The following is a 144179-nucleotide window of genomic DNA, read 5'->3' as shown; positions in this document are numbered from 1 at the left end:
AAACACAGAGGTCTCCGCTGTTCTGGATTTGGTGTCTGAGAGCCCTTCCTTTAGAATTACAGGGTGGTTGAGGTTGAAAGGGACCTGTTGAGATTCCATAGTTACGTGTCCCTACTCACAATGCAAAGATGATTTTTTGCCTTTTCTTTTATATACCTTTCATATAGTTTTTATGTATCCTCAGTACTCTTAGCATAAATACTTGTAATTCCTTAAGTCTGATAACTTAGCATAGTCCTGGTGTTCTTTTAGGTCAGGAGACCAAGCATCCTAAAGGCTCCAAGTAGGAGGCTGGAAAACCCTACACTAACTTGGGAAACCAAGGTCCTCTCTAGAACATATCCTGTAAACCAGAGATTTGGCCCATCCAGGGGGGAATTCCAAGGATGGGGGAATATCCTGCCATTCATCCAGGCCTCCCATTGGGGCACCCTTGTTAGATCTGCTCATTTGTAAGGTCTGTAAATTGTAGAGGTGATCTATCGTGTGTGTGCGTTGCGGTGCGTCCCACCTTGGCCAAGTTATGCATCAAGAAGGATCCTTTATAAAAGCCTGAGATAAAAATCCCTTATCTTTTAACCATGTCTGGCTCTCAATTTTTTAAGACCAGGGAAAAGCATCACTCAGAGAAGCATCGACTAGAGCAGGTTTCGTAGGGCCAGCCCCTCTTTGACTGTGTCCAAGGATGGAGACTACAAACTCTCTGAGCAACCTGTTCCAGTGTACAAGTGGCTGAAAAGAAGGAACTAAACCTAAATAAAGTACTAGGAGAAGGTCTATCATCTGTGAATCTTTTGACAAAGAACATGGATTCTGTACCACTCAGCATATATTTGTAGCAAAGCTCTGTTAGTTTTGCAGTTGAACAGTAGGGTGTAGATCAAACTGTGTATGGCAACTATATGCAGCCAGTAGATTGGCTTAAGTTCAATGGTTTCACAAGCAGCTGTTTGTAGTACTTGCATCAATGGTAAGTTCAGTATTTAAGTATTGTTCGAACAATATTTCTGGATTATTAAAAATTTTTCTTCCTGCTCCAGCTTGGCCTTGCTTTATTAGCTACAGGAAGTTGAATTCAATTTCCCAAAAGCACCATATTTGCTGTTTATTTTTACTTAGTCGTTATGTGAACTTTCCAAGTATCTTGAGATTACACAGTTGTACTATAAACAGGAGAACTGGTTTTGTTAAGTTTCGATACTTTTGGCCTGATACGATGGTTCATGAGAAGCCTGTGTGACTGCTGTGGGGCTCACTTGTGTGGCCTCACACAGAAGGAAGGTTGGAACATCCCATGGGGAGGGCCTTGGCCTGGGACAGCTTTGTGTGGCTCGGCTCAAGAGGAGCTTTTGCTGCTGCTGAGCACTTGAGCTCCCCTGGCACAACCTGGGGGAAAGCAGGGAGCAGTGAAGAAAAGCCACTTGCCCACCCTGTGGGGACTAGCAGATGGCAGGCAAATTGTGGCAGTGATTTGATGAAGGTCCAGCAATCTCCTCCTCTCTCCTCTCATTCCCCTCTTCTCCTTCAGCAGAAAAATGGGAAGCATATAGGGCTTTGTGTCAGTTCTAGGGAGAAACTCACCCTTTGTTGTCAGAGTTGTGGTAACACACTTCAGAGATGGGCTTAGGAAGGCAAAGGCAGTGCAGATCTGAAGGTACTGAATCTTTTTAATGGTTGTTCTTCACTCTGGCTATAATGCAATAGAAAAGAATTGAAACAAAACCAAATCCCATTTGATTTTACAGTGTAAGGGAAACACAACTTCAGTGTTTGTGTTATGCATGCAAAAATTACACAGGGATATTAAAAAAAAAAAAAAAAAGGAAAGAGCAACTTCATGATTTAATTTAAAGTGCATTTTTAACAGCATGTGCTTTTTGGTCAGCACACTCTGGTTTAGATAAACACTGTTCTGGCAAATAGTGAGTGACAAGGAGTGGCCAGTTAGCATTTAGCATGTAATCACTGAATGAGTCATGAGACCAATATTATAATTATGCCACTATGAGATCAGGTTTGCAAAGCCCCACATTTGCAAATATACAAACCAGTGACTGAGAAGGTTTGTTTGGTTGGTTTGTTTTTTTTCAAGGTAAATGATTTTGAAAAAGGCACCTGCAAAATGAATTAGTCACAGCAAAGTGGGAGATAAAATGCTGCAGGTGGTAGAGGTCTTGACTGTTGGTTTTGTGGGTGTTATGTGAAACAATGAAAAATACCCGTTGTATTTTGTGGTTAAAAAGTTGTTGCTAAGGTTGTTATGTCAAGCTAGGATTTTCCAGCAGTTTGTGCCATCCTGGTAGAGGAGAAATTTCAGAACTCTCATATATGAGTAATTGGTCCCCTCTGTCCCTGAGGAATATCCCTCAATGGTACTAGCCAGCAAGGCTCATGGCATGGTTGTGTATGCTGTCAGGCTGCAGTACATAATTACACATGAGGATGACAACAGGGTGTATTTCAAGGACTAGTGAGCAGAGGAAGGGACAATTGAGCCCCTCAGGACTATGAGGCCTCAGTGGCCTCTCTGTTACGGCAGTTCAGGAATATTCAATCAGGATTTGTTCGCCCTCAGCATGGCAATTTTATAATCACAGATCATCACGCTGTGTGCAATGCCCTAAGAAGGGTCCCAGAAGAATAGCTGACTGTCTCCAGACTGAACAATAATATAGAATCCTGAATATTTGGAAAGAGGTATTTGCTGTTCTGACTTGAAACTTTATTTTTCAGTCTCTGTATATTTAGGAGAGCATTTGGCATGTATTTTGATTTTACTTTAAATGGAATATGCCTGTTCAGAATCCAACTTTGATTAAATTTGTGGGAATTCTACAGATGAAAATAGAAGGAAAAAGTAAAGGTCTCCTTATTCATCCTCCTATTATCATCCAAATTAAAAAAAAACAAAACCACAAACTTATAGTGGTGAGGGGGTGGATTAAAAACCTTCACACCACTAACAATTCAGTTTAATTTATTATATGTAAGCAAACCTCTGAATTTCTAATATATGCCCATTCTGGTGTGCTAGTTATTGCCAATGCACATTTCAATATTTAGTAATCCAAATGTGTAAAAAAACTGTTGGAGCTTTTAAAAAAAAAACTTTGAAAATCAATTTACACATAATTTTAATTTGGGAGGGCTCCTCTGAGCCTAACTCTTATCCCTGAAGGATATGCGAGATGGAGAATAGCTAAATAACAAGCACAATGTTAGATGTGAAATCAAAATTAGGTATTCAGATTTAATCCTTCTTTTTATGTTTGATTGAATGAAAGTTGTCTCTGTTTACAAAGAAGCAATTAGTTCTTGAGGACTACTTATTCCCCTCATTAAATCATATTTGTCAAAACAGAATCATTTACATAGTAATTAATTTTAATACTGCTTATTGTGGGCTCCTATTTTGGTTGAGAAATAGACCCCCAGAGCAGATGTGCTCTTGCTGAGAAAAAAAGCCTCCTTTTGGAACCACAGCTTAGGCACATGTGGAAAAAATAATGTAGAAAAGACTCGCAAAACAATTGTTATTTAATAAATTCTTTGACTGATTTGTTTTGAAATATATGAAGAGCAAATTCACCAGCTGCATCTTTGCTTGTTTAATCAAGGGTTTCATGGCCTCTTGGCTGACAGGTCAAGTGCCTATTTTTTCTTTATCTTAATTCAGAAAAGCCCAAAAACGTCATACCAAGCAAGAATCTACTGTTAGAAAAGTGACTTATATGCTTGGAGAAGTGTCTGCATCACATTATTTGCAGCTTGTGGTTGTATTTCATGACTGATGATTAATTGCATAGACAAGGGGTTATCAAAGGAAGCAGTAAATCAAGTAACAGTAGTTTTTGTTTCTTTTCCAAAAATTACATGAATTGCATATCATTGGAAATGCTGGCATAGTTATGCATTGGTTGCAGGCAGTGAAACCTCAGTTACTGAGAACAGTTTTTGAAGATTATGATCCCAAGAGCTGCCATTATTTCTGCCATTCGGAATAAATACATCACTTCCTGTTGTGGTGAAAGGTTTTAAACCAGGAGGAGTTCTTCAAGGAAGGTATTCAGAAGCACACTGTAGAATCACACCAGTTTTTCTGGGGCAAGCCATTATTTAAGGAATAGTTGATTGGTAAATATGAATTAATGTGGTCAAAAACAACAAGCTTGTAGTGATTGCTGCAAGAAGGCTGTACAGTAAGTGTCTCCCTGCAGTTTCTTGGGAAGCAGGAACTGTGGAAGAGGTGCTCTAGTGAATAGGAGACAGAGCTAAAAGGCTTCTCCAGGATCACTGCCTCAGTAATCCAGCCTACTTTGTTCTTTTGGGCTGGCTTCTGTATCACACGTGCTAGAAGCCAGCAGCCGTGAAAGCAACTTAACTCTTTTGTTTCCGTCTTTAGTGAACTGATTCCCTTCCTTACCCTGTGAGGAAGTGCCTCACAGTCCCACATTTTCTGACACAATTAACCCCATTCTGTGATCCAGCCAGAGGCAGAGAGCAAGTCTGTTTCCTGGTTTGGGACTAATTTTTATTCTGCTGCCTGACCCTCTCCTTGCCCAGAGTGAAGAGCTTGGCTTTCCAGCACGTTGGATGATTTATGCTATGTGCTTGAAGTTTGGAAATTACAGCTGTCATTCTTCACTGCCTGATTTTTACTCTCCAGGAGTCTCATTTCAGAGAAAGAAACTATTATTTCTTGTGAGTTTTCCAGCCGAGTTTGAAATAATAAGGACATCAGAATATGAACAGTAGAGACTTTTGTCTGGTTCAAAACATCCTTTGTATAGACATGTCATGACAATCTGAAATTTCCTCTTCCAGTTTGTGAAATTTCTCTTTTGTTCCTAAGGAATATTAGGGCTCCTCCTTTCCCTATAATAAGAAGAAAGAAAAAAAATAGTGCTGCTGTCGAAATATTTTGAGACATTCTAGTCATGAAGTGATCCAGAGAACATCAAGGCAGTCATTTACTTGGCTTGGAAGGCAAAGAAAAATAAATAAAATGACTGTAGCAACAAATAAAAACACATGAGCAAGCCTTTCCCAAGATAATTTCCAGCTCATAATCCTCTCTGTGAAAGGAGAGGCTCGTTTGCTGAAAGAGAAATGCTAGGCTGAGAAGCCTCATATGCAGCTTAATAATTTATGAATATTGCCTTTACACTTTAAGTAAATATTTACAAGTCTTCTCAAAATTCATACTGAGACTTAAAAATAATTAAGAAATAAAATAATGTATTTAACTATTTTCCTAACATTTTTATTCATCAGATTATAAATTTTTGAAAGTTTTCTCTTGTCTGGATTTTAGTTTTGTTGTTCTAACATCTTTTAAGTTATTTTGAAATCTGGAATAGTGTCAAGTTGATTGTTTCTCAAAAGATGATTTACACTTGACTATAAAATTATAATAATAGATCACATGGAACTGAGCAAACCACAGAACTCATCTCAGAATGTTTTTATCCAGGCTACAACAGTAGGCAATTATTGGGAACATAATCTGAAATTTAGTGGAATATTCAATTGGACCACCTTTCTTATTAACTTTCAAATGTTCAAATAGCTTTTTTCAATCACTTGCTTTTAGAGGTGAAGAGGCAAATACATTAGTGTTCTTCAAATCAATGCTCATGAACATGTTTGCGCTGCATGTAAATGAATGGGCTGCTTTGCTTAAAAGCCTTTAAAAAATACCTAATCCTGGGAAGCTGGAGCCTGTAATTTTCTGTGTACCAGCTTTAATAATGATTAATGAATTCTGGCTGTGGTGAAGCAGCTTGTCTTATGTAAGCAAGAGATCTTAATATAAACAGTGCACTTTTCTCATTAAAGTAATTATTGAATCAAAGCCAAGGCAATTGTTTCAAATATGTTGCAGTTCTGCTCTGGTGTGCTGCTCAGAATCAATGCAGCAGAACACTGAAATACGCTTACCAATGAATTCTCAAAAGAATTTGGAGGCTGCCTGGAGAATCCTTATAGGTATCAGGACATTTGGACAGAAGTTCTGTGTTTGTTTGCAAGTCCCCTCATCCTTTGCCTGGTCACCTTTGGTTCCTTGAGGCAGAGATCCTGGAAGGCCATGCAGGAAGAAAGTTTCCTGCTGTCTACTCCAGGTAATAATTCTGTCTCTTTGGATGAGATGCAGAGCAAACTGCAGCAGTTCAGATAAAATTTCCTCAGGTGCTGAAGGCAGACAATTTGGCAGGAAAACATCACTGTGAGGGATGGAAAGCAATTGGCTGTTGTTCCTCTTCAAAACCAGCCAGGTAATAGGTACAGGATCCCAGCAAAGGGATACATTTAAAGAAGAAGAGAAGGGTGAGGACACAGATGGACCATTCTTTTTCACTGCTCTGTTAAATTTGTACAGCAATAGAAAACTATGCCTCTCCATACAAGAAACAAAACAACTTGCTCCCTGACAGCAGAAATCAGCCTCCCCCAAAGCACACAGCTAGTTCAGAAACTGACACCCAACAGCACATGCAATTAACTCATATAATTTCAGATTTATAAGCAATATTGAAAGAGATAATGAGTCTTAAGTCATATATAGAAAAAGCAAGAATGTTCACAAGGAAGGTCTTTGGGTATTCTTTGACATACCCAAATTTTCTGTCACACATTGCTCCTTTTTTTGATAGTAGCAGTCTAGAAAAACTTTTTTTTTTTTTTCAGTTGCACATAGGCAGGCTTATGCAGATTGTGCTTTTTATGATATAATTGGAATAAGAAAGGATCTTGAAGACCTTTGCCATCATTTGAATGTCATATATGCTTACTGCCGAAAGCCCAGTGAAGGCAATAGTAAGTATCCTGGGTTTCAGTATGGAAGTAATAACATCAGGGGTTGTCTGGAGCACAGCAGGGTAAAGACACTAAAATAAGAGATCAGTGTAGCAAAACACGACATCTGGTAGATAACAAGGGAAAAATTAACAGCAAAATTAAATGCAAATTAGGAAGAGCAAGGAACAATGAAATATAGCTTATGATATAAGTAATGATTTCTCCATTCACTTGTCTCTACACTTCAAGACTTGCTGGGATTTTTTTCTGTTGGAACTCACTTTTTCTTGTTACAAAAGTAAAACTACAGGTAGTCAGCCATGGCAATGTGTTAGTGATCAGTTTGCCCTAAATGCTAGCCCACAGAGAATAGCAGATGTATGTCTGGTTCTTGTAGGCTCTGTTGCCTGTGCATCCTCGTGCAGGGTGGATGGCAGGTCTTAGTTAACCTGCATAGCTGCAGTAAGCTGGCTTCATCACCTCTCAATTTAATTGAATCTGAGATCTCTTCACAGCATTTGGAGAAATCTGAAGAAACATTACTTCTTCACAGCTCAGATTCAGCCAGATTTCTCTGAGAACAGAGCGACCGTGTGAATGTTACCAAAAGTGACGAATGAGAACAGCGTGCTTGAAAAGTCATTGGATGTTTAAGGAGAACTAAGGTGTGAAAACCAGCACAGGAGTGGGTGCTCTAATGCACCTGCACAGCCCTGCCAGGGTAGAAATGGGTATCATGTTGTTTTGTGAGGCTCCAGAGACTGCAGCTCTGTGTTGGCAGTGCCGAGCAACTTGGGAAAAGCCGTATCTGCTGTCCTGGTTCAAATGGGTCATTATTATCCATGAACAAATATGTAGCTGACAATTTGTGATTGCTAAGCTTCCTTTTAGTTATGCTTTTGGCCTGCATCCTAAAGACACTACATTACCAGTGCAGAAATGGAATCTGGGGGATTGTTTTAAGCGCTGAAGACTCCCTCCCTTAACTTACTTCCTCCTTTATCAGAGGCACAGCTGATTAGATAGGAAAGCCTGCTGGCTGGCGCCTTCCCACCCCGTTTGTTTTTGTACCTCACTGCTCTGTGGTGCTAGGTCATCTTCCTATTCATTTTTCATGACCTTACCTCATTACACCCTTTCCAATTGCAGCTTGTTTCTCTGACCTTGAAGTCCTACAGGCTGGTCCAAAAGATCTGGGACTGTGTTTTTAAGTTACTTTCTGGAAAGGCTAGAAACATGAGGACATTTTTTAGCAAAGAAGCTTGTGTATATGTGTACACTTTAACTTGTGTATTTTTTTACTGGCTTATCATGTAATATTTGGCTTAGTGCTATAGACTGGTTTTGTAGCCCACTAGCACTTTCATGAATTCTGGTGTTCTTGTTTACAAACATATTTGATTCTTGTTTACAAACATATTTGGTATACATTTATAAAAAAAGTGGATGATCAGCAAATATGTTGGGAATATCTGTCTTTATTTCACAGATTTTCAGTCACACTGCTTTGCTGCTTGTTTCTATTTGTGTGTTTCTGTCCATCTAAAATCATGCAATTGCAGTGACTTAGAACTCCCTCCTGTTTATTGCAGCCACAATAGATCATGTGTTGAACTTATGCTATGGGCAATTAACTGAATTGAAAATACACATTTATGCATTTTGATGATATCTAGATGCCTTTGAATAGATATTTCATTTTGATTGTTTGGTTTGTTTAATGTTTGATTCACTGGTTTCCTATGCAAACATTCAGTGGATACTCAAGTAGTTGAACAACTGTTGTAATCCCTTATTGATGACAAAGTGGATTATTGCTCGTTAAAACTACTTCCTCCCTGCCTAAAATCATCTTCCTATCAGGTTCAGAGCCTGAACAGATATGGAAGTTATATGAGTGTTTTGAGAAAACCTGAAATAGCCTACCTGTGTGAGAGTACAAGAACAAGCTTCTATAATCTGCCCTCCTTGTGTGCTCAGTGGGCCGAGGCGAGGCACTTCTGGCCGGGAGTTTTGTAACCTCACTTGTGTGGTATGAGCCCCTCAGCATCCAGGGAGTTCTGCTTCCCCTGGGGAACCCTCTCCACCCCCATGGGCTGGGTGGAGTGGATGCACAATCATCCCTACACAGTCCTGACAACATGCTCTTGGTGCTCCCTGCAAGGGCTTGAGGCTGAGCCTGGAGTGTGCAGTGCACAGGCAGTGCAAGCCTCATCAAGGCATTGTCTGTGGGTCACTACATTTAATGTTGGCACCCAGTGTGGGATACCTTTAGGTATGTGCTGCTTGCATGCATTGGCTCCTGATAGTTCTCTCTAAAGCTGGGAAAGAAAAAAAACAAAATCTGGATTCATCCACGTGCTTACACTTGGACATAAACTGGTTTAACATAGGAATTTAAATCTGTCAGTTCTGGCATTGATGTATTTTATTATAAAATCCTATACTAGATGAAGATGCAACCTTGATGTAAATGGGAGGACTTCTGGAGGTAAATGTACTCTTTTTTTGGTATTTGTCTCTCAGAGACAAGTTGCACTTGTTTGTACCTCACCAATGGTGTCTCCTTTCCTTATATTCCCTTGATTGCCTTGCTAATCTTCAGAAGGAAAATGACCAGGGTGTTTCATCCTGCTTTTTCTGCAGTTTCAGCTCTTTGGAGCCATTGACTGCTGCTGTAAATCAGAGCAGTTTTTGGATTGAAGTAGAAGGACAGTAGTCATGTGAAATAGGGATAGAGATATTTGTTTTATTCTGTGTATGGCTCCACTTTCTAGTCATAATGACAATACTTTGAATCATAATGACATGATAATCATAATATCATAATGATAACATGAATCATCATAACATCATAATGAGTAGTAGAGTACCTAATAATAAAAATGCTTTGAATAAAACCTTGCTGCTCGATGTGCATAAAAAATATACTCAAAAATGAATTCCAATACATTTGAAAGTAAGAACTTTCATTTAGGAGCATGTAGAGTTCTAGCATATTTTAAAACTTGGCTTCTGGTAATTGTAGCTTTACTTTCATGTGGTGGTTGTAAAGGTGAAACTTGTTATCTAGAAAGACATGGTTCTTAAAAAAAAAAGTAGGTGGATGCAGACTCTTGACACGAAAAGAAGTTCTGAGAAAGACAGTTTCAGTTCCAAAGGTTCAGTTACTCTAGAATGAAACACAGGAATTCATTTTAACAGGAAAAGTAACTCCAGTCCAAACTAAAATTTATACCTATTAGTCTTTATAGTGCAAAATTGTTAAATATTAGTATATTCTATATATCAAATTTGTTTCTTAACATAATATTGGCTCTTATTACAGTACATGTGTTAAGTACCTGCTGGCCCCAAAAGATTCAATTCCCCTGACTCAGAGGTTTTGTTACTGCAGCTGCAAAACATTGCTTGACCTGTAGCTAAGGCACAAATATAAAATTACAGGCAGAATATTGAAGAGAATTTAGGGTTAATAAAAATACACTGCTAATGAAGCTGAAAGGAAGTTTGTCTCCTATTTCAGCTGAAATGTAAAAAGCGTCTTGTCAACAGCTTTTGAAAATCTCTCTGGAAAGATGAAAAGAAAATTGTTTAAAAGAAATGGAATTGTATGTTCTGTCAACCCCTCATTTTTTTTTACTTTGCAACTTGAAAAACCTATTAAACTTGATGAAAAACAACAAAAGCTTTGGTTCATTAAGTGCCTTCAGTTCAAGGTCTTTCACTGACTTCCTAGGCACTGCTGTAGGCTCCTACTAATTAAGCATGTAAAGAACACATGATTTGTGCTTAGAATTGTATTTTTTACAATTAATTAAGGCAATCTAATAAAAAAGTGTAATTTTTCTAGCAGGAGATCACACTTTTTAAAATATTTTTTACAATTAATTAAGGCAATCTAATAAAAAAGTGTAATTTTTCTAGCAGGAGATCACACTTTTTGAACTGTTGGATAACTAGGGGAAATTAGTAATGTTTGATAAATCTAATTCTTATCCATTTTTATGAAAAGAATGTGAAAAATAATACCTCTTTAACTTCTCTTATAACACTTGATTTGGTGCAAGCCAAGCTTATGTTGAAGCAAGAGATGGTGTCTGTTTTAAGGCTATGAAAGCTTCATTTCTTGTAATGACATTGTAGAGAACTAAAGAGGCTAAAAATGAGCAACTACCTACTGCTTAAGATGCTGTGCCATGGCAGCCACTGCACCAAGGGATAATCCAAACAAAGGCTTCCTCAGCATTCCCGGAAACTGCTCCCATTGTTCTTGCTCTGGTGCTGCTGCTGATGTCAGGTGATCACTGGCACTAAGACTTGGCATGCTGAACATTTTCAAGAGCCCCATGTTTGTGAAAGAGACTGGAAGGTCATAAGAAAATAAGAAGTTCTGAGGATTTTTTCACCCAGTCCCCAGCATGGCTGAGCGCATCTCTTGGGCAATCAGAATAAAGACTAGATTTGATCTCTGCAGGAGACATAAATACAGAGCCCAAGTAAAGTGGGCTGGACATTTACAACAGTGAAACCTGAGAGTAATTTCCTTTAAGTGAGTGGGCTGTAAAAATATGACTTAGTCCTACATGGATTTTGTTTTAATGAAAGCATTTTTTTTAATATCTAACAAAAAAGCAAGTTTCTTTCCCATAAAATGTTAATGTTTTGTTCAAGTTTCTATCTTTTTTAATGCCCAGTTCAGCCAGATGCAATGGAAATTAAGATGCTGCTCAAAACCCAGCAGTCAGGGACACTTCCTTCTGTCTTCAATGTGGTACACAAGAGGTTGATGGGATAGTTGGGGTACCTGAGACTTGGTGTCTTCATTAACGCTCCTGCTTTCATTCTTTGGTGTAGCAACTGTATTTTCATTTTATCTAAAATAGAATAAATTCTGCAGGAGGGATTGCTTCTTTTAGTGTATGCTGCAGAGCATAAGAATCTCCTGTAGGAGACCAATAGCTCAAGAGGATTATTTTATTGAAATATTTGTTCTGACTCATGTGCTGAGAGGCACTGACCTGCGGTCCCAAATATTATGGCTGTGCCATTCGATCTTTGAGTTGTAAGGTGCAAGGTGAACAGCAACACTTTGCTTTCATTTTTTAAACTAGTTTTGTGAATTTAGTTCCACAAAATGAGACACATTTCAACACTTTCCCCACACTCCTCCTCTCCTTTCTTCCCTCTCTCTCATTTTCTTTACATATTTCTCTGTATTCAGCAAATAAATATCAAACACGTGAATATTTTGAGTTAAATTTTTGGCCTTCTAGCATTTTTACTCAGCTGTAAAATTATTGTGAGAAGCTGGATATAAGTAATATTTATGAGTATATTATACATACCCATAGTGAATAGTTAATTTAATAAAGACAGGCATTGTAGGCAGAGTTACTCATCTCTTCTGTTGCTTCATTTATATTTTTCTTTGTTATTTTATAGTCTGTTTCCACCAATAAAAGTGGTCACTGCCACACAGTGCAAATTGTCTATTGTTCAGATTTTAAGCACTACAAGATTTCATTGATTAATTTAATTGAAATGCATGAACCTAACAACATAAAAATGTTGTTTGCTTTTCAGCATTAGATGCTTAATTAGTGATTTGGCAGATAGGACAAGTAGGGAGGGTATTTCCTGATGGTGGATAATTCATTAAGTTGAGTGCCAACAGAAAATCTAAAATCCCTTAACTGCCATTAATTAATTACCAGGAAATACCTGGCTCGGGTGGAGGGGGTCATTAGGCTTGTATTCCACGTAAAACTGTGAAAGGTGAAAAGAAATCAAAATAACACAGGCAGTGTATTGTGCAAAGCCAGAAGAGTGCCCCAGCTGTGTCCAGTCACTGGGGCTGTGCAGTGACACAAATGGGCCACCACAGCTGTCCTAGTGACCAGCACAGCTCAGAGACACAGAACCAGGACTTCACGGTGCCTCTGGGTTTAGTGTGCACTGCTCTAACCGGAATTTGTGTTTGCAGCAGGGCAGTGCTTTTATATTCATCTTTGAGAACAGTTTGGCTTGTTAATACCTCAAAGCAAAGGTCTGGGAATGTTTAGGCAGCGGCTTCTCCCCTAACACACATTCACACAGGATAAAATCAGGTTACAAAGCATGTTGCAGGATATCAGGTTGCTAAAGTGCGTCTCTGAGCTTTCTTCTTTTATGTTGCAGTCTACAGTTGCTCATTTATTACTGTAAATTGCTTTACTAATGGAGACAAAAGGATACATAGCCCTTGATAACAAATCATGTATTATTTTCCAATATATCAAAGGAAAAGGGAGGAAAACTCAATTTCCTCCCACCCCCCCAACTCTCCCTTTCCTGAGATGTCTATGTAATTATTAACCAAGAGAAGTCTTGGTTTTGATTGAAATAGAATCTTTAGTCTGAGGTGTGGTGAACATATGATTTGGAGACTTCATGATTCTGGAATACATTTATTTCTGCTCACACAAATCCATGTGAGAGGAGGACCAAGCCCAGAGAGGCAGCTTTAGTTTCCTTCTAATGAGCATAGTCATCCTTCTGGTGACAATAAACATAGGTAAATGAAATTGAGAACTGCTGCTATTTTGTATTATCTCAAACTCTGCAAAGATTTTTCTTTTCTTTTGTAGATGGTTTCTTGACTACCTGAGCATTTTGAAGTAGGTTACAATTTACTAATTTTTTAAAATATATTTTTGGTTAATGTTGGAATTGTCAAAGGAGATTTCCTCTCCCTTTTTGCCTCCTTCAACAGCAATTGGGAGTTATATGTGCAAGATACTCACATGCACATAATCAAAGTTCAGTATTTCAGGTGCTTTGGGAGCCCAAACCTATTTCAACTTAGAGTAATAAAGGTTATTAAAGAGAAGAAACATAATCCCTAACCTGTTTAATATCAGGAGAGAGTATATATGCAGTTATACTGATAAATTTCTTTCCAATTTTTAAACTTCCCATTAGTCTGTACAAACTTGTCTTAAATACAGCAAATCCTGGAGTGTAATTTAGACAACAGGAACATTCTAAATACTCAGGATTTTCACCTAAATTTTTATTTCATAAAATTGGACTTTGGTGAGGGTTTTGTGAGCTGAGTTTGTGTACACAAACTTCATACTGTTCAGAAGTGCATTTGACAGAACATTTGAATTTGCTTTACCCAAGGAACATTTCCATCACTTTTCTTCACCAGGCTGTGCAATAATTTTTTTCCACATCCTGACAGCATCAACACCTGGTGGGTGAGTCCTGCAATTTTTCCATCATTGGATTTTCAAGAGAATATGTGTGCAGAGATAGGAAAATCCCTTTAGGCGGTGGTGCAGAAGGTGGAGACTCAAATGGGACTGAGAAAGAAAGGGGGAACTGTAGGAAGTGTACAGCAAAGTAGTTCATTTCCTTATATTTGTTAAATGAGTGAATTCCCACACATTAATTTTGGCCAGACTTGTGTTACAATTTTAAGTACCCTTGAGGATCAGCTGATACCAGGCTTAGATAACTTATTGAGCCACTTTGCCTTTTCTTTAATAAAATAAATCAGATTTTTTTTTTTCCAGGATGCTGTGTCTCAGCAAAATTTTAAGGCCTTTAGGAAGAATAGGAATTCTAATGTATCTTGAAAACCCTGCCATGGTTATTCAATGGCTAGTTGTTTAAATTTAAACAGTGTTCCCATGGGACAGGAAAAAACTGCTGATAAGAAACAATGCAGTCTAATGGTAAAGATCTTATGATTGTGAGGTTTTTCAGTGATCATTCTAATAATTCACGTACTTTCATAACAGAACAAGATATCTTGTACTTATAAATGAGGGGTGGAAATTACTGCATAAACGACGTACAATGCCTTTCAAGCTCTTTGTTTAGAGGCTGTCTAAATAAACAGCTCAAATCCCTCTATCGCTGAGATGAGTGGTGGAACTTCAAAGGCAGAAAGAACATGCCCACTTTATCTGATCTAGCAGAGATACAATGGGACAATGAATACAAGAACATTTCTATTTTTTTTTCAGATGTAAACCTAAGGACAATGAAAATAATGTATTTTATTGCTCTGTTTTCCCTGTGGGACACACCTAGGAAATATTACAATGTACTTATTTTTCTAAAGTGAAGATGAAATTGCAGATTTTGTCTGCAACGAGATCCCTTTCAGAAGATACAGCCGTGTTTCTTTCCTGCTAGACAAATAAATTATATTTCTGCTGCAAAAGCTAATATCATATGGCCTAAAACTCAGAGTTGCTGATAGCCTTGTCCTGATCTTAGAATCACCAAAGTGGTTGACAAAATGCAGTTATTAGGAAACCTGATTTTTTTAATGGAAACTACCTGTAGAGGTTGATATGGAGAGTAATTGCAATAGATTCTTAATGCAGAAAACTGACCAAATATTTGAAATTCGCTTGTTTCCTAGAAAATGTAGAGACGGTTTGAATCCCACTGGGAATCAAAAATAATTAATTGTTCAACTTAAGGCAATGTATTATGTTATGCATTATAGAAAAATAAGTCCCCCAAGTTTCTTGTAGGTAGTTTCTTTTAATAATTCCTTGTTCAAAGTTGCTTTGGCTCTAGTCACAATAGTATGTTATGCCCTGATTACTTGGTTCCAGCAAAAATGGCCTCAACATTTGCCAGCAGAAGTTCTGATTAGAAGATGTCCTTAAGTTTATAAATAATGATTTTACTGTGACATAAAAAACCTATTTTGAGCGTGTGAGGCCCTGAGGATGGAAAAGGTGTGTTGAGAGACATGCTTTGTAACTTACAGCTACTGTTAGAGCAGGAAGAATTCTTGCTGAGGCAATAAACTGCAGAAGGCCCTCAAATTGCAAATGGGAATCTTGGAACTGGAGTTCTTACAGATTCCTTTGCTTGTCTTAGCATTTTATTTCATTATTGCACACTGAAGCTTACTAGGAAATTAGATAATATGTGGATTTTATTTATTATACTCATTGTAATGCAATTAAGTCCTTTATGATTCAGCTTGCAAATATAATGTGGGGGGTTTTATAGGAAATTTCAGTTCAGCTTCTCATGTAAGTGTGTGGGAGGAAGATGAGACTATTACTTCATTTTTTATATCTACTCTTATTCAGTACCTTTCCCATCATATTGATTTTGTACATTCAATTGTACATTTGGTGCAAATTGCCCTGGCACTTGAATGAGTCTGTGGATATGAAGTTTTTTAAGCTCCTTTTTTTCTGTAAACATACCTTTGCTGAGAATCTTTACTAAGATTTTTAAGCTTAAACTTTCTCTTCACCAGTATCACATGCTTTTGTATAATTATTTATTCTCTAGCATAAATGATGATAAATGTAGCAAAATACTTGTTTTTTTCTTTTAATAGTTGGTAAAGGACACATACTTAGAGTATTATATTTCAAATAAAAGCATTTTCATGAACCTTAATTTATGCAAATGCTTTAATGTCTGTCTAATACTGGGAGCTCCTACACCTGTCAAAGACCAGACAAGAAGAATAGTTATACTTTAAAAATAATTTAAACAATTAACATTTAATAATTAATATTTTAATATATAAATTATAATTTTTAATTTTGAATTATTTTTTTATTTTAAAATTAAATAAAAATTTAATAATTAATTAATTAATAATTAATAAGAGTTGGCAGTGATGGGTTGTTGTTCTCATCAGTAAACCAGACAACCTGAACAAATATATCATTCGCACATGTTGTAAAGAAAATATCAAGGCATAGTTCCATGTAGTAAAAGAAAATAATATCATACTTTATTAAATTCAATTCAGCCAACCAATTCATTTTTTAATGAATGGTACTATTTTTACACATTTTAATGTATAAAATACTAATAATTAGAAAAAAGGTTTCTGTGACTTGAAATAATTTGCTGTTCTGCAAATTAAATATGTTTTTCATTACTCTGCCTTTTTTGCTGACTTCCAATTCCACTGTCTTTTTCATCTACTATTCTTAACTCTTGTCTGAAGGAACTCTGCTTGCTTTAAAGACAATTGCAATTGTCTGGTATTACTTCTGACTTTTAAACAAAGCCAAGCAGTAGCTTTTCTCTTTCCAAATCACCATTGTATTTATCGTATGACAAATGATATGTATTAACAAAACTTCAGGACTAATCTGGAACTCTATTACAGGGGATTATGGGGATGCCTATGCATGTCAAAGTTAATCTCACTGGAAATAAAACAAGCAGAAGTAAGTCTTCACATCTTTAAATTAGCCTTTTAGTTCAAAGTGGAAAATTTACAATGATATTTCTGAGGAGATAAAAAGATTGAGACTTGCTTTTAGTACTAATTTGCATGTGTAAGGGCTAAAGTGATCATGGAATAGTTCTGCCTGAAAATTAAGTTCTCAAAGTAGTCTCTAGCCATATGGAAAACTTACCACAAAATAAAAACCTCTTGAAGAAATGACAGAGTGAAAGCAAAATGTCAGAGGTTAGAGAACAAACATTTAATTTCTGATTCCTAATTTTCCTTAGTGACCACTGCATTGGAAGTGAAGAGGAAGCTGCTCTGAACTGTGGATGTTCTGGGGCTGGACACAGAAACCTGTCAGTTGTGTCAATGTACAAACCCCTGTGGTTTCAGCAACAAAAGTGAGTATTTCCTACCTCAGCTGGAAATTTGAATGACTTGACTCCATACAGTTCTTCACAGGGTTCACAGAGCTATTTTTGAATGGCATAGAAACTGTCACGTTCTTGATGTTATTTAGTTTGTTCTGGCTGTATAAAACATCAATAGCAGCTCTTCATCCCAAACTGATCCTAAACTTTTCCTCCTTGATGATATTTCTGTTTCTGAATAACTAATCCCTAATTCAGAATGCAGAAACTTCCATTGAGGTATGACAATTGTCATGTAATTGGAGAGCACCACTTCTCAGGCATTTTGACAAATACATACAATGTATGTGACTGAACTTAGATGAGAAGCAGTGGAAATATTTGCTTTTGTGGCAGGTTCCTTCTTGATATGAAAAGGATCTGTAGGACTCACTGATGATCTCACAGCTGACATATGTCCCATCCTATTGCCCATGCTTTCTTGTTTTTACTTCATCAGTTATGTCACTCTTCGACGCTTTTCCTATTGCATTCTCATCACTTTTCTTATCTCTCCCCACATTTGTTTCCTTGTGGCATTGCCTCATTCAGTACATTACATTCTCCAAGTTCCTTGACAGCTTCTAGATTGATTCCTTCTTTTTCTTCTATGTAAAGGTTTTGTTTAGCCTTTGATTTATTTTCCTCTTGTGCCAGTTCCTTTCCTGCAATTTCAGATGTGCAGCCCTCTTGCAGTGGTATTAACAATTCCCTGCCTTTAATGGCTCGCACACAATTAGGATTTTTCAGTCACTTTCTGGGATTTTGTATTCCTCTGTTTCTAGCATTTCTTATTATATCTGGACTCAAAATCATGTTAACCTCAGCTGCAGTTGATTCAGGACAAGCATGAGTTTTAAGTACACTAAGTTTTAAATATACCAAGGGAATCAATCTAATCAAAACTTCTTTTTCAAATTACTTCTCCAGCAAGGTTCTTCTGCATCCTGCTCCAGGCTTTCTATCTTTCTCCACCAACACACACCCATATATGATTTGCTCTTAAACTGCTTTTTTATAATTTCTGTACTTCATACAGAAAAAAAAAAGGAGAGCTTCCCATGCCAGTTGTACTTTTAGCATAAATTATTGTCACAGGGTAGTTTTTCAGATTGCCCAAAGTATGTATAGATCTTGTCCTAAAAACAAGGGAAGAAATATGTCCTCCATGAAATTCTGTTGATCTCTGGAGAATTACTTTGAACTCCTGTTTCGGAAAATCATTCTTTCCACTGTTCTAAGTTATATATTAACATTGTAATTTTTCTAGGCTTACTAAAAGTTCATTTGACTATTTGCATCATTTCAATGTTAAAGGCATTTTTCACATTAAAGATTAGGGAAAAAGCATATTTTCTCCAACCAAATATGTGAAAAGATAGCAACATATGTCTTTATTTTTGCTATTGTGAAAATCCTAGTTTTTGAGCAAAAATTTCTTGAAATGTATGAATTTATTCAAAGTAAATACAACTTTCAGAGGATGCAGGTTTGGTCTGACTTGTGACCAAAATAAAGAGAAATCTTTTTCATTCACAAATTCTTATTACAGCAGTTTACCGTCAGTGAAGTAAATATTTTACATTTTCTACAGCCTTAAAAATAACATAGCATGATTAATATTAATATAGTGTTAAAATGTCATTTATAAAGAAAATGACGCCTTCCCCTTCATTAGGAAGGCTGAGCAAATAATTTAGAATTTGTAATGTAGGTTTAAATTCAAATAATATTGATGGATACAAACTTACATTTTAAACTGGAATTGCAGAGAGAAGTTAATTTTCAGAAGTGAGTGGTGCTGCACATCAAACCCATCTCTACATACTGCCTGAAACTTCCTAAACAGAACTGACCAAGTTTTGGGAATATCTTTTGAATCTTTAAATTTTTAAATATCATGGCACTTTTTCCTATTTTTTTTTTTTTTAAATCTACATATAGGGCAGGTGAAAAGGCAATGCAGAAGCTGGGGAGAGAGTTAAAACTTCTTTCTAGTTGTAGACTCAGAATTTAATCTGTGGAAGGAACAGATCCTTCCTTTGCCTTTTCATGCTCTGTTTCCTCACTCTGGAGACTTCCTAGACCAGACCAGCCATGGTCTAAAAATGACATTAAATTTGGAATCTCTACTGGAGTTCACCAAGTCATCCTGAGGTGCAGCTGTTTACTAGAAAATGTGCTGCTCTCAAATTCTTCATTGCATTGGGTAGAATGAATTCTTTCCCCCCAGAATTAGACTTTTCTTCTGTAGTATTTATTGCACTCTGTTTTTGTGGTTTTTGGTTTGTATTCTAAATTTTGGAAGAGAAGCTAATGATTTTATTGCTACAGAAAACAAATTCCAACAATTTTTATGCAACCATTGTTTTTGGATTTGTGGCTGATTTCAGCTTTTACCATTTTTTCCTTTCTGATTGAGTTTTCCCAGTGTGGGACGCACACCATACAGTAAGCTATAACTGCAAATTCCAGGCAAAGGCAGGGGTAATAAGGGATAAACACAATACCCTGTTAGGAAACAATGCTTCATAGACAAAAACCTCCTTCTCCTAGATTGATATTGGACAGAGAAAATTAGTTGTGCTTATATTTAAAACCAGTTCCTAGCAGGCCAGTTCACTTGTTCCTGCACTGGGCTGTATCTTGTCATTTTATGTGCTGATCTCATCTCAATTCCTATTTAATATTTCATGTGTGGCAGTGAAGTCGCATCGGCAGTGCTTAAATTGGCACAAGAGGGCAAAAGTCAAATCTTCCCTGCTCCAAGCTGTAGCCTCCAAAGACAGGAATTTGTGCCCTGTGAGGCAGGAACGTTGCTCAGTCAGAGAGGTGCAGCTAAGAAAGCTGCTGGCTCAGTAGGACAGCAGAGCAAGCAGTAAGATATAAACTAAAGTCAGTCCAACTACAACCTGAAAATCCCAGTTGTGTATGTGGACTGACCCCGTTTTCCTCATCAGAAGTTAAACTTGCCTGTGTGCTTGTGCAGTCTGAGAAACTGAGTGAATATTTTCACAACACAGAGGGACCAACGTGAGCCCTTTTTCCTGCCTGAAAGCCACCATCTGCGTGAGTGGCTTTGTGCTGAAGCCTTGCAGGGCTAACCCTTAATGGCAGGATCTGGCCCAGAATACAGATTAGGTGCTGCTCCACTGCTTTGTTTGTGAACAGTGTGTCAGCTATGAAAAGAGCTGATGTATACACCTCTACTAATCCCCTGAACAAGGCTCTAATGAAATATGTTAATTGGAGCCTCCACTAATTTTAAGGAGATTTCCCATTGGGAGTGCTAACCCATGAAGACACCAGTATTTTCTATGAGCTCAGTCTGACGTTTCTTAAGGCTGCTGACAGGATCCATAGTGGAGATACATTAACAGCAAGCAGAATTAGGATTTCCATGTATCCTGAGGGGTCTTCAATTCTTTACAGGTTCTCAGTGAAGGCAGGAAAGCCTTACTAGGGTTCACATGAAGCAAAAGTAGGCATGCTCTGAAGAAAACCAGACGATGAGGACAATTCTGAGAATGTGTTCTTGAGTGAATACAACTTTTTGTTTGTTTGTAATATGTGTAACCATGAAGGGATAAAAAAAAGGGGGCCTGAATGAGAGCTATTGTTAGCAAAAGCAAAACTCACTGCAGGATAGGAAAAAACAACTAAAGAACCAAAACAAGCTAAGAAACAAAGGGCAAGCAGGTGCAGAAAACTAAAAAAACTCCAGAAGTTTAAAAAAACATTTTAGATTTTGAAAGTAAATCTGTTTCTCATTGTTCTGAAAAACTAGATCATAATTACACTGATTTACTGTTCTTCACTGATGCTTTTGGCTGCCAGATTGCAACAGAAACAGTAATTTTGCTGATGAGAGGGCAGTTTTTCTCTAAGTTTGAATTCTCTTCTTTTTCTTTTACCTATTTTTATGGGTATCTACTTCTTTCTTATTTAGGCAGCTTTAGGGACTTTATTGTAAGTTTTAGCCTTAAAAATGAATACTGCAATTAATTCCATTGTCATTAGTAAAACAAGGAATCATTTAGAAAACCCAAACAAAATCCAAGGCACAGGGGAGTTAGACATATATAGTAGGAATGGGCTTCTGTCATTGTGAACTTATACTTGGAAGGGACCAAATAATAAGAGAAAGGTTATTATCTCATTTAAGAATGTGGGATGAAGAACAGAGCAATGATGTGACTTGAGTAATAGTGTAGGTCTTGAGCTGGGAACAGAATCCAGACTGCCTGACTCCCCAGGCAGAGCATTAAACAGATTGCCTTTCTCTCCTCCTTGAGAAATTAGTGAGGGCTACCTGTTTAACAGCCTGGATTTGGTGAAACACACACTGTGTATTTGATTTAGTGAATTATCTTTTACCACAATGAGGGTATTTTCTAAAAGAATCTATAGTGAAACTCACTGATTATAAATGATTTATAGGTTCAGTGTGTCACTACTGTAATGATATTTCTTTCTAATCAAAGTGACTGCATCATGTCAGAAGACAGTGGTGTTTTTATCTTTCAGGCAATAAGCACCAGAAAATGCTGCGCAGGATTTCTGTTCTTCCTAAGCAGCCCTTGTTAACATTTAACCCCAAAACACATGGTTTAAGTCTGAAGGAGCAAAAATAAATCTGTTGCCACAAAAATTATTTTAAATATGTATTTAAAAGTCTGTCTTTTTGGACTTAGCATTATCTAGTGTGTACTGCAGAAAGCTCCTTTCAAACCAACCACAGTGATATAGCATGTCCTAAGGAAGTGTTCTTACAGTTTTCCTCTATAAAATCCATTCTTCATTTGTAAATTAGAATCCCTGCTGGAGGCTGAATTGGGTAGACTTTAGCCTGAGAGATACACAACTTGGTAAAAAGGAAATTACCTAAAATTAAACTAATAAATGCTTAGAGCACAAAAAAGGACTCGCAAAAGCAAAGAAACATGTTGCTGAACTCCATAGAAGGTGTATAGAAGGGTGGATGGTAAAATCTGTAGAAATGGGGGTTGAAGTGGAACTTTCTTTACTTAGTACAGTAACTGTGCCAAAAGCTGGAGCTTGCACATTATGCATTCCCAGACATGTCCCTGAGCTATCTTTAATGAATGCTCTTCTCATTAATTTAAATGCTGCGAACATGCAGCTAGCAATAAGATAATTGAAGAAGTTCTTAATTTAGAAGCAGGCTCTCTGGTTATTCCACATGAAGAAGCAGAGCTATAAATTGTTAAATTCAAGGCAGAGATATGAATTTTCAGAGATGCATTTAACAGCACTGGGGAAGGGGGGAGCAGGGAAGAAAAGAGAAATGCTCACTGCTCTTTAAAGGAGGAAAGTGACTATGGGTTTGAAGGACTATAAATTTATTTTCCTAAGGCTTACTGTCTTCCAGCAGAAGACTTCATCTTCATGGTAATTAAAGCTTTTGGGGCAGGAGCTCTCCTTTTGTTGTGTCCTTGCACGGCAGTAAGAGTAACAGAGCTCTGGAGCAATAAATTGAGGGACCACAGTATTTCACTAGCAAGAACATTGGGGAGCCTATAACATGAATGCAGGTAATACATAATTTCAAGGACACTATAGCAAAGGAGAAAAATTCCTTCTTTCTTCTGCTGGTGAATTCAGGAACTTTTCATATTTGTTGCTAGGACACCTGCCATCCAAAACTTGGCTTTGTGCAGAGGGTTACCTGTCTTCTCATTCATTTGAACAGTTTCCCTGGATTAAATCCTGAGTTTGCTGTCAGCTACCTCTAATTTCCATTTCAGCAGACATGTGAGAGTGACCCAGCATTGTAAAGCAGCTCATGTTGAAATGTTTTTATGTAAAAACTTTAACATGTAGGGAAGTTCAGAGGTTTTAATATGAAACCATAAAACTTGTCTGCTTCCTTACTGGAGGTTGCTCCAAAGCATTATGAACTGAAGGTTAGAACTTCTACCTCTATGGAAGCTGAATTTAGCTGGCTTTGCTTTTGTGGCATTTTATGACAATCTTGTAGAGAAATGATTGAATTCCTCATTTTGAAATATTTTAGCAGAAGGAGGCCTTATAATGACTGATATGAACATGTAACATCTGATAATGAATTTCTAGCTCTGTGCATCAAAATCAACAGTGTAGTGACTTCTTTAAAATGTTTAAAATTGGAACAACTCCGGATTTTCTTTGGTTTTAAAACAAGAAAAATCCCCTTACTTCTGTAGTTTGTTTTTTGTAATAAACCAGGAGAAAGAGTTCAATTTAAATATTGTGTGATGTAAAGTAATTGAATTTCAGCAAATCTGGCTTCTAGGCTGGCTTTGTATGACCGTATTTGTCTAATACAAATAATTCAAAATTTAATATGGTACTGGAACTACATTCTTAATTTCATAGTTCTTTGTGTCTAAGAAAAAATCCCAAATAAAAAAAAGTAACATTGAAAAAGTCAGGCTTAATATCATTAGTTTAATATCCAAGTGTAATAAGCCTGTGGATAATAAACTGATATTTTAATGTACTGGGATATGTAAGGAAGCTCTTACCTTGGCCATCTGTACCTAAATCTGTTTCAGAATGTTCTGTTTTTTCTTTAGGAGTCTGCTTCCTCTGCTGTTGTCAGGCAGGCACTGCTGGCTGAACACTGTATGTGCAGGTGGGTACAGCTCTGACCATTTAAACACAGCTCGAAAGCTTCCTTGCAATGTGAGGGTAAGGAATAGGAGAGAGATTTTTCTGTGTTCCTTAATGCTACTGCCATGAAACAATCTGCTTCAAACACTTCTGGCCATCCTTCATGGTGCTGGCTGGCACTGAGAGAGGAGAAGTCATCCTGTGGCAGCAGGAGTTCCACTCAGTGCTTGGCTGGAGGCTTGGAACCAGTGAGAAAAGGAGATGTGGAACGAGATTCCCAACAGATAACAGGAGGGAGGAGACAATCAGGGTGTTAAAGCTGAGCCCTTGATGTGCTGGCTGGTTTGAGGAGGGAGGATGTGGGATACCTCTTTGAAAAACAGATGTAAAAACTATTTTGCAAACAACTCTCTGTGGTTTGAGCCAGAGTGCTGCCAGTTTGGGGCTCTCCCTCCTGCCTGCCCATGTGTAGAAATTAGAGCACAGTAGGAATCTATTTGCAGTATGAATTTTGATGAAGTTGCTTATGTTCAATTTCTTCCCTGTTCCATCAGCTCCCTCTCAAAGATATTTTCTCTGTTAGTTAAGAATAGATGTTTTCATTGTTTAGGATTATTCACTAAAAACTTACATTGATTTATTAGACTTGAAAATTGTACTCATTTGAGTCCTGTTCTCCCCACATCTATAGTAACTATTTAAACAGTAAATTAACACATATATTAATGGATCCCTTGGTGGCAGTAAATGAGATCCTGTAATTATTTGTTGCACCTTACTTCTTCTTTCCCTTACTCTTTATTAATTGGATCAACTTAAGATTACGAATTCTTCTTTTATTGTTATCAGGAAAAAATAAATTGATCTGTGGAATTTGTTGCTTAATAAATACTCAGGAGAATCAGTGAAAAGATTTTTTTTCCCCTAAGAATTCTACATTGGACAGTTTTGAGTTTCCAAAAACATAAAAATCATCTGGTTCCTGGAAAAAAATCTTGAAGCCTTGCAAATTTCTTCTTTAGCAAACAGGCAAAGTTAGCACAAAATAAAAACACTTCTGACAAAGAGAAATGAGTCCCAAAGTTAAATTCCAATATTTGAGAAGTGCATATTTTTAATATAACAATTCTGCTGTGAAAGCAAGTGGTGAAATTGGAGTTTAGAAACCATAGGGTTTTTTCACAGCATTCCTGGCTTCCCTTTTACTTTACAGCTGGCTTCTAATTGATTTAATATTTCACATCAAGCATATTTCTAAATGAATTCTGAAGAAAGACTTGAGAATTGTCAGGTGATGGAAGATCAGTCTTGATCACATAAAATTGCATTTTCCTCTTTAAATAGGATAGCAAATGAAAATTCACCTTGGCTTTTTTTCAGTTGGACCTATGGCTATTGAAAAAAATCACCTAAAGTACTTGGTCTTTAAAGATCCGTGATTCAGTTGCTAAAAAGTCCATCTAGCAAACCCTGCTGGCTTTTGTCAAAAAATGGGCTCGAGAGCTTTATATGGCAAATAAAGCCCTTTTTTTTCTGTGGGGTGAGTTTCCCACAGTCCCTAAGAGCTCATGAATGTTCAGCAGGTTCATTCCCAAGGTTACAGCAAGGGAGAGAGGTTTTCAAACATTGCTCAGAGCTGTGTGTACATTCTTGGTCATCTTTTGACAGAAACTGTTCATGCTTATTTTGGGTCTCAAGACATATTGAGCAGTACATATATTTAGAATGAAATCCTTAGGAATCCCCATGTAAATATAACAGGGTTAATGTAAGGCACTAGCTCTGCCCTTTCTCATGTCAGTTGGTGAAATCCACTGATCAGTACCTTTGATCCAAACCTTTTAAAGACACTTCCCTGAACATTACAAAACAATCTATTTTTGCATTGACATTCTACACAGAAGAAGGTATTTTCATGTGTTTCATGTCCTGATGATTATACACATTGTGATAAATTCTGCCACAAATGATGTTACCAATAGCAGTGAAAGAAATGTGTAATTTATTCTGTTACACATCCTCATTCAGAGTGTTCCATCACAAAATCCAATTGCTGAGGCTTGAGCATCCTAGCTGAGAAGAGTTCTTTCTCTCTCCCCAGCACTCAGTGCCATTGCTTTGTGCTGCTGTGGGGCTCCAAGGTTCTGTGCTGGCTGGTTTTATATCTTTATTTTCTTTTTTTGAAAAGAGGGTGGTGTGTGGGGGAAGTTTGTTTTCTGTTTAAAGTGTAAACCCTTCAGTGTAGCAGCAGTGCCTCTCCAGATTGCTCCAGCAGTTCGTCCTGATCGTCCAGTTCGTCCTGGAGTTTTGAACATTGCAGAGTAAAAAGAAATCATTATATTAAATGATATACTTATTTAAGCACCGATTATCACTCTTAAGGTGGAGTTTTGTGTGAGAGTTCAGTCTGGGTGAAAAAAGATGGAACAATGGAAAGCACATCATCTCTTACTGCAGCCAAATATTTGTAAACTGAAGTTGCTGAGAGTGTAAGTGGTAACAGTCATCTTGCAAACAGATGGGACAGTCCTGTGTTTGTGAACTTTTGCCCCAGGAAGAAAGAGGGTAAAGGAAAGAGGATAAAAAAACAATAAATGCTTAGTAATTATTACTTATTGCGCAGTATTACCTTGCAATTACTTTTTTGCTCAGGCATACGTGTATAAAATTCATCAGAATAGTCTCAGAGTAATTCAGATATCACATGTAGGTGTAATTTTGAAAATTGCCACTGGATGTTTGTATCATTTTTGGGTTGGTTCCTTTTTCTTAGTCACAGTACACAGTGTGACAGAGTGGTCACTAGACTATTAATGATGTCATAGATCAAATTGCATTCTATAAACAGAAATTTACACCCTGTACTTTCAACTGAATGAAAAAATAATTTAAAATTTGCCATAAAGAGTCTGCACTTTCTATATGTTAAAATCTACTTTGTAGTGTTAGTAAATTAAATCCATAGGGTTTGTGAAGGTGTCTTAGAGCGGTCCAAAATTTAGATGAGAAGGTAATGTATTTAAGAGTAATCATTTTTCTGTGCAGTGGTGTTAAGTGCTCATCTACTTTAAAGCATGAACTTGGTTGCAGAATATTTTAACTTTTGATGGTTTAGAATGCCCTGTGCACCTAGGCTGCCATTAATGAATGATGTTGGTTTTCATTGATAGGTTTTTTTATACCCTGTTTCCTAACTGGCAATATCCCACTGTTTCATACCCAGTGAAATCATTAAGACTTCCGCATGTGGTTAGGAAGGAAATGCTTTCTACAGAGGTTTGTGCATGAAATCTATTGGTGGGTTTGTTCATTCCTTTATGTTTTCTGAAAGATGCTTTATTACTTTGCAGCATCCTAACAGGGTCATCCTCTCTCTAAAACTCCATTGGCACCAATCCCCCCAGCCACTGCAAGCTGCCCACAGGCTTTCACCGTGGCCCCTGAGACACAGCCAGCACAAGGCAGCTGGGGATGACCTGAAATTAGTGCTAAAGCCAGAGACACTTCTACATTCAAAGCTCCTGCTTCCAGTACCAAGCTGGTCAGCTCCAGGATACAGCCCATGAAGAAGCTGGGAACAGCCTTTCCATCCTTCGAAGTAATCACCAAAAGTAAGTGCTATTCTGGGATAAGGCTTAGCTAACTTGGCTTTTGATACTGCTGCCTTTTTCATAGTTCAGTTTCAGTACCAAACTCAGTGCCTGTGTTTGTTTCATGCCCAGTTTGATATCAGGTCCACTATATCAAATAGCATGAATATTTTAGGTTTTCAAAGAGCTTTATGCCTAAAATTTTTTATGTCAGTGAAACCAGCTCCTTCGTGGAATATCAGTTTTTAGTTCTGGAAAACACTTGTTTGGTAGGGAATAATTTGTATAAAAACTGTTGAGTCATAACCATTTAGGGGCTTTGGTGACCAATGACCCCTAGCTGTTTTCACTGCAGCTTGGTCACTGTGCCTGATGCCATGGAGAGGCCCCTCTCATGTTTGTATTTTCATTAACAAAGCCCACATTTACACTGTGAAGCATTGCAGATTGCTATAAGAATGAAATATGTTGTTACTGTACTGTCTCAACCACACACTTGCTGGTGTTACAGCCCCTCCATGGAGCATTCTGCTCTCCAGGAGTTCAAGAACTTCATGGCAAAGTCTGGCCACTGGTTCAACAAAGGTAAGTTTAAAGAAGTTTAATTTGGGTAACCAGGCTCAGACTTTGTGCCAAAGTGACTTGGGTAACCACTGAAATGTTTTCAGCAGGAAAGGGCCAAGAGGGTGGGAGGTTTGGTAAAGAACATTTGTAAATCTTATTACTTCCACTCTAGAATTCATAAATTCCAGGAGCAGAGTTGTTGTTAATTTAAGGGTGCTCCCAATAAAGGACAGACAACTTTTAAGCATTATATTAATTATCAGTCCTGATTGTGTAGCCAAGAACTCTAATAGGCAGAAACAGAACAATTTCTAGTCAGCAGAACTTTTGAGAAAGTGTTCAAGCTTGTTGCTCTAAATTAAATGAGCATTTTCCAAATGCAACCAAATGTTCTGAATTAAGGTCATAACACTGAAAAAGTAGTAACTAGAAAAGTGGAACAAAGAAAGCTGCTTTCTGTGGCTCGGTTCCTTATAGAAGACAAAGCACTGAATACAAAGGGTCGTTGACATGGTGGCAGAACATGAAAGAACTGCACTGAGGATTGGAGCTACTTTCAATAACACAGCTGGAATGACTTTAGTTGAACTCTCAAAAAAGCTTTTTGGGATATTTGGAACTTGCATGTTTTCTTCATTTAAGGTATATTAAAAGATTCTGCAAATATATTCAGTGCTACTTAGCCTTATAGTCTACAGATAGCATAACTCTTTTTAATTTCCATAGAATATTCTTATGTTTATTGTGAGTTTCAGATGAAAGTTTGTGTTCTTGGGGTTTTCATATATATACACGTGGTTTAAAAAAATTTTAATGAAAATACATTGTAAAAGCTGCTCATGTGAGCACTTGATTCTGGGAAAGAAAATAAAAACAAAGGTTGAGGTTAAAGATAGTGTTAAGATCTTTGACAGTGGTTTCTTGTAAATGGCTTTACCTTTTTGAATGTAGAAATATGAAAGCTACAAGAAATTCATAATGGTTTTATTGGCTGGTACGTATTGTTTAGAAGTAAATAACATATGTTGGCTTAGTATAATACTGCACCAGTTGAGGCTGGCCATGACTGGGTTATTCAAGCTCTCCCATTCATTTTAGCCAATTAGTTTGGCTGCTTATCAGGAAGTGACTTCAGTAAGGAAGCACAGTAATTCAATTATCAAGCACTCCTTTTCTTACCCTTCCAAGAAAATGCATATGAACTTAATGTAAGAAAAACATTTATTTGCAGCTTCTTGTCTCTGATAACTCATTATGTTACACACAGCATGATTCACCCAGAATGCTTATCTGTCATGGAGGGTGGGAGGAGGAGAATGAAAAATTCTAACACCACCTAAAAGATATCATTGCCTTGTAGGCAGTGAAACCATTTCCAGGAGGAATAGCTCAGTTATCTGTTTGGAGGAAATTCCTCCAGCCCCTGGGCCTTGTACCCTTTGTTCTTGATCACCTTGAGACAAGCAATTAGAAAATCTCCAGCTTGGGAACCATATTGTCCCCAGGGCAGCTCCTGCTCCTTGTGAAAAACTCAATTTGGATCGCTGAAATTGTAATGTGCCCTCTGAATATTATTGTTAATACATTTCAGGAAACTGAAATAATGATAAGGATTGGAGAGTGTTCAGAGCATTTCACAGTCACTGGTCAAAGTTCACACTCTTGTTCTCAGTGAGAAGGAAAAAATTAATACAAGACTAAATTCACAACATTGCATGACAGGCAACAGAATTATCACTCCTAAGAGAAAATCTAGCTTTGGAGAAAAATTCAGATGTCGGTGAGTACTTTATTTCACACATATAAATTCACAAAAAAGAACTATCTATACTTTGGGTTGGAAAAGACCAGTGTCAAATTCAGCTGTGTTTTTCTTCAGGAAGACAAGACATCTTCACTCTGCTTTGAGTGTTATGCATGGCTTCAACATGCAACTATCTGATGGAAGAGCACTGTTTGTATTGCAGAAGTTGGAAAGAATTTCTTATTTTTTTTAATATCAACTTATAGCAGAGGGACCCTCTAGTGATTTTTTGTGGCTGAGAGTGCATAACCTCTCCAATGTGCTTTCCATGTGTTCTCAGCAAAGGGTCAGCAAGGTCTGTGTAGTAGCCATGCTGCAGGTAACACGAAGAAAGCTGTAAGCTGAGCCTAGAACTCCTGTGTCCACAGCTGGACATTGATCATTCTGGGCAGAAATACAGAGAAATAAGAACAGGCACTTACCTGTAGGGAAGAAAAAATTCATCCAGAGGGCTGTGTTGTATGAACAGATTTAAAATAATTAAATAAGTAAGACAGGGAAGATTTTCCCTCCTTTAAAACTAGGATTTGAAAGATGCTATATCAGATATCTTTCCAACAGTTAGCATTTTTCTGTACTAAATTAAAGAAACAGGCAGAATACCAACTTGTGGCCCTTTGGACTCTCTCTTGCAGCAGGCTATGATTTGCCAATTTCTCCACTTCGGATATATTTGCCCTGTGTTCAGCACCTTGAGGGTGCGGTGATTTATTCAGGAACCTAAAAGAGGAAACAGATCATCACAGAGGCTCGGGGCAGCATTGGAAAGAAACAGGAATGTCAGCCCATAATGTGGGTTCTCTGCTTGCTTTTTCTACCTCTGTCAGGGTCAGGATTGAAGGCACTCAAGATGATGGTTCATGTTCAGACTCGGGTGTTTATTGTTTCTTATCAGTGTCACAGCCTCACAGCCTTCTTAAATCTTTCATTAGCAAGGCACAAAATGGCTAACTATCTCTTGTTACAAGGTCTTTTAAGGGTAAACTATCCAATTAAGAAATGACACCTAAATTATTTCCCCCTTTAACCCAATAACAGATCACTTGAAGCCCGCAACGCAGACTTTTCTGTAAAATTACAAAAATATCACCCAAACCCAAGAAGGTGGTGAAGAAGAAGGAAGAAGAGGGTAAAGAAGAACAACCTTTCCCCACCCTAAAACCTCCATCTTGCTTCATATTTATTACTATATTCTAAAACCCCAAACTCTGAGTTTTCCACCCTGTGGTATTACACACTTCTAACCAACTACACACCCAGAATCCTAGTGCTATCAATCAATTTTGGAAACCCTCTCCACAGCCCAGGTCAACTGCAGTACTCTCCTGCGAGTCTGCACCCCTCAGCACAGAAAGCCCAGAATTCTCAGCATCCAGGGTTCCAACATGTAGCTAAACGATAATGGAATTGGTGCTACTGAATAGCAGGATCTGGAGAAAGAGGTGAGCGTGCAGGTTTGTGAGCATGCAGATTTGCAGATTTCTGAGTGTGCAGATTTGCAGGTTTCTGAGTGTGCAGATGTCTGTGCAGATTTGCAGATTTCTCAGTGCACAGATTTCTGAGCATGCAGATTTGCAGGTTTCTGAGCGTGCAGGTTTCTGAGCGTGCAGGTTTCTGAGCATGCAGATTTCTGAGCGTGCAGATTTGCAGATTTCTCCGCAGATTTCTGAGCATGCAGGTTTGTCAGGATGCAGATTTGTCAGCATGCATGTTTCTAGCATGCAGGTTTCTGAGTGTGCAGATTTGCAGATTCGTGGCGGGTCCCGGGGCAGCGGCTCCCTTGGAAGGGAGCCCTGGTGGAGGTTTGTGCCCAAGGGAGCTGCATGAATCAGCAATCTGCCACTGCTGCTTTGCAAGGATGAGAGCTGGGCCGAGCTCCTGGTGAGCAGGCTGAGTGGTTTTGTTACTGGGACAACAGGGGTAAACTTCAGCTGTGTGGAGACCTTTCCAAGGAGAATACTGGCACAGTCCAGCTGTGAGCAGAACTGGACTTGTGCAGCTTGTGCATCACAGACACGAACAAATCCTAGTGCTGTTGTGATCAGATGGAGAAAAATATTTGTAATCTAATTGGGTTGGGCTGGGGAAAAGAAAGTCTGGAGTCATGGACAGGCCACATTGTTTGAAATTGTCTGAAAAGACAAAAAAAAATTCTTTTGCAAAAATTATCTTGGCAAATTCTTCTCATTTCCAAGAGTAGACAGATGAGTGTTTTAGATATAAAGCATGACTCACAAATTGAATGTAGACCTGGAATGTTTTAAGGATTTCGATGTCCTGACTAAAAGGAAAAAGCCCAAAGCATCTCTCTGCTTTGAGTGACACCAGAAAACATGAAAAAAAAAAACTACAGCTTTCTTATTTTGCCCCTAATATGAATGCTATGGTAATGAATTTTTAAAAGTCTAGGATTATAGTTTAAGGTAAGAAGATACAAAATAACATTCAAGTTATTAAGTCAGTGTGCTATTATCTCTGGAAGGGTATTTAAGGTGAGAGAAGGCAAATTTAGATTAGATATTAGGAAGAAATATCTAATCCTTATCTTAGATATTAGGAAGAGAAGCTGCGGCTGCCCCATCCCTGTGGGCAGTACAGGAGCCACTGAGGCACAGAGGAACCTCAGAGCTGTCTCAACACTGCTGTTCCAGGCTGCTCCTACAGCTCCAACAGGCTGCTGGAAGGAAGGTCAGGAACCAGCTCCAGGCAGAGCCCCTGGAAGCTGCAGGAGGCAGCTGGAGTTTGTGTTAGAGCAGGTCTGAGTTCTAGACAGGACCGTGCTGTTTATCAGCGAGAGCCACACTGCAAGGCAGGGATCTGAAAACTGGGATCTGCACCAGTGATTGGTGATGAGAGTAGATTTAATCCACTGTGCTTGAAAAGATGCTATGTGTTGACAAAAGAAAAATGTTAAGGATGAATAAACCCTATATAGACATATGCCATATATTGGGCTAACTGACAAAAGACTAGAGAGAAAGGAATATGATAAATTTTAGCATTTCAGAGTTTTGCTTTTCATAGTCTATATTTTTGATGTATAAAATATTTTGATTTCCTGTTCTTTTCAAAATAATGAACTTTTTCCTTACAAAACAATTTCTTAATGAAAAATTTCAATTTGTTGTAAAAGTAAACAATTATTTCCTTCACTATTTCCTTAATATTTGGAAACTATAATTCTGAAAAGATCTTTAAATAAAGGAAGTTGATTGCTTTTCCTAGAGGGGAGTTTAATTACTGTATTTCATGGTGCAGATGGAGTTGAGTCTGTAACGTTTGTTTTATTCCCAATGCCTGTGCTTTTGTGCATTTGTAAAATACACATTCACCCACACACACAGATTTCAAGTGACACAGTTCTTGAAGGCTTATAAGCTTGCTGCAGCACTTTTTTTTTCTTTTTCATTCTTTCGAGCAACTCAAATATCTTCACTTTCTTTGCCTAGAAATATTATATTTGTGACTCTTTGCTGAATGGTGGGCCATAGCAGATATGGAGGCATGCTGCAAGTGGACAAAACCAGTAATTTTTACCATAAAATTATTAAACAAGGACCTGATACTAGAAGATGCTGATTTACAGACTCAAAATATGCCCTGAACTGCTGGAGAGCTTTATTTTACTTCCCCATTTGCTACTGATGGGACAACTGTGCTCGGACATCTGCCAGAGTAGATATTCCAGAAAAAATACTTCATGGTTTAAAATGTTTTCTTCCAACACAAATAAAGCAATTTAAGTAAAAAAAACTCCACAAACCGATTTTTATTCTGGAGAATAGTGTTCACAATGGGAGTTCTGGAATAGCTAGTCTGGAATAGCTGTTGTGCTAAACTGCCAGAGTATGAAGGGAGCACTTGCTGATGGGTACTGCTACAGATTAAAAACCAAACCAAAACATAAAAAAATTATATTAGCTGTTGAAAAGGACATCTTGGCTCTTAGAACAGAGCCGATAGACTCAAAGGAAACAAGACAGCTAAATAAACAACATATTTAAACAATAAAAGATCAGAATATGTTTGGCCCTGTTAAAATTCACCGGAGAAGTGAAGGTCTCAAGGAGCTTTTGTCTTGCAGGTACTCCTGTATGGCTTACAGGAAAGAAGAGAATAATCCAGTGTCAGCTAAAAAAGGACCCTTGAACAAGTTTACTTCCGGGATGGCTGGGTGCTCAGAGACCTGAAGTGACAGGTAAAAATGGCTCTTGTCATGACTGTTTATGGCTGAGAGCTCAGCTCCTGCTCTCTGAGCTCTGGCAGGGCAGATGCAGCTCTGCAAGGCTGGCTGGGTCTGGGGCTCACAGCTCCTTGGGAGTGCAGCCTGCAGAGGCACTCAGCTCATCTACGGGGTGAATCAACTCTGAGCCCCAAAGCAGACTGCTGTGATTTTACTGACACATCGTTGGAGAGGCTAAAATATTGTCATTTCCTATCACATGGCCATGCTGAGTATTTACAGATAAGGAAGGGATCTTGCAAATATATAGTGACAAGCTCAAAGCAAATGGGGAGAAGCAAAATTCTTTTTTGCTGAATTTTCTGTCATCACTAAAATGAGAACATGTTGTTCTCACCATGCATTTGTTAGTGAGAGGATCTCCTGTTCTCAATTTCTAAAGAGTGCTTTACACTTCACATGAGGGAAAGTCTACTGGGCCTTTCTCTGCATCCAAAAGAACATACTAGATCATATTAATGTGTCTTTAGCATGTCCTTTGAGCTGCCTTGTTTGAAAAATGGAGTATGAAAGTGGTGATACAGAAATACCTGCAAGCATCCTCCTTTATATTTAAACATCTCACTTATGCAAGGAAGTGTAATTTTGAACCTGCAATCATCAAGCCAGTGCATTATCTACACTGGTCAAAATCACAGTGGGCCTAGAAAAGGAGATTCACTGCAGCACCCTGATGATGATGGCAGTGAGGCAGCAGTGATAAATCTAACCCTCTAATCTTAGCAAGAAGGGAACCTATTTTTGCCAGGTACCCCTCTGTTGTTTCCTATTGTGCCCTGAAGCCAGGTGTACGTGTAGTGATTTCAACACATCACATCTTTCAGTTCATTGTGGGCCTGAGAACGTAACACAAAAGGCCAGGGAAAGGTAATAATTTCACTGTCAGTTTTCTGAAGGCACCATTAACTTGCTCTTTTTGTTGTGTATTTTAATGTACTTCAGAGCATATTTTCTCCCTTTGTTGCAACTCACGTTCTCCTGTAGATGTCAATTATTTGAGACTCGAAGAACATTTTGATTCTCTAAGTGTTCCTTGCTGAACACACAGCATGTCCATCAGAGTGCACAGCTACCATGCCCCTGATTAGAGGACGCACCCCTATCAAGAGTTTTAAAACCTGATTTTTTTCTTGCCTGTAGGTGATAATGCACTTTCAGAGGCTGCTTCAAATAAGTGCTGTAAAAGAAATGTATAGGACTTCAGCAAAGACAGCACAGAGCCCACACAGGAGAGTTAGAATGAACAGAGCCAGGTGGTTGAATGCAAAATGAGTTGGAATCTGTGGTCTCCCAGTGGTTGTTAAGAAGCTGGTGAATGGAACGTGCCAAAAAGGTGTTCCATGGACAGACTGCATGGATGCTGCTGGTTTGTGAAAATGATAACGATGTTAGTTCAAGGAGTAGGTGGAAGCAAGCAGGGAAAACTTGCTTCTTAAATTTTATTTATTTAATGGTGCACACCCACCTGTATTTAACCCAAACTCACACTAGTCCTCTACAATTTAGTTAGTTCCAGTTCAGATGAAACCACTACTAGGCTAATCATTCTATAGATTGCTGCTTTCAATTTTTTGTTGCTTAGATTATAGATTGTTATAGATCGTTGTTTAATGTCTCAACCAAGGGAGACATTATTAAGAAAGAAAGAATTTTCAACCTTTAAAAAGGTCATGCTCAGTTCAGGACTGTTAGGATGGTCTGCATGTCTCATCCAAACAACTTCACTTAAGTCTATGGGAACGTTCCTATCTAGCCTAGACAAAGGAGATAGTATTTAATTCTACAGTAAATACCTTTGACAGTAAGTCTTGCTTTAACAGAAATCAGAATGATTTCTTTGTCTTGGCTCTCATTGTTGGGAACTGGGCTGGATAGCTGAGGAATTCATCGTGTGGAATCACTGTAGATAAGATCAGATGATACCATGTTGTGCATAAAAGAAGGGAAATTAGGGAAAGAAAAGGCAAAAGAGATGTGTGGAGTTGCTGCCCCTTCCTTTCTGCTAAGTAGGATGTGTCCACTGCTGCTAATGGAGGGAGGCCCAGGGCCCCTCTTAATTTTTTTTTCCCTCTCACCAGCATGTCTGTGTCTGGAAAACCAGTGGGGAAAGTCTGCAAATAGATGGGTGTACAATTTTTCTCTATTCTAAAGTACAATTCTTTTACAAGGACAGGAGAGAGACTGTTTTTTTGAATTCTTCAATCAGAGACAGTCCCGTTCTGTACAAGCATCTCTTTATTTACTTTCTCTTTGGTTTGTGCTTTGTTTTTGCAACACTGCTCTATAAGCTTTGCATACTAATGCTGTCTCTGGTCAGAGTCACAGAATGTTCTGAGCTGGAAGGGACCCACAAGGACCATTGGGTCCAACTCCAAAGGGAATGGTCTGTCCAGGGATTGAGCCCATGACCTCGATGTTATTTACTCTCAGTGTGCTCTGTATGTTCAGTAATTCTATGCTTTATTTATTTTATGTTTCTGCTGGATTGGGAATAGGATAAATTCTTAGATTTGTCTGGCTTTCAATTTGCAGCCACCACTGTATGTAGGAAACTGATGGGGATTCCTGCTCCCATCAGTTGTTTCAACAGCGCTAAAAGGCATAAACAAGGAGTGATTGAGGGAGAAAGGCAGAGATTCCTCAGCTCAGTGGGCAGAGTCCAACCAGACACCTGCTCTGTGCATTCTTCCTTGCAGGAAGGAACAATGCCAGTTATCCCCCAGTGCCAGAACAACTTTGCCCAGGAATGAGTGAGGTAAAGGCTCTCTGAGGCTGCACTTCCTTCATCCCCGTGCCATGAAACTCAGGGACTGCTGGTGACTGCCCTCCTGGGCTGCTCCTGGCACAGCTGGGAAAGGAGGCTGGGCTGGAGCAGTTTCCATCTCCAGTTCCCACCTTTGGAAATGGCTGGTGGAAAGGAAAGCATCTTGCGAGCACAGATAACTGCTGGGGCCTGGCCTTAGGTGAATACTAAGAAATGGGAGGAAGAATTTATTGGAAATAAGAAAAATCATGCCAGTGCTGGAGAAATACTGAGACCTGAGGTGATGGGACAGACAGTAAGGTGTAAAACTCAAAATATTTGCTGAAAAAAAAAAAAGTATATTTTACCACTAAAAAAAAATTGTATATTTTACCACTTTAAGTGCTTGTACTTCTAAAAAACCCTCACTTCACATGGCTTAAAAGATAAATATATTTTTTCATTATATAATGAAAACATAATTATATAATGAAAACATAATTATAAGTAGTGCTGTTGTTGTCTGTGACAGAAATACATTTAGAGAGTTTTGCTACTAGCATGTTTCTATTTTTGCTTTCAATATTTTCATTATTTCTGTGAAAGCTTCTGATTGAACCTTCTTCTCTCAGAAATTTTTACACCTGAATTACAGATCATTCTGATAAGTTTTTAATTACAGCTAGAGAAGACTATTTAGAGCACTCCTGACTGTTAGAAACAAGTCCATGTGGGGAAAAATAAGAGGTAATTAGCTTTACATGAAAAATAGCTGCTGTCATTTTCCAGTGACAGAAGGAAAGGGAAACAATTTCTACACTTCACAGCAAATACACACTTGGACTGGAAAGGACTGTTTGGCTCAGAGTCCATACCTTGAATTTATCTGAAATTTGACTAGTTTTACTACAGGTATTTGCTATGAAGATTTTGAAGGCGTTGTTATTCTAACTTTCTAAATTCTTGTAGCAAGTCCATTGCATCATCTGGATAAAGAGTATTCCAGTTACGTTAAATGGTGATTTTTGTAAGAGGGTTGGGAATATGAAAAACAAGGCACTGTCACTGCAATGTGCTATAACCCATGGAATAGTATAAATAAATAATAAACTAGTCAAAATAAATAGTGAAAATAAAAAATTAGTAAAATAGTGTAAATAAGTAAATAAATAATACACTTGAGGAATCTTCAGGTCGTCTCAGACTGAGAGCTCTCGCTGAAGAGAATTTCTTGTGAATTTTCTTGTTGCAGATCCTGATGTATCTCTGGTGGCTGAATGCCTGCAGGCTCTGGAAGCAAACCCTGGAGTAAGGAAACCCTTACTGCAATCCTCTGCCCAAACTATGCCAGAAGGAGCCAGTGCTTGAGGACAGCTGCTGAGTCCAGTTGGCATCCCAGGATGGGAGTTCCTTGTTGTGAGTAACAGGAACAGGTTGGGTATGGGCCCTGCTCTGAGGCTGCAGATCCCTCCAGGAAACCCTGCCAAATGCACTTTGGGGATCTCTACTAAATTTGCACGTATCTGGCTCCTGTTCAAGGTTAGCTAAGGAAAATGTGATTAAGTATTTGTGTTCCAAGCTCTTCTCTGATGTTTCAGTCTACATGCAGGGGAGTTTTAGGGACAAAGTCATTATAATTTCTCTAAGACTATAAATATGTGATTTGAAAGGTAGCAATGCTCTGTTTTGAAGACTTTTTATAGCACAATTTAAAAAATTAGGCACAGAACAGTTTATTCTACTTTTGGTCCCCTTTGCTCTAATTCACTCATGTCTAGCAATGGTTTTTGATCATCACATTTATTGTGTTAACTCTCTGATAGTCTGTTTAGTGCAATTTACTTTTTGTAGCATCTAAATATTCCCTACTAATTCAGTATTTTGTTTTCTTAAATATTTATATGCAAAGCTCCTGGAGATACAGTGGGCTGTGACAAAATGGAACAGCTCTCTGCGGACTTCACTGTGTCAGACACCACTTCACAGTGATCCCTGTCCAACGCATGGAGAACCTTTGGGAGGAGTTTCTCTGCTGCAGGCAAACGTTTGTCACCTTTCATTTGCAAATATCAAGGTAAGGAGCTTTGCCAATACATGAATACTTGTGTTCAAGCCTGTTTTGATAATTTTGCATGGATTATGATTATGTATTGGCTGTACAGCTCTGGGATTCCCTGCTGGACTCTGCCCCAGCCACTGGCCATGGGCCCGCTGGCTCCAAACCAGGTCTCTGCATAGAAGGGTTTGCTCCTGGCTCCTTCACGGGGAGAACTCAGTTCAGATTGCCTGCATCCACCAATAAAACTTGGATTCACCAGACAGCACCAGCACCTCTGGGCACTTTTCCCTTGTGGCAATTTTTCATTTTGATACTGATTGTGAAATCTGAATTTCCAGGAAAGATCGTTCATCTCAAGTCAGGAATTAACAATAGTGTGCAAGCACTTTTCAGAAAACAGGCTTTGATTTTTTTTGTATTTGTATTTTGTTAAATTCACATAAAACAATATACTAAACTTCAAAGGAATTAGCAATAATCATATGATCTTTTCTCTTTGTAAGAGTTTTTATTTAGAGTAGTGAATCTTGTCAAGGGGAAGAAAACTTTTAAGTAATCATTAGAAGTACTGGCTGAAAATATATTTAATTTAGGGAGCAGTGATAAAACTGAGTTTAATTTAAAAAGAATCTTGTATGTCATTTGCCTCGAATAAGGCGTGAACTCCACGTGGATAAATTGGAATTGTTCATTCAGGGAGTATGGTTTAAAGATGTTAAAGAGCTGTAGGGTGATTGATAGATAATTGTAATTATAAACAGGGGTCTGTCACTGCTGCACTTGCAGTCACACTCACTTTGGAATGGATTTCATCTAGTTCAAAATGACTTTTGTATTTTCTTGGCACATAGATTTTCAGAGTCAGATCATTTTCAAAAGCTGAAACTTTGGTTTAGAACTGTGACTTTAATGGTGACTGCCACGACAAGAACGTGCAAGACACAGTATTGGAGTAATTGGAATATTTTCAAAGGCAGTAATCTTTGTATCCTGCAGAGAGTGGAGCAGGATTCTGTGGCAATATTGGTGGAATATTGGTAAGTTAGTTTCAATATCTTGTGTTATAAGAACATTTCTGCTTTTAAAATTATATAGAAAGTGCAAGGATCACAGTTTAGTCTGAGGGGGTTAGCATGCTGGGTTTCATTTTGCTTTTTAATTGCTTTTGGGCATCTATACTGCATTGGGAAATGCTACTGTAGCTATAATTTCTGTTCATTTTCTACTGCTGGGCGTGAGTTACAATAAAACATTGTAAGGAGCAGCATTTGGATTTGGGGGATTGGATTTACTTCTTCTCTACAGTTACTTGTATAACAGTACAGAATAATTGTTAAATGGACCAGTTTTAACTCTGTAGATACAGAGCATCAGTAAGGCAAGTATTGGTAGAGAACTGAAGGACCAGACATAACTTAGAGTCTGTAACAATTCCCACTGCCTGACATTTGGTCCTGGGAACTGGAGTTCAAACAAACCTACCTGCAAATACAGGCTGCTGCTTAGAAGTCATGAAGCAAGGCAGGAGATTGTGCATTTTTTGGATGGATATTGGCACATTTTAAACAGGTATTAACACCCAGGATTTAAGATCCCCTGGTGTGGTTAAATATTCCTTAGGTTTTTCATTTGAGCTCAGGTTTGCTTATCTACCTCCACCTCAACTGATGGGATGAAGAAGATAGATACACTCAATTTAGTCTCTGCTGTTAGTTCCTGATGAAACAGACATTTTGGCTTAATATAAGTAAGTATTAATAACTTTTTATTAAAAGGTGGATTCAGAAGACAAGAAATAGGAATACGAAACCTTCAGGTAAATAATTTTATGTCCAGTCATCTTATATTTTCTGTATAAACTTCCTCCAGAAATTCAGGACTCTAGTATTAAATATGAGTATTGAAAAACACTTAAAACCAGAATAATTGTTAGTAACTCTATGTAATTACTTTCTCCCTGGGTTATCATTTAACTAGCACAGAGTTAAGACATCTGTGAAAGCAAATTTAGATCAGCTTTTTGATATTACAGGACAGGAGAGATGAATAAATGGAGTAATATTTTATTGATCAGAAACAATACTTCTCTTAGCAATTAAAATGCATGATTCATATGAACAAGGTGAAAATGAAACAACCAAAAAAATAACTTCACATTTTTTCCATTTTCTTCTTAGTGTAAGCAATAAATACAATGCCATAGCTTCTATTAATCTTATTTACATAGGACAATAAATGAATGTTGCCTGGTTGCCAGCCCAAATGTTTCTTGACATCAAAAGGAGTACGTGTTGCAGCATTTCTACAGCCAAATACTTTTGTAGATCACCACCATGAAAAACTGAATAACATAAATGCCAACATTAAAAAACCAACTGAGGCACCCTGCAATGCAGCCATTTATTAATTGAAGACAGTAGCATTAAAAATAGACATTTTCTCTCATTGAATCATAACATGCTGGTGTTACAGATAAAAATATAAGACAACTATTGCTGTAGCCCCTGTAGATTGATACAATAAATCCTCACTAAATTAAAAATAAAGAAACAGCAAAGAAGAACAGGTACTAAACAAGTAATAATCTGCATGTTCAAAGGAATCTCACAGCCCCACCAAAAGAGAGTTTACTTTCATCCCAGAGAAGACAGCTATGGACTGCAACATTCTGTGAAGTAGAAGAGAGCCATGAGAAATCAGCATAAGAATTTGATTTTACCTTATGGTGACAGAAAAACATTTTAAGAAGCAGCCCCTTCTCTCAGCTGTGTAGAAACTGAAAAAAGGTGAGGTAGGAAGACAAAATAAGGAATTGGTATTTTCCAATGCAAATTAGGAAACAGATTATCTAACCTCAGCAGGAGAGGGGAAAATACAGCTCTGCTACACCATGTGACCCTTCACAGCCAGAAAGATTTCCTTGCACATCCAGCTGGCTGTGTTTCTTTTCCAAAGCGAAGATGGGAGGGTTTGTGCCTTGAAGGAAGCTGTGATTATCCACCTAGAAGTAAGGTAATTTCTGTACAAAACCAATTTTCCCTCCTAAATTATAATTACACGTTTCTCTAATAGAAATATATATTAAATGACAAAATCTGTAGTCTGTTAAATTTGAACTGCCTCTCTGAGAATGAAGCTTAGTTATACTCTATCACACTCTAAACCAACATCTATGTGTTAATTGCAACAACAATCCACCAGGTACCATGAAATAATTGTCTAATAATGTGCCATAAATGGTTTACAGCACATTTTAAATGGACAGACTCTTGTCTGGGCTTTGAGTCTCAGTGGTACGTGCAGACTGTGCAAAGGGAACTCAAGACAGATTTATACCAGCTGATGATCTGGTCCCACAAATGTAAAGCTGCTACACTGGAGCAGGGATTTTCTGCACTACTGATATCCTCTGAACATGGCACAAATGTTAAGTAACAAAGATCAGCAAGCAGCTTTGCAAATAACCTCTAGTCATGTTGTAGCAGACGTTGTTACTGTCACCCTTAACATTTAAGAGACTGTGTCATCTGACTGCCAGATCTCACACTACGCAATCGAACAGATTCTTCAGATCATCCCCATCAACTGACCAGACAGCCCTGCAGAAAAGGGGAAATCTTCATTTGTGCATCCTAGCTGAGATTCTCTGTTGTGAAACTGTATCAGTAATAAAACACTTTCTATATTCAAAGTCCAGACATAAGAACTGTAAAAAAAAACTAAAGAAAGGTGCAAGTGGCATGAACTTGCCACGTCCTCCTAATGTTTGCTTTGTAAGTATAAAGCATTAAACACCTTATGAAGTCACAAAGCAATAAACACTGAAAATTACCTAGACACTACTGAAGCGTAGAGAAAAGCTACTGACAAAAATGTTTAAATGTCAAAGTCAAGGTGGCTTGTATAATTTTGTATGCAAAATTATTTCAAACTAGTCTCAGAAAGAACTGTCTTCCAATTTTTTGACTGGACTACCTGCATCAGAAATAGGTTCATTAGCAAAACAGTCTGTCACAGTTCCAGCATCTACTTTTTCTTCTGCCTAATTTTGGTTTTTCCCCATTTCAAGTAGACTTATTTGCAAATGACATGTATAATCAGTGAACTCACCTCGTTTCATGCCCTCATTCTTGAGCATTTTTGTCATTTCACTTAACAAAACTGCTATTTCTTTAAAGCCTAAAGATTTAAGAAAAATATAAGTTTCTATAAAGCCACATTTTCTCAAGACCTTCCTGACAACCTCCTAGTTTTCAGTGAGACCTTTATGCACCAGCAGAACCAAAGAAAAAACATATAAAGTACTGCTCTTAGCTAATTAACTGAGACAGAGATTTAGACTCAAGCAATCCAAAATAATATTGAAATCCTCAAGGCATAAAGTGTTGAACCTTTGTAATACAAAACTTATACTGGATTTTCCAAATAATGAGAGTTAGTTGGCTTGCTGAGTCTGAGTCTCATATACTGGCTTTAAAGGTAGTATATCATGTGCACTGTGCTCAGTCTTGCACGCTCACCTCAGACAACAAAAACAGCCACAAAATTAACCAAAACTTTGCCCCAAGAATGAAGGAATAAGTTATCAAGCATATGGCCAGGGAAATACATAAAAGTAAAATCAGAACAATGCCACAAGGAATTCTGTACGTGATCTTCTCCAGTTGAAGATTCCTTAAGTTAAATTCCTTAAGCACACAATGAAGTTCCACCAGCTGCAGTTACTACGAGTGTCTGGAGGGACTTACAGTGACTCAGGTTACTCCTTTGCTCTCTGGCAGTGAGGCCTCATCAGTCTTGTCTTTGTTAAATCCAGAAGAAACTTCCATGAATTCAGGAGAAGGAGACACTTCTGAATATCCTGAAATAGCTTAAATAAAATTGTTCAAATCTTGGTGCAAGACAGTACATTGCAGTACAGAAGTGCATGAAGGCTCACACTGGAAGTGGTGTCTCTGTCCTTGGTGTAAAACAGTGGGAAGAAAACAAACTGGCCAAACCAAAGCAAAACATCAATCTCTTTAACCAAAACAGCAGTATCTATCTATCTTTGTTACTTCAGACTACCTGTCAGGCTTTTTTGACAGCCAAACGAATACTGGACCAAAAAAAAGAACCTGGAAAATGTCTTGTTATTATTGCACCTACTTAAACCATTTTGCTTTGCTCTATTTTAAATTGAATTAAGACAACAGAGTATGGTATTTACACTCTAAGATTCTGTAGGCAAACGAAGTGGCTTCAACACAGCACAGTCTTATACAAACTTCCAAGAAAATAAGAAATCCTTCATTGATTCCCTTTGTACAAAAATTTGCCAACTTTGTCTACACAGTAGAAACTGAAGAGGCAAAGTTTGTATCCTTATATAAATGCACATACATATATAGATATATATGTACAGATGTCCATACTGTATAGATACACAAATACAAACCTAAGTATATACGCACGTGTGTATATGCACACACACACACATATACGAGAAACGTGTTGGTTTAGTTCGCATCATCCAGGAGAACAACATATCCCAAGGTAGGTGAGATCTTCTGGCCATGAAGTCGCTGGATCAGCCGTGGATTGGCACAGGGCAGGGGGCAGCCCCTCAGCCGTAGAGCTTCTCAGTCTTGAGTGCCACGCTGTCCATGTCGTGGTAGCCCTTGCCGTTGAGGTGCTCGCCGCCGCAGTCGTGGCCGTAGCCGTAGCCCTGCACGTCGCTGATGGTGGACACGGTGTAGGAGGCCGTGCGCATGGCGTCCGAGTGGCTGAAGCTGTGCTCAAACTGGATCTTGTACTGGTTCCAGTGCCTCCTCAGCACAGCCTGCACCTGTGCCCCCAGACAAAGCAAAAGGCATGTAAACCACGGCTCAGGGGCTTTGCTGGTTCTCTTTGTTCTTTGTCTCAGCAAATGGGGCAGCAAGGCTCAGAAATCCTGGGCCAGGATACCTACCTACATGCCATTTAGCCCTAAGTAATTCTAAATTATTCACCACTTAGGTAAGCATCATTTTTCAGCAAATTTGGTGTGAAGTAATGGCGTTTTACAATTGTAGTGTACTAGCTGCTCAGAAAAAGCACAGGTTACAGGAGGAACAGCAGCCACACAATTTTCTGCTTCCTCCCCTATGAACTACTGTCCAGTGTAGGACAGATCAGAAACAGAGGTGACTAAGGTAATTTCTGTTTGTCCTTATTATTTTCAAAAGGCCACATCCTCAGCATCTTTAAATTCCTTTACTCTCAACAAACCATAATTTACATTCGCTGTAATCATTACATGATTTTAGCACAAGACAGTCTTTCGGTCTTTTGGCACAAGTCATTACATGATTTTGGCACAAGGCAGTCTTTCCCAGTTTCTGGCCATATCTTAAGTAAATGACAAGAAGAACAAATTCCTGAACTCCACATTTCTAGCAGAGTTAAAAATAAACCTGATAAAATAGCTGAAGGCCCCATTGGTTTACACGTCTCCACTGAAAGGATGTGATGTTTGTCATGGCCTTCCTCCCCTCCAATATGGTTAAACACCTGTGCAGAGTGCAGCCATGAAGTGTCACATTCATGAAATTCAGACAGAATTAGTCTTTCAGGGCAGATGCCAAGTGGGGAATGCTAACAATGGTAATAGCTCCTGTTGTTGCTTTTTCAAACATTTTCCTACTTTTAAAAAAACTGCCTACAGGTCATGAATATTTAATTTCCTTTTCAGCCAGACTTTGTACAGAAATCAGTCCTAACTGCTAACCAGTGAACAGTGACTGCCCCAGTTAACTGTTTATATTGTGGGTAAATATTTTTAGGATTTTTCCATATGTCTTCAGGGTTTATGTTTGCTTTCCATTTCCCTCACACAATGGCTCCTTTTGTCTAATTTTACTCTGGCTTTAATAATGAAAAATAAAAATAAATCAAGAAAAGGGATGTAGTTTTTAGACTTCCTGCAGTCTGGTATCAGAAACCTTTGTTTGAAGGAGAACTACATATTTCTCAAATCCTTCACAAGGAAATGTTAGAGTAAGGAAAGAAGTATCAACCAATTAACATAACAAATTAGCATTTTAGGGCAAAGGAAGTGCTTTCTGTTCATAAGAAACCGTTCATAAGAACGTTCTAATCCACGCTAAACATCTAAACAAAAATCTTCAAACACTGAGAAATCAATTATCTTAATAATTTTGAGCTTCAGATCTTACTGCTTTTCATATAAAAATCCTGTACTTCTTCAGAGCCTAAAGGCAGAGTTCTTGTTTCAGCATGGAAAGTTTTTGGTTAATTAATATATGCATTGCACAGAACCTTAGAACAGAGCAAACACAGAACCTTAAGTCTTTGCACAATTTGAATCCATCTCCTGTAATCTATCATAAAGCCAAGACAAGGACCATATTCAAAATTCCAGCTTTTCCAAGAGGGAAGCTTGGAATTTAGTTTGGAATCAACCAATCTGTGTTCATCACTAAGCTATGTGCTATTTGTTCTCCTTTCACAGTCAGTTACTTCAATAAGCTCAGAGTTTGAACGTAGACACACATGCAAAAAATTACACATTGAGCAATTTTCACTTTAGACAAGACAGGCTGGAGGTGGGGAAAATGCCAGCAACTGGAACTAAATGGCTTAACAAGGTCAAAGAAGTCTCTTGGCAGAGCTGGGAGATTAACTAGGCTTGCCAAATTACACACTCCACTCCTCTCCCACACTCTCCTGGTTCCTGCAGTAACAATTGTTCATCTTATTTTTGCTTGCTAAGAGCATTTCTTAACCAATCCTAAAGGATTCCATAGCTCCTGAGAGCCACCAGCACCCCTGCAAGACAAGTCTCTTAGGGCTAGTGCCAGGGAAAAGCAGTCCAGCTGCCCCATGCCAGGGACAGAGAGCTATAAAAAGGGTTTCCTGTATGGGAAAAAAGCATTTCCTCTCTGCCTGCCCCAGTGCCCATCACACTCTCTCCTCCATGCATTTCTAACTGAGCCACTATTCCTGGCATTCTTTCCAAAGCCTCTCCATTACTGCTGAATCACGACTGCACCCTGTCCTGCTGTGTCTCTTCTTGTAGGGTCTTATATCCTTTTATCTATTGTGAGTGGCCTTCAGTCTTCTCTAACCTTGCAATCATTTATAGAAAAAGATGGGGAAAAATCAATGACACTCTGTTAAACAATATGTGTGTCTGCCCACAGAGTGAGAATAGAGCTTTTACCACTTTCTGCTCAGCTTTGAGCAGAGGCATGGAGCTGTAAATTCAGCTCAGGAGGGGTACAACTTCGTAACTTTGTTACAAGAAAGGATGTTAAGGAAAGCATTGAATGAAAAATGTTGTAATAATATAATTGTGTTTCTCAGTCATTAACAGAGATGCTGGTCCCAGCTGGAAGAATCTTTCTTTCTCACCTTATAACTTAATAATGGCTGGATTTGATGAGTTTGCAGGAAGGACTCCTTCCAGTCAGCCCTTTAACACTGGTAGCTTGATGTTGGATATCAGACAAATTAAACAGCTCAGTAGCCAACCAGGAGAAAAAAAAAACCCAACAAAACAAAACCCAAACCAAACCCCAATACAGCCTCATCTATCTCATCTATTGTACAACAGATTGTATAACCTTGCAAACCTGAGACTGATCTTCATGGCAACATTTCTGTGGAGCAGTGAAGTGAAGGGGAAAAAGCAAATGAACCCCACAAGGCTTACACAGACCATGTAGGTCATTATAGCACCTGCAATTAAAATTTCAACAGGAATCTTCCTACTGGTTTATCAGAGATCTGGGACAAGCTTCTCCTCTGACCACAGCCTGTATGACCCCAAAAGCCACTCCAGGCCATCTGAAGCTGGCAGATGTGATGTGTTGAGAGCATCTTACTCTGTGGGCTGCTGGCCCATGAGCAGACTGACTGTGAGTGTCCTTGGGGAAGCCCTGCCACAGAGGATCCAAGCTGAAGGGCTTGCACATCCACCCTGTCTGGAGGAGCTCTGTGACCAGCAGCTGCAGTGCCTGTAAGAACTGGATTTGACAGGCCATCCCTGGCTGCTCTGCTCAGCAAACTGGAGATGTTCCTTGGCTACAGTCAGCAGCACATACCAGCTATTTTTCTTACACTTCTTAATCCATCTTCACTGAAGTTCTATCCTAGCAGATCACTTTCTTTCACTTTTTGTCCAGAAGTGTTTTGCTTAAACAGGATTTGGCTCCTGACATTTGGGGCAGAACACACTGAAATTTACAGTAACAGGCTAAGACATAGAAAGAAACTAGTGCTTTTAGCATTTTTTAATTGCTAATACCCCTGCCTGCAGCCCCACTTGCTGGGGCTGGAACCTTCTAGGAGACAAAGGAAAGACATTTTTTTCTGTGCTGGCATTTTTCCCTACCTACATTCTCCCCCTGCATTTCCTCACTGATACAGTTGTTTATAAAGCACTAAGTCTTTTCTTGAGCAAGGTGTACTGAAAATAATTTTAAAAAAAGCAGATAGTGGTCACTGAGCCCAAAAGTGGTTTAAAAAGGATAAATTTCCACTCTCTAGAGAGCAAATACAGACATGTATGTTTAACTAAGTCAAGGCCTATGGTCTAAAAATTGAACTCCTAAATTAATAAATGTTAAAATACCTACATCCTCCTTTAAATATTATTCTACTGGTAGATATTCAAGCAGTGATTCACTTATTAGCATTTGTAGGAGTTGTAGAAGAGCTCATCTTCTACCACTGATGAGCCCATGGTGAATTTAGGGGATGTCTCAATTTGGTTTTTCTTACACAGCAGAAGAGGATATATTAAAAAAAATATGAGTTTGTAACAATGAAATATTAACAGATACAGGAATAGATTTCAAAATCAATCATAATTTAAAATTAAAAACAGCCTTGGAAGAGGCACAAGGATGAAGAAAGAACTGAGCAGTGGACAATATTGTTTCATAAAAACTGCAGAAATTTCAAGGTTTTCCACCCCTCCTCCTTAATTTTCCTCTGGAGCAGGACAAACTGATTTTTTTTTTTTAATACCTGGTTTTAGAAGGCATTCTGAACTACACTGTGGCATTGTGAAGGCATCCTGAACTGTCTGCTCTGTTAGAAGGGAAAGACTGTGTGACATGTCAATGCGGAGTGAGGGCAAGTGGTCAGATCCAATCCAGAACACTTAGCGGTGTTCTTGCTTTGCAGTAAATGTATGAGCAGGGAATTGAACCTGCAACTACTCTATGGTAAAATCTGATCAAGGCCCCTGCCCCAGACCCACTGAACCCAGAGAAAGCCTATCTTTATCTTTTCTGGCTCCTTGGTCAAAAAATCAGTGAGACACATGCATTTGGGTAGGGGGACACACAACAAAGACACACAAGTAGACTTTCAAAGCCCATGGTAGTTCCATTGCAATTCTGTCAGCTTTGGACTTGGGAAGAGAAGGAGGGCAATCTACACTAATCAGTTCTAGAATTAGTGAAATATTTACCTTTGAGTCAAAAATACTGCCCAATAACACTACAGAAACACATTGACACAATTTTAGATAAAAAACCCTAAGGGTTCTGTTTGAGGAAAACATCTGGTTACTCCCAAATTTCTGCTTACAGCCTACACTTTAACCACACTAAATGTAGAACAAATGAGCAAACAGATGTGTAGGAATAAGTATAGCATTGTAATTGTTCCTCTGCCAAAAGCGTTGGCAAATTACCAGTTAGTTTTTTGGTGGGGGTAGTTTTGTTCATTTGTTTTGGGATTGCTGGGACTTTTTTTGTTGCAAGCAAGAGCAACATTAGCGATTTTAGATATATTTTTTTAGCCTTTCTAATACTTTGATCTCTGACACTGAGCCTCTGGAAGTGTACTCTCTACAGCCTGGGGCAAGAGTTTCTACATGAAAGTCACGCTGGGCACTCCAGGGACCTTGAGCTAGCCAAGATAACAGCAAAGCTTGTTAGCTTCAACAGGATCAATACCATCTATTGCTGAAACCTGGCACAATCCTCTAAAGTCAGAATAAGGTCTGTCCTTGGAACTGGCTGACCATGGTGCCTTAAACATGCACTTGTGACCCACACAAATTCCTGCTACAAGTGCACCAAGCTGTTAAGGTCCGACTGTTGGAATGCTGCTTTTTGCTTGTGCTAAAAAACACTTTTCCAAACCTCAGCCTAAAATTTTCCCAGAGAGTGAGTGTCATAAAACAATCCCAGACTCACAGAAGGAGTTTGGTTGGAAGAGACCTTAGTGACCATCTAATTCCAGCCCCCTGTCGTGGGGTACAGCCACGCCCCAGCCCAGCAACACCTGTGCAGTGTGGTCCTGTTCCTGCTACAGAAGGACCAAGCAGTGATTCTCCAGGATAACATCCTGTACAGCTTCCAACACAGACAAATAAACCTTCTGGGTGTTGAACTGCTTTTCAGTGTTATGATATTTATCTGGACTCTACAGCAAAGTGACAACTCTCTTCAATTTCTTCATCAAGACAAATGAGTATAGCTCAGCACTCAAGAATCAGTCCTAACACACTTAATGGGGCCACGAATGATCCCATGGTCCTTTCCAAGCTCTGTTCTTGGCATCCTGATACTTTGTTTTCTTCTCTTAATTTAGACAAATTTAGACATAAAATTAAAAAACAAAAAGAAAAAATTACCACCTCCGTAATTGCCGAAACAAAAGTGTATAAAAAAGAAAAATTATTATAGATATAGTAAAAGCTGTTACTCTACCTCACCATTGAAGAAGCAGAAAATTGTAGCCACCAGTAGACCCTGTAAAATAAAAACAAAGATTCTGCTTTAATTCATATGCATTTAGGGTATTTCAGGTGTGAGATAATTAAAGGTTTCTGATAAAATTCAGAGAAAATGCAAGACAAATCTAAACATGTTGAACTATTTCTGAAAATAGATCACTAAAAACATGGGGCCAGCTTTCTGCCACGATGTTTCCTTCCTTTGAAAACTGGAAGGCAAGTAAATGAAAATCCAGCATGCTGAGAAATCAAAGACTACTGGACAAAGATCTTTAAAAATTGCAGTAACACGACTATTTTTCTTTTATTTGATTGCCATGCCAACTGCTGTGAGCTCAGGGCAGCCAGGGCTGCGTGCTGCTTCCCACCTGGTAGTGCATGAGGATGTGCATCACGTAGTCGTACACCTCCTCGGCGATCCGGCCCTCGGGTCGCCATGGGAACAGCACAAACTCGATGCCGAGGAGAGGGACAAGAATCAGGGTGGCTCTCACTGCCTTCATGTACAGGTTGGACTCAGCCTTGTGGGTGTCTTTCAGCTTGGTTATGAGAACACGAACGATGTTCAGCAGGAAGAAAAGGTTCACCTGTCGGAAAAGGAAATAACACTGAGAAAGAGGTCTGGAAAATCATCTCACACACTGACTTGTGAGACTGGAAACCAGACAACACAAACTCACAGTGCTTTCATAATCACCCTGTGATTATACAAGAGATATCAGATAAACATCTTTGAAAACACCTTCAAGTAACTGAAATGGGGCTCTAGCTTCCACTATCTACACCCATTCCTCGAACTCTCTAAGCAAAGTACCTGCCAGTGGTAACAACCCACACACCTTTCTCTCTGCTGCCAGTAACAGTGCATGGGTGAAGGACTGATTCTTTTCAAGTTGGTCAAGAGAGAGGATGGTCCTTTTCCCTCCTTGTATTTAAATATGGTTCTTCAAAAAGCTACTTTTTATTTTCCAAACGTGAATTCGGTAAACTTATATAGAGAAGGTAAAATCAGAATAATAATATTAAAAATATCACCAAAATGCTGCTACAAGGAACTGTATATTCCTCTAGACAAACAGTGGATTTGGCCTTCTTACAGTAGTCAATGGCTGGATCTTTTATTCTTCCAGCAGAGCTGCCAATGGGGCAAGCACTGAGATCAGATGCTTTATGTCATTCCCTTGCACTACTGAACTTGTTTATTTCCATAGTAATGGAGGGTTTTTTTTAGAAATGGTCTATCTGTTCCTTCAGTTTGAGCAGGAAAAAAAATCCCAAACTGTCATTGTGAGCAAGCACAAAACTGATACACTCACACAGATATGTGCATGGATACACACACACACACACCCCCCCAGGGATGAGGAACCAGAGCTACAGCAGCCCCAGGGATGATCCCAGCCCACCCTCACCTCCCGTGCAGCCCCTGATGGAAGCTGCAGGCAGATGAGACCCTGGGAGCTCAGCCAGTCCCTGCCCTTATCCCAGGCACAGACAGGACAGAGGTGCTCTGGGGAGCCTCTATGGAAGGGACACAGGCTCTGCTGCTCTCTCTGCCTCCACAGGATTGTCTGCCCTTGCCAACAGCTAGAGACAAAAGGGGGGTAGGGGAAGAAGCTGGCAGACAGACAGACAGACAAATCCCTTCCAAAACACATCAGAATTCCTGGTCTAGGAGGAGGCTCGGTCTTGCTGTAGCACAAGCGCAAGCAGGGGAGGCATTTCAGACCATGGGTGTCACGCTCCACAGCCCTGGCAGAATTCTTTCTGTCAGTTCAGGCTTTCAGAATAAATAGCTGTGTGCTATTATAGCAACATGGCCCTTTACAGATATGGGATGTTATTTATATTCTACTTACATGCTATTTAAATAACTCTAACAGGAAGCTGTTTTACATAGGAAACTACTGCATGAAGTTCTCCTGGAAGCCTCCAGCTACCTTTAAGCTTTGTTTAAACAGCCAAGGTCTTCTGATTCTTTCTCGAGGGATTTATTTAGATTTTATGTAGCCCACGATCCCTATCCAACTTCCTATAGTACGTGCAGACAATGAGTCCTTCCTCCATTTCTAAATTTAATCCTTCTCAAATCTACTTGTTCAACATTAACACATCTCAAACACTGAGTTTTCTGTCCTCTCATGTTTTGGTAGCGTGGCCAATTTCTGTAACGCTGCTCTTAAGTGCTAGCTGAAGATGAGAGCTGCAGCAGCCAGGCATAAATAGCAGCACCCAATGAGCTGGTTCTTTTACAATAAGCACAGAGTTTTTCTATTTGTTTCACCCACCAAAACCAAAATGCACGAAATTAAGCATGCAAAGAGTTTGCAAATAGCAAAAAGGGCAAACAGAAAGCTGGAGGAGGCAAAGCAGAGGGCAGAGCAGTACTGAGTGTCAGTACAAGTATGTAGCACCAATTTTTGATGAATATCTCTTCTGTCAGAAAATAAGAGTGAGATTGGGATGAACTGAATTTTTTATTAAAGTGATGAAGGCAGGTCCTGTTTTTAAGTAAGGTGCTGAGTAGATTTTTACATTTAAGCAAAAGTAGGGCAGTGGAACTCCTCGCATGCACATTATCATCAAATTGACTGTGATGGTTTGGAAAAGCCCAAAGGAGCTCTGTGGTGCTATCTGCAACACAGAGTGAAATAGCAACAGCCCCACAGTGACCTGAAAATTGAACAAGGCAACTGAGCAAAAAATAGAAACAAAGGCAGAGAAGGCAATCCTAGACACAAAAAAATGTGTTGGTGCCTATACTGGAAACTCAGGAGCATTTAGGGCCTGGCTTGACAGCGGCAGTGAACTGAAGCCGAGTTCCTAAGTCAATAGGGGTTGGAGTTTTTGCATTAAACTTTCCTCATGTCCCTGATATTTCTACCTTTCTCCATGCTGAGTTTGCACTAAGCAGTATAGTAATCCTTGTAGATTTAAATTCTGTTTCAATTCTTCCTTAGGATGATATAAACTGACCATTCTCACTTGAGGCACTCAGATATTTTTAGATATGAGCTGGTAGCCACTGCCTGGCTTTTAGTACCGTTGTTCAGCTCCGTATCTTTGCCTGCTTGGACACAACTGAGCATTCAACATCTAAACTCCTAAGCCTGGCATTGAGTTCAGCTTACAGTCATTAAACACAAGGACATGAAAGACAGGGGAGCACCTGAACTTCCTTCTAGCACACCTTCACTCAGAACTTGCATCTGTAGTGGTCTGTCAGACTGCAACACCAATACATAACATTATTGCAGGGAGAAAGGAACATCCCTGTGACAATAAAAAATGGCATAGCTAAATAATCCATTGGCACCCAAACAAACAAAACCACAAGAGCACTGGCACATCTGAAGTCTACACAATCACTACTGCTCTCCCTGAAGTGCAAACCAATTCCTTTTCCCTTCCCCCCTCAATTCTGATCAATATTTGTCTAGCATGCAAACTAACATCACCCTCTGCTGTCTCATTCCCCCTCTGTTTCTTTAATTGTGGTTGCTTAGGCAGACAGTTGTAATTTAATGGTCAGTTGAAGACAATTCCAATCAAAGTGCAACCTATGTCTGCTCCTGTTTCTTTGGCAGAAGAACTGACCACAGTTACGTAACAACAGGGACCATAAAAGCAGCGTTGTTTTTAACTTTATGTAATTGTAGGATTTTCAGTGGTGTACAAGAGTTAAATTCCCATTGGTTTCTGCCAATTCTCCCTGGCACCCACTTGACAGTCCCCTTCTCGTTCTTTGAGATCTGCTCCTGCAAATAGAAACAGTGTCTTCCCCCTCGTTATCTAATTTGCAGTTTAATGTTGTTGCTTAAACGTCTACTAAAGCAGGTCATGCTTAGTAAAGTGTGGAAATTGTATCTGGCAAGCAAGCTGCTTAAGCAAATGAGGATTCTGTTCACAAAGCCTAAACACATGCATTTAATCTAACATCTTTAGCCCTTGTCTTTTCTGAATTGAAAAAAAAAAAATCTTTTTTATTTTGCTTCCAGAAAGGAAAGCAACTGCTTTAAAGTACTTTCACATCACAGGCAAGATGTACAGATTAATCTGTTATTCCTGCATGTTTTTCAAATAAATTTACTCATTGTACCGAGGCAAGAAAAATAGAAGAGAAACACTTTTAGCTGGATCATGAGAAATACAGGAGTATCAGGTGAACAAAGTTGTAAATTGCAAAGAGGATGGACAAAGACTCTGCCCAGACCAACCCCACAGAGATGATTATTATGCCTCCAGTAAAATCAAAGAACATTCTGAATGTGGCCTTGAATAGAAACAAGACTTGGTCATTTGGGATGGATCCAGAGCATTTGAATCCCACAGGAGTCTGGCCACTTGCAGTGTGATTTTGTGGAGGCCACTGCTTAGAAGGGGAAAAATGACCTTACATCCTAAAATGAGGTCACTTCATAGAAGATAGTACAGTCTTATAGCTTTTACACAAGTTTTTACATTGCTATTTAAAGCAAATTCTAATAAAAATTGTCTTTGAAAGAGTTTTACTGAAGTGATATATCTGTGAAGAGACATCAGAAGAATGGAAGTAACAACCCACAAGAAAAAAGCCCTATACTTTTCTGTGAAGACAGGTTTGCGTCTTCTGTGTAAAGCAGAGAATAAAAACTGAAAGGATTCAAAACTGGGATTAAGTTTACAGATTAGAGCACAGCTGATCCTTGCATGAACAGATACAGCAGACCTGTCTGACAGGACAACAGATTACCAGCAATAATTCACACCCCAAGAGTCACAGCTCTCCATAACTTCATGGGCATTGCTCTGGCTGCCCACACAGAGGGGCTCAGGTGTGTCATGGTATCATCAGAGTCTTCAAAATTTAAGTTCACTAGTTAATTTCACTGTGAACGAAAAAAGGAGTCACAAGACTCCCAGGATTTATGCAATAGTCTTCTGAGAGAATTCTCTATGCACCAAATGCCCTCCACACATTAACAAGTTAACAGAAGAGCAAAGTGTAGATCAGAAACTGGATTTTTTTCCATAAAGTTAGGAAGGAATTTCCATAAAGGTTTTTATTCCTAATCATCTTCCTTTCATGAACTGAAAAGTGGGGAGGAAAGCCAGCAGCCATGGTCCCAACAATTTGACCAGATCAGCCTGAAGTTTCTGCTACAGTAAAAAAAATTACTGTCATACGCAGTCAGGGACTAATGACATATGGAATGCTTCTATGCTAATTATGTTAATTATGTCGATAGTTGTTTAAGTGCGCACCTATTTCTATTTGGCAATAATCTACTGCCTGAATTCCATAGGGTAAATCCAGTCCTAGTGCAACTGACATACAAGATTGATTTTTATGCAGTAATGTCCTCAGTTGCTCATCTAGAATTTCATTTAGTAGTGAACACTGAACAGAGCTGGCATTGACTTGGGGTGTCAGACAGAACACTGTGCTCTAAGCTTTCACGAGCACTCCAGAAACTAAGGAGCTGCAATACCCCAGTGGCCAAGGCACACTGTGCTAAATTAGTACCAGAACAGGGGCAGTCACGGGTACTGGCAGAGCCATTTGCACTGGTTTTCTCACAAAGTGCCTGCTGTGGTTTCTCTCCATCCCATATTCCCACCCATACTCAGTCCTGGCATCCAAAGCCCCTCTCCCTGAACCTCAGACAGTCTGGTGGCTGCTTGGCCACAGAGCAGTGACACAGTGAGGCTACTAGCAGGGTCCACCTGGCAATTAGTCTGGCCATGAGAGGCATTCTCAGCTAGAGGAAGGATTTTTAATTCCCCTCCAGTACTCCAGGTAAGGTTTAGTCCTTCCTTGTTGCTAGTATTTAAGTGGAATGATAATCAACATTGCAAACCCTGAGTTTCTCAAAGGACCAGAGGCACAGATCCTTAATAAGGCCAAGACTTCTTGTATCTTGTGTGTCTGAGGCACCCTCTGGGTTAAGCAGCAGACTCACAAGTGACAGTGACCTCTAAATGTTAGCTTAAGGCTCTTACCTCTGCAAGATCATCAAGAGCAGCTAGAAAAGAAAACGAGAAAACAAAAATATTATTTGAAAAGTGCTTACCAAGAGAGCAGCACAAATAGGGCCATGGATGATGTAAAGCAGATGAGTGTCAGAGCTGATCCAACAACTACAGAAAACAAACAGGAAAAGAAAAAAAAAACCAAAAACATTTATTAGCTTTGCGGTTTTTTTTACCTTAAAGAAAATGTCAAAGTTTTGCAAAGCAAGCTGAAGCTACTTACTTGTCATTATAATATAAGCTTCTTGCAACAGCATGTATGCAGGCAGGGATCAGTGGAAAACCTGTGGAGAAAAAAAACCAGTATTTTCTTCATTAGTAAAACCTGGTTAATAACTAAGTAAGCTTGCATTTTGCAGGAATCTTCTGTATTTTCACCTCACCCAAACTATATACCGGCAGAGAAAACAAACTAACCAATTTGGACCAAATGGACCAATTTAAACTTTCTTTTCTTAGATTTCTTTCTGAGGGCTGTGTGAAACATAATTCCCACTGACTTGCCAAGAAATCCACAGCAACACACAGGAAAGGCAAATCAACTTTTTAGAACATAACAAGTGATCTTCATTAACAGATGCTTTTCAGGCTGCATTCTGCAGTAACAGCAAATAGGAAGGTAATATTAAAATGGTGGTTGCATGCATGAGCACAGCTTTAACAGTGGTGAGCATGTTCTCACTGGTAGGAGGACAAAGTATCAACACCTGGCTGTATTTAAAAAAAAAAACCTTTGAAATTAGACTGAGGAAATTAAGCCAAATGAAAAAAAAATTAAAAAGAATAAGCAAATTAGTCATCTTGGGCCCTTGACACTCTGGTGATGCCTGATCTTCAAGAGCTGCTGAGCACCTGTGACCTTCCAGCTGTGCCTGCAGTGGGACAGCGAGCCAGGTACCCAGTCACCTTGGAGCTGAGCGTGCCAGTGCAGGGAGGCTGCCAGAGCCTTCACTTTCATTTTGTGAACAAGCCCTTGTGCATTATCTGAAATGAGTGGGCTTGGCTTGTTGGTTTTGATACTGATACTACTTGAGATCTTCAGTTACAGCTATTCTGTGTTTGCTTAGTGAACAATGCAGGTCAAATGGAAGTGCTGGAAAAATAAATCCTTGGCCATCTCCAACTCAGTTCTGACCCTCCACCCTTGCATGGCGAGACTTCTCTGAAAACAAACATTCATTCCTGAATAAACATCTTCGAGGTGAGGAACAATGAATAATTACTTCTTAAGGTCTTTTTTATAATAGGAGACTATTTTCTCTATACAAAGGAGGAGTCACTTCCTGACTCCAGAAATGCATAATCTCTCTCTCAGCAGAGGTACACACAACTTCCTACATTAATATTTCTAAGCTTGTTAAAACACTACAGGCAAAGAATTGGGGTGTGCCATCTTCACTCAAAGCTGCAGCTCAGAGAGGCAAAGGTAAGAGCGTTTGAAGGAGGAAGAGGCTGCATGGGCCTGAAAATGCACCAGGTGAAATCACATACCCCAGCCAAGAAGGTAATACCACATCAAGTGCTGCTTCTCAGCAAAAACGGCCACCACAATCAGTGTGTGCAGGTAAATGCCTTCACACAGCATCCAAAAGTAGTTGCAACCCATCAGGTACAGGTAGATGAACTGTGACACTTTGCAACTAACCTGCAGGGAAAATAAAAAGCAGAGTATAACATAAATTTTTAATTTGCAGAAATCTCAGAGCTTTATTTGCAAAGTGGAAAAAAAATACCACTGGAAATAATGTTTATTCTTTCCACTACAATTACATATTTATTTACTTTTTAAAATAGAATTCTCATCACATTACAATCCTCTGCTTTATGGTGATATAAAACTAATAACTGAGTCTGGATTTTTATTATTCAAACACGAGGACCCTGAGATCCTCAAGTGTGGTAGAATGCTGTTATAATATTTTGCCTTATTGCAAACCTTGCCACACTTAACCATTCCAAATCATTAAATTATCTGATAGTAATCCCCTCTCAGTTTTTACCCATCACAACATGTAACTACCCCAGAGAACAATTCATGTTTTTAAAATGCATAGAGTGCTTCCAGTTTTAACCTACTCATAACTGCACCTAGGGACTGAGAGCTCACAGTAGGTTCTGGAGGAGCCTGGCATTTATTTGCATTTAGCTTCATTCAAAATGCATTCTACAGTTCAAATGCTATAAAATAATTTATTGGTAAATATAAAGTGTGAGGTGGTGAGCAAGGACCAACAGCTAACTTGCAGATTTGGTCACACTTAATCCTTTTTTTCACTCCTTCCAATGTTGCTGCCAGTTTGATTGTTCTATTTCTACCACTTGCCTTAAAAGAAACCAAATTTTTTGGTTTTTATTGTTTTACCATTTTCTGTCACCTAACTCACTTGATAATGATTATTAGCAGCTGTCTCAGGTATGTTTTCCAGCACATTGATGACTGCTTCTACAGGAGAAAAGGAAATTATCTTTTTACTCGATTCAGCTTCTGGAGTTTTTAACCTAACTTCCACAGAATTAAGATTTATCTCCCATGTCTAAATAACAATAAACCCAGAGCTAGAGATTTGCTTGTTTATGTACTTCATCTTTAGAATATTTAGTTGCAAAAACATAAATTGTTCTTATTTTAACTGAAGATGGCCAAGTTGAAGCCATAAGAAACTAGAAGACAGATCCAAAACACTTTGCAAAACCTTTTTTCCTGCCCTTCCTTCCTTCTGCTGTCACATGGACACGGCGTCAGGAACCCTGCACACGGCATTTCATCAGCTGTGCACTCCCACCTCTGCTGCACCACTCTCTGAGCCATTCACCTACAAACACACAGGGCTGCCAAAATGACTTTCACTTACTGGGTTGGTTGCAACTAATTCCTGGTTGTTGGCAACGGCCGTCAGTGAAATTATTGTTACAACAGAGTTGCAAACAAAAGAGAAAAACAGATTTTTATGCAGGGTAATCCTTTGGCAACTCAAGCTCCTGGAAAAGAGAAACAAGAACAAATGAGTACATGGGAAGACAACTATGTGTACTTGGGGACAACTCTGACATTTGGAAATGTTAGAGCTCTTGATTTTACTAACAAGTCCTATATCAACCCTTTCTTCAGGTCCAGAGCAAATTTAATACAGCAAAAGGAAGAATGAAAGTAAATTTAGATCCAAATGCTTATAGTTATGCTTATAGTGGTCAGCTGAAAATTATTGAAATGCTGATAATAATTTTCACAACATTTACTTTTTTTTTGGTCTGTACCTGAAGAATTTCCCAATTACCTATCACACCTGTGCTTGACGAAGCTGTCTTACCCTGTTTCCATTTACCCCAACCTGTTCAGATCTTTTGAGGGTAATTCCTGTTACTCATATCCTTGCCCTTTTCTTTCCTTCAGCCCAAAACTAGAGAAATATCTAAATAAGCAAAGTAATGCAAATCTCCCCCTGACTTTTGTGTATAACTAAGTTATAAACAATTTCTAGGCCATAATTATGAAATCCCTAGAGAACTGCATTTAATGGTGTTAATTTATAAGTTTTGCTTTTAATCTTGCAATAAAATTGGAGAGAATATCCTTGGAAGTGCTTTAAAAAAAACCAAAAAACCAGAAATTCAACTATATCAAAGAATGTTGAGCTTAGGTGCAGCACCTTTCTATTTTTCTGCCATTCTAGAGGATGCAGGAATAACTCAGTGTAATCAAGGAGGAGGGACTGCTTCTCATTTAAGTTTTTCCGTGAACTCCTGGGCTGCTTCAGAGACAGCTTGGAGTGAAGCCTCTGCTGCAGAGTCCCCACACCTGCCTGTCTCCAGGTAATGGCCAGAGAGATGGAGTGCAGCTGATTGACCCTTGGGAATGACCAACTCGGGGAGAAAATCTACCACTCACACATGCCACTGAGAGAAATCAGAAACACATTCAAAAGAACAGCAGGGGACATGTCTAAACTGTCACCCAAGGGGGAAAAAAAAATATCAGGTTTTCTGGCCTCTTCAACTAGCATGCCTGGAAGAAAAGATAAAGGAGGGATATGGGTGATTCATTTTTAATTTAAGAGGAGAGAAGGGAGACCTTTATATTTTTTCTGAGAAATGCAGATATGGAATCTTCATAAAGGCTGGAGGAAATATAGTGAAAACTGCTGACAGATGAAACAACAATCAAGGTGACCCAAAACAAAAAAGGACAGCCCCATAAGCCTGGCCATAGTGCAGACCTTGGCTGCATCCTTTGCAGCTCTCACAAGGGCAGTGTACAAAGCACCCCCAGATCCCTGCGCTGAGCTCACAGTACTCACCGTGCAAGCCCTGAGACAGACAGTCCAAGCCCATGGCACTAAAAACAGGGGAAGGAAAAAGAAACCCCTCTAGAAAGCAGTGCTGCCATTTAACAGGGACCTACAGGAAACTTTGGTTGCCACGTGTCATTTGGCTGAAGAAAACACAAAAGTTTCCAAAATATGGAAAAAAGGGTTGCATATGGATTTGAGGAAAAAAAATATATTCCATTAGGCTCTTTAAGATTTTATTTGAGTCTTGTTTTAATGCCCCACAAGAATAAAATTTAATTATTATAACATGCAGGGTCTTACATTCTTTGCAAATGTATTTTCTATGGTTTTTTTTTTCGCCTGTATGTTTTATATATGAAAAAGAGACAATGCTAGATTCCAGCAAAGGGCTTTGTGTAAACAAGTCCTGAAAAGCTCTGGAATTCTGTCTGCTTATTGTTAAGACTCAAGGCTCAGGCGAGGAAGAGCACGTACAGCTAATGGGGCCATCTCTCCGGGTCATCCCGCAGCTGTTCCTGTTGAATATTCAAACACACCCATCCACACCCACCTCCACCCATGCATGAAAGGACTGAAAGGATCACCGGACAAGAAACAGAAAGCAAGACTGATGACATTTAAAAACTAAGACTGTTTTTGGTAATAAAAAGATTTTTCCTAAGCTTCCCCACCCTCTCTCTTCTGTTATCCTTCCTATAGTCCTTTTTTCTGTTTTTCTTAATGGCATAATATCCTTTAATCACTTAATTCTCAGATTTATGATCTAAGTACATTTGAATGACCAAGCCCTCAATTAAACCTCAAATAAAAAGAGACTTCCTACTATATTATCTATTCCCCCCCCCCCCTTTTTTTTTGACTCCTGTATATCTTGGGAATTAGGGAACAATTAATTTCTCCAAAAGAAAAAAGGGTGGCATTTTCAAAAGCCCCCAAGTGGGTTTGAGATCTAAGTTTTTAAGGTATTTCAATACTGCAAAACTCAACCAGTGAGATCCACGTAAGTACCTAGGGGAATTATCTGTTCAGATGACATTAACTGAGTGATTTAGGGAGCTCTGTCTCCATAACAATCCAGTAATCAGTGCTTTACCCACTCTCTCTTTAACACACTGCTGCTCTCCTCTCTGAATGCTGTCAGGGGATTTGATGTGACACTTGATCAACAACTCCTTTGTTTCAGGTGGGTTTGTTTTGTTTTTGTTTTTTTTTTTGTCTGCTTTGATTTTTTAGGAGAGGTGGGGGCATCTTTGAAACTGCAGCTCCCCTTTACCCTAAATCACTGCTTTTTAAAGCTGATTTTATTCTCTATTTTTTAGGAAAACCATACAATTATTTTAACATTTGCAACACGTGCATGATCTCAAGCATGTTACAGAATGAGAAAGCAGAGACACTGCGAGAAGTTACTTTTATGTCTCATAGATGAGTTTTCAGAGACATTCAGAGTTCCAAGCTTATGACCCATTCCATTCTGTTAAACCAAGAACTCCAATGCACTTGGGGAACCCAAGTCACAAGCAGGACAAGTATTTCCAAGGAGAAAATTTTCTAAAGAAAAAACAAAATTTAAAATGCAGAAAAACTTTAGTCCTAAAAAATAATTCAAATCCCAAACAGCTGATATTTCCTTTGGGGAAAAGTTCCAAATTTCTAGTCAAGTCTAAAGATATCCTAATGATCAGGAATCCTGCATATGTTGTCTGGAAACTGTCAGTTGACTTACAGACTACATGTTTTGGAAATGACAAATTCAAAGACACCCCCCACAATAGGAAAAAAAAAAGTCCACCTGTTAAAGCTATGAATAATTATCCAAGCCTTAGCTGATACATAATACATCCTGGTATTAATCTAGGTCCTTAAATACCCTTCTGCTACTAAAAATATTTTAGAGGAACTGTACATCCCAAGAGAACAGCTTGCAGAGGACTTTCTTCAGCTTCCTTTGAGTTTTGTAATTTCCTTTTATATCCCAACATAACCACAGTCTAGAAAATGTGGTTTGTGGGTCTGGATTCATTCCATGTGGTCTCTGAGGAAGGATGATCCTGCTCCCAGAGAAGAAAATCCCTGGATGGTTAGACAAACATGACACAGGATGGCAGTGCAGCAGATCACCTGCTTTTGCAGTAAGTGCCACGAGCAAAGATGAAATTACTTTGGTTTTCATATTATGGTATAGAAAAATCATGCTTGACTCCATGTGAACTTATAAAATCATCTCCTACTCCAAATCCTTTTCTTTTCCCGTGTGTTAAAGCATTTTTCCTGTCCCATTAGATATTTAGTCTGCTAAACTTTATGACCTTTATTGCAACAGTACTGTCCATTTTTATGCCAAATCAAAGTTCTTTTAATGACTCAGAGCCATTTCACACATTGAGTTTGCGGAAGGAGAGGGAATTTGGAAAGGAAAAGCATTGTTTTTACAGATCATACAAAGATAAATTGATCAAAAACCAATTATATATATACACCGGTTTTCCTCATGAAACGAGATCAGAAAAAACTGAAATGTCATCTTGAATACTGGATTTTCAAAGGAAAAGCTACAAAGTTGAAACACTCCTGTTTGTTGGGGATTGGCAGAAATGCTGTGGAAGCCTGGGGAAGTAATGCACAGCTAAAGTGGAAGCACTGCTTTCAGACAGACAAAAAAGAACTTTTTTATAAATCAGCTATCAGCTGCCTCCACCTAATCAAAGCCCACAGCATGAGAAGAGCAGCATCCACTGGCAGTGTACCTGCTATTTCTATTTAAATGTCAGGAGGAAATGGAGGCTGGAGCGAGGCAGCAGGGGCAGGAGCAGGAGAGTGCGAGGAGAAGATGTGCAGTGCCAAGGAGAAGGTGTTTATGAAATGATTAAACCAGGCTGACAAGGGCAGCCTGCTCTGGGCACAGCAGCAGCTGGCACAGGGAACAACTTGTCTTTCTCAGCTCTGCCCATGTGGCAACACTCCTGGGTTCACCTTTCTGCCAGGCCTCAGCAGCTTCTTAAAGGAAAAAGAAAAGAAAAGGAGTCTTTCATAAGGAAGCAAAGAAAATTCACCAAATATGAAGTAATAAAACTAATTTTAAAAGGTTTGTGTATTGTATTATGAGCTGTTGGGACAATGGTGACACACTGTTCAAAGTTCCTTTCAAGAAGGTGACATAATTGTTAGTCAGCAGATGACAAGCCTGTCATACACAATACCGTGAATCAAAAAATGAGATTATTCTTATTATTTCATTTCTACTGTAGCTCTCAGCCTTATTTCCCTTACAGTTGTTGTATTTTGTGAGTACCACTTTGGAATGTTACTTTACCTATCAAATGTCATCACTATTTTGGTTTCCACTTGCTCTTTAATTCAGTTGATGCTTGGCATAACACAGAATCATAGAACATCCGGACTTGGAAGAGACCCACAAGGATCATTGAGTCCAATTCCCAGAATCATACTGTAATTTATCACTAAAAAAATCCAGACATCACAAACCCAAAATGAACAAGCATTTTCCCATTTCCTATTTTTAATATATTCTACAGGTTTTGGGTTGCAGGTTTTTGATTTCAGATTTCTGAGCAAAGAAACCTCCATTTTTGTTACAATAGAGATTCCAATGGCAAACCTATATACTATATACTGGCTTTCTTCACCTTCCTGCTCCATCAAGTTTTATTTGGATGGCTGATGTTCCAAAGCACTGAAACCAGGATTGTGGCAACCACTGGGATTTGATGAAGGATTTTAAATATACTTACTTAAAATAAAAGAAAATGCCAAGAGAAATCAGAAGTGATGCAATTGAAAGTCCGTGTCCGATGATGGCCAAGTAATACAAGTTCAGAGCAGTCTGCAACACAAAAACAAAGCCAAGTGATTCAGACAGAGCTACTGCTGATAAAGCACATAGTTATACATCTCTTCTTTCAGTCAAAGGGACTGTAGTACTAATAAGGAAAAAAAACCAAAACAAAACAGTTTCAGGTAATGATGGAACAAGTCTTTTCTCAGCATTTAAAGATACTTCCTTCAAAGTGAGCTATGATTATGGTAGGGGAAATTCAGTTTTTATTGAGCGTTTCAGGAAGGGCATGAAAAAAATTGACAATGACTCAAAAATAGTGAAGACTATTATGTTAAATAGTCATAATTATGTTTCAATATTATGTTATGTTATGTTAAATAAGCCTACTGCCAATTATGGAATTATGAAAATCTGGGTAGATACAAAAGGCAAAAAAAAAGGAACTGGTGATTTAATATTTGGAATATGTTCATGTTATCATTAATTCTTGTCGCTGATATACTAATTTACTAATGAGATTTATCAGAAAGTAGCAAACCTTTACTTTCAGTCATGGAATCTGTCTAGCAAAAAACCCTTGCTGCATGAAATGTAAGGTTATCATTTGGCACATAAGGAAATGAACATTTTCAGGTTGAACCTCACACTCTCACAATGAAGCACGACTATTTGGGTTCCATAGAGAGAGAGAGAGAGAGCACACATACAAATGCTCACCTACAGCAAACTCTGTGTATCCCCTGAATTTATTATTCCAAGTCAGAACAGAGTCATTGCAGCTGGCTATAGATACTGACTTTTGAGATTTAAAAAAATGATAAAAAGATTACAGGTAAAGCTTTAAGTAGGTTGTAAGATGACACAAAGGTAACTCTTGATATGTGCTAGAAATTTTCAAATTATAATTTTTTTTTTAATTAGAAGTCTTCCTTAAAAAAAAAACCAAACAACAAAACAAAACATGAATGCAATAGGTATAAGTGGAACTTATTTTAAAATTTGGAAAGTGAACAATTTGTAAGTGAGAAAAATCGAGTGTTACCCCAAAATGCTAAAATTTGAGATGTAGGAATGACAACAGCTGTTCTAGGACAGGTCCATATCCTGTATCACTCCCTCACTCAGTGGTTAATCTAGGCAGAGGTGCATTTTAAAGATTTAGAGATTGCCCCACACTTTGGAACAGGCACAAACATGTGGTACAGCAGGGAGCACTGCTGAGGGCAGTAAAAATGAGAATTAATGACAGCCCCAGTTACTGTACAGTGTCCCACCCACCTTCCAGGCACGGTGAGGAGATAATGCTGCTGAGCAAAACAACACACAACTGCAGCAAGGCTGTCTTTGGAGCTGTTGTTCCATACAATGGCTCAGATTTGTGGCAGAGTTGAAATATGCTGGCAAAACAGCCTGAGGGGAGCTACCTCACTATTCATAAAGAGGGATTGTCATAGATCTGCTCCTTTCTGAATAATGTCCTTCACTCCCAGCACAATATTAGCGAGAATCAATGAATTATGGCAATTCTACTCATAGAATTAAACTGCCATTAGCAAAGTCAGAGTCTCATGATTTGAGAAAAAGCAATAATAAAGTGCCTTATCCTCTGTCACCATCTTTTGCCCAATATGGTTTTTAGGTGAGTACCCTAAGGCATTCAAGAGCAGTGCTGCAGGTAGTTAGAAATTATTACAGGTCAGATTTCTTGACACAGTCTGCTAGAGCTCTTTAACATGAGGTTCAAATTAATTTACAACCTGTCCTGGTCTGTGGATTGTATTCCTGGTTCTTGGGAATTTACACTTTCAATTTACTGCTTCTTCCCACGACTGAATGTTTCATAAGCATAAGGAATATTAGTGGACATAAAGTTGGTGAACGGGGCAAAATAAGCAATTTTGCCCATTGTATCCTCACATATCACAAAGTAACTCTAATAGGTCATCCAGAGATTTTGTGGTTTTTTTTTTTTTCTAAATCTTTTAATGGATGAGCATGTTCAAGATAAACAGAAGTCTATAAACATAGCATCCATACATAGACACACACAAGCACAGAGCCTACTTTTGATATATAGAAACTTGTAAAGATTCTCAGGGCAGTTTCTTGATGTACTTCATGAGTACCATGCACTCATCCCTCTCCTACCTTCACTTTTTCATGTGTATAGATATTGCACTGGGTGTAGTTTGTCCAGGTCCTGTTGCTTTCTGGGTGTCTGAACCAATTCCCATTTGGATCACAGATCTTCGTAACTTTTTCTGCAATCAAAGTTGATGGAATCAAAAACAAAAGAAAAGTGAAAGAAACACACAACAGTCAGCTCTGAAATTGTCTTTCCTGATGCCAAGTGTTTAATAAAGATTGGCAAACAAATGACAGCTTTATTAATATGACTAGAGAGACTTTGCTTGTTACTATGAATTCTGAGAAACTTGAGGCCGTTGCTTTTGCTTGGCAAGGGCAACCAATGATGTGATTCTCCTTAAGAAAACAAATAGATTTTCCCTCTCCAATCCATTAAGTATCAAAATGCATTGAACTAACTGTTAGAGAACTACCAGATGAAGCGACAAGAATATTTAAATGGCTTGCTTAATATCTAAGATGGAAACTGAAGCCTAACATCCTACCAGTATAAATTAGTATTGGACAGGCAGGAAAACATAACTAGAAAAACTGCTCAAAGAACCAAACTGGAAAATTGCTGAAAACACAATGATTCCTATCATCAAATAGAGGCATGAAAAGACCCGGGGAAATACAAAGAAATCCATGACATTTTCCACATGCTCACAAAGCTTAGCGCACAGAAACAGGAAATGATTCAAAGTGGGAGAAACTCTTTGTCAACTTCAACTGTTAAATTGAGGTAAAGCAGTAAGTCATAGTTCTTCTTGTCTATCACAAAAGCTCATCTCTAAGAGGAAAAAAGTGTGATCTAACTTCAATTCCTACTGCCTAATCACAGAATCCCTCAGGGACACAGCTCAGAAAAGAAAATAAGTAACTTGTCAGTTTTCTATGAGATAAAAGGAAAACGCAAATAACGAATCTTGAGTTTCTGAAATCCTGGAGCATTAATGACTTGAGTGAGGCAAACAAGAGACATCAAGCCCCCAAACTCTCATTTCAGTGAGAAATATGTTGATGTAGAAGTCCATGCACTCATACCTGATGGGTTGAAATCCTGAAAGTAGTCAGGACAGCGCTGCACCGACACGGTTCCGGCAGCAACGTCACTCCAGCACAGCCAGCCATCCCAGGTCCTGTTGCAGTAAGGACCTGCAAACAGAGAAAGACATGGGAATAAAATAACTCTTGCTTCAGAATGGTCTTCCAAAGGTAAGTTGTAGGAGTGGGTAAGGTTTGCAGCAATGGGGAAAAAAAAAAGAGAAAAGATTTGGCAGTGTTTGATTAAAACTTCCCTTAACAGAGATAGTTCCTTATACATACATTTCTTTGAACACATTGCAAAATCTTTTCTCCTTCACCTTGAAATGGCCTACATCTACAACTGGCAAACCTCTACAGATCTACAACATGGTGGGCAAAACCCCCTAAATCGATTCATACTCAATAATGTACCTTAGCAAAGAGCCTCATGCTTTTGAAGACAGCTTTACTGAATTTATTTATATTTTGGATGTACACCAAGCCTGTACATATGTTTGCTCATTCATAGAAAACACAGTGGTAATCCCAGAAGCCAGGAGAAAGCCTGGCTGGGAGGCAGCCCCAGCTGCTCTGCCTCAGGCTGGGCTGAGCCCGCAGCAGCCACTGTGGACAAACACTTCCCTGAGTGCCCCAGGAACAGGGAATCCAGTGTCCCTCAAGAGCCTGTTCCAATGCCTCATTGCTCACATGCATTTCAACATCTAAATAAACCTCCCTTGAGGATGAGCTGGCATTTTACAAACAGCTTCTTTCCCAAAAGGCACACAGAATGACTGTGTGCCTCCCCACAAATTTCAAGATGTTTTTGTTATCCCGCTTCAGTTTTCTTTTAAAGGCTGATCAATGTCCCTATCTCAAAGGCTGCAGCTCTCAAACATCCTAATCTGAAGATTTCCCAATTTGTGCAGGTCCTTCTGAAGCTGTGAGGCCCCCTTAAGCTGTGGGCATGAGCTTACACTGCCATATCTGTATCCATTCCTGACCTCCAGGCACTCAGTTCCTCCAAACAATCATTTCAGAAGAGAAAAATCTCTTTGTAGAAGAACACAATCACCTTTCCTTGCCTCAAAAGCCACCCAGCACTTCCAGAAGCTTCCAAGTGAATACAGCAACAGGTGGAGTGGCTGGGGTCAGCTCTGAGTGACTTATCAGGAAAAGCAGAAATGACACCAGCACAGCCCTCAGAGCAGGGAAACTGTGTGGATTAAAATACTTAAAATTTTTAAAGGCAGATGTGACCAGGCAGACAGAGATATAATAAGAGCATGAAATGAAATAAGGCAGTAAGATTAATTAGTCATGATTTTTTAATATAGATATCTACTTAAATTAACAATTTCTTATTTCATCAGAAAGAAAAACTTTGCATTATATCCAAAGTGGTGCTATGAGCAAGTAGTATAACATATTACTTCACGCATCCCAAAGTAATGTTTATAGAAAATTGGGAAAATAATGTTACAACCTGAAAAATAATTGCTAGCAAGATAAGAAAATACTATAATTACAGGAGCCTGAATTACTGCAATAATATCTGTTGACCACTTGCGTTAGTAAAACCTGATGAGAAAGCAATCTCTACCTTCTTTCTTGTGAACAGGGTCTTGCATAATCTTCTGGTAGCATTCATACTGTGCTGTCATGATTTTATTCCGGGTAACACTCAGCTGGACAATGTCGATTGTGGAGTTCTGTTGTCCCTCAGCTGGAGAAGCAGTGGCAAAAAACTAAGAGGAAAAACACTTCTTTTAGCAAATCACAAGTACAAGCTACAACATAAACTTTTTCAACATCAATATTTTCAAATATTGTACTTTAAATATTATTTTACTGAAAGAGATTGATCTTCAATTCTTATTACTGACGATATGATTTTATGTTTTTCTGGCAATTCTTACTACTGAATCTTGATGAACATCTCCTGAATGAGCATAGGGTAGAAACAATTGGCAAGATTCGTAAATAGGAATGGTAACTTGCATAGAAAGCACTGAGACAGTCAGAAGCAGATGAACAGCTTTAGTAAAACCCAGTGAAATATATCAAATTTTAGTCTAAAAGACATTTCAGTCAGACCCAAAATGATCCTTTACAAAAAAAAAAAAAAAAAAAAAAAGACCTTCCATATATTTTATGCACTGAAGCATTTAGCTTGTCCAGAACTATTTGGTTTCTCTGTAGTCAGGTGAACCATGTAGTCAACCCTCAGAATAGAGAATGATATTCAAAAGACAAGACATCCACTTTGATAGTTATTAAAATTAAAAATTAAAAAATCTTAGGGAAGTTGATCTTCTGAACCTGAAACTTTTAAGTGCATTTTTAATAGTAATTAAATATTTTATGGGAAGCTACTAAGCTTCACAGAAAAAACAAAGCTGCAGATTGAAATACTGTGCCACTGCTGTACGAGGAATGAAATGACAATTGCTGAGGATCTCTCTGAATCTCAGTTTGTTGTCTCCTCCTCCTCTTGGGGTCTGCAGGGTACTGCCTCTGTGTCACTTGTCCACTGCTACTGTTCTGAGCCAGCAGAGAATATGCTGGATCCAGCAGAGGTAAAAACTACTTCTGTTCCTTTGCCAAAGGAATTTGACAGATAACAGAAGATAGATAAAGATCCTGTTGTGCAGAAGCTACATCTGAACACAAGATTAGCTCTTGCTGTGCTTCCATATTAATAATTTCTATGGTACTCTCTATAGGGTTGTTAAAACTGGAAGTGATTTAAAAATTCATAAGACTCACCATAGTAACCAATAAGAAGAGCAGCAAAAATGTGATCCAGATTTTTGTCATTTTTATATCTGGTGCAGTCAATCTTACGTTGTAGCTGAATGAACTCAAACTGCATTGGAAAAAAAAAAAGGAAAGAAATTTAGGAATTAATGAAAGCCAACACTGATAAAAGAGATTAATATTTTATTTCTGAACTAGAACAAATTGATGGAGGTGCTCTCCACTTCTATTCATACATAGTGGTGCCATGTGAAATACACTGGGATGCACCAAAACAAGGCACTCACTTCCTCAGCACTGAGCTGCAGCAGCAAGGTTTTCCTGCTCTGCTGCCTCAACCAACATCTTCAGAGGGTTTGTACCCTGCTACCAACCCCTCAGCAAACAGCCCCAGACACAAACTGCACTCTCTGGGCCATCTCTGCCCTTGGGAGCCCACAGCAAACTGCAGGTCGGTTCCCTAAATACACTCAGACTTTCAAACACACATTTATTTCCCGTTTTCTTCCCAACTCCTGATTTTTGCCATTTCTGGAATAACTGATCTAGTGAGAAGCCACTTCATCCTGAACTTCCAGCTTTGCAAGGATGATGGTAGCAATGCAAGAATTCATTGTGAGCTGTAAAATAGTTTCTGTATCTGCAGAACCTGTAGTTTCTTTATCTATCATTGGAAGAAAACACAAATACCCAAGCCAGCTATGACCCCCTTACACTGCAGACCCTTCTTGGAATTGATTCTTGAAGTGAAAAATTCACCCAAAGCATAAAATTTACACAATTATTTATGAAGCGCATACAACATCTATTCAGTGTAACCCTGCTGTGACAGCTACCCCAAAAAGAAGGGAAATATCAAGGAGTTTTGTCTTTTAATATTTCAGTGTCCTGAAGTATCCTGAGAAGATCACAAAGCTGAGCTTGGAACTGAGATAATACCTTTTCTTCTGATTGCATCACGGCAAAAGACCTCTGCATAGTCAGTTTAGTTATTACAACAACACCACATTTCAAAAATCCAAGTATCTCATTGCAGTCTCAGAGAGCCCACTACCAGAGAATCCAGGGACAGCAGGGGCTGTGCCACACACAAACCTGCACCCTGGCCCAAGCCACATCCCCTCACATCACACCTGCTCTCCTCTCTGGAAGTTTTCTTTTCCAGCAGTGATGTGTTGTGAGAGGATGGGGACAAACAATTGGCTGTACACTGTCAGGCAGAGATTATGGTACAAAAAGCTCATTTCACCCCTGCCCCAGTCACAAAAAGCAAACATTCAACATCAAACCTTTCTGCTTTTACACTGGGACTGGGTCCTCCCAATACAACTGTAGTACAATAAACAGCTTCTTGCAGGACATATTAAATAACAATAAACCATAAAAGCTCCTTGCAGGACATATTAACTACTAAATATGAAATCACTGCTGTTTATTGCACAGCCTGGTGCAAAGACAAGAACTGTGTTGTAAAATCAGCTGTTCCTGTTTAACCCAGACTAAAGTTTATCTATAACCTTCCTTCTATTTTTACCAGTGGCATGCAATCCTGGAACACTGCTGCAAATTGCACAGGTGAGGCTCTGAAGTTCAAATCTGAAGGATCTTCAAACACTTAGAGGAAGACCAATTAGCACAAATGAAATATATCCTTGGTTTGAGCTACTAATTGCCTGGAAAATCCACATGATAAGAATTAAAGTGGACAGATAACTTTAAATACCTTGATCTGCTACCCTAAGAACAATTTAAACATCTTTGCGCAGTGACTAAGGCTTGACTAAAAGCAGATTACTAAAATGTATCTAAATTAACAGAAGGGCAATATGAGCTCAATTCTGCATGAAAACTGGGGTAAAGTGTGATTAATTCCAACTTATCACGTTTCATTAATTTACAGCTGTGTCTGTTTTCCTAGGGGAAAAAACCCTGACCTTCTAAGGAAATTGGAATTAATAACTTACTGTAAAGTAATTCAATAATATTTTCTCTCTCAAGTATGACAAAGCACATCTGTGCAGGGTTAAAACCCACAAATGATGCACACAGGACAAGCCAAGAGATGAACCAAGTAGAAAATAGTAGCAATAATTTAGTGTATGTTTTTCTACACATGCATACGAGAGTTCAGAGGCTGTGGATCCTCATGTAATTTTCTCTACAATAGTTCCAAAAATCCTTACGCTAAAACAAATGTTGGATGAAAAATTTCAAATGCATGTTTGGATATTGCTCTCACTTAGTCTTGCTTATTTTAATTTATCTAGAAAATACAACATCATATAAACAAAGGCAGAAATTATCTGCTTTGATTCAGAGTCCAAGTTTATTTTCTGTTTCACAATATCAAAAGTCATCCCTTAGCTCAGTTCCTTTAATGGTCCAAGCCTTTTCATACCTAGTAGTTCTGTAGACATTTCCTAACAACTGCTCCAGTATCTGCTGCTAAATTATTAACTCTTCCCAGGAGATAAGATGTTAAGTCAAGCCTATAATGCACTCTGTGCTTTCCACTCATTTCTCTCAGTTGCTAACATATAGAGAGAAAAATTCCCCAACCACTGCCCTTTTCTAAACATCACTACTTATGGGCTTAATTACAAAATGCAGGATGAAGGTCATTCACAGGCCTGTTTGAACTGCAGGAAAGCATTTCTTGCATCACTACAGGAATTCATTCACTCAACATTTATTCCAGTTAGTCTGGACAGGACCTTTCCAAGGAAAATTAAGAACTTTCTTAGGGATGGACAGCAATACAGTCCATTGACTCAGGCAGCAAGCCAGTGCTGCTAAGAAAGTCAAGCTACTTTTATTAATCATCTGCTCTGATGAGATACAAACCAAAGCTATTTCTCTGGAAGTTCTTTCCCTCTCAAAGCTGGGAGGTATTAGGCACACAAGAAATTACAGTGAAAAGAGACCATTCTTAGGTTTCCTTAAATAATGATGCTTCCCCAGTTGTTCTGCTATTGTAAATCTGACAGGTCCATCATGGGGCAGAGAAATGAACCGTACTGGACTGAGATTAATCGGAGTGTCCGGAATGAATTCACTCAGTGACAGTGGGAATCTGCACAAAAGCCAGTAGGGCTGGGATTTACAAGGCAGGCATTGACTGAAACTGAGTCTGGCAGTCCTCTGGCTGAAGTGTTTTCCCAATAAAGGCAACATCAGAGAGAAAAGAATAGGGAATTGTAACAGTAAATCAGATCTTCCAGATCTTTGAAATATCATTTTTCTTTTTGGTGCAAGTTTGTGCATTTAGTGAAGACTGGGATAACTTAAACAAAGCAAAACAACAACAAAAAAGGAGTTGCCAGTAATGATACTCCCAAGGCCTGCATTGTGTTTGTCATGGATAGCACCTACTGAAGAAGGACGAATTAAAAGGAACTGCAAGCTGGACTTAGCCAAAATAGTCACTGGTATAGCTTTAACAGATGTTCCCATTTCTCTTCCTCCTGCTTTCCCTACAGAGCCATCCCGCCTCATCAGCTGTTTCCACTTTTAACTTTTCCCCATCCTCCCAGGACTAAGTGGCACCCTTGCTGAGCTCCAGACACTTCCCCTTTCAACCATACAGGGTTAAAAAGGGTTAAAAAAAGCAGTCATTAAAAAAGAAAAAAAAATCATTTTTTGAACTTGAAAACCACATTTTGTAAAAAACAAAAAACACAGGCAGCTTCCACAAGAGAGAGAGCCTACTTATGGCACTGCAGGCCCAGCCATAAATGCCCGAACATTTTTCACCAATTGGTAATCTTTAATTTGCCCAGAAGCCAACAAAACCACCATTCCCAATGACAACAAAGGGAAAGCCACAAAGCTTGTGCAGTGTAAATTATTTACCTTGCAGTGTGCTGTAACCTTGTAACACTGGACTTGAACATGTTTGCATACAGATATATAAGCTTCATCTGAAAATGGGGTCAGAATGGGTATTTTCTTGACACTTTGCTACTTCTGGTATTTTTGGAGCGAGGCATACAACTTGAAGTATTTAAAATCTCAGGCACTGTTTGGTTGTTTCAGCCCACCAAAATAACAAGCTGGAAAATGCTCAATACTTTTCAGTGTCCCTAATTTGAATTTCTGTTCAAACTGCACTGGTAATAAAAAACTCCCCCCAAACCAACAAAACTAGTAGCCTCAAATGGAATCAAAGATAGAGCCTCCACTTGTATCTTCACTCACATCAACTTTCTGGGAAGTACTTCTCCGACTAAAAGGGCTTCACAAGTGGGCAGCACCAGCCAAGCAATAACACACACCAGATTCACTGAGTCCTGGACACGGACTGCAAAATCTCCACACTTACATTAGAGAACAATGCAAGGCAGTTTGGAAATCTTCCTATTTGGGTAATCTGCCTTTCTTCTGGGGGAATCACTTCTGCCAGGATTTGAACAAACTGCTGAATGGTATCCCATAATTGCTCACAGCTGTATGTGTGGGAATTACTCCATTCTCCTGATAATTATGGAGCTTGAAAGTAAAGGTAAATAAAATACAGCATTCTCTCTCATAAAACACAAACATTCACTTCTCTCTCTACCTTTTTTTTTCAGGAGTTTCTCCTAGGAAGAAGTTGTGGCACAATGGCATTTACTGTCTTCTTGAGGAGTAAAAGAAATAGAGAAACACAGTGGCATGTCCCAATTTATCCCTGAGTTATTCTACAGCACCTTCCTTGTGCAGGTGGCAGTTCAGCTCAGTAGGAGAAAGTCCTCACTGTTTAATTCCTGGACCATGTGCTGTGCTGGTCTCATGGTGCAGGTCTGTGCAAGCAGGAAATGTGGACTGGCTCACTAGGATGTTTCACATCTTGTATTCTCTTTATTAGCACACTTTTTGCTTTTGTTTTTTTGCATCACTCTGGCTGCATGTCAGAATCCTCACAGAGATTGCAGAACCATCTGCATATGAGATTACACAGATTAAATTACTCCTGGGTGCTTCTTCCCATGAATAGCTTTTGGCAACCATTCAGATAAGTTTTGTCACCTGCACCCAACAGAAATTACTAGCAGTAATTGGCAACACTCGTGGCCAGTTCCAATAACACCTAAAGCTGCAAGAACCTATAACAGAGGGGTTCTAGGGTTCTAGTTTTCCTCTATTTTCTGACACTTCTTTTGATCACTTCACAGGTGTGGATGACATTGCAAGTTATTCTGGAGGTCCACTTAAAATCAAAAAAAAAACCCAACAAAAACAAAACAAAACAAAGAAAACCAACAAAAAAAAAAAAAAAAAACAAAAAACAAAAAAAAAAAAAAAAAAAAAAAAAAAAAAACAAAAAAAACAAACAACAAAAAACTGAGCAAAAAGTGCCACCACAACAAAGCTCTCCAAATAAGATTTTGGAGGAGGGAATGTCTACAAGGTTCTTCCCCTGGCATGTTCTGCAACTTCTGCCCTTGGTCAACATCACTCCTCTTCACACAGCAGACTGCAGAGCAGATTTTTTGTGGTTTTGTCCATCCCATCAATTTTGGCTCTTTAAAACAGGATTTCCACTGATAAAAATGGTAAGAGTATTTCCTCCTTGATTTTACCATTGAAAAGTCTTCTCTTGGCCCTTGTGCTTTCCATTCTATCCCTATAAATTATGAAGGCTGTGTCCCTCCTTGTCCAGTATGATGAACTTCCTACTGACTTCAGGACGTATGAATCCAGGAGTCCAGAGGGGGCAATGCCATGCGGAAGAATGGCAAGGACTCACTGAGGGTCATAGTTACAAGTCAGCAGAGTCTCTAACCCTGCCAAAGAAATGCAGCATAGGAATTTAAAAAATATTGCAGTAAAATTATTTATCTCTCCTGAGGAACCCGTTGTTAAAGGAAGGTAACAGAGATTTTGGCAAAATAAAATCTTTACCAAGAGACTACTGGGGCTTTGCAGTCAGGAGATGCAACTGCGATTTCCAACAGTTTATAGTTCTTAATGCCTCCAGAGTTTCCAGTGAGTGCTATTTGGCTACTATTGTGTAAGCACATTGCTATCCTTATTTTACAAGCTTAACCCTTTTTAGCCCATAGCCCTACCCCAGCCTAAAATCCATCAGCATAGCCACATATGCTGCCAAGCATAACTCACCATGTTCAGCTCAGAGTTCTGGGAGCCACAGCACTGAAATTCCAGAGCAATCACTCAAGCACAAAGCAACTTTAAAGGCAGGCTGCTCTGCTGAATGAAGTTATCTGTAAAAATCGACTACCAAACATCCTAGATACAGCTATTAACAGAAAGGAAGGTGATGGTAGTATAGTGAGTTATTAAATTCTAATAGCTGGTGGATCAAGGTGATTTAGTTTTGGCACTTATTTTTTAAATTTTTTAAAAACTGTATTATATTCCTGTTATAGTAATTTTAAAAATGGGCTGAAAATTACCTAAGCAAACTCCCCAGAAATTTTACTCCTTCCAAAACAACTGCTGTGACGTGGCATGGATGTTCCAATTAACATGCCCTTTTAAATAAAAGGGAATTGCTCATTAGTTCTTTTCCATGGATTTCATGCTGTTAACAAGCTGGAGAGCTCCCACCTGATTACTAGGTATGTAAGTATTGTTACCTAGGTACATTTATATGCAGATAATACTCTTAGCCATAGGATTTAATTTTAGGTAGTCCTGGCAGGAGTAGAGAGATGCACTCAATGAGCCTCACGGTCCCTTTCAACGTCAGATATTCTATAATACATGTGAAAAACACAGTATAGTCCTCCAAAGAAAATTTTTCCACATTCAAGGAAAATTATTTCTGTTTTGAATTAAAGCAAAGAAAGTATGAATTTATAAATTCATCAGATAGACCTTAGGACTTGTGTAACACCCCTGGTTGAGATGCTCAAGTGGGGTTTTTTCCCAGCCACTGCTGTTTAAAAGCTGCAGAGCATACTGCTGCTCTGTGTGCCCCTTTCAAGCAGTGCTTTTTTTGTCTGAATAACCCTGTTTGATGCTGTTTACCAAGTAATGACCCAAAAGAGATCCAAAGGTTTCTTTGTGAAATGTTTACAACATGAAGTCATTTTCTCACCTGGCTGAGTTTTAAAAGTTTTTTGTTATTTCTTCATTGACACACGCTAATTTTACAAGAACAGTGTTGCCACAGGTCAAAGACTTTTCTCAAGGTCAGAACAAGGCAGTGGGAAAATGGGTTAAGCAAAATGTACCAGGACTTCTGTTTTTTTCAGTTTGCCACTCAGGCTTTTCCTCATTGGCCCCAGCCCAGTTTGGCAGCTGAGCACATCCTATGAAACTTACAGGTTTTACACCAGTTTCCTTTGGATGCACATTTAGAATCTAAATGTGAATTCATTGAATTTAGAAGTGTGAATATTTATGCACAAATATATTCTCATCCAGTTCTAAATAAAGCAGTAAAGTTTCAAAATACGATTTTTTAACGCAATTGTTAATTTTCAGGTGGACAGTGGCACAGCAGCAGCTCAGGGCAGGATGGGGAGGGAGCAGGTGGCCAGGAAAGGGAACTGCTTTTGCCAGGATAAACAAAGTGCTGGTGCAGCCAATGCATCAGAACCGGTGTCCCAACTTTGGGTTCACCTTTGGTCAATGACTTGAACTGATGAACAAAGCGTAGCAATAAACTCTTCGTGGAAATGTCAGAAGCACTATAGTCTTCTGATTTTGTGTTGAATTTCTTTCTTTTACTTAAAAAGCAACCCAAACAACAACCAAACAAAACCCCAAAACACACGACAGAGAACTAAAATAGCCCCAAGGCAGCTTTCACTGGCAATAATTTTAGTCTGGCTAAGGATGAAATTTCAGATGGAAAGTTCATGCCAAATATTAACATTTTCTCTCATGAGGTACTTCTGATGCATTTACTAGTCCAAAAAACTTCAGGTAAATTTAAGGCAGCTTTAGAAAAATTAAGCTTGGTGTACTTATTTAAAACAAAATAAAGGACCAGCTACTTCAAAGCCTTTACCAGGTCAACCTAAGTCACCACAGTTCAGAACATTTCCTCTTAAACTTAAAATTTCACATGCCAGAAGTCAAAAGTGCAAGCTCTGGAATACTTCACCCTTTGAATACTAGACCATACATGTTATACTGTGCTAAATTATCAAAACTACTAATCCATCCTTTAGAAAGCCAAGAACAAGCAGCAGCCAAAACCAACCTTTTAAATTCTAGTGGTGTGCAGCTTGCCTCCCTTGCTTTCCTTAGATACAGATATTCTTCATCTTTCCTACGTCTTTGCATCACTAAAATGGCACTTTTAACTGCAAATGTTTTAAGCTGGGCTCACACAGGCTGCAAAGGAGTCTGTGAGACTCAAGAAAGTTAAACCAGAGGTAGTTAATCTCAACAGTATGGAAGGAAATGACCTTCTGTATCCTTTTCAAGTCTTCACCTGCATATTGGTGCATGCACCTGTTGAGGTCCACACAGAGGAGGGCAAAGGCTTGGGAATGACCTCTAATGGAAGAAAAGCATGGATGCACACCCCCAAAGGGCAGACTAAGAACACAACAACATCAAAGCTTTTCTCTTTGCATTCATAACCAGAGCCTTCCTTTTTATCATACATACAGGGAGATATTGCCCTCTCTCTCCTCACAGACCAGCTGCAGAAGTCATCTTAAAGCAGCCATAAAGGAGGCAGTGATAGAAGGTATTCCCATCCTCTGCCCACATTTCCTTCAGATGATATGTACCAAGATACTGCTAAAGCAAATGGTATTTTTCATTAACATTATTTTCTGTCAGTCTCAGTTAACATTAACTTTGCCAAACTGAGGAAAGTGTCACCCATGGTTGTTTCTAAGTCTTCTAAATGGGAATTCACTTCAGCTCCATCCACACCCTGCCACACTCACAGGAATATAAGCATAAGCAAAACTCTGACACGGGCCAAAGCCTCTGGGAGAAAGAAACACCTTGCTGGAGATGTTACCAGTTTAGAAGTCAATTACAGGATCAGGGCCATGAACTAACCAGCTTAACAATATGAGATCCTTGGAATAGACGCAAAGTGCTACCCAGCGGCTGCAGTAACCCCTATCAGTATTCCTCATTCTGATCTGGACACAGAGGGCAAAAAATAACCGGCACCAGTATAAACAAACTTCAGTCTCTGCTTGTTTTGCTACATACCATTTCCCAAAGGGCACTTCTGACTGTTTGGACAGGCAATGCCATTTTCAACCACCTAGAACATATTTGAATATTGACCTATATGAACTATCATTGTCAATGTGCACTTACTTTTAAAAGAGTGATTTCTTTTTTACCTGAGCTCAGTATTTTAGTCTGAGTATCTAAGTAGAAATCTTTAGCACTAACTGAAATAATACATTTCTGTATCTTTTCTGAAATACCACTTAGGCAAAATTTCTTCCACCTGAAACTGTATATAATCCTTACCTGAAAGTAAGAAGCTAAGCCTTTTCTGATTTTCAAATTTGTCCAGCAATTGCATCTTTGAAGCCTTAATTCACATTTTGAAATACCAGAGAGCAACAATGCCGAAAACTGGACAGGCACAAGTCTATATATTTCAGCTGACACCCTGTTCCATTTTCATGCTGTTAACAGAGAAGTGATTCTGTGCCACTGAAAAACTCCTGCTCGCAGAGCTTCTGCTGCCGTGAAAGGTTTGGACTGGCAGGAGCGGTGGGTGGGAGAGCTGACAGTTTGGCTGGCACAGTCTGACAGCCACAGACACACATCTGGGGGTCAGCACAGCCCTTGCTGCCATGCCTGGAGCCACGGGCAGTGCCACATCCCTCACTTGCGCACGCTGGCTCTGCGCGCCTCGCTCTCCTCAGGCACATCCCATCTGCATCCCGCACTATCACACAAACCCCTGTGCTCCCTGCGAGGCAGAGCTGTCACACACAGTGCCAGCTGCAATCTGTAGGAAGCAGTGTGAATGTTTCCATGAATTCAGTTGAAGATCATATGCTCAGGGTGTGGCCGTGGGAAAGACCAGTGTATCTTACACACGGTCCCCAAAGTCCAATTAGTGTTCCTTTAATTACAAACAGACTTTTCCATATCCTTTTGCAGCATTCCGCCCTCTTTTACCTGAATGAAAACCAAAATAAAATGCTATGGATGTTAAAAATGTTACATAAATCATACACAAAAATCTCTGCCTTGATAAACTGGAGTCTCAGACAAGAAGTGAGAAATATGATATGAAATACTACAAATCAAATGCAATAAAACATTACAAGCACCATAGCTACAGCAGAGGAATGTGCATCACACGCAGCTATTCTGGTCATAAACTGCATACAAATTTTTTGCACATAAATTTATACATTTAAGCATATTTTCTCCCCTCCAGATGTAATATTAACAATAATATAAAAGGCAGGAAATGTAATGGAAAATCTCAGTTTTACAAGCAAATGAAAATTTTCCCTGCAAGCATGGAAAACATTATATGGCTTTAAATAGGTGCCCATATTTTCTGCAAACTCACATCCTGCATTTATTTTCCTTGAGAAAAATAAACCTCACAGAAGCCTCAGACTGATTTCACACTCCAGAAAAAAAAGTCCTTGGCAGAAACAAAATGCATGGAATTTGATGGGAAGCTTTTATAAGGATGTCTACCCAAATTAAGTTAAAAAAGAATCATTTGAGTTTGTATTTGTACAGAGCAGATCCTGCCATCCTTAAGTCAGTGTCTCAGATACCAGTGCAGAACTCTCAGGCATTAGTTTGGCTTTGATGTACAGCTTGGATATCAAACTTGCAGACATTACTTCCGTCAGACTGAGGTACCAAAACTCACTAAGAAATGCAATTGGCATGCATATTTAATTTTTTTCACTGTATTCTTTAAGTGAATAAGACACCTCAATGGCTCATCCATTTCATGCACCTGCAGAAACTGTGGACTTGCACCCCTCAACTGCAACCCTCTCAAAGCTGTATTTGTGTATCCTGTCCCACAGAGCATGTGAAAATTCAAATTCATCTTGCTGAGAAATTCTGTGCACAGCTGCTTGCTTGGCAGGGATTGGGTTGGGGAGGGAAGGGAGGGAGGGAGGGAGGAGGGAGAGACAATTTTCCAAGCAATGGGGAAAAACAGAACAGAACTTTCATCATCAATGGCCTTGACATTGCTGGAGCCAACGGAAACAACAGCGCCCAAGCGACTCCATGCGAGGGAACCATTCACAAAGAAAAAAACCTCCTGCATTTATTTCTATCATGGTAGCTTATGCCAGGCTTCCTTTGGTGAAATCCAGATTTCTCCTGCATTGGCTTCCTCCTGCTGTTGAGAGAGCAGGATATTTGCTGAAACAAGCAGGTGATGAATGAGTATTCTGAATTAATTGGCATATATGCTGGAGAGAGAATTGTGTTCCCTTATGAAGCTCTAAGAACGACTGGCTGTGTTTTTCCAAAGGAGCTAACAGACACAGGATTTCTGCACTGAATTCTAACTCGATGCAAGTCTTGCTGGCAAGTGAATTCCATAACAGGTATGTGTCTTACTGACCCTGTCAGTGATTTTGTGGAAGTAAAAATGCCTGGTAATTGATACAGGCCTACACCACACCAAGAACAGGAAACATTTCATGAGGTAGCTTCTTGTTGCCATAATTCCTCCAGGATTCCAAAAGAAATACAAATTTGCAGGAATGAAGCCTGGTTGGTTTCTTCCACAGGCAGTAAATATATTTCCCTTTCTCAAGAGAGCATTAGAAAACAAGTACTGCACTAGTCTATTTGATTACCACTCAGTGATGAGGATAGTGTACAGAAATCACAAAATAATTTTTATTCTTGGTGTTCCCTTGTCATATCCCAAGCCTTTACTGACTCTGCAGTGCCACACACTTCCTGCACATCGTTCCAAAACTAGTGGCATTTTACTGATGGCATTAGTTATTCCAGATATCATATAAATATTTTATAGAGCAGGAAGAAAAGTACCTTTAGCTTTGTCTAAGCCAAGAATGGATTAGATAAAAAACCCTGATCAAGAAGGACACTGACAACTTTCTGTGTATTTGGGTTTTCTATTCTAAAAGACATAATTTCCAAAATATTAATTCAGTAAGATGCTGAGATATCAGAAAGCATCGTTTGCAACCACCAGAATAAATAAATCCATGCTCATGACACTGCCACCAGACAACTTCTATCTTAGTAATCATTGTTGATCCTCAGGCTGCTTCATTACACCTCTTCACAAAGCTTTGGAGAAAAGAAAGAGATTTTTGACAGTGTTTTTAAGGAACAGAGGACTTTAAATCTGGAGTGGCCATCACCCAGAGATCTGAACTCTGAACCCCACTTGGCTGGTGATCTCTGAGGGTCAGACATTACATGGAACATGACATCTGTTGGGAATCAAACTATCAAACTGATGGGAAGTTCAGTCTAATCCAAATGCTGGAGCCAAGTCAGCTACTGAAAATGCATAATGCTATCAACGTAGAATCATTACTCTGTGAAGAAAATGGTTTCAGTTCTATTATAAAAAATAGCCCTTCAATGCCATTTTTTCTGTAAGGTCACAGAGAAGCCCTAAAAAAGAATACAAAGGAAAGACAAGAGCAAGAGAATTAAAAAAATCCAGATCCTAAATCAAAGAGTTGAGAGTCAGTTGATATATTCAGTAAGGGCTTTGTGAAAGAATTCTTAAGGCATTTGTGGCTCTTACAGACATATCTGTTGTGGGTGGTACTTTAACCAGCTTCATGTCTGACAGACAGTCTGTGGAATATAAATAAATTTCAATTTCTAATACAGATATAATTTTCATTCTCTGTAGGAGTGAGTAGAGTGAGTACCAGTGAGAAAGTGCAGTATCTTTAGGATCAGTCCACTTGGATTGACAGTTTTTGAGAAGCCGACAAAAACTGACAGTTTTGAAGGCCATAAGTAATAAAGCCTTTAATGTGCTGGAGGAAAGAAAGAAATTTAAGCTATTTGCCCACCACCACTTTGTACATTCTGTCACAAGTGAGGTTTAAATATCCATTCAGCAAGTAGCAATGTATCTATCATTCATTTCTGTTGGGATTGTCATCAGAATAACTGCAAATAGAGAGTAAAATTCTTTGGGTTAAGAGAAAACCCAAAGAAATGAAAACTCAGGAAAATATAAACCAATATTTCTGCTAGTAAATTACCAGCCATTTATCATCTACACCAGTCTTTCACCTGGAGTTGGGCTTACCTGCCTCTGAGATGGTCTCAGGACAAAAATCCCTTCTAAGGCTGTGGTTTGGACATGAACGCCTCTCACTAGGGACACCTGAGTTTAAAGGAACATCTGCCACAAGGAATTCCAAGTGCTAAGTGTGACTCAAGTGAATAAATGTACCTGAACATTCCCTTTGCTCCCAAGAAACATGAAGGAAACTCTTCCCATGCTGAGAAGGAACAATGACCTAAGGTGACCTCCTGCCTCCAGCCCTATCCCATTCTCATCTCTTGCTACCCTTTCCAAGCACTCACCCCACACTGTGGGGTTTCTTCAATAAATGACTTACAGGCTCTGTCCCAATAACCAAACTGATCCAGCTTCCCATCATGTTCCACCTGCAATTCCCAGCTGGAAGCTGGAGATTACCTGCTTGGTGCGATGAAACTCGAGTGGCACATCCCACTAAGTAACAGTCCCCTGCAATAGACAGGCTTTGATAAAGGTGGCATGATTCTGGTAATCTGCTAATCAGTCACTTGGGATTTTCCCGATTCCTTCCTTACTCCCATAAAGACCTAAGAGGAATTGGAAATCTCTTTTACACATAATCACAAAGCAATCACAGCTCTTAAGCAGGCCATCCTGACAGAGGAGAAGAACGTTAAGGAAGGACAGGAACCATGAGAAAACTACTTGTCAGAGAATGTATTCCTAGACAAAAATGTGAAAAATACTACAATGTAAAATATAACACAACTCACCTTAAAACAGCACGTGTAATATCTTAGTGCTAGGTATCCATTTAACACCACAGCACATTCAAAATCCAGCACCTGATAATTATCATTATTGAGGATCAGTTTAAAAATCTGCAGACATCAGAGTCAAGCCTTCACTTACATTTTGAAACACTCAAACTAAAAGTGATTTTGAACAACTCTACAGTCCTTTCAGTTAGGGAAATATATTCACAGTGGTCAAAGTACACCAAGGAACTCTCAAATCTCTGCATGCCAAACAACACAAAGGAACTGAAAGGGTGTTAACTTCGGAAGCTCACTTGAACTTTTTAAGTACTAGCACCATCAACTATTTTGCTCTCCAAAAAATACCCCAGAGACATCCACAACACATGCTGGTGCAGTGGAAATGGACCTGCCCAGCTAATCAGGATCATCCTTTTTATTTTTAATTGACCTTTTGCAATAGCAGATACTGAACAACACACGCAAATATTGCAGAAAGCACAAAACCATTAGAAATAAACCTCTGTCCCTCATTTTGCCTTCTCCAATCTGCAGGTGGGGCTATCAGCCTGTAGTACAGCCTCCATTTACACCACGGTTGCACTCGGTTGTAACTGCACACATCTTGCCAATGCTGCTCCTCACCAGAGTGGGTCAGGAGATACATCAAGACCAAAGGCTAAACTCCCTTCCTGTCAAGGGAGTCAAGAGCTCCCCGTGCCCTCTGAAATGCCCTGAGGGTGTAAGAGACACTTTCCAAACCTGGCCCTGCTGGATCTGCTGCATCCTGATGGACTGAGCCAGGCCTGGTGGGCTTCCCAGGCAGCAGCAGGTGCCTGAGTGCTGAGTCATCCCATCCCACCCCAAACATGCAACACTACAAACCCTTCCCCTACAAACAGACGAACTGAAGGAACAGGAATAATAATAATTAAAAAAAAAAAAAAAAAAAGAGCTCCCCCTCACCACCCCCCCCCCCCAAAAAAAAAAAATTGATGAAGAATAAAAATACACACAGCAAGTTTGCATTCTGCTCAGTTTCACTGAAGTCACTGAGTCATTACATGCCAGATCAGAATCAAACAAGTCAGAAACAAAGGTCCTGAGGAAAGGGGGTCACACACACCGGGCCACCTCCAAGGACTGCAAATAAAGGGCACGTTACTGAGAACAACTTTTAGAGAAACCCCAGCAAGAGCTAGGAGAAAAGGATGAAAATTTTTGGTGAGCTCCCACCACAGAGCTGACAACTCACCTCAGCAGGGCTGTCAGCATCTGGAACACGACTGGAGCAGTTTTGCAGCGACTGCAGTGCCCCAGCCTCAGGACAGATGAGCACTGGGGGCTGCCCTTACTTTGTCCTATTTACACAGCCCTTTTTGCAGGAAATGGCTCCTCTCAGGGCTGAAGGGACCAAAAGAGTCGAGTGATTTGAAGTACAGAGAGGAGGTGGAGGAAAGAGTGGTATTCTTTCCCATCAAAAATCCTTTTTACTTAAATATCATTCCCTGTTGAGCTTAGACTCTTGTTTCTGAGGCTGTAATTGACACTGATGAGCTTTGCCAAGCAGCCCTAATAACAGCAGCTCTGAAGGTATAACCTTACAAAAGCAGTACAGGAGCACCCTTCTCTCCTTCCCAAGGGAGCTCAAAGAAATGTATCTTTGTAGAGACAATATTTGGCAAAGAGATTTGTATGCTCAAGGAGAAATGCTATTCTGCACTGAAGTAAGACCAGGCTGTGAATCCAGGTAGTCCCTTGAACTAAATTAGTAAGTCCTCTCAAGTGTTTTCACCACATCTGGAAGAGCTGAAAAGCCCAAACAGAACATGCACTATACATAAATAAATAGATAAATAAATAAAGTGCATCCACATAGCTCTGTGAGGTCTAAGTTTTGCTCAAGGTCTATTCCATGGGCCTTTTGGTGACTGTTCAGCTGGAAATTAAGGGCCCAAGAGATTTTTGTGAAAGCAGAAAGGGATACCCTGAGCCCCAGCCACCAGTCCAACAATGCAGCTTCCAACAACCAGGACGGTGTGGATTGTGTTAGAGCATCACTCATTACTGCCCTGTGTGCTCATGGAGCCTTCTTATAATTCCACTTTAACTATTAAAACTGTTCTATTTATGAAATATACTACACTTTAAGCAACAAGTTCCTACTCTATTAAAATCAAACTATGACTTTTAGTTACTTCTTATTTCTCAATATATTCAGGTAGTGAGCTTTGAAAGGTACACAGTGTAATTCTAATATATTTATTGGGAAAAACAATTTTCACAATTTAGGCTGTGCAAAGTCTATTTCTAACTTCACTTTCATTTGTATTTGACTTCTGACTAGTGTAACTTGAAATTTTCTTTATGACAATCTGTTCCAGGCTTCAAGGCAAAAAAAAAAAAAAAATCCAAACCCAAAACAAAACTCAAACAAAACAAGACAAAACCCCCACCCAGTTTGTATTAAAGTGTCATTGAAGACCTATGCATCTCCTGCTGTTTTCTACCATAAAATAGCTCAAATGCATTTCTCCCAGCAGCATCCCCTCTCCTGCAGGACTGTGACATAGGTGGAGATGATCACTGTGGGACTGGACTCGTTTCTTGGCAAGAGCGGTTATGACGTACTTGCTGCTCCATCCTAAGGTTTGTCAGCATTCCTTGTCCTAGCTGGATCTACAGCCCAGAGGGACAAGTGAGGAATTATTGCAGAAAGCCAGTGTCTGGGCTTTTCAGAATTAGCTGCACTTATGTCCAAGGCATGAAATGCTTCAGTAACTTCTGCATTATTGCACGTTACTTCCTATTTGTGCTGAAGCTCATCAAAGTAAGAAAGCAGAACTGCCTAAATTATAAAACTCTGAAATTTCTAAGGGCAAATCTTTACACTCTTAAGACAAAGACATTTATGGGAGGCATTTATGTCCCACACAACAGTTAAAGAGCTACTAACTGTTTGAAACTGTGAAGTTCTCTAAGTTGTCTCCTTTTTTTGGTGCACCTGGCAATTAATTTGAATTAAGGTATTTTAATTTAACTGCAGAGACAGACTTGTTCAGACAACTACAAATGTGAGTTTTCACACATTTATCATTCTCCCTGGGCTACTTCTCGCAGCTCAATGGCACAGTGGGAACTGACTGCTCCATGGCATTTCTGCAGGGTTACTCCCCTGAAGTGCCTTGTGGCTTGTCAGCCCTCTCTGCCCAGAAGGAACCTGGGTGTGGTCCTGGCTCTTCCCTCACAACCTTCTTCATGACAGAAACTGGGATTTTATTTCATTTATTCTTTCCGTACTTCATTGGCCTTTACACTACCATGAGGCAAAACACAGTCCTTGAAATGTGACTAACTTATTGAGGGCATCAAAAATGATTAAAATGCACAATGCTTGATGCTGACACTATCAATCCAATTTTTTGTGGATGAAGGAAAAAAACAAAATTTGAGTAGGTGGTGAATATTGATCCTGCCCTCAATGACCCAGATGTTCAAATGGTCTTTGTGCACAGTTCCTCACTGCTCCTGGAGAAGTGAAGTTGTACTTTTAGCAAATGCTTAGGGGGCAAATAAGCATTTTGTCACTCTGACAAAATTTTGTCACTTTGACAAAATCTGACTCTGTTTGAGCCACAAGTTTAATAAAGTAAAAAAGAAAGTCAGGGAGTTGTTGTTGATCAAGGCTCCAAACAAAACACAAGCATGCCTTCCTTTCTGTGCTAATTCTAGGAGGAGAAGGAAGTAAACACAATTAATGGCTGATAATTATAAAAATACTGTGTTACTTTATATAGTGCAGCATATAGCTTTCATAAACACTGAAGATGTTACATTCAACTCCTTTCAGCCAATTCTGGATAATATTATATACTATCTTTGTTAGCTAAATGTGTAGTTAAATTAAAGATATGTGAGTCTCAAAGTAATAAGTAGCTCCCAAGACCATTAAGGAGAAATTATTTCTTCTGTAAACAAGTAATTGAAAAAATAAATTCACTTTCTTAAGGTGTCATGTACTTTTTTTAAAATTTTTTCTCCATTTCAGGAAGCACCATGCACAAGGTATAAACAGAAATTAAAAGGAGGACACTAAAGCTCACTGGTCTGTATCTGAGTCGAAATGAGAAATCCTATGTCCTGAGTATAAAATTCAATTACACCTGTGAAACAACATTAAGTATTCTAAAATAAATGAAAAGCATGAATTGCATTACAAAAATATAATATCCTGATCCATGAAATATTCTGATCCCTCAAAACAACGTGTCACTGCTAACAAATCAAAAACATCTGTTTCCACAACATTAATTTGTCTTAGGAGCAATCTGTTGTGGAGACAAACTTTTAAAGACTTAACAAAAAAAAAAAAAAAAAACATCAGGATGGGACAGAAGGTAACAGCAGGGAAAAGAGCTCAATCCCAGTATCTGGAAACAAACTGGCACATTTTCTCCAGCTCATTGGAAACCTGGCACATTTGTCAGTTTTACAACATTCTCCAGCTACAGCTGCAAGGCACAAAGATGCACAGGACATGGTATGAACGTAGAGTATGATCATATACAGACCCCTTGGAACCTTTCAAGCCTGAACATTTCTGGTCCTTCTGTTATAAAAGTTACCTAGTAACCACTTAAAATTGGTAAAAGCTAAACTACTCACTCAATTAGGTGCACAACCAGGAGCCAACTCACAAATCAGGAGCAAAGGAAAACGAAATCAAGTTTATCAGCAAACACAATCACCTTTGACTTGAGACCAGATTATTATTATAGCAAGTCCTCTCTGACCTGACTTATTTTGGAGACATGTGGTTTCCATGTGCTGTTTCTACTGTTGCAGATCTGCACATTAGGACATAAAAATTCTGTATAAATTTATAGTAGGTGGGGTGAGATGGTGCTGAAGCTGGTGCCCAAAGACTGGGAATGGATGAACAAATTCAGTTCCTCAAATAAGAAGCTGCTGTCAAATAAATATCTGGATAAACCAAGTAGCCTTCTGTATATTTAATGTTCTTCCAAGCCCCATCATATTGTGAACAGAGTACACAAAGGCACAATAATGTATCTAATAAGAGCAATTTGAAACTAAGCTTACTAATGTTTGCTGAATTAAAGCTGATAAGAAGATGCTACTACAGGTCTCAGGGCAAAAACACTTATCAGTTTACCAAGAGCTGGATTTTGCCCCTCAGAAGTGAATATATTTTCCTGTCTCTCACCCAATGCAGGAATATTGTTAACACTTCTTCATGAGCCACTGCAACAGTATGTAGGTGCTAGAAAAATGCATTTTTTTTCCCCAGAAGAACACCTGTAAGGAAATAATGATAAATTCTAACAGAGCACCCTAAACCATTCTGTAGCCACAAGTTGTGCTGACCAATGCTTTCCCCCTATCACATTCATCACACAGATAAAGATTTCCTCCTAAAAGGCTAATTAATTTAAACTTATCAGATTATCAAATGTTATTTAAGGAGAATAAGGATGTGAATAAATAAACAAAATTTAAACCACACATATCTTATTAGTTTACCTATTACAGAATGCAGGAACCATAAATAGGAGTCACCACTGGAAAACGTCTACTTGTCCACACAGGTAATGTGTGGCAAATGTGCTTTTCTTTGAATGATTATGTTTACTGATTTATATCAGTGAAAGATGACAAACATTCCCAGTGAGCTCAATCCTACTTCCCTGAGAAGAAAACAAAAACAAGGAGCAGCACCAGCTGCTTGGCAGGACTGTGCTGGAATGATAACATGGTCTCAGGGCGCTCTTGCTCAGGCCATGGAATTAATTACTGGTGAGTAATTAATTCAGCCACAGCACTGACAGTTGCTTCACCTTGCCCAGCAAACAGCCTGTTTTGCTCATGGTGCTCACTGCCTCCACGCAGAGCTGCTCCAGAATTAGTTCTGCATGCACTGCACATGTCAAGCAATATTAGAACTAAGGAGTGGATCATGTCAGACTATGAAATATGTACATCTAGAAAAGATTTGTGGACAAGGAAAATCTGATATACCACTAGCATAAAACTCTGTACTAGATCTACCTGAAATTAAGCTATAAAACCCATTTTATTTAAAAATATCCACCCACTAATTTGAGTGAATCTTCATTAGTGATCCAGCTCTAATAAGAAAATTAGTATGAAATGGTTCAATAGCTCATTCTGAAAAACTCTCATCACCCTCCAACTTAACAGACTCTTGTTTATGAAAAGATTACACTTATTTCTAAGTAAATGGAAAATTATCAATCTGAATTTAAAAAAAACTAACAAGGGAAGGGGACAAAGAAACAAGCTAAAATGATACAAAAGTACTTTTATACAAAGTGACAAAGGAAGAATAGCGACCAAAAAAAAAAAATTCAACCCAAAAGCCAAAAAAAAGAAAACCAACAAAACCACACACCCAACAAAGCCACACCACATCAAAGAAACTCAACCACAAGCTCCACTATAACTGTGTGATTGTGTAGATTTCTACACTTCCTTGGATAATGTTCCAGATTTGTTGGAAATCTGGACAGGACTCTCATGAGAACAGGCTTTCTGATGATATTGTAGATACTCCCAGGTTATAAGTCTGCCAGAAAAAATGCAAGAGCAGCCTTTTTCCATATTAGCTTTGTACTTGGATTCCAACTGCAGCAAAAGAGGAGGAACTGCAGAGATGTGTAAACTTAGAGAGGGATCAGTCACAAAACTTCCCATTTTCCTGACCAGTGCACAATATGGTACAGCCTGAATTTTGGGGAAGACACAAGAGAACTCTGATTTCATTCAACTCACTTCAGCCTTTTCTAGTTTCGGGAAAAAGTATTAATTAATTAAACGCCCGACAGGAGTCACAGCGCTATTCAGTTTGTTACCAAATGGTTTTCTAATGAAGACCAAGGATTTCTGTCTTGAGCACTGTGCTGTGAGCTGAACAGGAAGGATTCCTGCAGCTTACAGATATGGCTGGTAAATAAAACAGGATGTTGCAAAGGTTACCTTCCTCGCACAAAACAAGGAAAATATTGAAGTTGTTGGACGACTGTGAAAAGGGATCTTCCACCAGCAACAACAACAACACGCTCGCTACATTTTGGAAGGGGAAAAAAAAAGCCAACATAACAACTGGTTTTCTGTTACTCCTTAATGCTGGCAACAAAAATAGAGGCAGTTTCATTCCTGAAAACAATGACATAAACACAACTTCCACGCAGGTATCTTGCACTTCTCAGCAAGAAATGCAACTTAGAAACAGGTGTTCTGAAAACTGCACTCTTGTGCAGACAAAGACAGACAAAGTCAGTTATATGGTCTTCTGGGAGAGGAGGTTCCTGGCTCAAACACCTTTTGTGTTACTGACACAGGTTTGCTTCTATGCTTTATTTTATTAAAACATATACTCTCTGGTTTTATGGGGAGAGAACAGTAAGTTCCTCCAGAGGGTTGCAGAAATGTGGAAATCCTTTATCTAAACATTTGTGGATACAGACAGCTTTGGAAATGCAGTTTGGAAAGCCCAAGACTCTTGGAGCATAGGAAAAGGAATGACGACACATTTGGTTATTACGCAGATATTCTGGCAGATGAAGAGTCAATAGGATCTGAGGAACACAAAGCAGAATCAAAAGAATTACTTCCATCTCTTGGGGTATTTACCTTTTCAGCTAGGAAAAAAGGTCTAGATATTGACAAATTCCCAAGAGCAGCACTGGTTTGTCTTTGAAAGCTCAGGCTCTGCTAAGTTGGGCAGGAAGGGCAGCTGAATCTCGTCAACAGAGAAGTTCCTAGATAAGTTGGTGCCCTTCCTGTTAAGCCAAAAGGGCCTCAAACACACAGAATCCATATGACCCATGACATCATCAAACACTGGAAGTTGTTAACCAAATGCCCAGTGTCAGGAAACAACTATTTGTCTGTGACAAACTGAGTTCTTCCCTCTCTATAGGGCTGGAACTAATTTATTTTCTATCGAAGTTTTCTGACAACCTTTCTCTCTCTTCACTCATCAAAAGAAGCATTTTCAGCAGTCACTTGCAGGTCACTCCTCTGGAAACCCAAAAGAAATTGGTTTTAACATGCTTTGTGGTACCCTTACTGGAATGATATTTACCAAAAAAACGAGTGCCCTTTGAACTGGTCACCCTCTAGGAAAACCCAGCTGATGTAAAAGATCATCACCTGTAATCCTTTTGTCATGTTCAATGCTCTGAGTATTTAAATGTTTGCTTTACAAAGTTACCAATGGATTCTGGAAATCCACATGTATTTCTTGGAGCTTTTAAAGTTCAATAAAACTGCTTGCATTCATCCACACAAGATCATGTGGTGTTTTAGGAGGAAAACCTTAGCTCTCTTGCTGCAGTAAATTGAGACAGAAGTACTGTTGATTGGATCAATTAGTTTATTTTTACACTAAGCAGTGCCCTTCCTATACCTAGTGATAAATTTATTTTTTTTTAAACAGATACAATTAACATTAGTGAATAACTACTGAGCACCCTCTGTATCTCACCTTTCAATAGTAGGAGTGCTGTGGACCCAGTCTACAAGAAATTTTCAGCATCACATACTTACTCTTCAATATTTCCTGCTCACCCCTAGTTTATCCCCCCTCATTTTTAACTGCTTTTAAAGGGTTTGCAAACCTCTGACCTTGCTTCGTGCTCTGAGCATCATCCACACAGTCTCACTAAGTGTGCGGACTTTGTAAGCGTGCTTCTTGTAACTTGAAGGATTTTGTAGGATTGCAGACTCAAAAGGAGTCAGAGAGCTGAGGAAAAACGATTGGTCTCTAACGAGCCATTTGTCAAACTGGACAAAAGCTGTACAGCTTACAAAAGCTTTCAAGAAGCAGCATTAATTCCAGTGTCACCCACTGTCACCTCGTGTCTGTGGATATGTCCCTTGTTCCCATGCAGGAACATCCCTGCCGTAGCCAGCTCGCGTGCAAAGCAGCAGCCACAGCCACACCGAGGGATCCTCGGCTGCCAGACTTCCCCTCTCAGCCCTGCTAACCTCAGCCCTGACCTACAGTACCCTCAGTTTTCCATTCCTTAGCCTCTCTTACGCAAATATAGCCCAGGATTCCAAATTGGGCTGTGTTTATTCCAGGAACACAAAGACAACCATTTTCACATCTAAGAAAGTGACGCGTCTTGATAAAAAATTGAGACATTTTCATACAATGCCGAAAACAAATGCAGTTTTCATCAGCACCCCAAATCCCTGTGGACTGGTTTCTAGTCTATTCTACTAATTCCTGGTTCCCTATGCCAAATTCATGTCTTCCCAAATTTGACTGAATCCTCTCCTCCTTGAGCTCCTTATTTCACATTAGCTGAAACCTTCTCCATTGTTTCCAACTGGGCCCATTAGCAGGTGTCTTTCAGGCAGAAAGTTAATTCAACTGCACACAGAAACAGTCCACAATTGTTGCTTGAACTAGGTGCTATTTTTCATCTTTGCCTTTTGAATAAAACTGAAAATTTGGATTCCAAGTGTTGCAAACCATGTAAAATAGCCTATATGTCAAAAAGCACCACTGCAAATAAGCTGCTTTCCTTTAAAATTCAAATGAAAATATTTTTCTTTTCAATAAGTTTTCCAATACAACAGCCCCATCACAAGATTCTGTGATTTCATTTTGCTAAGTACATTAAGGCTAATTTGCAGTTTGATGGTGAAAAAACTTCCTTTTTTTTTTTCCTTTTCCAATGATGATAAATAAATACCCCATACTTTAAAAATCCATACATTTATTATAAATATTGAAAAGCAGCTTTCCACAGAGCTATTAGAAAAAAAACAAACTTCATTTCGTCAAACTGACCTTTGCTAGAATATGAGCCGTTCATAGCCTTACAACACCAATTAATAATAGGGTGCTGACAAATAAAACAAGCTGGTAAATATGAATCTTGTTCATAACAAGATTGCACAAGAAAATATACTGTAATGACCCTGTCTGAACATCCTGTAATAGCCCATTGTTCCTCTCTATTACTGTCATTCAGCAATTTTTTTTAATAGCGGATGCGTGGCAGCGGAGGAACCAACGCAACGTGGGACTGCATATGCACAAATCCTGCCCCATCCTGGAGGTGAGGAGACAGCCCTGGCACTCCTGGGCTGCTCACTGCATGTGGAGATCTGCACAACCACCCCACATCGCTGCAGAACTCAAATGAGACAAATAAAAATATTCAGCTGTAAGTGCCTGAATGGTTTGTAAAGGGAGAAGAGAGCAGGATCCTTTTACCTGTCAAAGGCAAATTACAGGAACAACAGGAACGAATAGTGGAAAAATCATAGGCTTAAAGTCTGAGAGATCGTCGAGTCTTTTAGACAATACATGGTGGAAGAAACAGGAGGTGTCCTTCTGTTCCATAGGTGAAGAGGAAAGGTGGTAATAAAGATCTTCCATGTGTGACAACTGGGTATTTCACCTGTTCTGTGTATGAGGAAAGATGAGCTAACTTAGCACTGCAGTGACTGACACCTTAACTAGACCGCAGACTGAAACACAGCATCTGGTTTTGCTATCTAACTAAAATACTGAATAGACAACTGATTTCATAACCATTCTTTGAATTCATGTCGCAGACAAGTAGTGGTTTCTCACCAGTTAAAAGAATCTATTTATCAAAGTCTGACTGATCACAGGACACCTGATGGAGCCTTGTCTCTGCAGTAAGAGTCATGCTAAAGGCAACATCATTCCATTTACTGATTTGTTCAGTTCACTTTTCTAAGGGAACAACATTTTAAGGTTCAGACCTTTTTTTCCTTTGTGCATTTGTTATTCCTTCCATCACTTTGTCTTCCTTGCTACCAGGCTTCATTGTTTTACTGTTAATTAGTACTCAAGGAAGGAGGAGTTGGACAACATCCTCTTAAAATCTGTAAATGTTTAAAAATATAAAAGCTCAGAATTCTATGAAACACAAGGGATAAAGAAATTGTAAAAATAAAACAAAACAAACCTCTGGCTTAACAATTTCCACATTCCTGTATGGTATAAAGCCAGTTTCTCTTCATAGGACAATATAAACTTCTCTTCCCTTGCCTATGCTGACTTTGAAAGATTATTGGTCGCTAAGATGTGCTTTGAACCAGGGCTCTTTTGGTGCTGTGTACCCTGGAGGTGGCAGCAGCCGCTGCCGTGCTCCGGTGCCCCAGTGCCCCCACAAAGACAGCACAAGTATTTTGCCAGCCTTCCAACAAACCCTGAATTACTGCCATGCCCTTCACTGGTCTGTAATGTGACTCTAGGAAAAGCTTAGCATGTCAGCAGACTATTTTATCCCTGCAGCCCTAAATAAAAAGTGTCCAGTTAAACTGCATTGTCTGAATTCTTCCCCAGGATTGCATGCACAGTTTTCAGGAGAGGGATCTTCTGTAGAGAAGGAGCTCTACTCGTGCAAGCTCTTCTGAAATAACTGAGGGAGAAAAAGGAGAAGAAAACCTAGGCCCAGCAGCTATCCCAGTGGATCATGCTGGAAGGTTAAAAACATCGGAATGATTTTCCTAGGTACTCTCAAAATGCTGATATGGCACATCCAGCAGGCAGAGTTGGGGGAACAAAAGGCTCTGAAAGGACCATGCTGTGACTTCCATAATCAGGTCAATAATGACACTTTAATGAGCTGAAGATGGACAAGGATCAGCTCCTTCAGTCAGAAATTAAGAATTTCCAGAATGAGAAACTAAAAACACATTCAAATGAATACGACTGTACTCCAAACAGAATTGTTTGAGCTTCCAATTGTAACCATTACTCCTGTTTCAGATAAAACCTTCACTGTGATAGCAAATAAATATGAAACAAAAATCTGTTTCCACCGGCGTGTTATCTGTGGCAATGTTAACTGCACTTAGGACATAACACACAGAAAATTACATCAGATATAATCTTTCACATCTTCCCTAGGGAAAAATGATGGAGGGTGAGATCCTTGGGTTCTGTAGGACAAGAAGACTGCAATAGCAGAGTTTAACTTGAGGGGAATTCTTACTCTTATTTGCATATTGCTTTCTAAAGTTCTTCTTTTCTAGGACTATAATTTCCCGTTTGTTTTCAGCAGAAAGGCTTTTATTTCCTGAAGCACACACACAATTAACAGATTAAAACCATTTTTTTAAATCCCTCTTTACCCACTTCTTCTAAAACTGGAGAGGGGAAAAAAAAAATACAAAACAACAAACCACCAAAAAACCAAACCAAAACAAAGGAAAAAAACAAACCCTCCCCCGCAAGCCTCACACTAGGCTGGCACGAACATGACCACAAGAAAGGCAGCAGCTCAGCTCAGTGTTTAAGTGCCTACTTAGCATGTGCTTTTTTCCCAGCTGCTGCCAGCCACACACAAACCCAGCGCAGCCCTGGTGGCCCTCCATGCATTTTAATGCAATAAACAACACATTTCATAAAGAATGAAGAATGTGCAGTGGCAGCCACGCAGAGAGTACTTGAATAGCACTCAGGAAAGAGCCTTAATTTGGCTTTCCTGAACTTGTTGAAGCTAACTTTTTGCCCAGAACACACGGAATCAATGCTAGAGAGGTTCCCCACGGTGATGTTACGGTACGCACGCTCTGCAAGGAAGATGGCTCTGAAGTTCAACAGGGTCATTTATGGAAAGAGCTCCCACCCCCACCTTCCCCTTCCAAGAAACTGGACGTGTGAAGACAGACGTTTCTTTGAGAGGAAGGATAAGGCAGAGGTTAATTTCATCTGCATGAGCCAGCATAGGATAAGCTGTTGGAAATATTGTCAAGCCACATTCTTAATGCCTGGCAAAGTGACTCACTCAGAGTCATCACAGGAAAGGAAGTTGAATAGAATCAAAAACGGAACAGGATGGGGGCTTAGACAGGAGAAAGAAGTGAGAGAAAGGAAACTGGATTGTTTAAAGTAGGCTGAGATTACAAGTTTTAGAATGAGATTATTTTTAAAATACACATACAAAAGTTATATCTGTAAAAATATACATGCATATAAAATTAACGTAATTTTTTACATTAATGCATAATTTATGCATTTATTAAAAAAAAGAAAAACCACCTTTTTTCCATTTAAAGAGAGACTTGTATTTGTGGATTGCCTTCCAAAGATGCCTGCTGAGGTATTTGTTTCTGTTTAAGGTGGAATTAACATGGTCTGGGAAATAAACAACTATCCCCTCTAGAAACCAACAAGTTTTTAACGATCACATTCCTATTCCACGCAATATGAAACTCTCAGAATATGAAGCTTCACACTCATGTAAAAATCCACCACAATACAACATTACTACTTCCTTCCCTAAAGAAACACTAAGCAATAAACTACTTGTTTTTTTTCCCACACCAGAAAATTCAACATTGACTTTTACTTGAAACTCCATGACGCACGGCAAAGTTTCTCTTCTCCAAACTTTTTTTACTGTGAGAGTTTGGATGATTAGCCACCTCACATAGCAATTTCAGGTAACACAAGCAGTATGTAGACCGTCTCAAAACATAAGTCACTTGCAGAAGCACTTCCTTGACTTCATCACAACTGAAAACACATTACTGATGCAAGAGAATGTTCACCAACAAAAAGAACAATTTTGGTCCCCAAAGAAAATGATCAAACCATTTTTTTAATATCATCAAGGCAACACTGAACTGAGTCACAGCTCTTTATGTTTCAGCCACATCACCTGTGGGTGCAAGTTCTGCCTGTCCTCTTTCATGTTCAAGGGGACACACAGAAAGATGAATACACACATTAAATCGTATAACTAAATAAACAAATTTCAGACATAAGGAGGCATGCCTTATCAAATAATTATTCTGGAAAAACATATTACAATAAATATTTCTAAATCCTCCCAAAAAAGCTTATCTCTGTGTAATATTTCTTATTTAATCCCCAGAGTGACACCTGCTGGATTTCACTAACTGAAACTAAAGGGCAGATATTGCCATTATACAGAATATTTCAGGATAATAATTGCAAAAACGTGCCATTTTAGCAATAAAAGGCTGCAGAGTAGAATACTTTCCCTCCATTTAGGGTACTAAATAAACACATAGATGCAACCACAGAAGAAGGAAGTTTAATGTCTAAAGGTCTTACTCATTTCTGAAAAGTAAATTTTTAAACTTCTATCTAGGAAGGATTCTGGGGCATAACATTTGGTGACAAATGATATTAATTTCTGAAAATATTGATATGGAAAAAATACTTTAAAACCCTAAAACAAATTAGTTTGGGTACAACTAAAAATGTTCTCAGTACATCCTTTGTTTTACTTTAACGAAACTCTAAAACTCTACCAGAATTGCCAGTATTGGGATAACATAAAATTTATGAAAATTAATTGGCACGATTTTACCAGTGTAATGGAGGAGGGGAAAAGTAAGGAGAAAATCTAAATGGTAATTCAAAGAGTGATGCCTTGTGCCCATACAAACATTCACTCAGTTTTCAAGCTGAGAATGTCAAAGAATAGGTGGAAAAAGATGATGCAGTTTTTAGGAACCTAAGATATTCAGCCTAAACACAGGTGATGGTAAACAACAGTGTATGAGGTAGGTGTAGGTACTTTGAATATCGTAATCAAAAGAAAAAACATTACTAATTTCTTTGGTTGGCTCCTTGTTCATGGTATTACAGGGGAAGCCAGTCTGGTATGGGCTTCATTAAACAAAATCATCACCAATTTTGGGGGGATGTTTTTCCAAATGAAGCCTGTATGACCCAGACATAAATCCAGAAATGCAACATGGTTTTATCTTCTAAAATCTAAGAATGGTCAGCTACAACATAAAAATGGTCAAAACTGCCAGAAGAGGCTTGAGTGACACTTAGGATATACTAAAAGGTAACAGCCTCAGAGACACATGCAAATTCACCACAAGAGTTTGATTTCTTGGAGGAAGAACATGGCTTCTCTCCTGGAGTCTTTTTTTGGTGCATTACAATGAGTTAAGTGCATTTCAAATGCATGTTTCCAAAGAAAAGCTACTCAAAACAGATCACTTTAGGACAGCATATACTGCAGAAATGATTGAAAGTGTTTGCACAGAGCTAGGGCAGAAAAAGGATGACTTTGCTGGGAAAATGTAAACAGTATAAACAAACTTGGGAGACTGAAGCATGAGAGACAACTGTTAAAACAAAACTTTAAAAATGAGAAAGTTTAGCCTTTCACTTCTGCTCACATTTTAAAATAGAACAAAAAGTGTTGCTAAAGAGAAATGGTCTAAAGAAACCCAATTTCATAAGATCTTCTAATTTACCACACTGGCTGTGGAATTCCCCATTAAGGTAACAGGTAAGAAAAAGGCTATTTTCTGCTGCTCTTTGTGCAAGTTTTTTACACTGAAAACATCAGAACAGCCAACATGATTACAATAAGTAAAAAAAGGGGTTTTGTCCACATACAGAAAGCTTTCTATGTTTTGTTTCAAACATTAGAAAGATGTGGCATTCAGATGTATGCAAGTCAGAATATTAGCACGTGTGATTCCCAGTTTTCCAAACAAAGGATAAGGTCTAGGGTTAATTTCCTTTGAAAATTTCTTTGTAAACTTAGGTTCTCTGTTTAGTTGCTACATTGGCAATAACAGAAATCACCCTGAAATGGACCTGCATACGTTGTACGTAGAAATAATATACCAAATATGCTATTATATGTCTAATACACATAAAACCACACTTATTTTACTGCCTAAAAGTTATTTGTTAGCCAACTAACATCTATTTTGATAGTAGCAGTATTCATCCCTTCCTCGACACAGCAGTACCAGGGATATAGTTAATTCCAGAGCTCTGACAATTTGCTGCACCAAACACTTGAAATACTTCCCAGGGACAGAGCAGTTCCACGAGCAAGTAAAGGCTGTTTTCAGTAAGTGCAAAGCTTGGCTGAGGCAACTGCTGCACGTGGAACTCAATGACAGAGCTGCCCAGGCTTGCAGAGCCGGGGTGGCCAGGGCAGCGAGGTAAGGCAAATATTGTGTGCGTGCCACAGGGGTGGCAGCTGGTCAGGAGCACTGAAGGGATTTTGGTACCAAGTCAAGAACATCGTAAACACATTGGCAACAGATGGGAACAACTTCCAAAGGAGAAATCCTGCTTTGTTTTCCTGACTGTAGACTTGGACTTGTGGAGAACTTCCCTCAATGGCTTTAATAGATAGCTTATGTCCAACATTTACTACAGCAGTGACTAGACACACTTCTTTTAAATATCACTGAATACATGTTATTATTAAAAAACATATCAGCATAAAACATACAATTTTGTCCAAATGACCATGGTCCCATTTTAATTGCATGGCTTCATGGACTTCTGTGGGTCCAATCCTACCCAGCTCTTCCACAAGCCAGGAATGCTACTGGAGAAAGATGGCTACCTCAAATGCACAGAATATAGAAGCAAGTTAGAAATTATATGGGTGTCTAAGGAATTTTTTTTTAGTGTGCTTTCTTCCCTTGGTTTTGTTCTTAATTGTAACCTGGTCTATAATCTGAACAGCAATTCCCAGATAGCCCATGGAACAATCCTGTATTTCTGGAGTTAATGCCTTTACTGACCCAGGTAAGGCATTGGTCACCCAGTGAGACAGATGCAGATCTGTTTTGCAACAGATCACATGCATGGTCCGTTTTTCAGATCATGTTTTTCAACTGAAGAGCTCAAAAATTACACAAATTACAAAAAAAAAACCCAAAAACCCAGCTGCCAACAGACAGCAGAATGTAAAGTGCCTGGATGGATGACCATCTATGTATAATTCCTTCAATGGAAAAATACCCACATTTAGGAATGTTTTGCCCTTTGACAGTGGGTGGAAAAGTTCCCACTGGCTCTCAGTGGGCCAGGATTTCAACAGTTTGGTTGTATCAAGAAAAGCCTATTCAAAGGGACAAGTACTACATCTCTTAATGCAGAGAAAGACCCCAGCTGATCAGAAATTCAGGGTGCAGAAACATCTGAAGTTGAAAAGACACACATGATGCAGTTCTTGAACCTGTAGTCCATCTTAGATATCCAGGTACTTAATTTTGTCCAGTGAAAAGTCCAGTCACACTGTTCTGTATCAATGCCCTGCCTGTCTCTGCTTTAACCTGCAAATAATGTAGACTGATATCCAGCCTGCAACATGCACATGCCTGCCACATCCTCTGTGGGCAGACCCTCTTCAACCTCCACCAGTTGCTTGTGAAGAGCAACAAATAAGAATCTAAATAATTTAGCTGGTATACTCTAAAGACAGTTGTTCCCACTGAACTGATCATTTAACATAAGCACCTTTCATGTGAAGTGCCATCTCCACTGACTTAGTGTCACCAAGTGCCTTTTGTATGGTAGATTTCCAAAGCTGGATAAAGACTTTGGGATTGCTCCTACAGGCAGTGAAATAGATGAGAGTTTAAGCAAACTAGAGAAGAAAACACCATGCTAATACAAATTATTATTCTTAATTAAGAATTTCAGACAGTACCACAGCATGTATACTTAAAAACACATCTGTTTTCAGATGCGGTCTTATATTGATCTAGATCTAGAGTGCCTCCTTCCAATGCAGCGAGAGGAGCTCAGATTCAGAGCACATCCCCGAACAGGTTTCAGCTGTTAGAAACATTGTTAGTGCAAGGGAATGACAAGATCCCGGCAGGCACGGTAAGACTGGGAAAACTGCATTGGCACAATTGTAAGAGCAGCAAAGTCCATCCCCAAGGTACCTGGCGTAAGTTTATTAAGGCAAAGAGAGAAAAAAATACTCAGTTATTTTTATAATTATTTCATTCTCTTCCCTTATAAACTGCACGGATAACTGAAGGATTCATTGTAGATCAAATCCACGTGTGATTTATAGCCTAACAAGATTTATTTTCCTGGTTCTACGGTTCCACTGCTTACACACACGAGCAAATGACTAGAATTGGCAATCTCAGCACTGCAACCGCATTTGTAAAACCAGCGGGTCTCCCATCTGTTTTGGAAAGCTTGAGGAGTGGCAAGACTTTTAACTGCCTATCAGCTGGCACTCGAAGGCACGGAATGACACACTTGCACCGTTCAATAGTTTCTCGAGGGAAGGGAAAGCGGGCAATCAGCTGCCAATAAATCAGCTCGGTGTTTGCGGTTAAAAACCTCAAACAGCAACACGCCGGCACGCGTGCAGGCTTCAGAGCAACCCAACTTTTCCTCAAGCAAACAGAAAGCTCAAACAAACCAGCAGCTTTATCTTTTAAGTTGTGTAATTACAACACAAAACCTAATTATGAAACAACTCAAGTAGGACCTCTTTCTGGTACAGTAAGTTTAGAGAAATAGTAAGCAAACCTACACCACTTTATCACCTAATTCAGCCTCTATTGTAAGAGCTGCAGTTGAATTGAATTGGTCTTAAGGACCCTTTTCAAGCCAATGAGCCTCTAATTCTCTCCAGATGCAAAGACAGAAATTTGGTTAGTTAATATTAGAGGTTTCAGGCAGAATCCTTACAGCGCTGCTTTGGGCATTTTATCTCTTTATCTATCCGACCAAGCACACACGATAACACCACCAGATATAAAATCAGCTCAACACCTCGCTCGCTAAAAATAAACGAAGGTTTTCTCTCAGGCTGGGTCGGCGCGGATCCCGCATCCCGCGCCGAGGCTGAAGCAGAGCACACACACACACACACGCGTGGCTCCCGCTGCGCTCGGGTGGCACCGAGCCGCTGCTCTGGGTGAAACAATGAAACAGCACTCACCACGCCGAGCTCCTGCCTGAGCGTTTCCAGACACAGCTGAGCGGAGCTATCTCAGATGAAGCTGTGTGCGGAGCTGTCTCTCATAAAGCTGCGCGGAGCTACCTCAGATAAAGCTGTGTGCGGAGCTGTCTCAGACAAAGCTGAGCGGAGCTGTCTCGCCCGGTCCCTCCACAGCCAGCCGAGAGCGGTGCCCGGCGGGTGCGATCCGGAGCGCGGCTGTCCCGGCGGAGCGGCGCTGCTGCGGGAGCGCCGGGAGCGTGTCCGAGGGCAGCGCGGAGCGGCGGCGGCAGCAGCGAAACATCAGAGCTTCCTGTTACATCACCGACCCCGCCTGCGGCCGCCTTAAGTTACTTTTCTCTCCCGAATGGCATGTCCCGGGGAAGCCGAGCTCCCGTGGCATTCGAGCCCCGGCGCTGCCATCTGCTCCCGGCCTCTGCCCGCACCTGGCCCCGGGGCGGCTCCGCTCGCCCGCCCGGCGCTCGCAAAACGCTCACTCGCTGCTCTGCTGGTGAGGAGGAGACCACGGGACCTGTCGTTTCACGTATCGAGCCTCTGAGATTCGTCCTCCTCCTCCAGCTAGACTCATAGAAACAGATTACTTGGACCTTTATTCAAAGAACACTCGAGAGCCGCATTCCTCCTGAGTGTGACTGACCTGACCCAGCACCTCTGCCAGCAGCTGCATGACACCCCATACCGTAAGGGCTGAAAAGCTCTGCACAGAATTGCCTTTATTCCTCAGATGTAAAGCAGCTGCAAAGTTCAGATTCAAATTCTCAATTACAAGTGGGTACACCATTTACAGTACCACTATTTTTTTCCTGGATATAAAACAAAGTATTTAAAGGAATAAGTCTTTGAAGTATCAAGGGTAGAAAAAAAAAGCAACAGGAACATTGTTACTGCTGATCTCTATGCTTTTTCTAAACACTAGTGACTCGAAAGCACAAGTATGAATGGTTTGAAAACTGCCATGAGAGAGGACAAAAACATTCATAGTAGTCTTTCTACTAGCTTCAAAAATATTCTGCTAGGAACTAAAATTGTTTTTGTACATTCAATTCCCTGTACTATGGACCACATCTGTGCCCTCTAAATCAATCACAAGTTACTGCATGCACAGGACAACACTATGCTGAACAAACAGGGAGTTCATGGAGCATCAAACTCAAATTATATGAGCACCTGTAAAACCAGTACTTGTTGGGGAACCCCAAAAGAGCCTCCCAAAACTCACATTGTGACAAGGACCTATCAAAATTATACCACTGGACTTGCTCATAAAACAACATAAAATATTCTGCTTGTTTCTCACTACCTGTCGCTTATCCACTTTTTTTTTTGCCAGCAGAATAATTTGTGGAACACACCGTGAACTGGATGAAGGAATTTACCTAAGCATTGAAAACATTTTCCTCAAGAAGGAAAACAGCAGGAAACTCAAAGACCCATAAAACAAAAAACTTCAAACAAAACCCAGCCCCAATCCAGGGTCAGGAAAAATTGGAAGAGGGAAAAGAGGGCCAGGAATACTTTAAATCCAAATGGCCCCTAGACAACACAATTTGTGAAATCCCACTCCAGGGTTACCAAAAAAGCAGGCTTGTATATTCATTTGGCACATGTGAGAACTGGTGCTTCTAGGATCTCTCATCAACAGGAGAATGTTTGAGTTCTATAAACAGTGAAAAACTAAGGACTGGCGCTCTAAACCTCTAGGCAATGTAAACACATCAACTGGGGATTAGCTCTGATTCTAAACAGTGATGGAAATTAACTTTTTAGAGAAGTGGTGTCATCTCAGGTACATGAATTTCATCAGGAGTGAGCCTGGTAGCATTGATTTAGACAAAGTCTAGGCTGTAGATTGCAACAGGGTACATTACACACTCTAGCTTAGAGAATAATCCATGTATTCCAGCCAAGCTCACAGCTCCAAGACAGGCACCTGAATTAGCTAGACATGTACTACACAGGCCATGTTTGATTTGGCTGGTCAAAGTCAGTGGAGTTTTGTGTGAGCGTTTTTTTTTTGTGGGTTTTTTTTTCACTTGGTTGTTTGCTCTGGGGGGTTTTGGAGTGTATTTTTAGAAATTTTTACATTCTACTGATTTAGGTAACATTAAAACTTGCTTACTCGTACCCTACAGATAGCTGAGACCCCTCGGCTATTGCAGTTTGCACTTCTGGGAGTGGCGGCTCCCTTGCATCTCCCCATCCCATGGCTGCAAGGAGCGTAAATCACACCCCTGCAGCCTGCCCTGCTTGCCGACAGCGAAGGAGGGAGCAGTTCAAGGAGACCTAAATGTGCAAAGCTACCTGCACTGGGACTAAAGAAAGCTTAAAAACGAGAAAAGAGGGTAAATGCAGTGAATTCCCCCGGTTCCATCAGGGCCATCCCGCCCGGCGCTCGCCGCGCCGCCAGCGCCCTCTCGCGGCCGCCCGGGGCACAAACACAGGCGCGGAAGCTCCGCACAAGGATTCACCCCTTAATTAATGAAGGAATTAATTAATGCAGGAACAAATTAATGCAGGAAATAATTACCCTGTGTGAACACACCCGAACCACACGCGTGAAACTCTGCTTTACCTGAACCTCGCTCTTTCTTTGGAGAAACACTGATACAACCGGTTAGGAAACATTACCCTTAGGTCTCCTTCACTAAGTTTCAGAAGGTAGAAGCTAGAAAGATGAGGACCTGCTCAAAATGTAAATAAAAAACTATCAGTTTTGAGAGAGTAAGTGGATTGGAGATGTGGGGGAAAATGCAGAAATAAAATTGAAGCAGGAGATAGAAAATAAAAAGCAGGAAAGGGAGGGCATAGCAGTAAAATTGTGAGAAAAAAATTGAACAAAATTAAATTATTTCTCAAATATATATTTTTTAACAATTTGTATGGATTAAAGGCACATACCAAGTTATTGCAGGTCGGATGATATACGGAAGCTCATCAAAACCTCCACCAGCAGTGAAACTGCTTCAGCTTGTTGGCTGTTACCATACAGCATGGGGAAAGTTTCACAGCACTCTACATTTCCCCTCCAAAGCAACTGGAGAAAATTCTGGAATGAAATAACTGGATGAATGGACTCTAGTCAAGTGGGACTGTACAGTCACTCTAGCTCCTCAGCACAGCCTCGTGTTCTGACTGCTTCAGCATTCTGGCACCTGATCCGTACCTTTTCCTGTGTTGTGCCTCAATTCTGCCCCTGCTCATCCTTTAGTTGTCTTTGGGAAATGCATAGATCCTTTTTTCTTAGTCTTGGATTTGATAGTTCTGCAGCTATGGGAGGCACAGGAGCAAAAAGAAGTGAACGAAGCAGAAAGGGCACAAAAGAAACTTCTTGTTATTTTGAAGATCATATCCCACTGCAGTTTGGACTTTTTATGGGAAAAATAGCTCTATGTACTGTAGAGCTATACAAAAACAGAAACAGCTGGATAGCTGGTGTGGTGGCCAAACTGAGTGCACACACAGCTGAGAGCAGCCTGCACTCTCTGATCAAATCTTGATTATAATCAGGTTTTTATAGTCTGTGACACTGCAGCCTTGATTCTCATTGCAGTAAGTAACCAGCCTGACAGATGAATCACTGTAAAATGTTTTCTTAGTCAGTTGAAACAGAGGAACTCTTGAGATGCTAGCGGTACAAATTCCCTTCTGTCTCAACAATGACACAACAGAGACCTCACTGGATCCCTGAATTGCTGTTATAACAAAATGGACTACAGCAGCACAAGAAGTTTCTTCAGTACAGTGTCAGTGGGGTAGGAGAGGATGGGAGAGTACCTGTCAGTCCTGTCCTAGCTACAGCAGTCCTAGAGGAGTCCCACAGTCCTGGGAGCAACTGATCCCTCTCAGGGAGGAGACCCTGTCAGTTTGCAGTAGAGCTCTGTGAGGAGGAAACATAGAACGGAGAGCAGCCACACAGCCAGGGTTCTGCTGGGACAGAAAGGATGATTTTTTTTCCCTAGATTTTTTTTTCCTATGTGGGTTTTGTAGGTGTTGAATCCAGGCAGCCAGGGACAAGTTGCTGGAACAAGGGGGAGCCTGAAGGAGAGACACTGTTGTGAAATGACCCAGGAATCACAAGACAATCTGCACACAAATCCATCTTTTCTTTCCTGTCCTTCTGTATCTATTGTCTCATTTCAAAACATTCTGTTTTAGAAAGTTCATCTTTCTAGTTTGTAATCTAATCAATCTCACAAAGCTTACAAATCCTTTTCCATGTTCTTGGTGGGACAGCTTAACAAGTTTCCTTGTCTCTTACATGAAAGCCCTAGATGTTTTAGTTTAATGCAGTCCCTTCAGCTCTGCCTCCCTTTGAGGTAGATCCTGTAATCTGGAAATTATGTAAGTTGTAATACTGGCAGCCCATGGGAAATTTTTACAGCTAAGAGTGGAAGATCAGATATTTTACTGGCTCGACCATAAGATGCAGACAAGGGGAGGTGCAGACACTTGTGCCTTCACCTGCATCCCTAGCTAGGCAGACACAAGCAGTGCCAGTGTAGAAGCAGGGTAACCATGGCATAAGGGCAAATCCTGACCCTCCCACCCCAAATGTGCCTAAATCCACTGGCCCTGGGGAGGCCACATGACCTGCTGTGCTCAGGCAGGTGCCATGGGACAAGTGGAGAGGTCTGGGAGCAGTTTAATCCATGGGTTCTCCACTTATCTGCAACGAGGGATTCCAGCTGGTCTGAGTGTTTACCCTACTGCTCCACACCTAGAGACTCCATTCCTGGTGCAGGAAGGGCAGCAAAACCTGGAGAGAAAGGGCAGAATGATGAACCAGAACAGGAAGACAGCAAATTGAAACTGAAACCGGGGGACAAAATATGCCAAATTAATTGTGTGGAGTTTATAGGTTCCCTGGCAGAACTGCACTTTATTTATGTGGTTATTGCAGTGGTAGTCTCTGGCGCTCATACATTTTACATGACAAGGCTCTACATAAGTGCTCTCTGCTGTATGCTCCTATTCCTTGAGAATCTTTCAAATCAGAATTAATGCATCCTAGATTGAAAGAGCCATAAAAGGACTTAGGCACCAGGAAAGAGATTTGGATAAAATTTCTGATATATAAAAATCTGATTTTACTTATCCCCTCATTCTGGTATTTAGAATGCATACAATTTCAGCAGTAAAGCTTAGCCATGAGTCTAGATCAGTAACAAGGATTAAAAAAATCAATGACCCCAACACATACAATTTTAAATCTTTCCAAAAAATTTGCCACTCTGCTTCACACCTTTACAGCTTTAACACTCCCTTTATGGATTTTGATGGGTTAATTCCAGTTTCATATTCATTTTACAGTACTGTAATTATATGCACTTCAGTGGAGTTAAATCTAGGCCTGCACAACCTAAAATAAATCTGATTAAAACCAACCCAGTGCTTATTTCCTTTTTATAGCAATACACCTATCTTTTAATCGATGATTGAAACAATCATGCTTGACTAGTGATTATTCTTTCACAAGTATTGTGCTTTCTTTAGTACAAAAATAGAACTCAAAAAGAATAATGGGGTAAAAAATTAAATTTGAATCTTCTCTGCATTTTAACCATTCACTCACACCAGCTGTTGTCCTGCTGCAGCTCTGACAATTATATACAAGCAAACTGCAATTTAAAAGCCTGTAGCAAAGTAAGAGGTAATGTTTATTAACATGATTGAGGAATACATAAAAAATATAAGCAGCTTAGTAACATATAATCACAACAATCAGTAAATACATTTTAATGGTGTACACTGAAGGTTTTCATTCACAGGTGAAGAGCGGTTTACATCACATTTCCATAAAAATCAAAGTTGCATTGCTTCAGGGATGATTTCCATGCCCAGGGCCTTTACTGGCTGTTTCTTTCTTTTTTTCTTGATTTTTATTAATCTTCTTTCACCTTTTTTCTTACTGAATCCTAAAAGTAAAATTAACAAAGTAAGATTAGAAGACATCCAAGATTATCAGAAGTAAGAGACAAGGCTCATTTCAATTAATCTTAAGAAAAGAAAAAAAGAACATTGTCTTACCTAAAATCTTCATATGCCTGACCAATGCCAAGTTGTGTTATTGCTGCTCCTTTACACTGCACTTACTGTCCCTCCTTCTCTCTCTAGCTCTGTATCTCTCCTGATTTCCATTTGCACTTTTCTGAGACTTCCAACTCTTACAACATTTGATAAGGCCAATCCTTACTACCAAAAGTGGCAAGAGAACGTTTTGACCCGCACAATATTTACCTCTGAATGATAGCCGGGGGCAGTAGCACTTCCCATACCTTTCTTGCAGATCCTCAAACACGACTTTCTGGAGGTGAAATTATTCTCATTCCCACCACAACCGCTGTAGCTAAATGGGTGACACCTTCCCGTTGAGAAGTTGTAGAAGAATCTTAATTCTTTGGCTCTGCAAAGCCCTCTGTCCATGGGGGTCGCGCACAAAGAAGGGATAGGAGGGGGTTCTGGAAGCATCAGGAAAAACAAGGTGAGACAACACTGCAGCATTTCAGTTTCATGTCAATATTATTTGAAATTTTTTGCTGTCAAATTTAATTCAGCTCTCCTGAAAACCCAAGATACTTGGCATAAGCATCTTTTTATGATTACAAAGAAAAATAGCACAGTAAAATGTGATTCTGTCTTTGAACTCCCAGCAAAAGCTTACCTGAAAGCTATACCTTTACTTGTGTTGTTAGTGATAAAATTGCCATTTCTGCCATAGGAGAGAGCACACAAATTCATTTTGAGGATTTTCAAGTGAGGTACTTGTAGAAAGTGGCTTGAAATAAATTAACTTTACAAATACTGTAAATATTTCTAATAATTAATGGAGCAAATCACTGCTAGACATTCTGAAATCAAGGAGAAGGTAAAAGTACCCAGCATTTCCACTGTAGGATTCAAATACCTCAGTGCTGAGTTTGCTGAATGACTACAGAAAGCTTGACCTAAGTGACAGGGTCTGTCAGCAACCATTGAGCAGTTATAAAACAATAGCTTGCAACTTGCAGAATTAAAAAAAAAACACTGAATGTGAAGAACAAGTACACAGATTAATGGAGAAGCTGGTGTGTTAGTGCTGCTGGCAGGATTTTACCATTCCAAGGAGAGGCTGGTGCTTCGCTCCTTCAGGGCGGCTGCCAGTGAGAAGTGAAACACTGGAGGACGAACCTGAGGAAGCCAAAGGACCTGGCCACTGGAACCAGTTCAAGAAGCAAATCCATGCCAGAATTCCCAAACCTAGAAGAACTCCATCATCTATCACCCCGGAGTGACTAATATACAAAATGGGAACTGATAAACTTGCTGCACAGGCTGGAAGAAGCTGAATGGGATCCATTAAATCACCAGTTCTGAGGGACCCAAAAGAGCACCATTTTTCCTCAGGAAGCAGCAGAGCTGAGGTAGCTGGGTGCATAAATGAATGCATGAATGCACATGTGAAGCCAGTCAGATGGAACTCTTAAAGATACAAAGCCACACAGAAGGAGTTCAGTGGAAAAACAAAGTAAAAATTTAAGGAAATCATTCTGGTTACAGCAAAGCTGAAGACATCCTGTGGTCACAAAAATGGGAAGCAGACGAGTTGCTGAAAGCAAGAAGTTATGCATCCAAAAAGCACGTGCTACATCTTAGGTGTCTTACGTAGGGTACAGCTGCTAAAAAAATAGGTTCATCTGAAATGTATAATGGCTGAACTGGTGTGGTGAAAAAGTATGAAAAATTGCTGGGAAAGAAATAGAATGGTGTGTTAGCAATATCGTACTATTAAAAAATAAATTCTGTAATTTAAAAAACGAGTAATGAGTTGCTTTCTCGAGATAGACTAAGTTAGTTTCAAGTTATAAAATGAGAACCTCTTAACTTCTTTTCAGAATTGCAAGACTAAATTTCACTCTGGGTCCAGAGTAGAAGTCCACAATTGTTAAAATCTATATTAAACCTACTGTTTTTTATAATGAAGATGATAGTTAAATTAACTAAGGCAGTGTTTTGGTACTGCTCTCAGAACTCTTGAGCCTGGAACTAATTTTATCTCTCTCTAGCTGGAGAGGATGTTAGTTTCCAAAGCATATGTTCAACATAGCTTACCTATTTAAACCTGCTAATTTCTGAACCTACAAAGAACAGAGCAGAAAGGCTTGCCAGTGCAAGTACAAATGCAAAAGGGCCAAACAGCACAGGTTTGTTAATTATAACAGAGAATTCAAATATACACTTTGTAATGTAAATTACTTATCTGCCGTGTAGAATTCTCCAGGGAGTCCACAGTCCCCTCATGAAGGAGTTCCCACAATGACTGCAAGATTTGGGGGAACCATGGAGCCAGCAATGAGGTAAACCAGGACTGCCTGTGTATGTACAGTGCACCAGAGAGAGCCAGGTGCTGTTCAAAAGCCCTCTTTATTCTTCCCAAAAATTATGTTATTCCTTGCCTATATCATTGTCAGATAAATGGCCCAAATACCAAATACTGTTCCTTGTTTATCTTCAAAATACCTGCATCCTCTTCACTCACAGAAGCAACCAGCCTGTGAAGAAAACCTCTTAATTTTGCCACCTGGAGCCATCTTTTTTTCCAACAAAACAGTATTTTAAAATAAAAACTAAATAACCTATCATAACTTCCTCTATGTTGAAGATCATGAAATTATAAATTTATTTGAATGTACTGATTACTAAAAGATGTGTCTTCAGGTAAGAATAAAACATGCCCTGTGTCATGCCCATCGTGTCTATTGGCAGGACAATGTGAAAGCCTGTGAGGCAGAGTGCAAACAATGTCACCAGGACATTACAGCAGGCGAGATGTCTCTGTTCAGCTCCACTTCCTAGTGCTGTATTTATGGATGTGATGGAACAGAAAATTGATCTGTTATGTCTATTCTTGAGTTTCTCTCCCTAAAGTTTCCATTTTACAGCCCCATTTTTCTGAGAGCTGTTGAAATGTTTTCTCTCCTGCTTTTTTTATGAAGAAAAAAACAGAATTAAAGAAGCAATAGTCCCACGAGCCACAAAACCACATAAAAAAGAAGAGATACACGTTGTATGATTTAAGATTCAGTTCCTATAATACAGCCCTTTCTTGACTCCCATCCCCCTGAGGTATAAACAGATGGCATGATCATAATCTCTGAAAAATCAGAAACTAATCATAAGCTCAGAACCTCTGAAAAATGCACATCCAGATGCAGACTCACGCTTATCAGAAAGAACCCCAACTCTGCATTTCAACAATAATCCTTATCCCCCAGTCTTTGCAGGTCTTGTGTGACAATGGACTGCTAATTATTCACACTAGAAAACAAGTTTGAAATAATCTTTGGAGGAAAGGGAATGCAGTGAGCACTATTTCTCCCCAGACATGAGTGTGTGACATTCATGAAGCGTCAGGTTTTTTGCCAGATTTTCAATATGTGCAGACTTCAGCTCCTCATTTCTGGTTGCAGCAAAGTGAAAATAAAATAATGTTCAAGTGGACAGGCTATTACAAAAATAACGAGTCATCTGCACTTGACAGTAATCCACAGGTATAAATTGGTGCAGATCTATTAAAGCAAATAGAACTGTGCCAATTTATATCAGCAAAAGATGACCCTGACTCTGTACCCACAGGACCTGCATCCTTGTGCTATTCCAAATTCGCTGAGCTGAAAATTGACTTTTGATCCTGTCTCCCACTCAAATCTCACAAATCAAATCTAGGTATAGTGCTTGCAATTTTCTACTATAGATCACATAAAATGAAAGCTTTGATTCTTAGTGCCACTCTTTCTTAGTTTGCAGAGAGTAAAAGTTGTTATAGATGTTTCAGCAGAGTGAGACTAGAACAATCTTCAATCTCTGCAGAAAGTTCATTGCTGAGAGTGCTAGAAACTTCATGTCTGTATCTATGGTTTGCTTTATTTGGCCACACAACAGTTTAATCTTCTGAAGGTCAAGAACTATATTGTAAATCTAAAACCCTGATATTGTTACAGAGTTACACATACCAAAAACCCATTTTTTTTCTTACAATCAAGAGGAAATAGCATGTCTATTGTGAGGTGAGGTATTCTATAAGAGACAACTCCTTGGTTTTTTTTTCATATTTTAGTGGAAATTAATTAAATTATATTTAATTTTTAAATGTTTTTTTAAAAAGATACACAGCAAGACAAACATACATAGAAAAAAGATATTAAAATGGCAGGTCAGCCATTTTGCTTGTGCTTGATGAGATGGACATCAGCCACTCCATCCCAAACAGTTTACCCTGATCCTCTCCTCATATGTGAGGTCAAATTCTTGTCCCTCACAGAAAGCCACACACAGATTCCCTGCACGTTTGTGTGACCTGTCTCTGCCTTGGAGCTTCACTTTATAGCTGCCCCTCTAGAAACAGCAGCAATGGAGACAATGTTCTCCAGGTCTCTGTGGAGAAATCAGCTGTCAGCTTTGGCCTTCCCCTCTAGTAGGATTGCACAAAAGCACCTGATTTTAGTCCGTTCCAGCAGCCTGAAGGGTACCGGCTGATAAACAGAACAGGAGCAGGAGGCTGCGTGAGGCACACAAGTCAAAGGTCACACAATCAGGAAGAACTTGTTGGGTCTTCAGACTTTGCCCTGAAATTCCCTTGTTCCACAGTGTGCTTCTCACCCAACCCCTTCTGCTACACTGATTCTTTGTTCCATCTATCTTCAGTTCTTTCTCTCTTACCCTCACCTCTCACCCTCAAAGTCTGCTGTGCAGGAAAATTCCCTGTTGCTGACACAATCAAAATCTCCTCCATTTCCTCTGAGAAAACATAGTGAAGCATGCTCCTTTCCTGGTATAGGTTAGCTGTTTGGAGGATTCAGGCACTCATACTATGATTAAAAACCTTCAGGGAATGTGTGTGCCCTCAATGCCCCTAGACTTATTACCAGACCTGATGTAATTCACATAGTTTTCAGTAAAATAGGCTGCCAAAAGCTTTACTGTTTTATATTCATTCATTGAAATAACAGAGTGCATTGATGCTTTGCATGTGGTAAACAACACAACTGTACAGAAGCTTACATCAAAGCAGCAGTGCTTGTAGATTACGGTGCAGGCAAAAAACAGGGTATGACACACACTCATGCTTTATTAGACACCCCATTCTAAGCAAAGAGCACAGGAATGCCACCTACACACCCGTTATCTTACAGAACATATAAAATGCAAAAAACCTTAGTGAGTCTCTATGTCATCATCACTCAGTCCTCAAAAGTGCAAGCAAGTGTAAAAGCAAAAAACCAACATAAATACTTGGTGAGAATGCTCAGGCTCTTTCCAACTGTTTGTTGCTTCTTCTTGCACAACTGTGGATCATAAAAATGACACGCTTCAAATTCAGTCACCCTGTACATTGTGAGCAAGGAGCAGCCACCTACAGGGGACAGCGTCCAGCTGTTGACACTGTTAAAGCCTATCCCTCCTCAGAGTCCCATCTGCATTAAAGTACATAGTGCAAAAATACCTTGGAGTGACATTTTAAATTAATGAAACTAAAATTAATTAACTTAATTAAAGCCTTTTAAATTAATTCGTACTTACTGTGGTTATACTCAACCCAAAAGTGAGTTGAATATGGTCACAGTGAAAATACAAACATTTTGGTATTAAATATATTATACTATGCTATGATCTGAAATCCAAGTGTCATTCTTTTTTAATGAGTGAAAGGAATTTAGATCACTTGCTTATTAGATCCTCACAAAAATATTAATTTAGACTGAAAGAATTACGCATCACTTCTTTTGCTCTTTGTATTAATCAGGCCTTTAGGAAGAGCACACTTTTAAAAGAGAGTGGTCAGTCTTCCACTTGCTGATATTTATGAAAGATCCATAAGTTGCGATGTATTCCTTTGTTTTAACTTTCTCTGCTTATTAAATCCTCTGGCAAAGACCAAACCTCATTCTTTAGTCTCAGGTATGTCAGAAAATGGGTTGAAATAGAAATGCAATCCATATAGAAGACTGAGAGCTAAGAACTGCAAAAGCTAATTCTTACCAAAAAAAATGGGGACCTGGTTGGGCTCCTCCTTTGGGGAACTACTGTTCGGGGCATTAGACTTCTCATTTGGAGCAGATGGCAATGAATTAACTACAAGAAAAAACAGAGACAGTTGGTGTGAAACAGTCATATGGAGACACATCCAAGCTCTGGAAATCAGCTGTGATTGGTACCTGTTGGCTCTGCTCAAACCCACTGCTGATGCCAGTTGCCAAGCAACATCTCTAAGGCCCAAAGACTCAGGAAATTCAGGTTGCTGAAACAACTTTGCAGTGAGTTCTTTTTTCTTCCTTAATTTTACTGATGTAAAATTTAGATCATAACAGCTTAGTAAGGTTATTTTTATATTGCCAGCAGGCATTCTAACCTTTGCAATTGTAAGCCTTTTGCAAAATACGTATTGCTGGCAAGAAAGAGGCTCTGAAGCTACTTTTAATGTTAATGACTTCCCTGTGCTCAGGTATTTCCAGTGACATACAAATAAATGGGGGAAATCAGTGGACAAACCAAGGAGCAACAAAGGGTTGATTATAAACAGCAAAAGCAAATTCTTACCAAGAATCCAAGGAGGCTGGCTGGGTACTTCTGCTGGGGAACTGCTGTTCCCAGTGCTGGGATGTTCTCCTGCTGGGGAACTGCTGTTCCCAGTGCTGGGATGCTCTTCTGCTGGGGAACTGCTGTTCCCAGTGCTGGGATGTTCTCCTGCTGGGGAACTGCTGTTCCCAGTGCTGGGATGCTCTTCTGCTGTAACAGCTGGCAATAAATTTGCTAAATTAAAAAAAAAAAAAGTGAAAACTGTTAAGAAAAAAAAAAAAACAAATAAAATGGGTATCAATGATTCAATATCTCAAAATTAAAAGCTTTGATTTATTTAGACCATGGCAACAGCCCCTAACCCTGTCTTCTTGGGTGTTAATGCAAATTTACATGAAGGTGTTATTTTAGACTAAAGTCATGAAAAATAATATTCTACAGCTTTTAGTCCAGAAGGTAAAAGTGGAATCACAACCCAGGAAGAAATGCTTCAGCAAAAGTAGGGAAACTGCCCATTGCTCTATATTTATAATTGAAAAAAAAAATCTTTAAAAAGAAGCATAGTGGGTCTTTTCTACTCTAAGTGTGAATAAGCTCGAGTTCCCCTTGCCAAAATGACAGCTTATGAAACAGTGCTGGAAAAAGGCCCACTAGAGACAAGCAAGATAAAAAGGTCTGAAGGCTCTCAGTGGGAAAATGTGTTCACATTATGAATAAAATGAGGCACTTGGTGGAGACAGAGGAGCTCTGAAGGTTACTGTATCCTGACGCAGAACAATTCATTGGAATGAGCAGGACAAGGAAGTAAATTTCTGATCTGTAGTCAGTCTGAATGTCTTTGGTAGCTGCACAGCCAAGTTGTTCCCAAGGGACACACAGGTGGTTTCATGAATCTTTGGTGGGAAGCTACCAATACACAGCAAGTTAAAAATTCCTATATAGGCTCCTCTTGTCATTACAAGACTTGGTTTCAAAGGAGTATATGCAGACCTATGGGTTAAGGACAAACACTAGTGTTTTATGGTATGATAAAGCCAAACAAATGGCAGATTTTAGGTTAGCTGTCATGAGAAAAGTACAAACGTAGGAGTCATATAATATTCCTTAAATAGTACCTACCAATTTTTTACTCCATACTTTACATTTTGGTACTTTTATTTAAAAATATGTATAATTACTGTAAATTTAATATATAAATTACTGCCACCTCAGGGCACCCTAAATTGCCTTTTTTCCATGCAAAATACCTTCAAAACACACCATTTTTTATACACAAGTAAAACTAAGCGTGATTAAAAACATCAACTCACAGTTGTCTTGGCAGGTATTCTGGCACTCCTCCAAACTCCTGAAGTTGTTCTGGTTTCCTAGGCACCCACCATACTTGAATGCCTCACACAATTTTGTCTCTTTGTTGTAGAAGTACCTGGTAAAATACCCTCGGCAGACCCCCGGCTCTTGGGCATGGAAGCAGAAGTCAGGCTGTCCTAGAAACAATGCCAAATGATGAGCAGGGTGGGGGAAGAAAAAAACTAAAATGCATCCCAAGACAACAGCAGGTCTGGAGGAAGTTTACTAAATAAACCTGTGACTTTGGGCTAAAGGCCAGCTGTAAAATAACTACTGCTTTTTTGTGCTGTTTTTGTTCTTTATTTAATTATAATAATATTCAATTGAATAATTATAAGAATAAACCATTACATACAATAATTATTATAATAATTAGTAAACACCATTATAAATATAATTATTAAATATATCAGATTACAATATATTAATTAATTATAGTAATTATTTATTTATTTCATTCTATATTTAATTATTTATATTTACACTGGAACATTATAGGGGTATTGATTGATTTGTTAAGTAGCCACTAAACTACATCTTGAAAAATGTCAACTAATGAGTCCTTTAAAATTCCAAAATGTTGATGTTCTAAGTTGAAAATTAGTTTTTATTCTGATTTTAAAGAAGACCTGAGCCTCTGGATCACTAGCACCTAAGCACACATCCTTGTTATTTATGTTTCACTCAATGTTAACACAAAGCAATGCTCAAATAGAAGAAAAAAAGGTAGCAGTTTTAAAAGAGAACAGAAAAAATATCTAGCAGTGCAGTTTGTCTAGGGCAGTTTATCCTTGAGAAAAGATACTGACAACAGGGAGACAGAGCAGTTATCCTACAATATTTCAGTCCCAGTCCTGAGTTTGCAATCAGTAACTACAATATCAACCAAGGAAAAGTTAACAAATAAATATTGCATAATTTGACTGAATATCACAGCATGATGTCACATCCTTTGGTAGGGATGAAAAACACACAGCCATATGCCAATCCCCAAAGTCACCTCCTCACCATATTCAGTTTTTTCTTAAAATAGTATGATTAAAATCATGGTAACAGTAATGAAATATATGTGGAGGAATTGTCAGATTGTTGCCAACAGATATTTAGAAATATGATTCTTGTCTGAGCTGACTTGCTGAGAAAAGTCTATTTAACCATCATATAAGAAAATCCTATCAGGTGTAACATATAAAGGCCTTGCTTAGCAGTGAAAGTTCACAAAATATGGAGACTAAAATGGTGTGCAGCCAGCTGTCATTAAAAAAAAATGGATATAGAACAATTACTTTGAAATTCCTAACATTTTAGAAGTAGGTTATCAACTTGCAAAGAAATTAATCCTGTTACACCTATTTAAGGTAGGCACATATTCAAATGCATTGCTAGAAACAAGATGATTATTAAAGGCTATTTATGCACATGTTGAATTTATACAAAATGTTATAATAGCTTATAATGAGTGTTTTTCTAAGAATTAATTGGCATTATACCGCATTTCAATTTTTATAATACTTCATGAACAGAAAAAAAAAAATCGCATGCAAAATTAAATCACTAAAATATTCTTGAATAAAGCAACCAAAACAACTGTTTTCAGCATTCCTGAATGGCTTAATTTTGATTCTTCATTACAAAATTCATTCTCTGCCAGTAAGTGTAATCCACAGCTCAGGTGCTTCACCTGTCTCACTATGCAAAGGCAGCACCTGGTGATGTGCACCGATTCAGAAAGCTAAGCCCACACAGAGCAGTAAGTATGAGAAATGTGTGCAAGGCACGTGCTGTGCTTTCAGCTGAAAACAGGGGTGAGGCAGGTGCCTAGGCAGGGAGCAGCAAGGCTCCACCAGGAGTGTCTGTTCCATCTCCTAGGAGCTCACAGACAACAGGAGCTACAGAAAAAATTCTCTCATCAAACATTGTACAATACTGTGAAATAACACAAAGAGATTATTAGATAGATATTTATTGAAAAAGGAAGACAGATAAAAATAAGGGTATGCAAAGCAGGCTACAGGGTTATGAAGGATTCTTAAAAACAGATGTCTTTCATTTAGAATAGTCTTATATTAAAGTGGTTCTTGCAGGTTCTTGCAAATGAAATTAAGTCCAAATTAGCTGAGCTCATAGCTAACTTTTATAGCCACTTTTGAAGAGACAGTTCATGAAGGCAATATAATCCTAACCACACAAACCAGTTCTGTACTTCTAAATGCCACATCTTTCTCCAAAGATTCAATATTCAAGACTACATTAGTGGAAACAACAGCACATATGCAATAATGCTGATGACAGCCCCAGGCTGAATTTTACAGAATGTGTTCTGGTTTGTCATTAAAAGCAGGGAATCAGGGTCAGCCCTTAAAGGAAGTAGTGCCTTTACGTATATGTGGAAAATCAACCTTTGTAGTTCCCACATATAATCACAATTTTTTGAAATGCATTAAGAATAGAAAAGAAAGTAGAAAACAGGAAAAGAAAGCCCTCATCTCATATGAAAACATTCCAAATACCGTTCTGTAAATATAGGTGATTTGATTATAGTCTGTTTCAAAATGTATGTGCAAATATTTGCAACTCTTGCAAGTTGCTAAGTGCACACCCATTCAGGAAGTCCCGTGTGGAAGGAAGGATGAAGGAGAGCAAGCAGAAAAAGAGGAGCTGACTTGTGAAAAAGTGTACTCAAGTCTGTTTGTGGAAGTTTGTTGTTTGTGTCTGGCTGCCCACAGTGGGCCCCATCCAGGTGAGTCTCCAGTGTGCAAAGGTGAAGGGCAAAGTAAGTCTTCACAAGCTTTACTCTGAGTGTTAAAGTGAAATATCCTTGTTAGGAACATCAGTTTCCTCAACAGACCAACAGTGTTCCAGTAAGGGACTCCCAATACTTTAGCACTGGCTATTTTGGAAGTCTGGGGTATCAGGAATTTAAAGTTCTGTTAAAAGTCTGTCCCTTCAGGAATGGGAAACTTGCTCCCTTGTTTGATTTGCAATTAGGGCATCTGCCCTAACCGCTGGTAACTCCTCCACAGACAATGCTTAAAGAGCTCTGCTTCAGAGCAATTTTTTCCTACTTTTCTAAAAGTAAAGAGGCATTAGTACAAAGCATTTAGCTTGTTCTCAAAATACAGGATAAGAACTCCCCATCGTGGCTAATTATACCATTCTTGAATCTCTGCTGAGTTCCTCTTTTTACAGAGGAAAGAGAAAAGAATTATGATGCATTTATTTTGTGCAGAAGAGATTGCAGCTACTATCTTCAGTGACCACAACTGTCCTCAAATTCTCTGATAAAGACAGAAGAAGATTTGGCCTAAGAACTCATTTTAAACTGACATTGTTTTCGTTAGAAGATAAATTATGTATTGTTCTGAACTAAGAAAAGAAGAAAATACATTCCTTATTGTGGTAGAAGAATCTTAAATTATGATGTAAATATAATTACCTTCCTTAATTTTTGCTAATGCCATCTTCTGAGGAAATTCTGCAAGATAAATTAAAAAAAGGTATTTAGCAAAAGCAGACATGTTAAGTCTCACCTGTGATACCAGTGTGTTTAGCAGTGACAGTGAGCAATGAGAAGCAAGCATACAAAATTTCTTCCTTTTTTCTTTTTCTCATCATTTGGGAAGTAGCACAGAGCCTCATTTTGGACTGAAGAATCATTTCCCTCGTATAGGAAGACCTGCTGTATTGGAAACTTGTCAACATCGAAAGTACTGAAATCAAATTCTGCCAATTTAGAATTAAACAGGGAAATTACTCCTCTTGCTACTGCATCCAGGATCCTGCATCATGCAATCTCACTCCTCAAAAGAGGAATAATTAGCAGACTAACAACCTGGCTGTTGTAGCTACTAATACTGCTCATACTTTGGAGCTGACTGAGGGAGACAGTAAGGCTTCCCTCATCCTACCCAATTCCCTTTGCTCTGCCATCTAGGGCCTGAGTGAAGCTTTCCTCATGCAGTTAATGATATTAACGCCCCTTTAGCCAAGTATCTCCAGGTATCCCAGGGGGCTGTAGATGAAAACTTTGTCTGCGTGGCTCTCTACGTGCATGATCTGCAGCAAAGTTGTTATTGTCATTTTAAATGTGAGAGCCTGGGTTTTATTGTATCAGCTCAAGAAACTGAGTATCTTCATTCAACACCAAATTCCTTTTTAGAGATTGAAAACAAACCTTCTCCTTGTGGGAGACTGTTTAATCATAAAACTGCAAAGGAGTCCAAGGGCAGAGCAGATTGTACAATGTTTGAGAAAGGCTGACAATATTTTGACAGCTGAGAGAAAGGTGGCCAGCAGCTTCTGGACTCTGCCTCAGACACCCTATTTGCATTGCTTCATAATTCTTGTTTTGTACTTTACTGCCGTTTTGTATCATAATTCTACCCTAGTTTTCTCTGGAAACCTGCTGATGTTATATTTTCAAAGCAGATCCATTGGGCAGAAATTCTGTCATGACACATTTTTCCTTCCACCTCTGGGACAATGCAGCTGTTACCCTTTAAAAAATATTAAAGACATGGCACACACTTCAGAGTGATGTAGCATTTCTTTGAACAGGTTTCCAGTTTTTCCTATTAGTAGGAGGCTTGGCCCTCAGCATTTAAACCCATGACCTAAACACGGACACGCACGTCAGGCCATTTCACTAATCTCACTCAGCTGTCCCCTTCAGGGCAAAATCAGCAATCATACTTTGGCATGTAATCTCTACTCTTCTGGCAGAAAAAAGGAAAATTTCATTGTGAGTTTATACAGGCCTAGAATATCTTAATCTTAGTACCATGTCAACAGTGTTTTTGCTTCTGGTCTCAGTCAAAACTCCAAATCCACAAGTGAGTTGTTTTCTTTTTTGTAAACAAAGTGTATTTCTTAGTAGATCCACTCTAAATAATAAACATTAGAATTGCCATTGTGACCAGAGGCATTTATCAGGCAGCAGGTATTTTCCCATAGTAGCAAGCTTAAGTAGCCTAAAATTTATATTAGGCTACTTAATACTTAATTTCACTGCTTGAAATTAAGTAGCTAGGTAGCTAGGCTACTTAATACTTAATTTCACTGCTTGAAAATGAAGGTCTTTGTGCTAGTGACACAAAGTGACATTTGAGATTATATCCAGTAAACGATGGCACCTATAGGCAAATTCCTCTTAGAAAGCACTTTTTCATTCCCTGAAGTTGTGAGTATTGGACACAAGAAACAAAAAAATATAGCTGATTTCTAGGAAGCTTGATTCAGAAGTAGTCATCTTGAATCTGAAAGTTGTCTTGGAGAGCCTTAGAGTGGCCAGCCTGCAGCTGGGCTCTCTGAACTCTGTTGCCTGACATCAATCAGTTCTGTCTGGTGGCTTACTGATTCCAAACTGTTAACAAGTTATCCTGATCTGGTAAGTCCCGCGTGCTGGCTCATTTATTCTTGTATTTGTGCTGAATATTGAAAATCAAAATCTCTGACCGATCACATTAATTCTTTTGAATTTCTACATACTTTAGGTAGCTGCCCCGAGCTTATTTTTTATCAATAGTGGTCTTCCCATTCTTCAAAGAGATAATTTAGTATTTCAGATTTTTCTTTATTTCTAAGCACTTTTGTGTCACTCATACTTTCTCTTCAGACTTATCTCTGCAGTCACTAAATGGTGATCTCCTACAGTAATAAATACTGAAAATGTAAGTAAGATGAATACAGCTATATACTACAATACTGCACAGACTGAGTTAGAGTTAAGGGATTAATTTAAGGGTTTACTTTGCTTTATGCCTGATGGTCTGCAGCACACTGTATGTAACACCAAACTGAGGAGGACTTCTACTTCCCAAATTCAAATGGTTTGTGAATGAGAAATAACAGATGCAAATGAAGACTTGGTAGGAGGGCAAGAGAATGGGTACTGGCCTTTTGCCACACACTTCTCCTGGCATTCCTCTAGCGATAGGAAGTTGTTCTCATTGCCATGGCATCCACCATATTCAAACACTTCACACTTGCGGCTTTTGATGTTGAAGAAATAGCGGATGTGGATGGCTTTGCATGGACCTTCGTCTGCTTTCATGGCACAGAACATGTGCACAAGCTTCAGGGGTGGCAAACGAGCCTCTGGAACACAGAGGAGAAGCAGAATAGCTGAGTTAGTTCACAGCACACTGCACAGTGTAACTCCCAAATGAGATTGTTTGTGTGTTCTGCTGGAGAGGCACTGCACGACATCTGTCCGCAGAGCTCGCAGCACACTGAACAGATGTAAAAAGAAAAACATCATCTGCATTGGAACACAGATTCCATTCGATCAATTCAAATGTGTGGCTTCAATTTTCCACCAAAACAGCTCATAGTATAAACTTCAACCCCTCATCACAAACCTCTAAACAGTTATGGAGTGTGGCTGAGTCCCAGGAGCTGGGGTGCAAGGCTGAACAACAAAAACACACAAAGACACGAAAACCACCAGGGCAGAAAGGTTTCCTCGGGCTCTCTTCCATGCACTGCTCCCAGAGAACTTGGCTTGTAAAGGATCTGCCAGGGAACAGTGTGGGATGGCCAGAGGCCTGCAGAGGGCATCCCTCTCCTGTCAGATGGCACTTCACTGGGACACAAATCCTGCTGGCACCACTGACACCTTTTCCATTCATCTCACCGTTCCTGCATTACAGCTTTCAACAGCAAACAACAAGTCAAGGCAAAACAAAACTGAACTGTTTTCAAATTCTGTAATTTCTGTCTTTCAATGTATATTAGGTCAGGGAATGTTCTGTATAAATTTTCATAGGCGTTGTGAATAACACTAGAAAAGTTTCACCCTGTCAATGTCTATAAGGAAATTCTGACCAACAATCCAGTTCCTGATATTGTTCCCTTACAAATATATGGTTTACTATATTTTTCTGTTTTGCTTTTCCAAGGCAGTATTTTACCCTCGAGGCTTTTGAAAGCTTGTGGGCTTGCCACAGGAGCCAGAAGAACAGACCTAAGGTTCTTCATTCTCCTACAGGTAATTAGAACATTGATGTCTCAGAACATACATGCAAACATATCTATCTGTGCTCTTTGCAGTGGCCCAGGAAGGAGACAAAAAACAACAAAAGGAAAAGGAGAAGAGTTTACATGATCATGTAATAATTACGGATTCCTACTATTACTAGTCTCAGTTTCCAGTGTTAATTAAAAGAATCCACAAAAATCAGGCTTATGACATGGTGAAAAGGGAATTTGTGTACTTACTACCCACCTGCTCTGTGGATATCTAATTTAAGCATCTAAAATTGACCTTATTAGACAAACTTTGAATTAAATTCTAAGAGCTGAGATAAATCCTCAGAAGTACTAAGGTCCACAGAAGTTTACTAGTTTTATTCCATTTGCTTATAACTATCAAACTTACAGAAAAGAAACAAATTTCAGCACTAAAATCTTTCAAAGAGTCGTATTTAAGTCCTTGAAAAACTAACAACCTCTATTACACAATTACTACCAACAGAACAATTATAGCACACAATCACGTCTTCCAAAATGGACCATTTGGTGTTAAAATACATACAAAAAGGACTGATTTCAAAATTCTATTTAAATATTCAGTCCCCAAAATAGTTTGTGACTTCTGCAATATTGGTGAAAATACATTTTGAGATGTTGAAGCTGGGTATAATAGATTTGCAAATATTATTGAAGACTCTACAATAGGAAATATTGATTAAATAAAATTTCTAATTTTAAGAGATGTTGGATTTGGTAAACTTGCTGTGAAGCTTAGCTTGCCAAACAAGACTTGAGAATTCATTAGCTGGGTCTTCCTGAGTCCACAAAGATTTAGTATTTAGAAGTCACAATGAATGCCAAGTTGGACTTCAAAGGTTCTAAAATTCTCCAAAAGGCTTGGGAATCCTTTGGAAGGACTTAAAAAGGCTCAACTTAAAAAGTTGAGAGGATACTGCATTGCAAAATGAAATTTTGGATTTTCCCCCCTCAGTACCAGGGAAATATGCCTTAAAACCACCAAAGTTTTCAGTAAGGTATGAAGTCACTCCTGAAATGCTAAAATCAAACACTCAGAGCTCCACAGAAACCAATCCAACCCAGATGTGTTTGGGGTGAGGGCTGGCAGCTGGTTTATGAACACGTCATTTTCTTGGCACCCCAGAAATGAGATCCCCTCTGTGACCTCTGCCAGTGACCCAGTTCAGTCTACAAGAGGTTGTGAAAACTTACCAGGTTTCTTAACCACTGAAATTTCAGACACACAGTTATGTCAGCTCATTTTCTTGCTGCATTGCACCACCCCAATGCGGTGGGCTATCCAAACAAAAACAGCATGCAAGCATTGTTGCAAAACTACACCAAGAGGATGAGCAAATGGCTTAGCAGAGTTCATCCTGGGAACTTTCTGCTCTCCACTCCTAGCCCACTTCCCACCAGACCCACAGAACAAAATCATTGTTTTGGTTACCTCCTAAGGCCTTTCCCCTGCAGTCACAGAGATGCTGTTAACCACTGTCAGATGTCCTGACATCTGCTGAGAACATAATGACTAACTGTGTCACACTTCTTGGCAATCAGTCAGTTTCCTAGGAATGCTAGAAAGCTGCCATAGTTTGAGTAAAATCTGTACCCTGTCAAAGCCCCAGGGGCCAAACCCTCCAACTCCAAACAGTAACCAAGTGACTCTGAAGAAAGAGGTCTCCAGGGGATTTGTCGGAACTGAATCATTCTTCTGTCTGGAAACAGTGAAAGAATTCTTCCCCATTATTTTACACCTGGGAGCACTTAACCCACACAGATGATATAAAATTAGCTTTCCTTCTTAGATTAGAGCAGCAGATGAGAAGGCAAGCAGGAGTATTTGCCCGTAGACACACATCTGCCTGTACTCGTTTAATTTGTGGAATATACCTTGATGAAATTAATTCTTAGTGTAAGGACTCATCCTCTGCTCTTGAACACTGGGACAAAGTGTTATTACATTTTAGGTGCTGTGTGAAAAGCACAGGATATGACATTTAGTGAAGATGTCTGTCAGGAAAGACAGTGAAAATTCCTCAGCAGAAACGCAGGAACAAAGGAAGATAACACTTGAATGAATGTTATTGGAGTTTCTCATCCAAGTGAAGTAAAATTCCAAGCAATCTAAAGCAGTCAGTTCTAGATTTCAATACTCTCCTTGTAAGACAGTCCTTTTTTTTTTTTTTTTGTATTTATTATATACTAAATAATTTTTACTTCCTCCATGCATAGACAAAATAATTTAAACCCGTCTATATACAGACACGGTAAATCAGTTTCAATTTTTCAATTCACCATTGGTGTCTTGCAATCCAAGGCTACTGCAGGAGAGAAGGTTGTTTCCTATACTCTCAACCTTGATTTTGGGCTCTCCAAGTTCTCTCGGGCTGCTTGAAGCCTTGGTGGCACAGCAGCTGCCCTGCACTCACTGCATCACTTCTGTAGCCCAAACCTCTGTCTACTCTCTTTTTATTTTATCTCCTCTTAATTATCTCCACACTTCTTCCCATCTTTTTATTGGCCTTGCTTTCTAATCCTCTCATACCTCTTATTTGGATGATTCCTCTTGGTTTGGGTTCCTGGTAAAATGTGCTGCTGACAGTTGAATATAATCCCATACCTGACACATTACTAGTGGCAAATAGAGTGGAATAATTATCCTGTGTTTTTTTCCTTAATCCAACACAAAATCACTTGTCTTCTGACACCGACTTTAACACTAATCACTTTAACATTGAATTGATTTTATAATGCTCTGTAACTTCAATTGACTTTCCAGCAAATAGAACCTTGTAATACAGGTGCTTCAACATTAATATTCCATCTTGTATTTATGATTGCATTAATTCTCCTTCTTAAGTATAACACATTACATTTAAAAAAATTAAATTAACCCCCCACATTAGATCTGGTTCTGTTGGATAGTTATCACTCATCCAATTTAGACACCTGGTCCAAATACATGAAGAATTCCTGTATATTTGTAGGACTGTACTAGCCTAGACCAAGACATTTTGTTATAAATATATTAAATAATGATTACAGCTGATGTTCACTGTCACACAGAAGTTATTACTTCTCATACTAAAACTGCAAAAAACCCCAGCAAAATCTTCTCTCCCATTTTTCTTCCCACTCCCCAACTTTTTAATGTAATGACTCCTCTACATCAGCTATATGAGCACTAAACACCATAGCTCTGTTTAACAGCCACTGCACTCCCCAGTCTGTGTTAAGACCAAAGTAATGCCCATGAAATGGCTGATAATGAGAATGAGATCATTGCAGGTATTTTTTGCCATTACTTTCTTCCTCCAGTCCTTCAGCCTTCCTGCTTTTTGCAGCTGTCAAACAAGATGGGCCCAGGACTGGTCCTATACAGCACTATTCTCACCTTTGCTGTCACTCTCATGGCAACTTTTGCCACTCAAGGGGACAGTTTGGACACCACTGCTCGTTTCAGTGCAGTGATTTCACGGAGAGGGCTCTAATAAGCTGCAGCCAGCCCTGAGCACAGGGGCTGTAGATGATCCGGACAAGGCTCTGTTATCACTTCACTAGAAAGCAGGGCAGTGTTACAAAAGCAGGAGTGGTGAATAATGCCTCTAATCCTTTTACATTAGTACCAGTGAAAACAATACCTTTCCTCCGGATGTAGGCATAACAAAAGACTCTAATTTGGCTTTCAGACTCTTGTGGATAATCTGCAGGGCTGCTTGATAAAAAGAGCTCCTTTTAATTAGAAAATGAACTCATTTCTATACTATACCTGCAGCACAATAAATATGCATAAGCGTTATTGGGGAGCTGCTTGTCAGAACAGAGAGATATTAATTGGGAGAATAAAGATCACAAATATTTCTGAGTTTTTATGTAAAAATACTTTGTTTTAGTTTGCCTAGGTTATGTGTTCTTAACTTTATGAGAATTTCCATGGTAATCCTTAATTATAAAGATATGCTGTCATCTTTCCAGCCTTCCTTGGCAATGTCTCCCTTTGATAACTGGTATCAATACTAAGCACCTTGTCACTAATGAATAGCTGTTTCTTTTCTCTCCATCTTTGTCAATTTGACAGCTTCCCACCCACACACTGTTCAGTGCTCTTCCTACACTGTGTTTCCTACATTTTTTTATAGGCAGGCACATTTATTCTTGGCAAGCTTTCACATATGAATAAAAAGCACATTCAATTTGTGAGTCATTTTCTTCAGGCTTTGGAACATCAGCTAAAGTGCTGCCTACCACACAAGGGATTAATGAACAATATGCATAACCTGGTTATTTTTATACCTTTCATTTTTGTTATTACACTTATCTGTCAACGGAAAAATGACAGATTTTGCTGGAAGAGAACAAATTAAAAATATTTTTATTACACTGGGCTTGACCCTGCAATCTTGATTATTACTGTAATTAAAATAGACAAAACCACACCTCTTAAATTCACAAAGCTCTTGTACTCACTGTGATCCAAAAGTATGACATTAAAAATAAAGGATGCACACAGTTTTATCCTTTAATACCTGAAATTTATGGAAGGCTGGAGTAAAATGTCATTGCTTTATAATCATCTAACTTCAAAAATAAATGTTATCAATGATATTGCAGCCCACAAAATTTCAACATTTAAAGTCTGAGTCCAGAAGTTAAATCTTGAGAAACCACAAATAAAATTTTAATTAATGACAGTCTAAATATTTAATGAAAACAGTAAAGCAAAAGCTTTTTTATTGTAAACACTGCAACTGAGTCCTCAGTAGTCACAAAAACAGGATTCTAGTTTAACATCTAAGCCTTCCATCTGATGGGTTTTTACTTCAGAATTAAAGCCAGAAGTTCAGAATTGTTTCTCATGCTAAATCAGTTAGTGGTCACATAATCCTAAACAACCAGTTGCAAAATAACCAGTGAAAAAATAATCCCCAGTAAAATGACTATTTAATTTCCTTGAGATTATTTACTTATTTTCTTTTATTAACAAAGCAAATAGAGGAAAAAAATTAAGCAATCAGATGTCTTGTTATGATGACAAAGTGTGCAAGCTGATTTGGCCTTCACAACATGCAAGCTTGGCTAAGAAGTGATACAGCACTAAGAGTTGTGAGGCAAAGATAAATGTGACTCAAACAAAACGGGCATTTTTGTACTTCAAAGTTTAAAAGAAACAAGTTTATTCTGCATGAACCAGTCTTTACTACACAGACATTCTAGTCATACACTTAACCTGGAACAGCACATATCTTAAATTGTAGAGACTAATTGTGACATGGTGCTATCTTAGTATAGCCATGACTGTGCACAACTACTATTTCTGTCTCAAAGAGCACTGCTGCAAAAGTCTGATAGAGAGAAATAATCTGGATGGAAACAGGACAAAACATAGCAAAAAGGTTCCCCTTAGCTGCACTTTCATTTGCGCTTCAAAATCAGACTTGTCAAACAAAAGCATCCACTTCAGAGTCCTCTGCAGCTTAGAGAAGTGATCACAGTTTCAAGTAATTTCCTCAAAGGAAAAAGGGATATTTTCGTGTGCCCCCATCAGAGTATTTTTCCCTCATCTTTCTCAGAATTGTTTGGGAAGAAATTGAAATACCCTTCACAATGATATCCAGTCTATCATTCTGATAGATCTTAATTTCAGTGAAGTAAACAATGATCTTATGTAAGCATGGTGAAAAATCAAGAACATCCCCATTTCTAACAGTCACACTGCTTTTCTAACAAAAATTTTCAACTGGTGAGTTTTTAGTCATAGAATTGTAGAATATCCAGAGTTGGAAGGGATTAACAAGGATCAAGTTCAATTCCTTTATTTATTCAGTGATATCAAATCACTTGGGGCAATACAAAGACCTTCATTAAGGCCCAGGAAAACTACCAGGACAGTAATTGTATCATCTTTAAATCCAACTTTGCAAATTAACTGTGACTCAAGAGATCTGTGCATGGAACAGAGCAACATCAATCTACAATGGTATTAATCATATTTTTGCTTTTTCTGTGTGAGGAAATAAAGCCTGAGTTAACCAGCTCTATGTTTCCTTGCCTGAACATTGAACTTTTCCATCTCGTAAAGCAGAGCTTTAGAGGAATCAACTTGATATCTAACGCATTGTTTGATTAGGATTAGATGTTCCAAATAGCTTGGTAAACAGAAGCTCCAGTAGAAGGCAATTTTACTAAAGCTTAATAGATAATTTTTAAGCATCTCTCTTTTAGTCAGACACCATTTTTAGCTTAGTCCCAATTTCCAAAGTTTCCCACAAAAGTTCTCAAGTACAGAATTACACCTGCAGTGCATTTTAACATAGTGGGCTTTGTTGTTTGAGTGTTTGGATTTTGTTGGTTGAGTTTAGGTGTTTTCTAGGATCTCTTACCCACAACACGCTCTTTTTCACTTCTGTCCAGCTCAGCAGCTGTGTACCCGGCGATACAGAAGAACAGCAAGATAAAGGGTGAAGGTGAGGATTGTCCCTCTTGTCTTCCCTTCATTTTTCCTGTGTAATATAAAAGTGAGAATTGACAAATTCAGTCAGATTCCTTGAGCATTCTGCAAAAGTTATTAGCAGGGCAGGGCACAGCCCTGTGGGCAGACACACAAACTGGGAGCTTCGGAGATAATGTGAGCTCTTTTAGTATAATCTTCTCGTAAGAAAAAATTAAAAACAAAACAAGGATTGCAAATGTGCTCAGCAGATTGCAAGTCTCCTATCCCATCCCCAGTCCAGATTAGAGGCACTGCTACTGCTTTCATTCTAAGCCCCAGCTGAAATCACCTCCTGGAACACAACATGACACGAAATGTAACCCTTGGTACTGTTAATGTCCTGATGCTAATTACATAATTAGTGTTGCTTGCCAAGTCAAATCATTCCAAGTTTTACTCCACCTGCAGAACCTAGATTAATTGCCACAAAATTTGTAACAAATATTTAATCACTTCATAATTACCAAGTTCCCAGACTCTTGACTACACTGCATTTCAGAGCAATCAGTGAACTTTTTGAAACAAGGGCTTCACAGCTTTAAGCAGGATTTTCTGTCTTGTGCATCTCTTCAATACTGAGAACCTCACTGAAGGTCAGAGCTATTATTTTTCACTTTGAAGCTGTGCAGTCATTGACAGAAGAAAACCACTTTTATTCCATGGCAGCTGGCATGTTCAGGTTGCTAAAGACGAGGTTATGCACCCACACATGAAATCAACGCCAGAAAACTTTAACTTTTTAGAAATACATATTTTCCAACTAACTAAGAGTTCCTTAAGGATCTCTGGGTTTTAATTAGAGAATAGACCCAATATCTTCTTTGTTACCAACAGATCAATTCCGTATTCATAATCCCTAGTTCCCTACCCTCTTCTTTTAAATTAAAATACTATTTTTTTTGCTATGTTAATTAATATTAAGAAAATAAAACCTAAAAATCCAAGGGCTAGGAAGTTTCATCTTCAGACACTCTTTGGTCTTGAGTGTTTTTGTTTACATGCCTATGAAGACAGCATGGTCTTCACCAAATCAGAGGCACAAGTCTCGTTTCTCTTTAGAAAACTTACCCATTTTTCTCTCTTGCATACTCAATGTTTTCCCAGCTTGCAGCATATAATAGAAAGGAAATGAATTTTTAAAAATAACTCTTGTGAAATTCTGAGCAGCACTAACTATTTAGGTAATTTTAAAATTAGCCAATACCCTTTAAAAGGCTTCCTTATATAATGTAGCGACAACCACTGAGACTTCTTCCTTTTTTCTCTTTTTTTGTTTTTATAATGGAACAAAAATTTTTGTTTTAAAGGAATTTCTTGTTTAGCCAGAAAATATGACCATGGTAAATTCCACATCATAATGCATTCCTGCCAAAATAAACAAAAAATTGAGTGTCTTTGATTCCTTCTAGACTGAAATATTAAGCCTAACTTCTACAGAAACAAAAGGCTTGATCCACATACAGTTTGGCAAAACTTTTTGCAAACTAATACAGATCTCATTTTGTGCTTTTAATCATGATTTTAAAACCTTTCCTCAAATACTATTCTTTAATTCTGCAAACAAATTTGGAAATTATTGTTTTCTAGCAGAGATGGAATAACCTCTCTTGGGTTAGAAACCAATGCACAACTTTTGAAATATTCGGTAAATGGAAAAAATCAGCAAGAGCTAGAGTATTTTTCAAAGAAACAGAAGCAGCATCTTTCATCATAATTCTAACTGGAATTCCAGTTTTACAATCCTTTATACACAAAGTTACATAGTAATCTTGGAGGAATTATTTTCATCCAAAGGTTAAAAAAAAGTTACAACTCCTTTAATTCACCCCTGATAAAAAGTCCAGTCATGCTTTAAAATAGACAGTAACTCTGTACATGGTAACCTGAAGTCCATGACTGCCTTTGTGATTTGAGAGACATCTGATTTGTGACATTAGTTTGACATCAACTAAAATTAAAATAAATCCAAACTAATAAAGATGGTATGGGGAGAAATATTAAGTAAAAAATTCAAAGAACTGTGCAGACAGTTAGCATTATAGTATAAAAAAAAGGCTGGGCTCACTTAAAGCAAAAATACCACCAAATATTCAGACTTGATACTTAGATATAAAGTAATAAATTTCAAACTGCCTGGCTCCAGTGAGGTCACTGGAATAAAAAATTACAAAATACAGTTATAGTTTTTGAAATTACATGGGAAAGAGCAAATTTCTAGCACATTGTTTTCCTTAGAAGTAATCATTGGCACAACTGCGGCTCTTCATAAAGCAACTTGCTAATTATCCACAACCTCAGGAACCCATGGATTAATTCCATGTTTGTCCCTGAGCTCTCATTTTCCATGTTTGAGTTTTTCCAAACATGCCATCAAAACTCTCACTAGTTCAGCAAAACTCTATTTGAATTTGGGTTTTTATCTCTTAAACTGAAGCTTTGGTTCCTTCTTCCAGGAATCCGCAGAGTATAGATTTAGATTGCAAAATTTAGTGATCAGTTTTTAGTCTGTTTCCTCATATTCTCAAAAGCTTTTCCCCAAGTAGAAAAGAGGCAATCAGGCAGAAATGGAAATGCTCAGTAAGTTCCTATATTTTTTTTCCATTTGGAAATAGAATTCTGTGTATCATGAGCAACCATACAGCATTGTCACTGTGGGTTTATGAGCACAAATCACTGCATTTATACAGAGAACAAAACCCTTCCCAGGGTACAGTATTTCTATTCTTCCACTCAACTCCTACATTTCCCTTAAAAGGAAGGGTCAAGTGTGTGTTAGAAGCTGGGCATCTCCATGCTTAGGCCAGTTCCCAACAGGAACAAAGCAGGCTGTGCAGCAGCATATCTGCCTTGCTGCAAAGCCTCCTGAGCAAATGCAACCTCCTTTATCTTCCTGCTACCCTTCCCAGGAGGTCACACAGTCCCAGAACTCTGGGTCAGGCTTGGGTGGAGGTGGGATGAGCGGGGTGAAGGTTTTGGTAATAAAATGCTTAAATCCTTCCATACTTCAATTATTTCTTATTATTTCTAAAGGAAGAATGAAATCCCAGATCAAAGCATACTTGGCACTGGATTTTCAATTAAAACTCAAACCCTCTTGAAAAAGTCCAGGTTTTCTGACTAGATGTTCAGCTGCCCAGTAACAGGGCAAGCCTCTTATGATACTGGTATAATTTTTTTTTAAACACTCTTGATTTTTTGTTGTTGTTGTATTTGTATGGAATGCAAAATTCAAAATACTTAATCTATGATATTTGGTCCAGTAAAATGTCAAATGCACACATCAGTGAAAAATGTGTCATGAGAAAAATAGGAAATGTTTCATTTTTAAATAGGTCATGTTTAACTGTCTGCCACATTCTGAAAATTTTTGAGAGTAAATAAAGCCTTTTCCTCCAGAAGGATTCTAGCTTAGGACAGTCAGCCATCAGTCCAGCATTAATATTCTACATCATCATGTCATTAATGTATATTTTATACAGACAATTCCTTAGGAACTGGCATTCTACTGCTCACAAACTCCCCCACCTTTTAATGAGATGTTTTATAACAGACAACGAGAATTTTACTTGACAAAGGAGATCAAAGGTCTGTGGGTAATAATTGGCACTGATTTGTTTACTGATTTAATTAAACACGTTCATTTAGTGCCATTAGCTTCCCTCAGGCTGCAACACAGGTAGCCAAGGCAGACCACAAACCATCAAGGAAGCTCCCAGTAACAGATCCTTACTACCTGGCCTTACAGTCAAGACATTTTCCTCCTGACAACCAAAACAAAAATAGAAGGAAGATCTCAAGATGTTTTTTTTTGCCAAAACCAGTAAAGTCTAAAACTGAGTGTCTTGTCCGTGCCATTTGCAGCCTTTGGAGACAGGACTTTTTTTTTTTTAACCTAGCAGTCTCTTCAACACCAATTTCTATAGTTCCCTGACTGCTTAGTCACAAACTTCATTTTTTTTTTTTTTTTCAGTGTAGCATTTATCTCTAGCACGCTAACTGGAAAAAGAAAAATAAAACTAGCGCTTCCCATTGTAGCCAAAAAAAGACATCCTTAGAAAAAGGCCTAAAGTGACATTGCAATGATGGTAAAAGTGACTCATTCACACTGACAGCCCAGGAAACAGAAACACACACACACACAAAAAAAAGCAGATGATATAATTAAGTAGAGGAATTAATAGCAGAAGGTAGGATGTGCATGGCCAGAGGTCCATTTTAGCACAGCCTAAAGTTAAGGGTTAAAAGGTCTAATTAGACAGGAATATAACACTTCTGGTATAAAAGCAGACCTTTTTCAGTTCACCATAGTTCAGAGGTGTTGTCTCTACCCTGTGACGCCTCGCACTGCCTACTAGGACTCATGTGACAAAGGTTTCATTAGTCTTATCTGCAGCATTGTGTCCAACTGGCAGAGTCAGTCAGTCTTCCCTTAAAAATTATTTTATTACATATGCTGGTTTGGAGCTGGTTTCTCATTCCCTCAGCTGTAAATATGAAGAATGGAGTGAGTAGGAATGCCATCCCCTCTGTTCTCAGGCGATACCTGAGTCAGTGATGAGCTGTCAATTAAACTGACTTCCACCAGAGCCCTGTGCTGTCACAGCACCTTTGTAAGTTCAGGCAGTGCATTGTGAATCATGAGCATGCAAACATTACTGACTGAAAGCAAAAGCTATGGAAATCCCATCCCCCATCCCAAATTATCTCCCCTTTTCTGTGCTCTGCTGTAGCAGCTCTCAGTCTGCGTCAGTCCTGGGACCAGGGACTCCATGTGCTTCCTCCAAGAACTTCAACTTCCTTATTGTCATGAAAGAGAACTTTGGTTGGTTACCTACCTTTCACCATTTAGCATGAATGCTTTGCTGCTGCACTATTCCAGTCTCTGAAATTACCTGCTGAGAACTGGAAAGTGAAGTGAAAACTGGGAACTATGGAGAAAATTTGGAGAAACTATTGTTTTTATTAGCTTTTATGCTGAAAAATTGTATAACCTGATGTCACTGGTTCAGACTTAACTCCCACTTTCTTTCTGCTTCTGTGAAGGTTGTAAATGCTGCTTTCCAAGAACACCTGATAAAAGAATGGAAAAGAAAAACCTTGCCATAATTTGAAATAGAAATATAAAAAAAAAGTTACTTAATAAACCCAGCACAAGAAGTCCCTTCTTTCTCATATGCCTGTAGACCTCTTGCCTTTTCATTTTCCTTGTTAGCTTCTTTCCTTCTTGCTTTAAAACGGTTTGCCATTTTCCCAGCTCAGGTCCAGGACCTATTTTTTCCTTTCTGCTGCTCTGTTCACATCTGGCACTAGGTGCTTCTTCCATCCTTTCTCCACTCAACTTCTCTTGTGACACAGCTCCAGACTCTCAATTCCTCCTCCACCGAGTTCTCTTCTTGCCTGGCTCATCAGGTGTCCCATGCATGGTAACCATGACCCAAGAGCAGGGAACTGGATATAATCAGCTGGGCAGAGCTGTAGTGACACTAAGTCATGGCTGCAGAAGCTTGCAAACAATTTCCCTAACTCCCTGACCAAGCAGTGCAGAGCACCTGATGCAACACTCAAAGGGAATTATAACTTCTGAAATTAAAACTGATTTATTAAAATAACTGCACTTTTCACAGGACCACTGGGTTTGTCTGCAGCAAATCACATAACTAACTCATTTTCATTTTGATGTAGCTTTCAAGAGGGAAAAGAAATCTTTTGCTCCTATCAAAATATTTTTACATGTGGACTAAAGCAAATAACTGGCTTACATAATTTCATAAATCTTAATAAAGAAAACAACCCCACTACATTCAGGCCTGAACTGCTCAGACAGAAACTACACGTTGGTAGTAAAAATATTTGCCATCTGACTTATTTTCAAACAGGGAATGCTTTCAGTATCCTAATAAAAACCACTCCAGAGCACAAGAGCCGCTAGCAAAGCAAACAAGCAGGAATACTAGTTACATCTAAAGCACTACAAAGTATCTAACCTGTATTTTTTCCTAGCAGTTTGGACTGGAAAAGTCCAGTCCATGTGTTCAAGTCTCAGCTGTCCTTATGGATAAAGAAAAGTGAATTTAGATGTCAATTAACTTAGCACAACCTGCTTTTCTAGTGGAGAGAGTAATTTCAGCACTGTATTATATATATGTAATCCCGTGGTGTGTCATTTCCCATTTCTACATGCTCTGAAAGCATGACTACTCAATCAGGTGCTGAAAATACCACAGGCAGGCACAGGAGGAAACTGCTGCCACAGTGATGCCTCTTGTGACTGGTTTTGGTCATACCCATTCACCTTCTATAATTTCACCATCACAGCAATCACATTTTCACACATACAGAGGTTCAAAATACAAATTTTCCTGCTCTGCCAGGCAAGTTTAGCTCACCTGGCCTGGCTTCCCAGCTGGAGACACCACAGACAGTTTTCCTGCCGTGGATTTGTGATGGTCACACAGGTTGGAAATGCTGAAACTGCCTTCAGTGGGAATCACCCAGGACTCAGACTGCCTCAGATTACCACCCTACAGCCACTTTAAAGCAACGTGAAATAACAATGCCATAGAAAATAAGGATTGTATTCCCTTCATCTCCCACAGTGCCAGCTCCTCTGGACATAGAGCAAATGCCAACACGCTTCCTTGAAGTTCATAAAAACAATACCAACTGTTTCCTTTACATAAAATCTGTATTTCTAACTTAATTGCTGCAACTACTCTTTTCAATGTTGTTACATTAAAATCAGTTCTCTTGGAATGCTTTGTTTTCTGAAGGAAGGTTCAATTTTCTGGAAGAAAGCTGAACTTTCTTGTGATCCAAATCATATCCTAGAGCAAGCCTAGTTTTAATTTCTCACTAAACTGTAAATATAATTTCCCGATTCAGAGCTTCACTCAGTTATTCATCGGGGAAGATGGTAGCAATACTAAAGGTGGGAAATAAACAGCTGTATTAACAGCACAGGAAGTAATTAAGAAACTGAACAAAGAGTTGTGAGGGAAAATGAAAAGGATTAAAATAAATCTATTTTGCTGTGAAGTAACTACGAGGGGAAAGGAATTATACAATTCTCCATATGGTTTTGCTTCATTCTGTCCCTAGGGCTACTTTGTCCCCATTGTAAAGTTAAATTGGTTTCATAAGACAAACCTAGAGAAGTGAGTAATTTGTCCCTGTTTTTCAAGACAATTTTCTCTTGTTTCACTGTGAAGAGCAACTTCAGATAGGTAAGAGCCCATCAGCCTCTCCTGACCCTCTAGAGAGAAAATATGACTGTTCAGAGTGCAGCCCAAACAAACAACACCAGTAACTAATGGAATTTGACAGATTTTAAACACTTTGCTCCACAATTGAGATATGACAGTCATGTAAACCTCAATGCAGATAAGTTCTACTGATATTTTTTTTTAATTTTAACATTTATTTTCTTCTTCCTATACACATGCTGTTAGTCCTTCTGTCAGACATTCTCAGAATGAGCTGACTGCACACCAACGAAATCATGACAGTAAAAAAGCACTTAAAGCAGATACCACCTTAACTTACAATGCAAGCTAAAACTACTGCCAGAATCACCTTTTTAAGGTAAATGTAGATATTAAAGCAAATTTCCAGAATGTGAAAGCCTGTGTAATGCTATTTTTTTCCCAGAGGAGATTTAAATTTTTTTTACAGAAAAATCCTAATCCTACTGATATATCAGTGGGAAAAGTCTGTGTTCTGTGCCCTAAAAGTGATCCAAGATGCACAGAATCAGAATAGCATAAAGAATATCAGGGCCCCTATGCTGGTGAACACCTGGGTACCAGTGTCTGCTTCTGTTTATGCACTTGGAAGAGTTATTTGAGAAACAGACAGTCCTTACAGATAGAACTGGAGCTGAGTAATTCTCCTTCTCTGACTGTGGATCAGGACATGTTCTGAGTCTGCTAGGATGCTCCTTCTTTTACACCCTTGCTTTCTTTCCAAGATCACTTTTCCTCCAATTTCTTAAAAATTCCTGTTTGCAGAAAATCTGCCTCCTTTTTGAATCTGTCCCTCACTTCCCTTTAGATCTAAAATAGACACCAAAAAGTCAAAATTTTACCACTGGGCTTTCAAAATTACTCTCCAATGAGATTAGGGATAGACAAACTCAATGCCATTAAATTTCTATCTGTCCTGAGTCAGAAACATAAAACTCTGACTCAGCATTTAGAAGATTACTAGATGAGTAACAATTAAGATTTCATGAGCAATATTAGTAAATGTGGGCACTGCATTAGAAAGCTAAATGCACCTTAATGTCACATAGCTACACCAGAGTGCTGAAAGGCTTTAAAATTCAAAAATTACAAACTGTGTAATGCACAATGTGAGGACAAACACACAGATTACTGAAAGGCAATTTAAAGGGCACTCCGTGACTCTCTGGCATAAAAGTCATACAATTTTCAAATAAATGGATTCATCAAGCATTTGGCCACATGGCTGCTTTTTTATGAACCATTTCACTTGGGACATTATTTGACAGGAGAAAAGGCCAGAGCAGGATGTGCTTTAATCACCTTTACCTCCTCAGCATTGTTCTGTGTACACTGCACCCAAAGTAAACTTGATCATAATTCTGAAATTCAGCTTAAACAATAATTCAGAGGAATCTGCTGTGGATACAGATACTTGCTGCCTTCACAGACAGTAATAAACCTCTCCTAGTGAAATTAAATCATGGGCAGAAGGTTCCAAAGGGCAAAGGCTGACAGCTTTGCCCAAGTAGATGCCTGGCAATTCCTCCAGCCCGCCCTTGCTGTCCCTATCTGCACTGGCAGCTGCACTTCCTGTCTCTGTGTCTGCCCATAAGACACTCAGGAAGGAAGGTTTATATCTTTACATGTTTCCCATGAAACTTTCATGGCTAATTCCTGGAGCACTGAGTCAGACTGACCATCCATGCACTCCTCCCCCAATCCAAATTGCTGTTTTTCTCCCTACCTCTAATTTCCCATTGCTATGGGCTTTTTCCTCATTAAAACTGCAATTTTTAAAACATATTAGCCAATTCTAGTAATGTTTTAAAATACAGGCTAGTATAATTTCTTTGTTTTACACAGTTATTAAAACTGAAGTTTACATCAATTATTCTAAGTAAAATATTACAAAAGTCACCAAAAATATTCTGGTTTTTTGGGGTGCAGAGTGTGTTACCCTGATATGACTGGACACCTCATTCACTAGTTTCTTGTAAATTTCAAATATACTGTGAGTGAAATTGGTTTATGTCTCAGCAGCTTAATTTGATTCTCCTAAAATCTTCCTGTACTTCTCAAAATATGAATTACTTCAGATGTTAGCTGCCTCAGACTGATTTGTAACAGCCTGGCAAACCACTCTGCTTGAATCAAGCCTCTCTTGGATCCACTGTGGTGGAGAAATTGCTTCTAAGAAATCGAGAGCTTTTCTTCAAACTCAAGCTGTTGATCAGAGTTAGCTTATTCAGCTTTAGGATGGCTTTCTTTCTGAGAACTGACTTAGAGCTTAAAATACCTGAGACTGAGATTATGGCAACCAAAAGTTGTACTAATCACGCAAGTATATTCATTGTCCTGCTCTTTCAAATCTGCAGAGGAAAAGAAGTCTCTCCCTTTCGGCAGCACTCTTTGCTGGACTTTGAATCTAAACATCTGACTACTGCATCGAAAGAAAAGCCACCAGCTGATACTGCTTTCGGCAGCTAAAGGAAAAAGAATTACTCCGTTAAAACCGAAAGTCTGTTGCAAAGTACTCACCCAACTCCTAGCAACAGCTCTTGAAGAAAGAGGGAATTCCTGAATCAGAGCTGAGTGTGATCCTCCCCTAGTAATCCCCGTTGGAGGGGTGTGGTGTAAAGCTACAAAGGCAGGGCTGCAGCCTGATCTGCCTGTTGCAGCTCCTGCCTGCCGGGGGATTGCTCAGCTGGCCGCCGCCGCAGCGTTCTGAACCGCAGCTTTGACACGGGACGGCTCCGGGTAGCAGAGATCCCCGGCAGCGGAGGGAATGCTTCCTGTTGGAAGCTCTCATCTGCCTGGGGTTGGGAGAAACTGCTTTCCAAACAGCACGGGCTGAAATGAAGTGCACCTTGACAGAGTGAGGGACTGTGAGATAATTTAGTCGCTGTCCCTGGCAGGCTCTGACACGGCTCATGAGGATGCCCTATTATTCCCTGCAAGTTTAAGGGATGCGGTGTGATGCTGTGTTTTGTTCTTTTTAAACGAAGCCACGCTGCTCGTCCGGCTGTCTGGAGCTGTTCACAAAGGCCATTCTGCCTGCAGCTACAACGTCCCATCTATTTAAACATCACACCCGTATGTGCTAAAAGTCGAGTTCAGTGTCATTAAGAGTACCATGGCTGATCATAGGGATGGGGACCTTAGAGACCTTATAACTCATGTATAACATATATAACATGTGTAGAGACACAAGTCCAGAATTCTCAGTCTTGGACGCACAGGATGGGAATTTCCCAGGTAAGGAATTAAACAGTAAGAGACAGAAATAGCAGCTGAAGCACAATAACTTACACAGTCAGCAGCTGTCACTCATTGTAATTATTTCTAGGCAAAGACAAACAGGTAGTTAAATCACTTTCATTGACGGTTATATTCAGCTGCTCATCACCATCCTGAAACACGCTGGCAGTTTGTCTTAGCCAGTTAATGGATTAACTATCTCTGACACAAACAGAAGGGCTCCTGACAGCTCCTTAGATCTCCTGGCTGCTGTTCCTGACTGTAAAAATGTCTGTAATACTTTTCAGAGCAAAGCCAGTAGTCAGCTGAGTCTACTTACTATTAACTGGGTCAATAATCAGACGGATTAACTGTCCTGAAAAGAGTAGAAGCACTCCCAAAGTAAAGGGACAGTTCAAATGCTGGGGGCCAGGTTCAGCCCTGCAGTTACTAATTACCAGCTCAGATAAAGCAAGAGGCAAGCCAGCTGCAGTGAAAAGGAAATGGGCACTCTGTCATTTTTGTCACAGCACAGCAAATGAAAAACATTGTGTTAAGAATTAATGTCTATCAGTGCTATCCATAAATCTATTTGAGAGTCACAAGAAAGACAGTCCAAAGCAGACACACTAAAATTACACCATGACTTAAAGAAGTGGCTGTTAATTTACAATAGAAACAAAACAAAACAGAAACTCAATAGATTTCAAAAACATATACATACTTTTCCACTTTGATAACACACCTAGATGGATGAACAAGAATCTGCATGTATTGTTTCAAACCTGCTGCACTCTACAAGCAATTTACAAAGAAAGTTTCTTTAGTTTTAGTTGTACTGGATGCTGAATGGTCTGAAATGACAAGTCCATGCAATTTTATTTCAAATCTAGGGACTGGGCTTGGCCATAATTTCAAGTGGATTTTTTTTTTATTGCTGTTTTAATGAGTTTTTTTTTTAATGAAAACACACACACAAAAGCATTTGCATAGTTTGTGTTCGTGTGTTCACACCAGTGTTTTTCTCACAAGACCTTACTCAGGTAACTCAAACGAATTCTGAAAGATATAGTCCACACAGACATGAAAAAATAAAAGGGAAAAGCTATAGTTTAAAACACATCTGACATCTTATTGTCAAATAAGGGGAGGAAAACATGTAAAGAAAAATACTTTAAAGAACATATAAGAGAATGAAACCCTTATTTTGATTAAAAGTTGGACTAAAAAATCTTTGGTAAATAGCAAAATGAGATGAGAGTAAAAATTTTACCATGTGCTCAAGGAATGCATACTCAAAAGAAAAATTCCATGAAAACAATGTCATGCTCAGATAAGAAGTTTTGCTTTCTATTCTGTTGATGCCTCTCCAGCTCCCACATGCAGTCCTCCTAATTTAGTTGCCAGGAATTAATTTAGTTGTCCTCCTAATTTAGTTTGTATTATAACTACAACATAAAAGGCTTCAGTTGAAGCTGGAATCAGACTTTGAAGATGAAAACAAAACTGATTTGAACCTTTAGTGTGATCAGAGAATTCCATTCAGCTCTGACCTGCCTAGACAATCACACTAATCTCTGGCCTGCCCTGAAGCCTGCTGATAACTCTTATCTGTCCACAGTGGAAAACGTCCCTACCTGAGGAGGTACCAATTAGCAGATATACAATAGTACAGTTATAGTAAGCTAAAACAGAGGTGCCATGAAAAAGATGGTTTGTATAGATTTCCAGTACTCGGTACTTGGCTCTGAAGAGTTCAAAGCTGAGGTGATTAGAATTTAGTCTTCTGAAAGTGCATAGAATTATTCCCAACAAATTGAGAGATCAGGGAATTAGAAAAGGAAGGTCTGTATAAGAGGTCAGCATCCTTACAAGCCTGACGAACAAACAGACACTGCTTAAAAAGGCACACTGCCAGCTACCCTCTGACCACAGAAAAATCCCTTTACTCCACGTCGTCAGCTGAGAGCTCTCACAATGAAGCTGCTTCTGGTGACAGCCCCCCTCTTTCCAAGAGCCAAAAGAGGAGACAATGTGCAATGCCAGGAAACTCCTAGCCTGGAGCTCTGTCTTGACTGCTGGCCTGCACAAGGTAGGCAAGGATAATAAACTAATGGTAAAAGTCTTGGCATCTACAAAATGCTTCCAACACACAGGTTAAAAACACCCGACTCTTCCTTGAGACCCAGCAGTGGCTTCAGGCCAGGTTCTCCACCTGTACTACACAGCCTACATTTCCACCGCAGCGTGGCAAGCTGGCTTTACACTGACAACACTCTTAGCACCAGCAGGACAGCAGGAAATGGAAGGTAAGAGTTGATAGCTACCCTGAAATCTGCAGAGGACTGGGGCAGGGTCACTGTCCCCTGCAATGTCTGTTACCAGTTTGAATTGTGTCCCTGGCAATGTCTGTTACCAGTTTGGGTTGGTGCTCATGCTGACTGAAAGGGATGGAGGGACAGACAATGAACTACAAATTACAATTTTCCTAACCTGTACATTTTTATTTGTATATAGTGCATGGGTTTTTAGAAGAACAGGTTATAATTCACCATAGCCCTAGGTACACGTTGTTCAGAAATTAAAATGATGCACCAATATCCAATCTTGTAATTGCTTTACTGTACCAGAACAGAGATAAAGCAACACAAAATTATATTATAAATTTGGTTTGTGCAGACGTAATGAAATTAATATTTTGAGCTCTATCATTTCTGAAGCAAGATTCACTAAGTCACACAGTTGGGAAAACACAAAGGCTTACATAAGCTGTTCCTCAAACAGCTGTTCCTCGGTGAGGGTGTGACATAGCTCGAGCTTTAACAACGCACAGTCTGTGATGTCTTGTTGCC

General features: G+C 39.1%; 2 protein-coding genes across 3 annotated transcripts; both read right to left on the bottom strand.

Moving 5' to 3' along the window:
- Positions 1 to 41095: 41095 nt before the first annotated feature.
- CALCRL (calcitonin receptor like receptor) lies at positions 41096 to 103951 on the bottom strand. 2 transcript variants are annotated; one of them, XM_038142237.1, is made up of 13 exons: positions 103567 to 103951; positions 70811 to 70910; positions 69645 to 69789; positions 68060 to 68170; positions 67034 to 67146; positions 64839 to 64930; positions 59650 to 59776; positions 58289 to 58442; positions 57021 to 57081; positions 56839 to 56905; positions 51154 to 51372; positions 50760 to 50801; positions 41096 to 44875 (listed from the first exon to the last, which is right to left on the bottom strand). In XM_038142237.1, exons 2-13 carry the CDS (start codon positions 70859 to 70861, stop codon positions 44654 to 44656), a joined length of 1404 nt encoding a protein of 467 aa, XP_037998165.1. In that variant the 5' UTR covers positions 70862 to 70910; positions 103567 to 103951; the 3' UTR covers positions 41096 to 44653. The 2 variants fall into 2 exon arrangements, with proteins under 2 accessions (XP_037998165.1, XP_037998164.1); XM_038142236.1 differs by having other exon boundaries at positions 103465 to 103949.
- Positions 103952 to 109120: 5169 nt separating this feature from the next.
- TFPI (tissue factor pathway inhibitor) lies at positions 109121 to 135852 on the bottom strand. Its single transcript, XM_038143041.1, has 9 exons — positions 135703 to 135852; positions 130758 to 130877; positions 123280 to 123480; positions 120823 to 120859; positions 117345 to 117535; positions 116056 to 116268; positions 115498 to 115590; positions 109758 to 109940; positions 109121 to 109397 (listed from the first exon to the last, which is right to left on the bottom strand). The coding sequence occupies exons 1-9, from the start codon at positions 135710 to 135712 to the stop codon at positions 109285 to 109287; spliced, it is 1161 nt and encodes a 386-aa protein (XP_037998969.1). The 5' UTR covers positions 135713 to 135852; the 3' UTR covers positions 109121 to 109284.
- Between the last annotated feature and the right edge of the window lie 8327 nt (positions 135853 to 144179).

The sequence above is a fragment of the Motacilla alba genome, chromosome 7 (genome assembly GCF_015832195.1).
Source record: "Motacilla alba alba isolate MOTALB_02 chromosome 7, Motacilla_alba_V1.0_pri, whole genome shotgun sequence".
NCBI classification, from domain to species: domain Eukaryota; kingdom Metazoa; phylum Chordata; class Aves; order Passeriformes; family Motacillidae; genus Motacilla; species Motacilla alba.
Note: the sequence above shows the minus strand (reverse complement) of the source record. Positions and strands in the feature narration are given on the sequence as shown.

Excerpts from the sequence above, each read along its gene's own strand:
- CALCRL (XM_038142237.1), bottom strand. The coding sequence starts at position 70,861 with ATGACAAAAATCTGGATCACATTTTTGCTGCTCTTCTTATTGGTTACT. Across the intron at positions 67,147-68,059 it reads TCAGGATTTCAACCCATCAG|AAAAAGTTACGAAGATCTGT; the intron begins GTATGAGTGCAT and ends CTTTGATTGCAG. Across the intron at positions 58,443-59,649 it reads AATTAGTTGCAACCAACCCA|GTTAGTTGCAAAGTGTCACA; the intron begins GTAAGTGAAAGT and ends TTTTCCCTGCAG.
- TFPI (XM_038143041.1), bottom strand. Across the intron at positions 115,591-116,055 it reads CCAGCCTCCTTGGATTCTTG|TTAATTCATTGCCATCTGCT; the intron begins GTAAGAATTTGC and ends TTTTTCTTGTAG. Across the intron at positions 109,398-109,757 it reads TTTGAGGATCTGCAAGAAAG|GATTCAGTAAGAAAAAAGGT; the intron begins GTATGGGAAGTG and ends TTTTACTTTTAG.